General features: G+C 42.5%; 1 protein-coding gene across 2 annotated transcripts; it reads right to left on the reverse strand.

Moving 5' to 3' along the window:
- Positions 1 to 2,255: 2,255 nt before the first annotated feature.
- LOC124412368 (leucine-rich repeat-containing protein 24) lies at positions 2,256 to 100,485 on the reverse strand. Of its 2 annotated transcripts, none has more exons than XM_046892181.1 (4): positions 100,445 to 100,485; positions 21,407 to 21,488; positions 3,355 to 4,782; positions 2,256 to 3,194 (listed from the first exon to the last, which is right to left on the reverse strand). In XM_046892181.1, the coding sequence occupies exons 3-4, from the start codon at positions 4,763 to 4,765 to the stop codon at positions 2,452 to 2,454; spliced, it is 2,154 nt and encodes a 717-aa protein (XP_046748137.1). In that variant the 5' UTR covers positions 4,766 to 4,782; positions 21,407 to 21,488; positions 100,445 to 100,485; the 3' UTR covers positions 2,256 to 2,451. The 2 variants fall into 2 exon arrangements, with proteins under 2 accessions (XP_046748137.1, XP_046748138.1); XM_046892182.1 differs by lacking the exon at positions 100,445 to 100,485 and adding an exon at positions 62,172 to 62,231.
- Positions 100,486 to 144,179: the final 43,694 nt, after the last annotated feature.

Consider the following 144,179-nt stretch of genomic DNA (forward strand, 5'->3'; position numbering starts at 1 on the left):
ATAATAATAATAAATTTTCGACAGTCAATTCGAAAATAAGAATAATCCAAAAAACAATAATAAAGATAATGATGTTACGAAAGTATTCTCTACACGCCGCATACCTTATCTACTAATTTATGATACAATATGTCGTTACACATGTTATATACTACATGAATATACGAACATTATTCATCATGTAATTGGTTGATTCATACAATCATTCATTATTTATGTATGATATATACTAACTATAACTAACACGTAATATTAATATTATTCCTTTTTTAATTTCGATATTTTGAAATAATAATTACGATCCGCTTTCTACATAACACACAGTGTAGTAGGATACAGTTTATGTATAGACAGTTGAATTAAATATACACTTGGCAGCACACCGTTGGACAATGACAATCGAAGAGGTAACGAATGAACCGAAATTAAAGAGAATAAAAAGAAAAGAAAAGAAAAGAAAAGAAAAGAAAGATAACACGTAAACGAAATACGGAAAGAAAGCGCAGTTAATTGGACCAATTGTCGTTACGTCAATTGTCACAACTGTCGATTCTTTCGTTACGCAGCGTAAGCAACGTTGATTGGTACTAGACGCTGATTGAAGAAAACGTCAAATAAAAGAAATAAAAATAAAGAATTACAGTGACGGTATTGGTAATGACGTTGGGTATTGGAGAGAGAAAACTTGTAACATTTTCACTAACTTCCCGTTCTGAATAGTGCAAATACGTATCAGCCAGTATCCGGAATCCCCAGGGAACGCAGGAAAAAAAGGAAATAAGAGAAGAGAAGAGACAGACACATATTCGCCGAGGTAATTCGCGAAACACCCGTGGCTCCGCACACACGTCGCGGTCTAGCCGCCCCTTCAGACGGCCAGGATATCCCGAGCTTTTGTCATCTGAGGCGTCCGACATCGTCCGGGGTTCCGGGGTTCGCCTCGCCTCGGATATTTCCTGGCTCGAGTACAAGAGCCTTTGGGTATCCCGACGACGGGAATACCGGCGTCTGTCTCTCACGCCCCGGAGTTCTTCCTGCTCCCATCCCTCTTCGACTTTCTCTCTCTCTATCTCTCTTTCTCTCTCTTTCTCTCTCTTTCTTTATCTCGTTCAGGGCGTCGCGACGGCGGCACTCCTGCCAATTGGATGCCGACGGCTTGCTCTTTACTCGCGAGAACGCGGGGAGAAGAATGACGGGAGGAAAGGGGCGAGGAATAGAAATATTGTAGTCCCCGCCAAAGTATCTTACCCTCGACGCTAGTGCGCGAGGAAAAAAACGATTCACGTACGTGCCAGTAACCGACGAAAATCCCTTGCTCGGTACGAGTTTCCTCTTCGTCCGGGTGCCTCTGATTTCCGCCGGAAATTCAACTTGAGGTGTAGATGCGCAATAAATAGATACAACGGATTCGGCGTTGCTTATGCGTGTCCTCTTCATCCGCTTACGTTAAAGTCAAAAAGTTACTCGATTTGGCGGAAATAAAAAGCCTAGATGGAGTCTCGAGACGAGGTAACAATTGCAAATAATCGGGGGTTTGAATTTGAAGATCCCTATTTTCCGTTAGCCATATTATAATATTCTGACTAGTCCACGGACGAAGCGTTGACGCGTATATAATGCATAAGAGAATTTCGTTGACTGGACAAATGCAAAATCATCTCAACATCGATAAAGAGAGAGAGAGAGAGGGGCTACCTTAGTATCGTTTCCATTCAACGTCCGGATTAACAATTAGGCGTAGATATACTTAAAACATTTTGATCCAATTTCCAAAATCCGGAAATCATCAGGGTTGTTCCGAAATTTAATTTTCCGTCTTCCGGATAGAAACTTCGCCAATTGCGAAATAAAAATTTCTGGATAAGCACGTCAATAATGATTTAGCATATTATTTACAGGAATTAAATTTTTCAACAACCCTGCAAAGATGTTTTGTATTAGATGTAACACAGGATGTATTGTAAATCTATATAAACTAAGAATTGGTTTGATACATATGAAGAAAAGAAATTTTAAATGGTGAAAAAGAAAAGAACATAACCGCAGAATGATTCTGTACAATAAACTTTAATCTGCACCACGGATGGGTGAAACAGTTTCTCTTCAAGTTTTTTTTTCACATTCTCTGCGGGAAGCCCTTACGTGCCGACGACTGTGCGAAACAATAAGAGAGTACATCATAGTCTCTGGGTAATCGCACGTATCCTTCGTAGCACGTAATAATAATAATAATATTATTAATAATATTAATAATAATAATAATAATAATAATATTAGAATAAAGTACAGCGATTGAACGACGAATAATAATCGCGCACGCACACGCACACAGATCGTTTAAATTACAAGGTTGCGTAAAGGCACTACCGGTTAGAAGGATTGACGGCACGAGACGATCCTGAGGTTCCTAAGGGCTCGCGGCGTCGGCCGTGCGTCGTCGCGGCGCCACCCTCATACCTCGGTCCCGTCCTCGCCCTCGTCCTCGTAGAGCGGCCCGTTGGCGGATTTCTTCTTGGGCTTGGGGGGCGGCCGGGGTGGAACCTTGCGCCCGAGGGTGCCGCCGGCAAGGAAGGGCACGTCCATCTCGTCGGCCAACTTTGGGGGCCACTCGGGGGCACCCTCAGGGGCGGCCCTGTCGGTGGGGCTGGTGGCGAGGATGTTCGGCGTGCTTCGCTGTATCGCCGGATGAAAGTGTGCCGTCGGTGTGCCCGGGAGAGGCCGCCCCCGCATTCCCGAGGGTTCCGGACTCTTGTTAAGGGAGAGGACTGAGCTGCCGTCGGCGGTGGTGCGCAGGCCCAGGTTATCGTATACGGGTTCGAGGCCGTCGGGCGACGTCGGCGGCGCGCTGCTCCAGCTGGGGGCGCGGGGCCGTCTGGGTATCGTGACGTACCCGTGCCGCGGAAGCACTGGGGGCCCTGAGCTGTAGGGGGCGGCGCTGCGGTTGTGCGGTAGCGTCTTGAACCCAGGCGGATAAGCGGCGCCGGTTCCGGTCGGACTGAAGTTTCCGGGCTGCGAGGGTAGCCGCGAACTGTCGGGGGCGGTGGAAGCCTGGCTGGTCGGCGAGGCCCCGCGGCCCCCCGAGAAGGCGAGGAGGTCTGGAGGGTACTGCCGGTAGGTCGTGCCTCTCGGTAAGGTCGATCCCTGATCGAGTTCCGGCGTCGAGTGTTCCCTGTCGTCGTCTCCGACACCTCCAGCTGCAGGGCGTGCGACGAAGAAGAAGCGTCATCGTCGTCCCGTAGGGGTGGAAATAAAACAGAAAGAAAGGGGAAGAAAATTAATGTAGATAGAATGTAGGGGGCGCGAGGCCGGATTACTTGCTCGGGCATTGCCGCGAGATAAGCGATGCGTACTGACCGAATACTGATTCGCTGTCCAGGAGGATTTGGTTCAGCTCCGTCGTCTCGGTTCCATGGGAGGTCACAGACGGCGCGGCCTCGTACCTACGGGGTGGTTTGACCACGGGGTTGATCGCGGTTATCAGGGACTTCGTCGGGTCCCCGTTGTGCTCGATGGCGTTCGCCTCGGGGCTCTTCTCGTCCCGTCGAGACCGTCTCCGACGGCAGTAGCACGCGCAGAGCACGAGGGTCAGGAGGATCAGGACCAGGAGGGCGGTCAGCCCGAGGCCCAGGGCGAGATTCAGGCTGACCCCGGAGCCGTTGCTCCCCGCGACGTTGCTCAGGACGATCAGCGTCACGTTTCTCTTCTCCGAGCCACCCGGGCTGACGGCGTGACACTCGTACTCTCCCGAGTCGGCGTGCGTCGCTTTCGGGATCGTCAGGTTGAGCCAGCTCCCGGCCTCCGTCAGGACGTAGCTCTTCGTCTCCGCAAAGTAGCGTCGCTTCAAATTACTGAGCTCTTGCTGGCGTAGCCACCACGTGATCTTCGGCAGTGGGATGCCCGAGACGTTGCAGACCAGGGTGACGTCGCCGGGTCCGATTTCGACGAGGGGGGCAGGGCCGACGTGGAGGATGCTGGGGCGGCAGGCAAATTCGTCGCTCTTTATCCTGGGCCAAGTTCTCCCGACGAGGTTCGGAGGCTGGGCGCAGGTCGTTGGATCGGTATAGAAAGAGGTGTTCGTCAGCCAGTCGCGGAACTCTTTGAGGTGGCAGTCACACTTCCACGGATTCCCGTGCACCCCGAGACTTGTGAGTTTCGGGAGGTTCTCGAACATCTGCTTCCTCAGGTGGGTCAGCTTGTTGCCGTTAAGGGCGATCGTGTGGAGCTTGGGTTGGTTGACGAACGGGTGTTGCCCGATGCGCTCGAGCCGGTTATTCGACAAGTCGATCGTCTGGAGGAAGGTGTTGTTTACGAAAACACCGCTCTCGAGCCGCTGGATCAGGTTCGTGTTAAGAATCAGCATCCTGAGCTTGTCGGTCTCTCCAAAGGTCCTAGGGTGCAGGACCTTGATCTTGTTGTGTGACAAATCGATCTCGATCACGATTTTCAGACCGTTGAACGCTCCCGCGTCAAGCGTCTCTATCCCGCAATCGCGTAGCAACAATTTCTGCAGATTGTCGAGCTTCACGTCGTGGAAGGCGTCTCGACGCAGGCTGCCAAGCGCGTTTCCCGTCATGTCGAGGATCTGGATCTCCGATGACAGCCAGTTCGGGACGGTGGTCAGATTCAGCTGGATACACTCAGCCGATTTCTTCCCTGAGACCCATTTGCACTTGCAGGGTGCTTCGCAGACCCAGTCTTCCTCTCCGCCGCAGATTCTCGCACTCGCCAGCAGAAAGGCGACGAGAAGAACGATCGTCGAATCCATGGTTATTTGTCGCCCGGCTGTAATCAGAAAAGAAAACGAAAGGTCAGGTTACATTTCTGCTACAGCGATGCCATGTTTCTCCATTCACACCCCATAGGCGATGAGGGAATATCCTCTCCCCCTCTTTTCAGGCCTGTCACTGACGCTGGCACAATGCGCGAAGCCCGCCACCACACCAAAGCAAGAAAGAGGAACAGACCCTCCCAATTGCTGTTGCTGAAGGCTGGAGGAAATTTTCAAACCTGAGAGGCTTAAGCTTCGGATATTAACCGAAATGGTTTCGAAAAACGGGAAGGCGTTCCTCTCAGGATCGGGTGCGAAATATGATGGAAGGGCGAAGGGAGGGACCGAGTCGAGAGAGAGAGAGCGAGAGAGGGAGAGAGAGAGAGACTTGTACACCGCAGTAAATAACAAACGATATTATACCTCTCGAGAGCCGCCGCAAAGCGGTCTTTCGCTTTCCGTTTTTACTCTTCGCCCTCTCTCACGACGTTTCCACGAAGATAGCGATGATCAATAACGTCGATCGTGCTATGCATCCAAGTCTCGTTATTCCCGAGTTCTGTCAAAGGACAGGAGAAAAATTGCAGCCTACAGCTAGACATAATATTGAGAATACCACTGCAGTTGTTGCTTTTGCTGTACTCTGAGCTATACGCAATTACCCGTAACCCAGTTTCACCCATTGCTAACTATACTGTGAAGCTTGTCGAGTCAAAATTGAAATCAAGTTTTCAGCTAATTATATACGCAAGCATAATAGCGGGTGTGTCTTGTTCGGGGTTGCAATGGACACTCGGCCTTCTCCGATTACTAATTAATCAAAGACAGGAACGTTTGCAACGTTAGCATCAAAGGAAGAATGGGGTGAAACAAGAACTCGTACAAAGCAAGCGAAGGAGAACAATAAACGAAACGTAGGATAATGGAGACAGAATACAGGCCGAGCCCCTTCCAAGGGATGGCGAGCCTGAAATGCTCGAGTGTGAGTAGCTCGTCCTGGCAGTTATAAAATTTGAAGAAACCCCATGAACCACGATTATTATCGTCGTAGACGCGGATCGGCGGATCGATTTGTTCAAAGAAAGAGAACGAATCGCGACGAGTGTGAGGCGACGGGTTCCCATATGAATTTTTCCGATCCTGGATTTTAATTCCCGTTCCTCACCCCACAGGTGAGGCAATTACGAGGTGATACACGGCCGATCGAGCGGTTCTTGGATTTGTTGAACGCAACTTTGAGCAGCCGACAAGACTCGAAAGGCAGACGCAACGACCCCGGGGCACGCGACAACGTTTTAATTAAAGTTGACCGACGAAAACGGTTCCAGGGTGCGGGGGCGAGTGAGTTGCTGCTGGTGCCAGTGCGCAAAGTTTGCCCAAGACAAAGACGGAGGAAAAACCAACTCACCGTTTGCTTATGCACCCGCAGTTGTACACATCCCAACGACAAAGTAAGGAATATTAATTACTTGCCCCGGGCCCATTAATTAGTCAAATTACAGCTTGACTTTGATACCTTAAATTTGACCCGCGACAAAACTGTGTACGCGGTGAACTACGGTAATATGAAATACGTCCAGGAACTCGGTGTTTGGACAAGAAAAGTGCTGTTGGCCTAACTCTGTTATTCATGTACTACAATAGATATATACATGTATGTATGAATGTATATATACATATATATTTCGTACGTCTGTGAATACACGGAACTCAGCAGTTGGTTAATTGTATTTAATTCTGTCAGCAATTGGCACGAACGGTATAATCAACGGCTTATGTGCCATGCAGGGTGGTGTAGGCAGTGGCTCTCGAGAAGTGAAGTATTACTGTGTTCATCATCGCGGGTTACATACACCGGGTGAACGAGTGCAGAACGAATGAGTTACGAGGGTAGAAAATTTGCCAAGTGGGTATTGTGCGGGTTGTTGGAATAATTTTATACCTGCGGGAAGGGATTTTTCGCAACAGTGGTGGGTGCTATTTTTTACATCCCCAGATCGGCTCGCGTGTCAGTGTGTGTTTGTGTCACGCTGGAACGGTCTACTCGTAATTAATGGGCTCCTATGTAAAGCGGGGACTAATTACACCTGAGCGAGTAAAAATTCAATATGTAAATGAAAACATTTCTGCACATGGCGCGGGGCGTATCGTATCGTATCGTATCGTATCGTATCGTATCGCCTCCTTCTCTGCACAACCGGTTTTCCGTATGCCTCGTGCCATTAGCCCGCGTGCAGGGAATGGAAACAAGGAACATGATACAGCGAAGGGGACGTCAGCCTCGACCCCGGAACGCCCGGATAAAATTTGACGGTTCAACGGCGAAGAGCGTTAACACTCGGCGATAAAAATGATCAAGTTACGCTGGGGTGATCAAGAGGGTGAGAGTGGGGGTCAATCAACGCAGTTTAATGGCGAAAATAACGCGCATGTCGGTAGGGAAAAAAAAAATCACTTATCCCGAATTTTTCACGTCAAAGGTGATGAGCGTTTTGATGAAAAAAATGCCTCGCCGGTTCACGGTTCCATTACGAAACGACCGCGCAGTTTGAACGGGGGAGAAAAACATGCCAGAGAAGAAAAACAGTACGAAACAAAGCATGAGAAGTGATTTTTTCGATGAAAGTGAACGCAATTTTGGCGAGAGGAGACCCGAGGAGAATGTGAAAAATTGGAATACGTCGAGCCGGGTTATCCAGCAGAGATGTACCATATATACTGTATTAAATAACCGAAAAGCTGAAGATTGGTTTATTTTATTTTCATACATTTTGAACGAGGGGAAAAGACAAGGGGGCCACGATGGGATCAAATAAAGAATAATAAAAAATAAGATAAAAGCGTTATTACGGGTGCATGGAACGACGCAAATCCCAGGGACTCAGCGGGGAGTGGCGGCCATCGGAAGAAGTAGCGGAGGGAAAATGAGATCCCCGAATCCCGGGGCAGTTGCTTCGGGGGTTGGGGGTGGTCTCTATACCACGGCGAGTGTAACGACGACATTAAATCCGAAGCACTTTCTCTCGGAAATAAGGGGTTGCACGGAAAACGGGGCAAAGTGTGCTTTGCTCTCTTACACACAGCGTTTCGTAATCTCAAAATATGGCGAGCGACATTACCGTTTTAGGGTGCAGGTGTGTACGCGCATCAACGTACAACCTCCCGCACCTTGAATTTTGACCCAAAGTACCGCCGAAGTTAAATTAATAACATGTTTTATTATTGTATTAAACCCTGAGGTTTCCCGCCACTGTACCGGGGAGTAAATTAATAATTGAGGTTGCACCTCGGGGTCGGGATCATGTCGGCAAAACACCGCCTCGTATTTGTCATAGACGTATCTGAGCAACAAGTGTCTTTCTTTCCACTCCCATCGACGCCGGGATCAACGAGTAGCAACAACTTATTATCGGTAAACGACTTAGGGAGCGAAAAATGCCGGGGAAAAAATATACTGCAAATAACGGGAATGAAGAATTTACACCGTGTGTGCAGGTACTGCACTCAGATGCTAATCGTAATAAATAGCTACACAAGGGCGAGGGTGAAGGCGAGGGTCTATACCCACCCTGCCAGCCCGGCGTTGTTTCAGAGTTCCGCTTCACGCAAGAGTCTGCTGGATTAATAACGACCTGCATGCAGGACAGGATGTGGTGCAGGTATAGCTAGCTACTCGTGGCACAAGATTACGCTCGTTCATGTGAGCCGTGCACGATGCCGGGCGCCTTACTTTATATGCAGTGCAATAATGGAAAAACGATGTAGGAATTAGGCGAATTGTTTGAAACTAAAATAAAAGATGCATTGTTGCGAATCAATCGCATCCATTTTCCGAATGGAAATTCAACGCTCGTTACGTCGATTGAATCTAGTGAACGACAGAGGCTGCGAGTCTAGACCCCATTACGCCTCCATACTTTTTCCCGGAGTAAATATACACAAAGTATCTGGGTCGTTGCCTGACGTAAAGGGCATCGGAGGTAACCGGAATCGTTTGTTACGAGACGAAGTGACATCGGAGCTTATAAAGGGGGTGGAAATAGGACCGAAGCAGCTTTTGATCGAGGCTGGGGGTTGCTTAAATTTCTTCAGCAGCTCAGCACGAAGAATCGTGTAACACGTAACGTCTTCCGCAAACGAATTCCGCAGGCTTTATGAAACGTGGCTTGACTTCCGGACAAACGCAGCGCATTGATATCGACAACCAGAAAAGAACTGACGCGTGACACGCAGATATATTTTTCTTACGTTTACGCACGTCTGTAGCTGCGTGTGCGGGTCAAAGCCCCAGATTTTTACACAGATTTTACGATGCTTCGTCGACTCTCCTACACTTGAGGCTAAATTTTCCCCAGATAAATCGCGTGAAACGGGGTCGAGTTGGAAACGGTCGGCTCCCGGACGAGACAGATTGACGTTTTAAATTGCCTCCTTTGTTTCAGGGTAATTTATTGCGTCCAGCGAAAATATTTCTGCTCTCTACGTCAACTCAATTCCGCGGCATTTAATTTCGTGAAAAATTAAAATCCAGAAGCGACACGGCGATCGCGCTTGATCGAATCGCATTGTCATCGTCACTTTGTAACTCAGTGCTTCCCGGGTCTGTTATATACTTTGTTTAAACTTTACACCACCGCATATATCCGTTCCCCAAACACTCGCTACGCACACAATTGTACCGCGGAATTGATGCGATTCGAGGATTTTCGCCCGCGTGTATTATCCATAAATATACATCTACATTTCGCTCCTGGAAGAGCAAATACTCCGGAGGGTGCGTGACTTTTGTCACAAACGATCGGAGGGAGGTATGGTTGTTGATTCAAGGAAGGTAGGTGCATCAAAGCGGCCGCGATGTACATCGTGTTCTAATAGTTACAGTCGCAGTAGGTAGATACCTTCTCTATGTTCCTCGTGTTTCTGATTCGGAAAAGGAACACTAATTTTAACCGATATTTACACGAGGGATCGATTCTTCTGTCCGCGTTTAATGATGGAATGTTAAATTAGAATTACTACTAGAATTAGAAGTGGACTTACTACTGTTAAATTATAATTAGGTGTAAGTTCGGCCGAATGGACGTGCAACGTTTCATTTTTATCCAAGAACTTTAATCATAGTCATCGACATACGCGCTTGGCGAAACGATCGTTCACACAAAGTGTTACTCCGTGTTAACTTTTTCTTTCTGTCTTTGATCTGTGAACGTGAATAAAGCGAATAAAGGAATAAGCAGCATCGTCTGTTAACATGTAAAATGAGAATTTTCCGTCTTTCTTGAAAAGAAGTGATAAAATGAAAAATTAGAAGCAAGGGATGCAAGAGGATTGACGCACGTCTAGAACGTCAACGAAAAGCTTCATCCTCCTCAGGATTAATATTTATGAACGCACTTCATTGCTGACTATTAATAACAGACGCATAAAACCAATATGGGTAAGAGTTGAGTAAGAATGATTACAGAAAAAGTATGAAAACGACGTTTAATTTCACCCTTATCCATAATTCAGTTGAAAAATTTTCCACGGCTAGATTTTCCGCCTCCGTACCCCATCTTAATAAATAATAAGGCTCACTTGATCGGAAAAAATCGGATAACCGTTGCTGTACGAATGAGCAAACAAATAACTATATAAAAGACTTTTGTCCGCGTTATTTACCGCGTACCATGTGACGACGTTGGCAAAGCACTAAAACATCGACACCGACGTCACCGTTGAGACGCGAATGTCGCGTGTCGTTTATCGTCGCCTCACCTGCCACGGTACAGAGCATTTTGAGAGAGGTTTAGCCTGAGGCGATCTTTTTCTCCTCGGTATTCACGAGGATGAAAAAAAAAAAAAAAAACGGACGGTTCTTCCTTGAGCTGGTCCGACTCCCGAATTTGTACGAGTTTTATTCATCCCCTTACCGACATTCCTCTGATATACCATCCTAATCGCACCCTTTCACAAGAGACGAAAGGAAAGGCAAAGAAGCGCCACTCAATCGGTTCGTTACTTTTTTCAATTTAACCGTAAGGGGAGTTTGCCCTTTCGTATACCAGAGGTGTGTAATACGGAATTAGAATTCGTTTTTGATTTCTTCTTTTACTTTCGACGGTTTTGCATACTCCCTCTGTTACTTTCTTACCTCGCTCTCTAGTTTGATGTAATTAAATATACGCGATATGTTAATTACCGAGGAATACATTACGCGCCCTGCAGAGGGGCTCGCGGTGCTTCGGCTCCAACCACGGTGTGCGGCTCTCGTGACTGCCGAAGGTGGGAGCGGCTGCCCCCGTCTTCCAGGTGGGTGGCGTTGGTGGCCTACCTGCCGCATCGACCGCGGAAACTCTACAATGCCCCTCGTGCCGCATCCAGCATTAGGAGAAGCCTGAAGTTAGTCGATCGCCCGAGAGCGAGTTGGCAAACTTGGTCGTGGCCAGGCAGACCATTCCTCATATCGACTAGCGAGTCGTTAGTGTACAGCCACGTTATATGCAACGTGTAAATCGTCATCCCGTGTATCTCTCGACCACTGGAAGGCTCGCCCAACGACCAACTTCGTCCATCACCAAAGATCCCGAAACTCGGAGATCTACCGACGACGTTGGGTCTCGGGCGGGAAACCTTATCGAATGCGGTGAAACCGAGGAGAACCGGGAACTCCGTCCTGACCCCAGGAACTCTAGCCAACACGCGTCGTTCTAGCGGATCAGTCTAAACCCGGAAATACTTCCTCGATAAATTGAGACTAGAAACTTGAAGCAAGGAACTTGGAAAGCAGGGACAAATGGGACGCAGTAGGTGCTTTGATGCGTTGAACGGACGCCGTACGATCTCACTACTGAAAAATAAACCTTCCTCGTGTTCCCCTCCCGCCCCGAAAGTGAAAACATGTTTGCGGAAGAAGCGTTGAGCCGTGACTCTCGGTGGACGAGAGCCGGCTTCAGGCTCGATTATCCAGAGGTTCAGGAATCGCGGAATCAGTGTAAGGGATTCAAAGGATACAACGCCGTTCCCGGTTAGGGGATAAGTCAGGGTGCTGGTTGGACGTCGCGGGAGAAGTGGAGGAGGAAGGTAGAGAGATTGGTGGCTAGGATGGGTATCTCAGTTCCGGGCTTCAAGTTTGGTTGTTCTTGAGGAGGTCATTCCGGAAATTCAAGGAAATAGCTCCGAGTTCCCAAGGATGTATATCCTCGGTGTAAAACGGCGTAGAGATATATAGAGAAATGGAGAGAGGGCGAAAACAACTCCGGTGTATAATTTGTCACGGCGGAGAGAGAGAGAGAGAGAGAGAGTTAACGTTCAGTAGAACCAGTATTTACCTCAGCTCCTTGCACGGGGTTAAAATCGCGCGACAAAGCGTCGGTAGGTATAAACCTAGACCATCATAGATATATATCACAAACGCAAACGCGTATGTATTTATAATGCATAGGAACAAGTGGAGGGTAGCTAAGTTTTTGCGATCGTTAAAGGAATGTTCAAGTTTTCCAGTTCTACACGGCACCACCGACCGAAGATTGTAAACCGTTCCAGCAACGACCGTTCCGCGGGTCGTTAGGGGTGCGACACTGATGACGGTACAAAAAAAGCAAGCAGCTGGTGGGGTAGGAACAGAGTTGAAATATACAAATTCCTAGAGGGTATAAAAGCGTGTTACGTCTGCGGGGTGGAAGAAAATGTGCGCGCGCATGAATCGAGAGGTGTCAGCGTATCTCGGCCGTTTGATCGGGGGTAATTTTGTCGGATCATATGATTTATACCTTTCCATAATTCGGCGACGAGACGGCAATGCGGTGCCGGCGAAGAGACCTGACGAAACGCCGTTCGAATATTTTCTTCTTCCGCCGAACGCGATGGTCCTATTGATTCGTTTCCCTCAAAGGATCCTCGTGGCTTCCAAGGCGGGAGGAGACGAGGCCAATAATATCGGTTCGATCGGAGGACGAGCCGGTACGAGAAAAAAGTTAATGGTGCCAAGTCCTGATCGAAGGCTAAACCGTACACAGTACAGAACCGACAATATATCCACGATGCCCACCTCCCACGGAGAAAGCGGCGGCGCTGGTGGAAAAGAAAGTTCTTTCGAGCTCAATACTTCAATTCAAATTGACCATTCTACTGCCAATATAAAGGCAAGCCTTTATTCGATCGAGCCCAAGCGCCGACTGCCGCCGGCTATACCTGAGACATCGAGATTTGATTTCACTTTGCGAATGGAAGGACGTCGTTCGCCGAGCCAAAGTCCGTCAAAATCTCGGCACGCGCGACGTAATGACGACAACCGTCGAAGAAGGTGCGATTCATTGGTGAACAGGAACGCAAAGCCTTTACTTTCCTGGTCGAAACATGAACTCCTCTAGGTGTTCGGGTAAAGGTTAACCGGAGGATGGTCGGCGTCGATTATTCGCGACTCTTCGAGGTCTCAAAGTGTTCGACCTGGAACGGCGTAGGCGTAATAGAAGCGATGACATCGATCCCCAGGAGAAAGGTAAAGAAGTCCTAGTTTTCGTCCAGTCGCAACTGCGGAACGATTCCGAGATGCGATGAGTTGTTCCGGCGAAACGCTATGCGGGAAATTTCTCTTCTTCTCCTGCAGCGCCGGGAAATGGAAAGACTGTTTTCTGCATAATGGCGTATGCAGTTGCTCCAATATCTTACCCTATAACTCGAGGCCTGCAGACAGTTAGTTCCCGCCGCCAGGTCAGGTCGCAATCTCGTGATTCGGCACCTGCGCATTGCCATTTCATTCCGCCGAGTATCACGCCGTCGAATCCCGGTCGACTGAAATTGCGCGACGACCTTTTGGGAGTCGAATTCCGATTACAGCCCGCACTTCAAGTCGTTTTTACAGTTAGTGGACGCGAGATAAGTTGCCCATTTCTTTTCCACGTACGTGTGTACCTATAACGAAAACCCGACTGCGAATTATATAATATGTATACGTTATGTTCAACCGTAAATTGGAAACGGAAGCGGGTCTAATTGTGAACTCAAATTACCGACTGATGGAAGTTCGGGTTAGGGTTGAACCTCGCGGAGTTTCTAAACCCCATGAGCCCAACTTCTCCGTCGCGTTTCATTGCCAAGTATACGGGTATAGTTTCTCTCTCTCTCTGTTGCTTTTATTTACAATTATTTGTATCTCTATTTATTTTTATTTTATTCTTACTGACGCATTTTACCATATAGATTATTTACTTTTAATTCCTTTATTCGATATGTAGTTGGTAACTTGTGTCGTAATCTTTTCCTGACGCTATGTTAATATATCCTATCTATTTTCTGCCTGTTCTATCTACTTCTAGAATTCTAATTTAATTTTAGTCTAATTCTGTGTTCTGTCCACTATTCAACTGTATTAATGCATCGCCTAAGGGGACTTGTTCTAGGACGAATAAACGCTTCTTTCTCTTTCTGTCATTCATGCTGAGCTTGCCTCTTTTTCTTTACTCTTTCTCCTTTCTCCATTCTCCTTTCTCCCCACTCCCACCTGCCACCCTTCCTCTCTTTTTCACGAACGTGTGTAGACTCGGCCTAAGCACACTCCGTTAATGTTTTACGCGCGGCACATTTGCGGAGCTGATTACCCCCCTGCCAAATGAATTCCACGCCAGGGAATATAAACATTAGCGATCCCTACCCCGGCGAAAACGGACGCCACAGTTTTTTCCCCGTCCATTTCTCTCTATTTGTTTTATTTTACCCATTTTACGTTTTTCCTTTCTTTTTTTTTTAGTTTTTTTTTTTATTCATCCTCACCACAAAACACTGATTTTATACGATTCTCGTTATAGCGTGATGCTGGTATTTGTCAGATTTCGTATCGACAGACGAGGACGAGGGACACGATGAAGCCGCTCTTTCCTCCGATCGCGGTCACACTATGTCAAATAATGCAGGAACTACTGCAGATATGCATTATAGACTCAGCCGTATTGCGGATAAGATGGGAGGATATTTTATAAAAACTTTTCCTTTAATTGATAATAAAGGAGCGGCGGATGCAGGGCAGTTGGGTAGGGTAGGGTAGGGTAGGGTAATCGTAGCCCGGATATAATACAGAAATTATTGGAAAAGTTAAAAGTATAAGTTGGTTGGCAAGTTATGAATGGTTAAATATGATAATGGCCAAGTATACAATGGCCGTACCAACCAACCAACCAACCAACCAACCAACCCACCTACCCCCAACTTCTTCTTCTTCTTCTTCTTCTTCTTCTCCTTTTTCTCCTCTCGGAGTATTGGAATTGAAAAATCTTTAACGTTATCGGAGAAAGTAACAAAGTGTATGTATATAGAAAATTGGTAAACGATCAAACAGCTCGGTCAAATAATATTGGAGGCTCATTTTCCGGCAGGTTCCAGACCAACGAACCACCACCCACGCGTGACCCCAACTCATCCCCTTGCGAGTTAGTTAGAGACTAGAATTCATTAATCCTCCCGCATGTTTTACGTAATAATGTATATAGATTATTTTTTGTTCGACATATCAAACAAAATTTTTGATAGGGACTGAAGAAAAAAATATTCGTTAAAAAAAAATCACTCTAGTATACATATACATTGTAACCCACGCACGTGCGAATAGGTAAAAGTATGCACATAATAATGTATCTACTTATCGAAAAAGCTTTTATCCCCCTGATGTGTGTGTCTAAATTAAATTCGTCCGCTCGTCCCCAGTGATGCCGGTAGGTATGTATGTGGCGCAAAATACTCACGCATATCGCTCCCTCGAACTTTTATTTACCCGCGGGAAATTACCATTTTAAGTACCCGCCACCCCGTGCCAGAGTGGGGTGGTAGGTCGGTGGCCCTGCAAGCACTCTCCTCCCCTGACTGTAGAATGGCCGATAATTGCAGTTATGGACGATAAACGATTCGATACAATTACTGGAATCCATCAAACGAATATACGTCACTCGGCGCATTGATTTTAGTAATTACTGTTTGTAATTCTCGTTTTTTTTTTTTTACTGTTTCATCAAGAAATTATGCCGGTAATGGACATACATACCATCGACGCGACGCACTTGTTTAGCAGGTTACAAAATTCCCGTCACGTAGTTGAACAGAGTCAGAGATACTTGCGATTACTTTTTCAACTATTTTCCCAAAACTATTTAAGAATTCCAGAAGCGGCGAGCCCGCCGTAGAAGGACGAAGAGGTAGAGGAGGAGAATGAGGAGGATGAGGAGGAGGAGGAGGACGTGGGTTCGGTGTACAAAGGCGTAGTGTAATCTTTGCATCTTCTCTGAACGTTATTTAGCCCGAGGGAATTGCAATTGCTAACAAAGACCGAGCAGCTTTACCCCGTTGCTGTAGTAATAACAGCGCAAACATACAAACGTGCACATGCTCGGAGAAAAACTGTGGATTTATCTTGGCATAGAAAAAAGGATTCCACGGCTGGTACCTACTCCGCAGGAAAAAAGCGGAAGTAGAAAGATACATTCTCTTATCACATCCTCGCGGCCATGAACGACTCTTCTTCCGGACCCGGTCATTGATCGAAAGTCATTTAATCATGAAGGGCATCATCCATCCTGTGGTGACTATAATAAGTCTTGTTGTTCGTGCGCCCAGCTCGGTCGCAAACGACTTTAGAGATTAGTCGTCCACTGCTTACAGAGAGCACTAAGAGAGCAAACACCAGGCCGGCTGCCGGCAGCCCCAAAGGATTTCGTGGACGATTGAGGTTGACGCTGGCTCTTTAGCGCTGAAGCTCGACTGGATGGAGAAAGGATTCGAGCTTATAATATCCACCTCGGTCATTAAAGCTGCCCGCAACCAACACCACGTCGACATTTCATTGTTATCATTCATCATCATTATCGGCGTTCTTATAAATAGACACTGGCTCACGGCTAACAATCTCCCTTTTTCGTCTTCTTCTTCTTCTTCTTCTTCTCGTGGCACCACCTCCAGACTTCACTTATCTTCAGCCAGGGTTGGACTGGGAATTAAACGCATGACCGCACGATTTCGCCGTCAGTCATGAGTCAGCCGACGAAATATCATACCCATCTACGAATCATCAATCATGTAGAGTTTACACAATCGGTCGGGTGAAATAGTTGGATGTCCTCTCCTTGTCACGCGTCGTTAGCTCGTCGAGAGAATTCAACACGCGCCCAACTCCCTTTTCCCGATTCGGAAAGGTGAGCAATTCCTTTACACGGAAAGCCAACCTTCGTTCTGACTTGTCGAGTACCGACCGTATACGTTTCGTGCTCAGGACACGAAATGGAACGGTAATTATACCCACCATTCAATGCCAATTCTATAATATCCACAATCGTTGAGATGTCAACGGCAGTCATTTCTGCGAAAATCAGCAGGATAAACCCAACGTTTTCACCAATGTATTATCGATGGCACTAGTAAGAGCTTAAGATAATCATTCGAAAGCACATTATCCAAGGGAACATTTCACCATATTCCAAAACAGCTACGTACGTTTAGAAATAGCTAAAGCAGCGAGTGAAGCTAATTGGATTCATAATTTACATTTGAAGCTGCAGAATATTGGCGTGCAAAAACTGGATAATTCGGGCAAACACATTGGTTCTGGGATTACACACGAACAATGCATCAACATCCTGGTGGGTACACAACATAAACAAGTCCCGACCGAAGGTATCATTATCGTGGTTAAAAAACGATGTGAGAGGTAATATCACAATAATTGTGTATATATACGTTATTGCATGATTCGCGTGACTGTAGTGCATTGTCTGGATTAAAATAAATGTGATAATAAAAGGGCACCACCGTCGCCGCCAGCAGTATCAGAAACAGCAGGTGTGCACAAGGGATTTCAAAGGTCTGGGAGTAGAGTGGAGATTATACATATATAGCGGGAGAACTCTACTGCAAGGCAAACAATTGAATATCGCGCGGTGTGCCCCAATCGACAAATTCTATTCAAACGCCACTCCCTTCTTCTTGCCCGTCCTCCACCCTTCGGAGGTTGTAAGTTTTCTTCGAGCTAAACTTTCGTCATAAATAAAGATGGGAGGTATCCATGGAATCTAGGGGTGTGCGGCACTGCAGAATCTCGGCGCGTGCAAACAAATTATACAGTTTGCTCACCGCTAACGAGATTGCTTTGTCTCTCTCTCTTTCTCACTCCCTTTCTCTATTCCTCTTTCCCCAAATTGCTCAACTTGATCTGCTCTCATATTGATATACGGTACAGGTAAACGCGTCCGAACCGAAACCCGAAACTTTTCTCTCTTTTCATTTCAATGATCATTAATGTGATGAAATATTCACACAATCTTCAATAACCTCATACGTTATATCGAAAATTTCTGCCACAGGTTGTTCAATTACGTATGATTCACTGCAATGTTAGCCGGCGATTTCGCACTCAAGTATATCCACGTACCTGTTTTACGATCAACCGATACTACGGCACACTTGAATCACCAATTTGATCACCCTCTAAAACGTAAACAATCTGCACTATCTACCTGACCATCAGCCAAAATCAATTGTCAGAACTTGAACTTAGCCATAAATAATACAAAATCGATTCATTCCACGATTGGTTGTTCATCAAAGTCTACAGGTTGATGTTCACGATCCCAATGATATGATCGTTTCAGTCATTTCAAAGTCAGTTGTTCCCTCGTGACATGGCGGAGAATGTGATGTCGGTTCACGACAGAAAAAAAAAAAAAAGGAAAGATGCGTGTCCTCGATAATTCGAGAGAAAATTGGAACTCGCCTTCCCTTTTAATCCTTACTTTGCTACAAGGCGAATGGGAGCCTTAACGGTGTATATTACGGACAACTGATACCTCGAGCGATAACGATGTTAACTCTGCACTGCCACACGCAGCAACGTGAGGGGTAGAGCTGCAATGGCTCGCTGGACGAGGCGAAGGTATCCCTGGGGGACTCGCGTTTGGCTGTTAATATGGATACCATGTCGATACACACCTGCTGGCTTCCCCAAGCGAGATAGAGAGAGAGAGAGAGACTTACGATTAGACATGCAGGTTACGCTTGTACCTTTGTGTGGTCCTTGGAACTGTGATCAGGAGGATCAGGATGAACGCGAAGGAAATTTGTGAATGTTACAATTTTAGACTGAAACGAGACTCGATGCAAGAGCGATGTGAGTTATTGATCAAAATATTGAAGAGGGACTCCCGACACCGAGGTTATAATTGCCGGTCGATACGACGTTGAAAGGTTGAAAGGGTGAAATTCGATTGGCCGATACGAGCCGCAGCACAACATCAGAATGTATCGATGGAAGAACATATAAGTGGGAGCTGCGGCGAGTTTTCAACAAAGCCTGTCTACTGTCTGGGGGATGTTTTCAACTTTTTGAAATCCCCGAAGGATGTAGTATATAAGTAATCCGTGATGGCGCAGGTCGAAAGGATTGCATATAAACTTTTCAAATAAGACCGTCTTCAATAAATCTGGAACGCCTTGGGCTCAGCTTACTCTCTCTCTCTCTCACTCTCTCTCTCCTTTGCCCCGGTATATTCCAAGATATCTGATATTGTGAAGAGTATATTATTACGCACGTAAGAAGCCCACCGAACTTGAGCCACTGTACACAAGTCGTTACAAACAAGTTTTCCGAAATCATCCCCTTCGTCCTCCCCCATCCATCCATCGCATTTTTCGGCATGTAAATATTACTTGTCCATGAGTGTACGATACGTAGAACTTACGCTTACACTTCCAATTAGAGAATCCGATATCACTATGTCATCATCACAAGCACCACCACAACTGGGAAAGAAATAGGAAGCAAGAAAAATTATCCCTCTATCTGTCTACGGCACCTCGCGAAATTTTTGAAAAATTTTTTCATCGTCGCTCGCGGTTTAAGTTTTCTCATATTCGCATATGTACACTGAGAGAATACATTTTAACCCAGCGCCCTTCGACCAACGTGCTCGAGAATTTCGCGATATAATAAAGTTGATATATAGAAAAAGATTTATCGTCAGGCATTTGGCAGAAAAGGAAACAACGTACCGGGGAGGGGATTGAAAAGGGAAAACAAAAAATTATAAATACGAAAAAACGAATAAAATGCTTCACGCGAATCGCGCTGCGGTAGCCCAGCGATAAACCGCGGCGTAACATACCTTCTAATTTAGCCCCGTTGCCTCAACCCATTGAACAACAATTCTGCACCCACAACAGTCCCGGCCAGCCTCCCCCCCCCCTCCGCCCCCTCTTCCTAACCACGATGGCTAAGTTATAAGTGAGCGAAATAACAATAAAAATGAAAATGAAACGCGGCGTTTCACCGAACGATGTTGTATACATTTTGTACACCGCGTTAAAGCAGGAACTTAATTTTCCTCGTATTATTTAAATGCGCGGACACAATTGTGGGCGTTTCTACACCCCGTGTTAATACTTCACCGTATTCGACAAATTGTTTGGCCCCCGATGCTTTTCTTTCTTCTTCATTTCACACTAATAACATCGGGAAACTAAAGAAAGAGACAATTATAACGGATAATTAGAGGTCGGCCGAAATTCGCAGATGCCTTACACGCCACGAGAGGATCGAAGATCGTATCTTTAGATCTTGACTGATCGTAGACAAAGTGTCCATTTTATATTCTCATTTAGCGGCAAACCCGAGCGACGGATCAATGCTATGAAAGTACGTTGTTACGAGGCCCCTTCGACCGGTTAAATTTCAGCGGGAGAAAGATCGGTTCGAGACGAAGATCGGTGGCGGTCGAACCTCGAGACGTATCATATGTCTTCGGAACGACCTCAAGTTAGCCCCGAAGCTTGGCCTTCTCTTCTCGATCCGACGCCGAGTCGAGGATGATAAAAGAGGGATCGTCGCTGTCTTTTTCGCCACTTCGAGATTATTTTTACACTATTTCCCATGTTTTCTTTTCCTTCTTAATCCTTTTTTCTTTCCTTGCCAAAGCTTGAATCTGACCCCGCTTTTATTTGCTCGCGAAATTAGATGCTGGAAGCGTGCGAAACTGACCTCCGCGTTTCGCCGCCGTGTTTCTTATCGCTAATTTTCCTCCTTCCTTCTCCCGCGCCTCTATTTCAGCGAAATGGTCGAAGAACGCTCGGTTGCAGTAGGGAATTTTCCAGCCCCTTTATTCCCGTCCCTTTCATCCATCCCACAACCGTCCGAACGAACCACCCACCCACCCTCTGCACAGCCCTGGTGAAACCTTAGCCTTGCTTCCATCTTGTTCCCCGGAAAACCCCCGTGAGATTTACGACGGGCTCTCAATAGCTTCGAAGAGCCATTGGAAGGGTGTCAAGCCCCGAGTAAATTGTAGACATTTTTTTTCGGCCTAACACGCGTATAAGCTGCTAGATGCTGAAACGAATCACGTGAATTCTGGGTTTTGTTTTGATGAGGTAAGGGACGAGCTAAATTGACGGTGAAAATTTCTATACTAGAAAAGGATAAGGTCGATCATAATTCTGCCTCGTCTAACCTCGAGAGGTGAAACAGCGAGCAAAGCTAAACACACCGAGGGGGCGACCAATCCGGATGTAAGTTTGGGTGGTAGTAAGAAAAAGTCGACGGTCACGAGTCGATTGTGCAAACAGTGGGGACGATAACAAAAGACAAACTTTGACGCTCGCGGTTTTCACCCACCACTACTCTCCACTCACCTTTTATTTCCTGCAGACACAGCTATGGCCCACTAACTCGGTCAGGTCTGGCTGGCTCTCTCTCTCTCTCTCGTGGTTGATCCTGCAATAATAAACCTCCGGGTAAATAAAATGAAAGCCATAACGCGAAAGGGAAAAAGAAAGAGGTGAAAAGCAAAAAAAAAAAAAAAACATATAAAATACAGAAGCACGGACCAAACTTGGTAACCGAATCACAAGACCCGAAAAAGCCATGACTAACTCCAAAGTAATCAAATTCGAGTCGCCAATCAGACGATACCTCAGACCGACCGTTCGTAACGCAACCGACGAATTCGAGTATTCCAACGAATCACATCTAGTCACATTCTCACTTTCCGGTTAAGAGTGTGAAATGTAATTATACCCGCGTTGTCGTATAATTGTAATTAATACATAAATATTGGCACTTGACACTGCAAAGTGTTGGAAACATCGAACGGCAAATACGAAAGGAAAAGAATAGCTTGGGAATATTTACCGAGACTAAATCCGGCCGCTTTGTATCGGGGAATAACAGTAAAAGCAGCAATAGCTGAAAGGATTGCGTTAGGTCCCGCAGACCAGAGTACAAGTGGATCGAACACTCATTTGATTAGAGCGTTCATTTCGGGTTCGAGGAATTGAAACGGTCTGCTCGACGCCATCAGTGTTCGGGTCGACTGGATATCGGATTGTTCGAACGACGTAATCAGGCCGACTAACTCGAGCTGGTGGAGGATTTGAAGAAAGGCGGTAACACGGCCCAAAGCACGCGTTTAAAGGTCTTCCGCCCCTAATTTGTTCGGAATAAACGATGGCAGTCCGTTCACGACGGGACGAACGGCAAAGAGTCGGACAAAGAAACGTTCTCGAGGAATGAATAACTCGGACCGAGCAGACTTACGTTTCAAGATATGCAAAAACAAGGTAATAGTATTCCGGGATAACGAAGGACCCATCAATCAACCCCCGTGGAAACCAAGGTTAATCGCCGTCGTATCTGCGAATACGCGCAAATTCTCACTAGTTTCTCGACGAGGCATTTGCAGAGCTCTCGCCTCTATAAATTCAAGCCCGTGTTAAGGGGTGGAAATTTTTGCTCAAAATAGGCCTGCGCCCGGGTATTTTGCGCATACCAACGGTGTCTGGGATCTAGGTCTCTCGGTTCATCTACGGGGCGCATCCATCTACAGGGGCTAAGACAAATTAAATGTCCGGAATAGAAGCGAGGGTTGATGCCGGGCAAGCTCAGCGCGCGGTTTGACTCCGGCCGGGGTTAAAAAGGGTAGTTCGCGGATTATGCATGTAGGAATGGGATGCGAGCCTGGGAAAATTTTCGCCAAGGCTTACAAGACACTTTTAGCGAAACTCCTTAATGTTTCTTCTTTGACGCCTTTGGGCTGCCTGCAACCCTGCGGAGTACTTCGCGCGAAAATTACACCAGAGCGAACGTACCTCTCTGCAAATGACTCGGCACACGGAGTTCGCTGGGATGCAAAGACTTTGATCAAGATAAAAGAGAAATCGGTGCCGGATCGTATAGGTGTTATTTGTCGATTGGTTGGTAAAAGTGATTTCGTGATAATACTCGATGTCTGAATTCGCACAGAAACGTGAACTTGCAACCGCTTTCGACATCGACAATTCCAAAATTTTCGGGGCCTCCGCGAGGTCTAAGGACGAAACGAGTGACCGTGATGAGATTGAACTTGTTACGCAGTTTCAATACGCCTTGATACACAAGTTACGTAAGACTGAGATCCGTAACGGTGTCACCAAAGTTTGGCTACGGTAGGGTGGATTTCCTCGAGTCTCTCCGTAGGGTTTCCTGAGGGTGGTTTCCGCCCTCGTCCTGCGTGTCAGGGGTCGTCCTCCCGTCCTCCTGTCTCTCGAACGGATGCTCACTCCTCGGGACCACTTGATCCGCTTGACGGAAAAGACAGATAGCACCAAGCAGACAAGTGAACATTTATAATGCACGCTGCTCTTGGCTGCAAATTTATTTAGATGTAAGCCTTCTTATATGCCTACCTCGGGACGAAGATCCGTGGTAAGCCAGCCGAGCGGCTTACCTCTGATTTATCCGAAATTCATGGATTTCGAGTTAAAAGTTCACTCCGGGGTTTCCAAAGCTCTCGTTCCTCTCTTGTTGCAGCCGCCAGTAACGGGCGCTGGATTTTCTCAACAACAAGGCTCTGGCTAACCGAGCTGAGTTTGTCCCCTCGCACTTCGCCACTACTGGTACTTTAAGCACGTGGCGTAGGTACGCGGGGATAAACGCTCTCCAGCGGAAATGGCCGATCACAACTAAAAGCAGATTTGGATCACTACACGGTCTTCGAACTTGAAACTCGAAGCTGAAGGCTTTCAGCTTACCCACGACGTTTCCCACTTTCATTTAATTCGCAAGGTTGAACCGAGGCGAAAAAATCCTCAAGTAAATTTTGCCAGTTCTCTATATATTCCAGGTGGGGAAAAGTAAGGCTACAGTAACTTATTTACCGATCATTTCAAAGCGGAAGAACGAATAGCGAACTCCGCAGTGAGATTGTCTCACGAAAAAAAGAAAATTCGAATACCTACACCGAGTTTGCGGGTGAGTCTATATCGCTCTTAATCAGACGCGGAAAATTGCTTTTGCAATCAAGGGGGCGTAAGGAGGCGTACGATAGGCGGTGGAGGGTGAAAACCGCGTTGCGAGAGAACCTCGATGAGGGAACGTGCCTCGATTCGTGTACACGGTATATGTATATGCGTGGAGGAACATTTGCGAAACGTTTGTAGAGCAGAAGCGGCAAGACGAGATCTGGTGTGCCTTTTCAAACGCGAATTTCATCCACTCCATTTCTCTCTCAGGCGACTGATCCAATCTGGTCTAACTTTGCAGAGACGGGCGTTAGACGTAACAATTTTTAATTAATTAAGGAGACGGCGATGCCACGTGCGGTAGGAAATTCCCGTTAATGAGTTCGAGCTCCTTGCAGGGATCTTGGGTCAGACCCTTGTAGAGGCCAAGTTGGGGGAAGAAAGGAGAGACCCCCCCCGGGGTGGAGAAAGGGATGAGGGGTGAATAATTGTATTCCAAAAGAGATCTCGAGGCCTAGCGTGGGTGCAGAGAAGAAAAGCGTCAGGATCCTCGTGGAAAAATACACACGACGGAAAAACGCGTACGTCCCATTGTTTTGAGTAACCCGGCCACGATTATTCCAAGATGGCTGAACTCCAGACCCTCCTCGCCTCCGGCAGATGATAACCGCAGGCACTCGATCCCTCGGCGAAGAGCACGCGTAGCCCGAACGGCGCACTCTACGGAGCGACATGAATAAATCTGTCGTGATTCAATCACATTTTGAAAACGGTGCATTCGTGACCGGAATCCGGAAGCCACGGACCTCGGTCGGTCGGTCGGGACAAGAGGCAGCCGCCGTGTAAGTGACCCGCCCTTCACCCCGGGGATTTGCCGCGCTAATTCAAGCCGGAAGCCAACCCTTCCGTCGGTCCCTAGACGTCAGACGCCGCCCGGCGGGCAGACAGGCGTCTTTGCATTGGACGTGTCCGGGGGTCGGATGATCTGTAAGTGCGATTCTGTGAAAAAAAAACTCCTCGCGATACAGCCTGCAACCGGTGCCACGGAATTCCGCGTCCCCCGAGTTCCCGGGGAAGCCGCGCGAACGCCCCGACAACCCCTCGAATTTGCATAATTAGGGCTGCAAAGGTCCACGTCTCGCTTCCGGGTCTTAGACGCAGCCGGCACTCGCGTGCTCCGCTGTATTTCATTACCGCCTTTTCCGTGCCTCGTGGCACGAGAGACCCATTTCTTCTCTTCGATGACCCCGTTCTTTCCGACGACCCGGTCAATGCCCATTCAACCGGGACTCGGACTCTGGAAACGTTTATACCTTTTCTCGATACACTCGGTTGCCGATGTCTTTTGCGGATGGGTTTGCTGCTTTTTACGAATTCAAGAAGACATTCCTCGACACCCGGTGACCCTCTTTTGCGCAATTTCTCTCGCCTAAATAAACGCGTCAATAATTCGTCGTCGAGCTGAACGAATTCTCACGCTTGACGCCCACATATTCGAGGACGATTTAGTCCTCGCTTGAGTCTGAGGATTACGTTTGGTTGCTCGGAGCGTTTTTGCTCAAGTGAGTATGTGGGTGCAAGGACAGGCGTGTTGGAAAGGGAGAATCCACAGCTTGAAAGCGCTTTTTGTACAGCGAAATACCGCGGCGGTACGTGAGAGCGAATACCGCGGAGCCTTGCGTTATAATAACGTATGAGATCATAAACCCTTGCCACTTTGCACAAAGATTCGCAACTCCGATGTAGACGGGCGAGTACCGAGGTATTTAAGGTTGGTCCTGCCATGCCTCGTCTCGTGCAGAGACGCTGTCCCGACACTCGAGCTTATTTTGGCTTACCTTGAATTTTTCTGCGTCTTTTGCGCAGTTTTTTCCTGCTTGCAAAGCTCTTTTTCCAACTATTTTACGATTTCAGCCCACGTTTCTTCTCCAAAACGGTCGAGAGACGTCGCGGAGAAGAAGTTGTAAATCAATTTTTCCGACGACAATTTCAAAGATACTGTCTTTTTCGCACGAATATTCTCTTCTACCGAAATTACGAGCGCAGTTTGAATAATTCCAGGGCAGAGACGAGAGGAATAGTCAGGCCGAGAGTCGGCCCATTAAAAAGGCGATACATTCTCGGTTGCAGTCGCGCTAATGTGTAGGGGCGCTGGGCCGATAAGGCCTTGGGCGAAGCGCTGGGTGATTTTCTTTTTTCAGCACTTTTGGACTATTAGTAATATTTATAACTGGCCATTTCGTCCGCCCTCTCGGGCCACCCTGAACTGCGAACCTCGCTAATTGCACCTGTTCCTGAAAATCATTACTGTATTACATACATTCTGAGACCGGGTTGCAGCGGCAACGTGTCGGGTACAAATGCGTCGCCGAAGTGAAAATTTGAGGCGGTTAAGTTGTTAAAAATTACGATAATTAACATCCACGTTGCAGGGATTAACGCACATAAACTAACGATAGAAAGAAACGAAGAAGTCGATGCTCGATACCTAGAGGTGAAAAAATCCGCAGCCCATTGACTGCACACGTCGTCGTGGAAACTAATCTGATTAAAGGGAAGGATTGTGGAGGTATTCCCATAAGTTCCCTGATTATCGCTGTCGCGAGGTCTATTTAATTGCAGATACGACGACGCCGCCGACGACGACGACGACAGCTCCTGTCCCCACATGTCGTCAACGTCGACGTCGGTGTGGCCTGGCGTTACGACTTTCCTAAGTCCGTACGGACGGTGGTTCGTCGTTCCTTGGAACAGGTCTTCATACCACCGGTCGGGAGTTTAACGGCGGAGCTGCACGGCACCGTGAAAATTACATTCCAAATATAATGATACCCGCCCGTTTATATTGCTCAGAGGATGAGGATGAAGGTGAGGGTGAGGAGGACGAGGAGGTGGATGAGTATTTCACGAAAGTAAAATCTGACCGGAGGGGTATAACAAGTCTAGGCGTGAAGGAGCTTTTCAGAATTGGTAAAGCGGCATCTTTCCGCGTCAATTCATGGAGACAGAGTCTATTACGTAGACGACGAGGAGGGTTTTTGTCGCCGATGAAAATTCGCAGTGAGAAATTAAATTATTACACCCTACACCTTGAGCTTAGCATCAATTCCGACCCTCTTGTGTAGTCGTTACATTATACGTATTGCAAAAGCACGGAGTATAAATGGCGCCAGATGGGTTTACATCGGAGTGAATAAACGTCGAGTTTTCAGTCCGCATTCTCCGGGAAGTAGGTGTCGTTAAATCGCTTCTCCGACAAAAACCCTCTTTCTTTCTTTGAAAATGAATGTCTGTAACCCAACGCTAAACTTTCAACCGTTGCGAGGTTAATCCGAGTGCAGAATTTTCCATACGAAAGAGAAAGACGAACTTGGGATAACGAACTCGAGATTCGAGAGATTTTATTAATCGTTCGCCTCTCTCCCGACGAGAGGTAGTAGTGAGAAACTTTTTTTCCCTGGAATGCCTGCAAGCTCAGTGCGGCAAACGGGAAAAGTTCGAGACGACAGGCTCGGAGGGTGGGGACGAAAAAGCGAATGAATTGATATCCATCGAAGAGAAATCAGACGGCACGAGAGGTCGAGAAAAGAAAAAGGAAATAGAATGGCAAATAAGACCCTGGAGAAAAACAAACCATTATTGCAGATCTTCCGAACTTTAACTGCCCTCCATCCGCGTCAAGTTCCGTCCTTTTGCCGGCGAAAGAAGCGGCCAGTCAAATTCGCGAGATTTGATTTGAACGAGGTTTCGCGAAATACCGGCGATTTGCCGTCCGCTTGAAAAACGTTCCAGGACCGATGGACAATCTGAAGTAAGAATTCTCTGAGGACTTGTTGTTACCACCGATAAGCAGGGGCGGCGTCGTAACTGAAATCAGGATGAAATTTTCCTCAGTTCGAGGCTCGAGCTCGAGTTAGCTTCGATGATCCAAGCTGACGATGAGCTTCAGGGCTTGGTTAACACCGGTAGAATCGATTTCATTCAGAGAAGGAAACAGCCGGATGGGTGTTTATTCAGGAACCTAGGCTATGGTCTTGAGAAGATGGTGGTTGAGATTGAAACCGAACTGTTTTCAATCAAAGTACCTACCTACCTACCTACTTCCCGCGCCCTCTTTGAGAGGACCCGGGCTCTGATTGAAGGGATATACATGCGCCTTATATACCGGCCGACTATCTACTTCTGGGTTCGGCTTACCGCAGCTACTCTTTTCCATTATCAGCTGCAAGATACTCGATATTGAAGAGCCAGTCTCGCAGGAGCTTATATACCCGAAGACTACCCCGCCTTATACCGCTACTTAACTTTTGAACGCGGTGCAAAATTGCATTTGCGTTTACCCTTCGAACCTCGTGACTTCCTGTGCAGACCGGCTTCCTCTCCACCTATTATTGCCTCTTTATCTTTGACATTTCGAGTCTCTCGTCGGAAAGTAGTTAGAGAGAATTACCTTTTCAGCCGTTCGAAGACGATGAATGAATTTTCCGCAACTGTGAGTGTATATTCTTAAAATAAAATTATCCCAAGTGCTCGTCGATGTTTACGATTGTAAAATTAACAGATAATTTCGCATTCCAAAGAAGATGAAAGAGAAGAACAATAAAGGTTCTAGGATTGTTTGCTGTTCGAATGAAACGGTTCTATCGTCCCAAAACCTCCACCCACGTTGAGCAGCTACCTACCTAGTGGCAATACCGTTGAGCTTTTGTCAGGGCGAGGTGATTTGCGGGAAATGGCCGGCCGAACGACTTGCGTAACTTATATACATATGCGTATACGTATGTGTATATATATACATAGATACACACACGACTGTACAATACCGTTGAGAACGCGGCGGGTGTGTAGGTCAGATTTAAGAGGTGTTGTGTGTGCATTGTGGAAAAGGGGACGCAAGGACCTAACTAAAATGTATACCGTGTTTCGCCGGTGAGAAATGCCAGCCGATTTCAGTTTATTAGATTCGCGTATCTCAATGAAAGCGGGGCAATCAATTCCGGCCCGCTCTCTGGGTCCTTAACAAGAATGCCATAATGGAAACGGCGAAGCACATGTCTTACCCGAGGCGTGAAACCATTTGTATTCGCCTGCGCGTGTTATATCTTATATAATAATATAAAGAGGTGCAGGAGGGGGGAGGAGATGCTCTGGAAAAATCAAATCGTCCAAAAACGTTGCACGTATCGCTCGAGGCTTCCCTTTCCTCTCTCTCTCTCTTTCTGACCTGCAGCTGACGGCGCGTCATTTTTATTCATCGGTTAACTGGATTATTTTCCACGAGAGAGGAAAACAAGAAAACAACATGAAGAACCGGATACAATTTATAGCCAGAGAGATTCACGGTAATGTACTCACGCAAACGCGTCGGAAATTAGGAGTCGAGGGGTATAATTGACAAGAAATAATAATAACAACAACAACAACGATAATAAAACCACAGGGACTAATCAAACGGCGAAGCGAAAGCAGCGAAGCAAATAAACATTTTCATCGCCTTCGATTCGGCTTTTGGGACGTGCTTTCGAGGATTTTCGAAGCTAGCTGGGGCTTAGCGTAAGCCCCCAGGGTAAATTGCTAGCGAAGGAGGAAGAGGAAGGCCCTCGGCAAGCAGTTGCGAGACTCGCGGGTGGCGGCGTGAGCCAATTTATGGTGTAACAAATGCGTTAATTTTCAACTGCAGGGTGAGGAGGGTGATATGAATTGCTTCGTTCAGGAACACAAATGGAATCTGCACTTTAAACATTCGCCTTATATAGGCGAGGGCACATATTACATTTTCCGAGCCAGGAATGACGATAGGGAATTCAATATTACCAGACGGAGAAGAAGAAGAAGAAGAAGAAGAAAACAGAACCGCTCCTTCTTTCCAAGGGCGACCGATTTTCCACTCAAAAACTTCTCTCTTGTCCACGGCAGTCCACCACCATTCTCAACAGCCGAACGTCTCTTCGAACAGGTCAAATTACACAAACAAGGGAAAGTTAATTGCCACCTAAGCGAGAAACAAAGTGCCGCCCGTCAGAGACGCGTGACGAAAATATCCTTACGTTACGTCCTCACAGTCGTCGCCTGTAGGATCAACTTATAGTTTGATCGTGTCTCGTGTTCCACACGCGTGCCACGCGCCTCGAAAGATTTTCATTCGGTGTTGGGCACGTCGATGTTCGAAGAGTCGGTGAGATGATTGTCCCGAAAAATATTTTCTCTTCCTTCTTTTTTCCCCAATTTCCTTTCCTCACGTGAAGAACGTTCTTTTCAAGAATAGAGTCAGGACCCCAAAGAGCACATCGGATTTTTCCTCTCTAGTGTCTCAGCGTCGGATCTCTTGAGCCTCGACGCAAAGAGTAGAAGGGTAGGTGAAGAGCGTCGCTCTCCAACGTTCCTTATACGAACCTATATATATTATACACGTACACACATAGAGGAGAGTATAGATTCGTGGGCTGATTTTTCCTCCCCCCAGCGCCGCGTAGCTTCTCCTCCTTTGGCTTGTCGTGTTTGCCTTTGAATCCTTTCATGCTTCATGAACAAGTTTGAATTGCGAGAACGGAGAAAGGGAGGAGGAGGGTGGCATTGTGCAGATGAGGAAAGGAGAGAGACTCGAAGATGAGAAAATGGCAGGGCGTCTTTCTATCCTCGCTTGTCTATCTCACGGTATGTACATTTGTGTGTATTTCTCGAAGCGTCTCTCATGCATTGATTTTTGCAATTGCTAGCACAAAGACACACACACTAGCTAGCTAGGGCACCCTGGATGTGGGTTTGTACGTATAGAGAGCGGCGAATAAGATGGAAAAACGCGAGGGCAAAGCGCGAGGTGAGCGTTCGTCAGGGATGGAAGGCGCAGGCAGGGTGAAACAAAGTGATGAATTCGTCGGTAAAAAATTCATGAGAAAAGTACTAGCTAGCAGCCGCACGACGCGACGGAGAGAAAAATCCTCGTCGAGCACTCGCAATGATAAAAGTTTTAAAGTATGTAATCTCATCCTTGTCGAATGAATGGACGCGGAAGACGAGATTTTACCTGCAGTTTCCTGGTTATTATTCTTCCTCAACTTTCGAAATACGGTTCACAAAAATTTACCCACTACCGAGATTTACGACTGCTCCGTTCACGTGGGGCCCGAACGATCGTGGAAAAAAAACTGACAGGGAGTGGGGGAAGAAGTCGAGAATTTTCGTAATTAAAAACGTCCCGCACAGAGAGAGAGAGAGAGAGAGAGAGAAAGCAAAGAGGATCGATGAAGCGAAAGGAAGCGATACCAGCAGGAAGCCAGCTACGTTTTTTCGTCTCTTCCTCCGATCCTTCGGTTTTTTTTTCCCCTCTCCATTATGTCTTTTTTGTTTTTTGCACGCAGGAAAACGTACGGCCGATTTATTCATGGAACCGTCGAGGAAAGTAATTCAGGTTCGAACTATAAATTTATTACAATCTCGACCAAGGGCTAGCGAGGCAAAATCTTCACCGTCGAACAACCTACGGGAGTATAAATAAAAAAAAAAGTCGATTCGAGGCAAGAAAGAAAGAGAAAAATATCCGCGCGGACGTTCTATACGAATCTCTCGATGCGCACACGAGGAACGGTTTCGAACCAGTTTCGCGTAGGTCGGGGTCGCTTTTCCACCTCGGCCTGAATAGCGGCTGCCGCTGAAGCGGACCGGAAACAGAAGTCCTAATCAATGCAACCGGGTCATGGTGGGCTAGCTATAGGAAATTCTTCAAGTTATAATAACGCCCAAGTTCCAGAATAGAGATTGGAAGGCAAATACAGACTGTGTAACAGCTTGCCCCCCCCCCCCCCCCCCCCCCCCACCCGCCAACCCGTTGCCGAAGAGATCCTGCAGCGCCGCGACGTGGTCCGTAAAATTGACCAGCTGCCTATAGAAGGAACAATTTTCCACTTCAAACTTTAGCCGGAAGCATATCTTCTTTCAGAAAAGGAGAGAAAATGTAAGACATGAAGAAAGGAAAACGAGAATGGAACTGATATCGACGCTGCTGCTTCGCTATAAAATTTTACCTATAGGTAGGCAAGAAGTAACGATTCTTTATTCAAATATGAAGGATCGATTTCGTTCGGTTATTTTCGATTGATCCACCCCGTGATTTAGATCAATTTCATCTACGCAGAGATAACATGAATCGACGATATTATCGCTGTTTAATTCAAATAAAACTCGAAACGACTTTCACCCAATCACGTGACAAGTTGGAAAGGAAGAGTAATAAAAAGTAGTACTGAGGAAACAAATTATTATTATTAACACATTTTTTTTCTGCTTTCTGTTATCTATGGTAAATATTTTCGAGAGGAATTTTACAGGTATCGAGAAGTTGACGTTTTTGAGATTTTTTAAAGTATCCGAGTATCGTCGACTTCGGATGCGGCGTGAGAATAAAACGCTGATCAATCGAGTATCGGGAGTCGAGTACATTTGCTTAAGAAGGTTTAAGGATCGGAAATTCTTCGAGGGTGGTTTATCCAATGAGGCGGGCGGCAGGGTGGCGGAGGAATTATCCCGGGCCTCAACGGCTGCAGTTCCTCGAGTCTTATACGTAGGGTGGAAATGAGCAGTCGTAAATAAATTTAAGTGTAATTGGACAAGGGATCCTACGCGTTAGCTCCGCGTGTTAGCGGTCCCTCCGCACAGGGAGATGGACGGGCCCGAAAGAAAATGGGAGGGCGAAGAGGGGGGAAGGGAGCGAGAGAAAAGGCACCTGCGGTAGGTGCAAGGGAGGGCCGAACATTTTCGAGCGGAATTCAATCCTAATACAAGTCGTCAAGTCGTTGTTAAACGGTGCAGATGGTGGATGAAACGGGGTGAATTCAGACACCAATTCCGCGTACCTACGGTAAAAATGACACGAGATACCGAGTCGAGGTGGAAAAAGGAAAGTCGAAGCGGGGAAAAAAGTGAGACAAAAGAGCGTAAGATGCTTCCGCGTTAAAGTCCACTTAATCCTAGTAAAGAGGTCGGTGAAAATCCTGATCTACCGCTGCGTGCTCGAGGAGCAGCAAAAGCAGCAGCAGCGCGCCTTCTCGTTTTGTTGCTGAAGAAGAAAGACGAGAAAAATAGGAAAACAGAAGAGAAAAGGGATTAAAAAGGGGAAGCAAAAGAAATGGAGAAAGGAGAAGGACGCTGCGATCGGATTTTCAAGCTGAACTAACTTTCGCCAACGAGGGAAATCATGGAGTATAACGCCAGTCGTGACCACTTCCTCCACTACGAGTATACGGCTTATACCCACTTCAGGGTGGATAGGGTGGGTGGTAGAAGGGAAATGATTTCCTAAGTGAAGTTTCAACTACAGATATCTCTAGATCGACTGCAGTCTCCTTGCCGGGAAATCGTCTTTCGCAAAACTATACACTGAGAGGTCGGTGTATTCATCTTTAAAGCGTGAGTTTGTACAACATCAAAGATGCGGAACGATTTTAACGCGATTAACGATACTGGAGGTGTGTACAACAAGACGCCTGGAATCGAGTTCGCTCGGGGATAAACTTATCGTGAAACGGTGTGAATTAACCATTCGCTTTAGAAATTGAATCTGAAAAGTTTTCTCGACAACACTGTTGCGGGTTTCAGGGGAACCAGGACCTCTTCTACGTATAGTCGACTTTTAAAAGTCGACAATCTGCGTAAACAAGTAGAACATCTACTGCACCATAAGTACCAAAAACTTTAAAATCTAGTCCGTATAGAATTGAAAAAATGTACAATATTGAAAGATAGAAAAGTGAAATTTTAGTATTTTTGTATACTTCGATATGTTTCGTTTGTTTGTACGTTTCTAATTCATATTCCCCAAGATTACCCCAATTTTCCGAGTCAAATTGACCCAAAATTCATCGCAATTTTTCCACTATTAATACCTCATATCATGCTTCAGAAATATTCATGTAAATATACTTCAAAGTACCTTGCAGAGAGAATGATGTAATAAAATCGAAAACTCATTCCCTCTATCTTAAACAAACTATTATTAATAAGACTAAGATAATGAATCCAAAAAAAAAAAAAAAAAACCAAAAATATCTTTTCAATATTCCCCCAAGTTTGTTGAAGATTTCTTCAATTTCCTTGATTCGCTGCATATAAACTGAGCGTTCCACATTCCTGCCCGAATTCCGGTCGTTTCGTTTGACCTGGAGCCCGAGCAGTAACCCGTTAATTTGCGGGTTCCACATCGAGCCAGACGGGCAATTAAAGTAAAATTATTCCAACCAATCGAGGCTGGGTCATATGGAGACTCGCGTGGGTGGAGATCCTAACCTGGGCCAACGGAGGCCAGATTAAGATATGCCCGGTTCGAACTGGGGGCGAGCAGCAGGCGGACATCTGTCACGCACATATTAGTATATCGTCGTCGAGGGGGTGGGGGTGGAGGAGGTGGAGGTGGAGGAGGAGTTAGTCCTAGGCGTAGGTCACTCACAGCTGTCCTCCGCGGGCGGTGACGACACGGGACATTAATCATATCGAGGTTTCCCACCCCTGCAGCAGACTCTCCTCGCCAATAACTGCCGACCCGAAACCCCCGGCAATGCAGGGTGTTTGGTTCACAATGCATGTACCATGCAGACTCCCGGTCCGCACGTCCCTCCATCCAGAGACCCACGCGCGTGCAGTCTGCATCCCATGATACTGGTTGCAATTTCTCCTACAACTGCCGCCAACATTTACGTCAATCACACGCACGACTCAAAGTTCCCAGATATTCCATCACTCGATCGCACCTCGGCCACTTTGTGCGCTGCAAAATGCACTGCGTGTTTAATTCTCACCTCAAAGGACTTCCACTTATATATATATATATATATATATATATATACATTTTTGCGATACGAAGTTTTATTGGAAAAAGTCCAGTTAAGCATATGTGGAATATATCTACTGTTTAAAAATTATAATAATTGTTATTTTCAATTTTTCAATAAGACTATTCGAACAGAAGTGTACGATTAAAATGGAGTCGAAGAGGTGAGTAGATATTCAGAGAAGAGAGTATATCAGCTCGGGTCCTTTTGATATAATTCGAATTTTTCGCGGTATCGGGTCTACGGGGGTGTTCGTCGTTGCAAAAAGCATCGCGATAAAATTTCACGATATTATTTTCACCCCGTCCGACACTTGGGAAATATCCGGTATAAAATACATATTTCAAGCTGAATTTAAAATAAAAGGGGTTTGGATTTTATATCGGTATTGGGTGAGACGCGATCCTGCGCTACAGTCGCAGGTTTTTTTTTATTCTTCCTTTTCTCTGTCCTCATATTTCTTTTTTATTCCTTTCCCACTTTCATCGTTTTCGAATTGTTCCTCCGATGTTCAAGGGACGAACAGAAGAAAATAAAAAAAGAAAGTATAACAATAGAAATAAAAGTAAAAGTTAAAGAAAACAGAATCAGCGAAATAAGGACTGTGAGCAGCGGAAGTGGAAAGGAGCGGCAAGACGAGGTTCAATTATCCGGTTGTCACGTGTTCGCAGCACAATTCCGCTTGTTCATTAAGCTCGTTGCAAATTATACAGCTGCACACACCCACGGTCACAACAAAAACTACCGTCAGAAGTAATTCGCAGAATTGGAAAGCTCGGGGATAATATCGTCGGGGTTAATTCGCGTGACTCTTAACGAAATTCGCAATTCCTGGGGCACGTGGTAGCCGAGTCGAAAAACGGCGGCGGTTCTTTGAAACGTTGTGACACGTGCTCTTCCTCCACTTGTCCTTATAGTAGTCTCTAATATCTGCGTCACGCTCCTCTTATCTGGCTGCACGTAGCTAGACTAACGGGGAAAATACGTAAATGGCACCGGCAAGAGGTTAGCGACTTCCGACCGCGATCTCCGTTTCCTGCGCAAGGCTTACGTACCGCACTGCCAGGTGCTCGACCCGCGAAGATGCTGATGCTAATTTGCTCGTTAATTTTCAACGTTGGGACGGCTCGACTGCGATACGCGATGGCACAACTGTAACCACCGTCATCCGGTGCTCCGCGTGAAAAGAAAATCGTTACAATTTGGGTTTCCATCGGATCCTCATCGAGGAGAAGAGAGATGCCATTTTCTTTGTGACAACGAGTAGTTGTTTCATCATCTCAATAAGTTTTCATTATTATCATCATCCACTCGCTTCGCAGTTTATATCCACTCCATGAATTGTCTCTACCTCGAGAAAAACGAGACGCGACAACGTTAACACCACCAAGGGTGAAGGAAATATAATTACTCCGAGATTATTTACGCCGCTTAACACTCCTCTTCCTCCTCCTCACCCTCACCACCCTCACACTTGGCGAAGGGAGAAACTTCCTTCAGGCACCCCGCTGACGGAATTTCTTCGCCTCGCTCGAGTCTGGGTTTTGTCGTCAACTCTTGCACCTCGGGGGCTTCTTGAATAATTAAAAGAACGTTGATCACTTTTGTTTACTCGCATTTCCGTAACTCGGGTAGGTACAGAGTTTGCCCGGGATCAGGCTGATTCCCTGATTCCACAATTAACGCGACGAGAAGCCGAGGGTCGAGAGGTGGAGAGAGAGATAGAAATAGAGAGCGGAAGATCGCCTAGGATGAATTGGAAAGTAGTCGATCGTTTGCATCGCGGTGAAAACACAAAGCGGAAGCGACCCTCCGGCGCTGGATGGAGGCAAACAAAGTGAGTCTAAAACTGATTGGGAGCCTTAGGCAGGTTGGTATAAATCTACACGCGGTAAGCCTGACACACGAGGTGCCTCTGACCGTGAAACTGGCAAGTCAAACAAATCAGTTAGGCGTTTAATTTCGCCGAGGATGTATCTTTGATGTTTCAAATTTACGGAAATGAAATGTTTGTTGATCCGGACACTGTGCGTGGATCCGATTTCATGCTTTCTGTATGTATATACCTTGTTCACGTTCGGCGCGTGCTTTCACGATTCTCTTTCGATTAATTGATTTCCAACTGAATTTCAATTTCAACTATAATACATCAACGTTTATACATTATACGTATCAACCGACGATAGAGAACCTCACCGGCTATGAAACCACAGTGAACTAAATTTGGTCCATAAAAATCTTTACTAAACACAAATTTGAACATGCGGGAGTTTGTGTATATTTCAGTCTCGTTTTTGCTTTGGAAAAATTTTATGTACCACTTCATGCTTGCGGAGGAACGCTGGAGAGAAAAAAAAGTAAAACGAAATAAAATTAAGTTGATATCGATTTTCCGAAGTTCTCTTTTTTCGATATTTCAAAATTCCCGAAATCTCAAATCCTTGCAATCAAGTTGCAGTTTTCTCGTCACGTCAATTAAAGAAGATCTCGTCGTATTACCGATGAATTACAATAATTATCGGTGTCTCATTGTCGCTCAATCGTTCACACGCGTAACCAAGTAGGTACCACATAGAATTCTTCCACCCAATGAATTTTCTTTCCGTAATGTAATGACTCGTCGTCGCCTTTCCGCGGTTTAGCTACGTAAGCTGCGCGGCAAAGCGAATATACAAGTCAATAACAACAACAACAACAACAAAAATAATAATAACATTTCTCTGCAAGTGAGATGTTGGCACAGAGAAGAGCGGAGGACAGTGCGAAACGGGGCGAACGAAGAAGGGTAGCGAGATAAGGGATGAGAGAAAGGAGGTAAGGGAGATAATGCACAAAGGGCGAATCGTATCTGAGTCTGTGCACCAACCCCGCGTAATAACACTATTACTACGTATACGGTGTACGGTAACTATACACTGCAGGGTGTTCCGCCCCGACGCATCTCTTTGCAACAGCAGCAGCAGCAACGGGTCTCGTTCGCATTTAAACAGAACGCGAACGTCGTAACTTCGTCTACAAATAACGTCGAGGGGATGAAACGAGCGAGATCCGCCTCGCCGAGTTCTCCACGAGCCTCTGGAGTAGTACTAACTCGAGTTATAATGAGCAGTTATATCTGCGAGATGGAGGTTAGAAATAAACGTTGACATTTTTTTAGGGTGGGGGTGGTGGTGCAGATATCGATTCATTACTGCACGAATTCAAAGTGCATGAGGTGAATTAGGTGAATTTTTAGAAGGATACTTTCGGTTTTGACGGTAAAAATTTTATTTCTATTATTCCAAATTGGAATTGTAACAGTAAGTAAAAATGAAGAGGTCAGTAGTTTTCACGTCAATATAATGCTCGTCGTCTTTTCTAAGGGTTCGTTAAAGGACGACGACATTCGAAGGGCGAGAAGCTTCGGAAGAAAGATTTAACGCCGAAGTTCCGTTCAAAAGCTGTAATGATTATTAAAGAATTAGAGAAAAGTGAAAAATCGCGTAAACGTCAATCTAATTTCGTTCGATTCCCCTTTTCTTCTTCTCGAACTTCCTCACCTTCGTCACTCGATATTCACTCAACAACTCCCCGATTAATGAGACGGCATTTTATTATAGATTTCAAAGGGAACGGAAATGGGTTGAGCGAGGGGGGATGAGGGTGCAGCATTGTTCCACAGTTCGGTATTAATACACGAGTTATAAACAAGAAAGGAAGAAGGAGATATGAACGGCTTTCAGCAAACTTGATGTTTCTTTATCAAGTCGGCAGCTCGCTTAATGATTCTTATTGTTGTCGAGTGTCTGAAGCCGCATGATTAATATCTTAGAATTAGAGCTCGGGTTAAGTTGTTGCATATATAAGGTATCAAGGTAGGTACATTAAGCTTGGTTTAATGATTCACAATCAACCGGAGTGTCGAGTTTACTGCCAGGGATTATTTACGACGTTTATTACAACGTACACACACATACATATATACATACACAATACACACAACGGATAGAGGGGGTTAATAAATTGGACTAATTTCATTAAACAAAATTTACACTTGTCTCATCATCCGTGTTTCATCGCTTTCCCTCCTACGTTCATCAAACTGTCTAACGAACTTGTAATAAGTAATAATTAACATGTAATTGTGTTTGGAAACTGCAGTTCCTAATACATAAACTCCCGAGATTTTCCTTCCTGAAACCCTTGTAAAATTCTCTTATCGATACGGATACTTTTGAACGTGCTTAAAAATCCTGCAAACCTGGGCATGAATTTCGAGATAACGAAGGCTTTGTTAAATTCTTCATTAAAATTACATTTCCGTCTGCTTTTTTCCTCGGCGCTTGCATTTCTTTCCTTCTCCTCCTCATCCCTCCCTCCTACCCTCCCTCGCGCCGTCACCAGCCTTTCGGAAGTGCTGCAGCACAGCGTTCAAAGTCGTTTTAGTTTTACTTCTGGAAACGCGTAGCTGTAGAAAAAAACGCGAAACAGAACAGAAGAGGGTGGCTTACCACAGTATACAGCCTCCCTGCCCATTTAAAGTGTAATTTAATCTTTGCGATGAAAGGCAGAGCGAGCGAGTGAGAGAGAAAGAATAGAAGAAGTTCCAGAAGGGAAGAGGAATGAAAAAGGGAATGAGAACGAAAAGAAGCAGAACGGCGATGAAAATCCTGGAAACTTGAACGAAAGTAAGAAAGGGAAATGAAAGCGTGCAGGATCTGGTCAATCCAATCCACCGCAAGTATTTTTTAAGCCACCTCTCAAGTTCCCTTCTCATTCCGCGGCTTGTTTTTCGTCCTTTTGATTCTACCCGACTGTTTACACAGGCGTTGAACCCGCGGCTCCGACAGAAGGGGAGGAAGTTTTTCCTCATTTTTTTATTCATTTCATTTTTTTTTGTTTCGAGGAAGGAAGTAAAAATCACCTTTCCTACAGCCCGCGGCATGAATGCGGTTGGATTATTGCATGTCCCGGTACCGTTACGATATTCTACTTAATCGCGACAAGGGAGGACCGCCCTTACGTTTTACCACGCGTTTTTAATTCGACCGGGTAATAAAATAGGAATGCTGTGCCCCGCGGCCCTTGGCAGCGATACCCAAAGAATAAAGCCAGCCAGCTGCGGTGACTCTCGAACCGCAGGATGGAGGATCAGATCACAGATTTACGATCGAGGATATCTGATGTACAAGATTCTTCCTCTCTTTATTGGACGTCCGCAATATATCGACACGCCGGCCATTTCGGAATGCCGATCGTTTCGGGGAAACACTGTCACTCCTGATTAGCTGGGGTGCGTCACGGTTACATGATCGATATCACGGACTATAATAATCTCGAAATGTCTTTTCCGCGTGCGACGAATAATCCAAACTCCCAATCATCCTGAGAGGTTGAATTATCAATCACACGTCGTACGGTATGCACATAGGGCATGAAAAGGAGAAAAGGGGGGGGGGGTTGATAATAGAGTCAAGGAATAGTAAAACGAAGGAAATAACGCTGGACAAAATGTAAGGAATTATCTTATCAAACGTCGTCATCCGGTCAAGTGTCGGTTAAATAGTAATACCTACAACCACTGGAGGGGTGAACATTCGAGTGCAATCTCGTAATAGCGGTGAACCAGCCTAGGCGACATAATATAACGGCGTCCATTCGACCTGCGGAATAATAAACGCGATGAATATATGTAGAAATTCGAAGGTCGACACGTTGGAAGTGACGAGTTAAACTCAGAAGTATTATAAAGGTGATGGGACCTTACTTCCAAGAAGCTCTAAAAACGGAATACGAATGGAACTGACTATATTCGACGGTTAAAAATGGAACATTGTCCGCGGGCATGGCTGATCCAAAGCTGTCCAAGTCATGGACGGACGACAGACATATATCGTCCCAGGTTTCCAGTCACGGTTCTCGTTCCAAATATTCCCTCATCGTTCTCCTAATCCATGTTTCGATCACGATGTTCAGGCGTCAGAGATGAAGAGCCTCGACTAGATCGGGTTGAAAAATCACTCGGCATCAGTTGTCGTCGGTTGGGAATCCGCAGAGATAACAGCTCGGTGGTTTTTAGATGGGCAAATGGATAGCGGTGACCAGCACGAAGTCGGCTAGTCAGCCAACCTCGAGGAACAAAGGAGGCCTGATACTTAATTTACCGGCTCACGAGCTGGAACAAGGCTCCCCAAAGATCCTGTCCGTCCTTCTGTCCAGCGTATAAATATTTAACGGACTTGCCAACGAGTCAAATTAGCCCCTTCCAACTCCCTCGAGTCGTCCTTCAAACTGACTCCGAAAGTCTGCAGGTGCTCCTCCTGTGATCGATTTGCGATTCGAAAGCTCGTCATTAGCGAAATTTTCAAACTGCGAAACTTCCGACTTCTCCGATTTACCGATCACTCAGAAGTTCCAAGGCGAAGTATCGACGCGATTCATCCTGCGGCGGAATCAAATCGTCGCATCCAGCCGACGAGCGTTCCAAAATCGACGCAATTAGCCGAAACATGGCTGCCGCTTTGCCCCGTCGACCCTTCTTCGTGCCAATCAGCCAGCAGCACCGGCACAATTCCCAATGACGTAAATCCCGCGCGATTCCAGCTCATTAACAGGCCTACCAACGGTCTGTGCGACACCCCCGATCCACTCTGAGTACAAACATCGGATATTGAATTTGATTGAACTTTGCTCGCGGTGTGAAATGCTTTTATTGATGATTTTTGACAACGGCGGAAGAAATGTTCGCGGGCAAAGATGCGTCCTCGAATCGAGTTTCAGAAGTGTAACGATTAGGTAAACGGTCTGCAGACTTTCATAATTTTGCAGGAATATGCTTCAGATGCGAAATGAAAATCGACAGATTCGATACGACGGTCTCAGCGATTTACGAACGAAACGAATTTCTAGCTCCAATAATTTTTTTTTGGGATAACTGGATGATCGTTACGACGTAGAAATTACGAAGGGGGAAATAATTCTCGAATTAAGATTACGACTCGTGGTTTTCAAACAAATCAATTACATCCCTTACGCCAAATAGAGTGAAATCGAAATATGAAAATGCGTCGGCGAGGCGGATCGATTGGGGTTGTAAAAATTTAATATCACAAGTTGGCTGATTTTTCTCAGGGTTATTTTCACTTCACTTGTTAGTGGTATCGATTCGATTCTATTCGCTTGCCGCGCCTGCGGGCTTCGAAGAGCGGGGCTTTAGGATTGCCACTTGATTCTTATCCCAAGTTTAGCTCGCCTCAAGTACTGCTTATTTGGTTGTCGGCCTCGGAAAGTGCGTCTTGAAAATTGTAATTTCCTTTATGAACGGGCGGCCAAAATCCCGGCCTGTCAGAGCGGAGAATATATCCGATTGTGAACCGCTTCTCGTCCCTGCTCGAGTATTCAAGATTTTATTAAGCTGGTGCTCGTCGCGTTTTCACTCCAGTTGTGTCGCCTAAAATGTCGATTCGTTTTCCACGCCACGCCGCGTATAAAGCCAAAGAATTTAATACCCCGCAAGTAGATTACAAACGGGACGAAAACTCCTGATTTTTTCTGCACTCAATTTTTTTTCAATATTCTCCCCCAATTTTTCTTTCTTATTTCTTTTTTTTTCTTCAGACATTAGAAGATTTCAGACAATAATTATATACCTTGTCAGGTATCGCGAAGGGCTTTTCGTCCGTTGTTGAGTATATTCATGACTGCAATAAAGGGTTGCAATTCTATCGGGGGAAAAAAATTAGATCGAGCATCAGAAGAAATATTTGTTGCACCTTGTTAACCGGAAGCATTCTAATAAAAATGGACATCCGTGCTGGTTAGAAATTGCCGCGTCAATGGTAGGAGAAGAATGAAAAATGATTATGTCGTAAATTAGGGGGCAGAGAGAGAGAGAGAGAGAGAGATTCATAATCGGGGATTATTAATCTCCTCAATACATATATATCCATATATATGATAATAATAAAAATATAAAAATAACTAGCTCGCAATTTTCCGGGGTTCTAACTCATTTCACGCCGGCAATTTACGTTCCCAATTCTCTTACTTCTTCTTCTTCTTTTTCTTCTTTCAGGATTCCAGGACAATTCCACCCGTCAACAATACAGGTGACAATGGTGCCCGGGAGTTTCGCGTCGTTTCGAGAAAAGGTCTTTTTCAGCTGCTCGAGGCAAGGAGTAAGAGTTCAGTTGCGTTATTTCCATGTGATCATCAGGCAAGCTCAATCCTTCGAAGTTCTCCAGGACCCTGACTATTTGGCTATTTGGCTATTTGGCACGGCGAGCACCGTGTTGGGTGTACTTAAAGTCTTCTTCGCATTTATGGCTCTCTGCAACTTCCGCACAACTGGACAGCTAGTGCAATAATATAATCGGCAGTAAGCGCGACGTAATGTTCTGTAATTTCCCGTCCGACGGAAGACCAGGACAACGTCCGCAGGGCATGCAGCTACCTCGAAGCTAGCTAGGCGAGAGATTTTCTCTCCCTCGACGAAGGTGATTCTTTCACTGGGTGGGAAATACGGTACAATAATTTTACTCACAACAGTAGGTACTCGCCTTGCAGCGAGTTCTAGGCAAATTTATCCGTTACTGAGCTTTACGACAACGGAGAACCGTCAAATATTCAGAGGATTGTGTTGGTCCGCTTTCTGGCTGCTGACGTAACCTCGTCTTGCAGGATAACATCGAAACTGGATTAATTGTGAATAGTGATGCCATCGAGACGAGACGAGACGAGACTAGAAATCTAAATTTCTCATCTCGTCTCGAATCAATGTCGAAGCTCAATAATTTTGAGAAATTTCGCGAGTCTCGAGGGTCAAAAAAGAAAAAAAAAACACAATTGGAAATCAAAATTGGATACTTATTTGTTAGACTCACGCCCAAAAATATTGATAATCTTTATAGTTTATAAAATATTTAAAGAACTTTTTTGAATACTCATATTTCTTCTTGAAACGTCTTCCGCGTCTTTTAGAACCGTTTAGAAATGCTCGAGATTTTCGAAAAGAAAAATCTGTTTTTAGATTTCTCGAAGTCGAGACGAGAATCTCGTCGAAAAATTCTCGTCTCGACGGCATCGCTAATTGTAAACGGTGTTTGAAACGCCTCGTAACTTTCCGTGGCCTCTAACTCGTACACTTGAAAATGGGATTCGTATCTCGTCGTGTGCGTCGACCCTTTTCTTTCATCCGCAGACTCTGCCTCCGAAGAACCAGTCCCCGACAATTCGTGTGTCTATACAATTCCCGAAGTGAATATATCCGCGTTACGATGACCCGACCTTTCACGATACAACGAAGAAATCCTATCCGTCAGCAACTTATTTTATTCGAAGAATCATTCTCTATCTATATACGCGGTTTGATTGGTCATAATATGGGTTCGATAAAACACACTGTTACCCAATGTTTGAAGACCAATTTCATCCAGATTGGTTTTCCCGGCATGAATTCAGTTATATAAGGAAATCCTTGGATACCGTAGGTAAAAAGAACGAATTGTAATCGAACTTCGGTTCGATGTTTATACGATTTCTTCTCAATCTATTAACCACAGAGCTTCGACGATTCATTACTTTCACAATACTCAGTATGTCCGGACCCACTGACGCCTTGGAGGGACGGAGGACTTCAGGTTCGACGTCTGCAGGGTGTCAAAGGCAGCGTGTGACTTGAGAAAGAGCAGAGAACCATGTATCGTCAATTTACGATGTTTTGAGAAAGAAAACCCCGCGATCCTCGCTAAGCTATGTAAACAATACCAACGACGAAAACGTGAAGACTCTTCATGGGAAAGAAGACAAGTGTCTCTCCCTCAGAAAAAAGCGAAACAATGAGAGTCGAAACTACCCTCTCTCTTATCTTTAACAAGAAACACCAGTTTGGTGTCCCCATCTGATTTCGTTGAAACTCATGTATGTTGTAGAACATTGAAAACTAAGAGACACGTATTTTTTTTTTTTATCTACGAAAAAACGATTTAGAGGGGTGAAAACGACCCCCAAAGATGGGAACACAACGAGATAATTTCTTGATTCGCTTGATGGATTTGAATAAAAGAAACGCTGAAGTTTTCCTATCCATTAAAAAAACATTTCAACGTTGGTTTCATTCAAATACATGAAGCGCGTCAAGAAATCACTTCGGATGTCGTTTTCACCCCTCTAAACCGTTTTTCTGCAGATAAAAATAAATATGTGTCTCTTAGTTTTCATTGTTCTACATCATACATGAGTCTCAACGAAATCAAAGCGGAACACCAAACTGATGTTCCTTATCAATATACGTAATCAAAATCTAACGTTAATTACAACCAAACCAAAATCCAAACAAAATCAATATTATCGAAGTCTAGAGTAAAAATTGCGTCTATTTAATTTAGTTCGCTGACATATATTCCCTCAAGCAGTCTAGGACGCATTACCCTCGTAGATCAGAGCGGGGTTCGCGTCTTCCTTCCTTCCGTCCCATGTTCGGGGTATACGTTATTATACCCTGCACAGCAGGTTGAAGCGAGCGTTAAAGGGGCCAGCTTTCTATTTACCCGGTGACTATAACGCAGGAACTTTGTCAGGTTCAGAGGGAGGCAGCGGTTGGCTTACTTACACAAGACTTTAGATAGAGGCTGCGGTTAGTCGGTGATTAATTGCGAATCAAGGGTTGAAGTTTGACGTTCCTCGGCTCGTCGACCGCGCCGGCGAAAACTGCATAGAAATCAGTCTCCGACTCGGTTCAGCTTCTGCTAATTTTAGTTCTCCTGTACTCGACGTGTATCTATCTCTCTCTCTCTCTCTCTCTCTCTCTACGTAGGTATAATGCATCCGCATGCACAGTGTATATAACCGATAACCGCGCAGCTCTCGTCGTTCTCTAGCCCTCTCCTCCGTGTTTCTATAATCTCTCTGAATCTTTGAACGCGCGATTAACCCGTTTCGTTAGCTTCTCGAGTGATCCAGAGAGCCGTATATAACGTACGAGGTGTAACGTAACGGAGCGTTTAATCCACTCTGTCGATTTCATTTGCCTTCAGGTAACCGGCCACGGTTTATTCATCTGTCTATCTGCATATATGATAGACTGCACATGTGGAGATAAAAAGAAAATCAATAAACCACGTGGGTTTGTGCGCGGTAATCGTCAAGGGGTGTCTCACCGATGCGGTTGAGGTGTCAATGTAATTCGAGATCATTTTTTAAAGCTCGAAATCGCTTTGTCATCTCCGAAATGACACCGAAATCGATAATATTAAAACAAAATTCTGCATTAGTAATCATCAAGATAATAATCATTGTTGGCCATGAAAAATCAATTAGGACTACACGGAAGTCTGTTTCCAATCTTGAGAAATCATATGAAATATTATAAATCAAGAGCTCTTTGAAAATAAAATATAAGAAATCACAAAATTCTTAATCATGGTGTCAATTTTTGTTCCTGTGAAACACTCCTTGGTACCAAATTATTCACTCTAATAATATTTATTTTGTCGCTTTCCTGGAACGGAAGTGAAGTTCAGCGATCCATTATTCAAATTCTAATTATCCACTACTTGCATAATAATTTCGTTGTAACGAGTCAAGGAATTTTCCCCTTATTGCCTACATTTATACCTCCCTTACTAGTAATTAATACGATGCGACATCGAGGTAAGAAGCTTCCCGGCGATATTCCATGTCAGCCATTCCCTTCATTCTTATAATATTAATTAGTAGAAGAGAAAAGAAAAAGAAAAGTAAAATGAGCGAGTAAAAGCTAGGGAATGCTTTTAAATCACGTGGCTACGCTTCGCTCTTTAACAATTGCCTCAATTTACCGAACAATTCAAGAGAACGAGAGAAAAAAAGAGGAAGAAAACCTCAGAGAAAAATACAAAAAAAAAAAAGGAAAAAAAAAATGGCGAGCCAAAAGCAGAGCGAAAGGGGAGAAAAAGTAGAGACACAAATCCGCCTCACAAGAAACAAATAAAAGCACCACCATTCGGTATTCGCAGACACCAATACTAGCCTTGGATTTAAGACTGAGCTTTAACGGAGCGAATCAGAAGCGTGCAAAGTTACGTTCGAGATATTCCTTAACAATACACAACTTTTTTGTTTCCCGACGTAATCCAACGTGCTCGAGGTTTATGGCGTACCTTACACCTACATATCCGTGTAACGTGAGTAAGTATTTTTATTTTTTTTTGTTTGTTTTCTGCTCCTCGAGTCTCGTTTACACCGCTTTTCCTATTCGCTCTTTCCTTCCCTGCAAGTGCACCTGCAGCATGGGAAAAAAGTGGGTGGACGAGGTAGATAAACTATACTTTCTCGTATGGTCAGGTCGTCGTCGACGTCGACGTCGTCGTCGTCAGAGGCGCCAGCTTAGCCGAGGTTCTACCGAGGCGTTAAACTACCCGCAGATTTTACTTGGCACGAATTCAAGATCGTAAATTGATCGAAAAAAACAGCGTAACACGAGCCCCGCGTATGATCCATATATCATCGGGATTAGGTACTCGCACATAGACAAATTTATACCTATGTTCGCTGGTAGGTTGCACACACATACAAGTGCCGTTTGGCTTATTACGGTAAGTAGCCTTCAGACCGGCGCTCGTTCAAGTTCTCCGATATTTTTCAAGCCGACGTTTCACCATCCGCGTAGGTACATCCGTAAGCGAAAATTCCGAGGGCGCGAGAGTTTGAGTAATTTGTCTAATACGTTGGATCTTCGGAATTCGCATCAATCTTTATGAAAGGAGTCGAAATATACATTTATATATATATATATATATATATGTATATACATATAGGGTGGTCCTTATTTAGGGTATTGACGAATTTTTGCCTCCCCACCCTTTAAATCAACTTCAAATAATTCGAAAACAATTGCCAACCTGTTTCAGATTTCTATCTCAACTCTGGGATAATACGCTTTGTGATCGAAGTTTCTTATGGAAATAACATGGGAAAAAGTTATTTCCTCGGTATATATTTTGTTGCAAAAGTAATAATATTTAAAAAAAATCTGTAACTGCGAGGTTTTACTGGGTATGAGTGTAACTATTTGTAAAACAATTTACATCACGATACCAGCAAATCTAGACGAATTGCATTTCCTCTAAATGCAAGAAAAGGTCAGATTTCGAGGGTGTGCAATTCGTTGAGATTGCGTGAGGTGATTATGTGAATTTTTTCCTAGACATTAGCACTAAGGCCGACTAAAACCTCACAGTTACAAATTTTTTTTTAACATCATTACTTTTACAATAAAATATATACTAGGAAAAAAAGTTTTTCCCATGTTATTTCCATAAAAAAACTTCAACCACAAAGCGGACTATCTTAGAGTTGACGTAAGAATCTGAAAAAATCAGATAATTGTGTTTTTTTTAATTATTTGAAGTTGATTTGCGGGGTGGGGCGGAAAAAATTCGTCAACACCCGAAATAGGGACCACCCTAAATATACATATATATAAATATAAATGAAAACGAGAAGTGGAATGGAAGTAAAAGCAGCACGCGCAAAACGAATCGCAGAAAATATGGCAAATCCTTGATTCAGCATGAAGGTCTTACTCGTCATTATTTCAGTATATCCCGCTTCCCGCAGATCATTTAATCATCGTTAGTAATCAAAGGCCGTACCGTGAAATCTATGAGCGAAGTGGAAAGATGAGGATAAACGCAAACCGAGAGAGACAAGATGGATGCAGAAAAATTTCTTCCCCGTAGGGGGTCTCCGTCACGTGCAGGTTGATTCATTGGCCCGGCTTATCGTCTCGTTGCGTACCATACTTATTTATATTTTAAGACTGCTTGTCTATATACGCTCTATATATATATATATATATATATATATATATATATATTTATAAAGTAAACCTTGAAAACGCGGACATTTTAAAATTTGCGACTTGCGATCCTGATAAATTGACGGAAATTGCTTTGGCGTCATTGTCACGTGTCGGAGTGTAAAAAAAGAAGAAAAAAAAAAAAAAAAAAACAAGACAAAATAATAAAAACAAAAAGAAAAGTAAACGCAGTTTGTAGAAATGATCAATTATGCGAATGAACAAATTGAGTTAAATAACAGAAGCAGGATTCACTCACCGTTGAAAGGAAATTATTTTCCGAAAAAACCGACGACGTTTTGATCTTCAAGATCCGTGCAGTGAAATTCACATGGAAATTATCCAGGAATTCAGACTCTGTTCCTAGTTTTTTTTTTCACCCCCCCCCCCCCCCCCCCCACCCCTTCCCCGTCCTATTTCTCTTCTTTTCTAAATATAACTTTGCACTTCGGAATTTTTAACCGTAAGCTGAAGGCGCGTCGCGCTACCAACATGGGGTGAATATAAAATGCGAAACATCATGTCGATTGAATTTCGCACGATATCGTAGCGCGATTGGCGCGGATCTGTGACGGCCTACACGTTGCACGTTACATCAAATGATATTGATATTCGTGAACGAAATCCAGCGATTTACGGATAAAAAAAAAAAAAAAAATCAACCGGAATTACCTATGCATGTAGTAAGATTTTGCAATATTTTTTCAAAAGTTTCTTCTGCAATGCAGTAGAACGTGGCTAGCGAGCCAGAATTTTTTTTTCCTACGTTCAGTTCGATCTGCTTTGATATTCAACAGCGCGAATTAAAAATTATCAACAGCAACAACCAATTGTCAGAAGATTATTTAGCACATCAGTTGTAAATAGTTTTTCAGAAAAATTTCAACCGCGATACAAAAAATCCCGGGTAAATTTTAACCGGATCGATTATACCGTGTATAGTATATTCCGTACGGAATCAACGCGGCTGAATTTCAGTTTCAGCGACTCGCAATTGGCCGGAACACACAACTTAGATTGAAGATGGAATCGTGCCATTTCCGGTTACCAAACTCCACTCTCCTCGCTCTCGGTTGTTACTAACGAAGCGGTGCCTCCATACACTTGTCGCTCACCCTCGTCGGCGGCGCCACGCGGCCGTCGTGCAAAATCCGTCCGGATATTTCCTCGGAGTTAAAGTGCCAAAGGTGGTGGTATGTATCTGCCGTGCAGGGAAATTCGGCTCGTCGTCGGCTTAAAAACCATCCCAAAGAAAATTTCTTTTCTTCTTTTACTTTTTTCTTTTTCTTGCTTTCTCCTCTTCCTTTTGTACGTACACACGTTTTTCTTTTTTTCTTCTCTCTCTCTCCCTCTCTCTCTCTCTCTCTCATTTGCTCCATCTAAAAGTCGTTTCGATAAAAATCCTAAAGGCATTCGCAGTCTGTAGAGACGGTTGAAAAATCATTAAATTCAGATGCTCGGTAAGCTTCAAGGGCGCGATAAAAAAAACGAGTGAAAAATAATCGCGGCGATGAGGGGAAATCAGATAATATCGCCGCGTGGTCGTCAATGGGAGAGAGGAGGGGGGAGTTTATCATAGTTATCGGTATGTTCTTTCATCGTTTTGTTTTTATTTTCATTTTTTTTTTTTTTTTTTTTTTTCCAACTCCTAATTGAAAATTGACGAGCCATTAAGCCCCTCCCCCCGTTTATCGCGAATCCACGTTATAAATACTGTCTATATTTCTGTCCATATATATATATATGAAAACGATGGAAAATACGCGATCCCTAAAGAGGTCTGTTCGTAAGTAAATATGTGAGACAATGTGTGTGTGTGTGTGTGTGTGTGTATAGGCAAAGGTAAATATAAAAATGAGGCATAAAGCAGGGTCACGTATATTCTGTTGAAAGCCTATTTGCTTTAAATAAACGATACTTTATATTTCCAGTCGATACAACAACGGGGGGGGGGGGGGGGGGGGGGCACATTTCCACCCCTTGCAGTTCGGTGTAATCGATGCCGTAAAGGCTTTTCTCACGGCACACGGGCCTCGCCGCAATCTCCTTTCAATTTCCACCATATTTTTTTCACCGCTGTTCACTTATTCGTTTGAAGGTAATGTGTATATATATATATGCATTACATATTCGCTCCAGAAAAATATGTGGTGCAATACGAATCAATTACAGATATACGCTTCGTGAATTACCGATTACATTTCATCAGTATTCTGTAAATTCATCTCAAAGAGAGACGATTATATCCTTTAAAGAAATTAGATTACATAGTGAAACGCGGAATAAGGCGAAGGTAGAAATTAGAAGCGAGGCATGAAACAGAAGAAAAAAAAAGAGAGAGAAGAAGAAGAAAAGGACCGCCTCGAGGTCGAGAAACGGAGTAGTAAAAACGCGGAAAGTGAGGCAAAAGCAGTGTCGTCGTCGTAGGCTTCTGGAACATACTCGCGGGAATATCGGGTCAAGTTGGCCTGAGGAATAAAGCGACGCAAAAAGCTAGCGGGTTGACTACTTACGTAGTAGCTTCACCCTCCCCCTGAACACGAGTTCACGTTGAAGTTCGCCTCGGTTCAGGTGCTTAGGCTTCAGCTCGAGCTCGAGCTCGAGCTCGGTTGTACGGGTGGGTATTAAAAAATAAGGCCACGCGCACAGGAATTGCTCGGTGCAAAAGCTCCGCGCCGCAGCGATTGTCAAGATCTGCAAAAAACTCTGCCACCTTCTGAACCCTGCGCCGGTAGATCCGAATTCCGCGATTACCCAACGTTTTCTTGCTACTGTATCCTTTTATCGATCGTTTACAATTCGGGATATTATTTTTTCTCGATCAAATTTACTGTAACAATTGTCTTGTGATATAATATATGGGACGTTCAAACAAATTTTGCGAATATTCAAAAATCGAAGTTGTTAAAAGAATAGCAGTTTAGGATAAAAAAAATTTCAAAAAAATCGAGAGAGATACACTAGCTTTCGAAAACACGATTTCAAATTTCAAAATCGAAAATCTCAATCAATAAAACACTTTGAATATTTTTGTTGTATTTTTTTCTGTAGAGGGCATCTAAAAAACAAAGAATTCAGAAAGAAACTAAAAAAAACTTTAATTTGGACCATCATTAAGAAAGTTACGAACAGAAAACCAAAGGAAGAGCGATTTATTTGAAAATTTGATTTTTTTTTTTTTGACAAGCAATAAAAAAAAAAAAAAGACTCAAAATTTCGCGGAAAGACTCTTTTGAGGGGTACTAAAAAATATGAAAAAATCGAAGAAATCAAAAATCAAAATTTTTCAAACCGTCCGATTTGAGCAAAGAATATATCTGGGACCGAATGGATGGAACAAAAGATCTCGTGAGTGAGTCCAGAATCGGAAAATTTATTGAGCGCGAGAAGAGAAAGAAAAAAAAAAGAAAAAAAAAACTCAGCCTCAAATCCACCCTCCAAAGCGACATGCGTCAGGTCCAGTCTGATGCAATTCTTCACTTGCGAATAGGATAATTTAGCGGACTGCACCGTCCAACGACCCTTCGTTTTCGTTATTCAAAGCGTGTTTTTTCAACGCTCCACCAGGCTGCGGATAAATTTGGAACGGAAGGAGTTCGCCGGAAGTTGGGTCGGCAGTTCCGGGGTGAACGAAAATTTTTGCAAACGAAGCTGCACACGGTGGCTGCTGCTGCTGCTGCTGCTGCATCAGGGCGAAGCGGGCCCGAGGTCCGGGGGTTAAAAAGGGGAGGCTCATAATCGGGCTAATGGGAAAACAAAGCAGGCTACACGTGTGGTCCGGGGGTGAAACAGCCAGCCAGCGGCGCAGTGCGATGTGACGGGCATGCGTTATACGTGACGTTTCCCACCCCCCTGCGGTTGGTGCCAAGGGATGGTTCTCTGAAGGGGGTGGAGGGGCAGCTAGGAAACGGTTGGGATACGTCTCCCCTTATTTTGGAGGCGCGAATACAGGCACACACGGCTGCTCGAAGTCAACGGCCTTGTTTGGCACCGGAGCCGCACGCTAAGTACTCTGAAACGTTAAACTGACAATGAAACTCATTGTCAGTCGCGGTGGCGGCGGTGGTGTCGGAACGCTGCGAAGGGGGTGCGGAAGCCGGTTGAGGAAACGATGGCGGAAACTCGGAGCGAAGCGACGGGGTTGGCGAAAGGGAAACGGGGAGACTAGGGGGGTGATTCTGTAATAACGGGATACCTCTGCCGACGATAAGTCGACTTTTATGTATACCGTAGGTATCTGTGATTCGATATTGTGTTTATAATATGCAGGTATTACTTGCAAGAAAACATTTTATTTCCAAGAACTAGGAAGTCTTCGGTGCTTCGTTTTCTTATCGTCTTTGGCTGTATATATATATATTAGGGTGACGCAAAAAAACCGATCATTTTTTTTTTTTTCTGAGTCTCGTGTGACAAAATGTTAGTTTTTGATGTTTTAAGAACCTACTTCGAAGGACGGTTCAAAAAAAAATTTTTAAGAGGTCGCTCCACATTTTTTAAAACGTCAGAAATCGTCAAAAATCGACTTTTTTTCTAATTTTTTTTCTCGTTACGGTATAATTTTATAGACAAAAGAAAAAATAAGTTTCCGAAAGATTCAGTTCAAAATTTGAATTTTGAAAAGTAGCTCATAATTTTTTTTCAATTTTTTGGTGCATTTCTTTAGGTCTTTTCGAGCGACCTTTTTATATTCATATTAAAATTTCGTACATTTTTTTTCTTCAATTTAGTAAGAAAGAATCGATAACAATACACCACGACATGAATTAACAATCAAACAAAATACTGAAAATATAATTTTTTTAATTTAATTTATTGACGATTTTTGACATTTTTAAAAATTTGGAGCGACCTCTTAAAATTTTTTTTTTTGAACTGTCCTTTGGAGTGGGCTCTTAAAACATCAAAAACTAACATTTTGTCACACGAGCCTCGAAAAAAAAAAATAGTCAGTTTTTTTGCGCCACCCTAATAAATATATGTTCCGGAAGAACGATTCGCAGAGGGGGTTTCTAGTGTATCGTGCAATCCGATGATGCGAAATAGTTCTCATTTGGCTAGATTAAACCTCGATTGTTAATTTTACAATGGCGATGATACTTGTTATATACTATACTACTATATATTACACACACCTATAATCTACCGGGTGGGTATATACGATAATCTTCCGGAGAATTTGATTAGTTTTCATTCGGCGGAATCTGGGATACGGAAGCGCTCGCTCTGAGGCGCTGCAGAAAGTCAGGCGTGAATTCGGCTTCCGAGTCCTCGTTTCATCCCCCTCGACCACCCCCAGTCCGCCGATAACCAAGAGACGATCTTGCGAAGCGTGGAAATCGCTACGGGACCTCTGCCAATCAGTCGGTCGGCAAGAATTGGCAATTTCCGTCTTGGAGGTGTGCGGAGACAATGAAATTAATCCGAAGCTTAACGGGAGAGGCGCAGGGAAGCGGAATGACAGGATAGGAGCCGAGAATGCACCGAGAATTTCAACCCTCACCGAATCACGCATCGAGACGAGTTTATCTCCCCATCGCGGAATGGCAGGCAATGCATTCGCAATGACTAACACAATTTCGACCATTCGAAATATCGAGGCTTTCAAGTTTTTACCCCCATCCTTAAATATCTTTCCCCCCGCTCGCCTTGGACGTCAAGGAAACCTTCAACGCCACCGAAATACAAAGTTAGCCATGCACTGGGTCGTGTGCCGCTCGTCGTCCCATTCATCCAATCCTCGTCTATTATGCCTTAGCGGTATGTTGCGCGGTTCTACCCCCCAGACAGGGGTGAAAGTAGGTATATGATACGGCCGGTGTCCGTCGGCGCCATACTTCACTCACCCAAGTATTCATGGGATTTGCCTCGGTTCGTCTCGGCCCCGGCATATGTGGCTGTACCAGCACGTAGGTAGAGTCGAGCTTCCGGCACGGTCACAATAGGCCTTGGTTTGCCCTCCCGAATCATCCCCTAGAATCCCCGGTGCAGCCTCGCATGCAGCTTTTAGCACCCCTCGCGTCTCAAGCCTCGACCGAGTAACGTCCCCTCTCCGCCATTTTTCATACCCCATATTACTAATTGTCGTTGTAGATTCTACTACCACGGAAGATAATGAAACACACGCGTTGCACGGGGGTTGGTTTTCGACCCTCCCTCCCGTGCGATGAAAGACGGTGCGAAATCTCTCAAAGGAAGCTGCAAGCTTTTAACCGCTTTCGAAGGTTAAGAGTTTTAAAAGCCGGGGAGGATCCCTTTTCCTTTTTCATGGAGGATGGAGAGGGGAGGGGGCAAGAAGTCATCCCGTAAATGAGAACCCGTTCGACGTAAGACGACTGGATATATTACTCGTCGTCTTTTTTAATTTCCTTCTTTCGGCATGGTTTGTTTTTTTTTTTTATAATTAAATTAGCGAGGGTTAGGCGGTGACGTTTGCGACACGGCTTTACTGCAGTGTCAGGGGGTTCCTTAGCGGGGAAGTTATTGACCCGCGGCGAAAGGGGTGAAGACTCGAGGCCCGGTTGGGTGCAAAAAAGAAGATATCTCAGCTTCCATCTACTCAATTTTCTAATTTAAAACTCCCGAGGCAAGTTTATCTCCTGTTTCTTCGAAATTAACTTCCTTCGTTTTTCGTTTTTTTTCTACCCCCGTGACTCCTTTATTCAGCTGATCCGTTTTCCCCCTTGTCCGTCAACCCGTTACTTCGTTTCCCATCATTCTTGACAGTTTTTAGAGATTGTGAATTAAGCTTTCTTATCCTGAGTGACAAGTCTCTAGCGACCAGTGAGAATATTGTACTCGCGGGATGTATGCACAGTTCACGTATTATAAAACAGGTAGATATATGTAAACAGTAAATTGCAAAGTGTGTTATTTTTACGCAAATTTTTCTTCCAGGAATATAATGAACCTTGCGAATAAGAAGAATACTAAATTAAACGTGAAGATATATCGCCTAGTGTAAGAGAAAATTTGAGTAAGATAACGAAAGAGATTGGGAGTACGGAACGAAGGTTTGTACAGCAAACGAAAAGAATGAGCTTGTCTAAAATCAATTTTCGAATCTGTCGAATCTCGAGTTATAATCATTAAGATAACTCATTTTATACTTGAATCGCAGAAAGAAGTTAAAAGAAAATTGAAAATTAAAGGTGTTGATACACCTTTAATGAGATCAGCTGACGTGAAATGAATTTTCTCTCGGGACTTTTACGACGAACTTTTATTTTTTCAATATCAAGAAAAGAGTTTCTTTCTTTTATCGAAACGAGATCAGAAGACCGAAAAAAGTGTTCAAAGACGATAAGAGACTGGGGAGAAAAAATTTTCCATATAGCGCATTCGATTCTAATAAACAAAGCTGTATGAAATACGATTGTTGAAATTGCCTTGTGAAAAAATATCGGTTCTCCTCTTCGTCATTCTCATTCCTTCAATTATTTTGTACTAACGTTTATTTTGTTTTTTTTTTTAACGTTCCCTTAGGAATATCACCGAATATCAAATTCGATAAAATCCTTGATGTGCCCAAACACTGAAGAAAAGGGAACGCGGAGAGTTTAAATAGATTACAAAATGAAACCGGCGATGATCCTAATAATATAAAAAATAAGTGCCGACCCGCAAAGTCTGCAAACAGCCTCTTTAAAATTACACCACTACGCTGGGAATAAAGTTTCCTTTTAAAATGATTCTCCGCTTTATTTTTCCCCGCGATATTGCGATAGCGAATATTTTTCACCAGCAATCGCATAAATATTCGCAAAAGATAAATTCGGCAAAAGCCAAGACGAAACGACGTTGAACTATCGCTAGTGCCAAGCGCATGTTTATGTAATCTCCGAAGTTACTTTGGAAAAGTTGAAGCAGCTAGAACCGCCCCTGCGGAAACTAGATACCCAGGCGAATATGCGAAAACTATAGCTAAGGAGCAGGCGGCTCGATCCCCAAATTTCACAGGGTCTGCCCTTCAACGAGTGGCGGGATCAACGATCAGCCGACGTTTTCGCGCGGCCTTATTTTCCGGCATTTTTAGTGCGGGTATGCTGGACGGGTTTCGGCGTTACTTGTATGCGGGAGGGTTGCGCGTGCAAAGATCGCTTTGAGAAAAGTGTAACAGGACGCAGCGAAGGGGACGATCGGAGAAAATATTTTCACCCCAATCCCGGGTCTCAGAAGCAGCACCAGCAGCAGGCGGCATTCGTTCTTTCTCTCTCTCTCTCTCTCTCTCTTTCTCAAAGTTTACTGTACTTTTGTATTTTCTATTGTGTAACTCTTATCTATGTTTGTTTTCTTTTTTTTTTGCCAAAGGCTTGCCAAGGCATAATAAATTTAATCAAATCAAATCAAATCTCTCTCGAAAAGAAAAATACATGATCCATCCCGAGGTGAAATTTTGATTGGAAGGGCGGTGAGTTTGTTGATTTATTGCCGGGATTTATAATTATTATTTCCAGGACGAGAAACCTGACGGCAATACGCCCGAAGCTTTTATTATGATCTCGTTCCGAAACACACACCGACACGATAGTCACCCTCTTTCAAAAATTCCTGATGCTGGAGTAACGGAAAAACGATAATTCCGAGAAAATGAATCCTGTTAATATTTATTTTTCATTTTTGTCCCCAATTTTACATCATTTCATTATTATACACTCATTTTACACATGTCATTGTCACGTCTGAATAAAAGTGAAAAAAGAAAATTTTTCTCTCTCTGTCAAATTCAAAACCACTTCTGCCCTCGTGGCAACTGTTTTTCATTTTATTTCACCTCCCCCTTACTTAAATATTATATAATACTTATAAACTTCAGTGCTATCGAAAGCTTATTGTCACAGAATAACGTTAAGATACCTGAATCCTATAAAATTTTAACGATTTCAGTTGAATCCTCGCGATTTCTTTATCTCTAATTTTTTCAATAGCTTCGTTTTCTACTATCTACGCGATAGAAATCGGTACTTTTGTTATATATAGAATGACTAGCCGTGTGACGTATGGGAAGAAAGAAAACTAGAGACTGTTTAGAGCAACGGAGTGACGCGATAGGTGAAAAAGTAAAATATTAGGAAGAGGGCGGGAGGTTTCACCGCGTGGAGGCAGATGGTGGTTTTATGGGGTGGTACACGCGTACAGCATCCGGTTAGGGGAGGTCGAAGGCGGGGGGAGAGAGAGAGAGAGAGAGAGAGAGAGAGAGAGAGAGAGAGAGAGAGAGAGAGAACGCGAGAGTGTATAGCGTTTATGAAAAAGCAATAATTTATTCCTGACAGCGTCATGTTTACGTGTAACTGGATATACACACCTACACATACCTACATTACACACATTACACGTATACATATATATCCATATGTATATATATATAATAGTGTATAGCGACGCAGATGGAATGTATTTACCATAGTTTATACGTACAACGTAATGTGTATACATATATATATATATATACATACATGCATACACAACACATATATAAAGTAGAACCCGTCAACCGGGCTGCCCCTGGAGTCGTTTATAACGCTTTTCCGCGCAACATACAAACACTTTTCATTCTCGGCACGCATTAAAATCGCAATTCATAAAGCTTGAAATACTCGTGGCATTTGACGTCCAGCGAATATAGCCGCCGGTTCTCCCGATTCTCCCGGTTCTCCCGGTTTTCCCGGTTATCCGGCAACCCGAACGAACGAACGAACGAACGAACGAACGAACGAACACCGGCGGAACTGCCGACCGGGACGAAATAAAGATAAACTATTGCTCTCGCCTTCCATAAACACCCTTCAGCGAGCGAAACGCTCTGACGCTCCCACGTTCAAACAGCAAAGCGTAAATAATGAATATTACAATACTAGTATTAGCAGTAGTAGTAGTAGTAGTAATATAATAATAATAATAATAATAATGATAAAAATAGTAACAACAACAAGAGCAACACAAATAATAACAAAGCACTGGAATTGAAATTTATCACGATTAAAAAGGTATGATGTATGATGGTGAAACCGTGCATGCAGACAAACGAAAGGAATTTTTTCTCACGAACAAAGGCTCAAGTCGACGGTATGAGAGATCTGGACTAATTGCGAAAAAATTTACCCACCTTGTGTGAGCGATATTTTGATTTCTGTAAAATAAATTTATCATTCTGCTCTGACGCTTGTACAGTCCCCCCCACCCCCCCAACTTTTTTTTTCTTTACTACGCCCCTAGTGCTTTCAACCAGCAATGAAAATTTACTTTACCACTTTTATCCTGTAATATATATAGATATATACGTATATATTTAATATAGGTATGAATAATCAGGTAAACGACACAAAGCGACGATAATTCCGTAGGAGAAAAAAAAAAAAAAAAGATCGTAGGACCACTCTCAGATTCCTTATTACAGGTGAATTGCCATCATTACCATATAAACAGGATCCCTTCGACCCTTCTGCTTAGTATAGTATAACATGTATATATATATACAATACATACGCACATATATATACTCTCCTCATTATTTTCCTCTGAACGTTATCATTATAGATCTCATTATCGTTGTTTGTTATTGTTATTATTATCATCATCATCATCATCATCATCATCACCATCGTCGTCGTCGTCGTCGTCGTTATCATTACGATTATTGTTGTTACTAGTATTGTCAATCACTGCCATAACCTTTTTCACACCAACGAACGTACTATCGATTGTGATGCAACGGCACGACTCACAGCTGCTCGTACGCAATTACTAAGCAACACAACTGGCGAAAGCGATAGATAGAGAAAATAGAAAGACAGAGAGGGTTGGGGGAGGGAAGCTATACTGTTCGCTAATAAAGTCACGTTCACCGGTCATTCGGTTTATTGTGGGGATGAAAAGTGGCGGGGGTTGGGGTCGGTCGAGGCTCAGGTGTGAGGCCGGATCCCGAGTCCGGTTCGCCTCGTCCTCCGCAGCAATTAGAGTGACAATGGACCAGGATTTTCCTTCGTTGATCATACTGAGTTTAGTAACGTTATCGCAATGATTCAGAGTGACGTGAGAAAACAGTTATATCGCAATTTTCCCTATAACTGTCTAAAATTTGTTAAACCGTATGACAAAGCGAAACACACTCGTACATCGAAATCCGACTTCCTTAAAAATCGTTACAGAATATGTAAAAGAAAATAGTTATTTTTCATTCAATGTTTCTCGCGAAGATAGCGTCACACTGACTTAAAATCTCGTCCACATTTGGTGTCTCGGTGTAGGTAATGCACACCGTCCGTAACGTGACTGCGACAACGTGAACATTGTAGGTACACAAGTGCAATATAGCGCGAAGCGGAAACCGGTGAAAATTCATTGAAACACTAGGTATTGCATAGAGCAGTGCAGTGCGTGTTCCTTGTTCAATTGTTTAATTCCCTTGCGGTTCGGTTGTTACGTTGTTTGCTATAGATAGTTATATACACCTCCGTAGGTGAAACCGAGATAGCAAGGGTTGTCTGATGCACCGTTTCCCACAAATTGCCAATATATTTCATCGGTATCAGCTCGGCTGTCCCCGAGGCGAGATTCGCTCTCGATATATAAGACCAAGAACGCAAGACTAGACGATGCTGCTTCTCTTCCTCCAGGCTTCTTCTACATACACGTACGATTCGACTGAAAAGGATTTCTGCGACGCGAATGTTGTCAAAGTTTTTCACGATGATAGCGAGTAGTTGATGGTGCATTAAAACGAGTGGCGTGTAGTCCTGGTAGACGATGGCAAGGACTCGACGAGACCAAGAGAGGGTCCGCCACGAGCGAGTCCTTGACGTCGCCCGGAGCGAACGCCAACACCGTTTCACCCTCTAGGACGAGAGAGATCGGGGAGGTTGGGGGGTTGGGTCGGTAGAATGGGTATTAATTGCCGGGAGAACACAGGGCTTCGAGTGCGGCTGCCTTTACCACTTCGGCTCGTTAAGGACCAGCCTGGATGCGTCAAGGATCGGATCCGCCTGCGCTACACGCGGTGCTTATAAGTGCCCTTCAGTATCGGTGACTGCTAAAGCGTCACTTCTACTATATGCGGCAGCTCCATTGCACGTGCAAATTGGCGATTGGCGATTGGCAAGCTTCTCTATATGAAAGGGAATACGCATTCCTCGTCCTAATTCTACGTGAGATGAACGTGTTTTTGAAAAAGAGAGAAAGATGAAAAACAAACTAAAAGACGACGTTCGATGATATAGTAGAGATAGAATGAGGCTGAACGGGCTTCGAGGACAAACGAGCTGCAGCTATAGAGTTCACAGCCGGGTTGCTTGTCCGGCGTAATTAAGCGAGGAGCAATTAGACAGAATAAACGGTGAAAGGTTGTCCGGCTTCGTGCATATCAGCTGTCTCGGGGCTTAAGAATAAGAGAAGCCCCAGTCTTGCCACCGACGCGAGACCTCCGTTGGATTCTCCCTACTTGTTCCCGCTGGGGGCGTCTTCGGCATCGTCTTCGACGGGTTCCCCGATCCCCGTTGCTATCCTTCCTTCACACTGACAGCAGCTTATCGCAGCCTGTCAGCGCCCTCGTTAAATTTAATACGACGTCTGATCGATCCTTAACGTATTTATTTCTAACCGAATGATATCGGCGAGAAATTTTCAAAAAACTATACAGAAATCCGTATACTGTATAGAAATTGTGTATTTGAATATTATCGAGAAATGTTAATGAATGCTAATGAAGACGCCCCCGCGGCGTCAAAGTTCATAATAGCTCCACGGTGTGTATAACAGCGTAATTTTACTAGCCTGATATTCAAGAATTCTGAAGGAGTCTGTAACGAGTGTGAAACTTCAGAGAGGTTGATGTGACGGGGCTGGTCGAGGGGGGAGAGGAAAGGGAGAGGGAGCAGTCTTATCATCGCGAAGGAGGGGGAGAAGGGGGAAAAAAAGAAGAAGGAGAAGGGCGGCACGTCCGACGATTTGTGGCTTTCGCGAGGTCGGCGACGACGCCGGAGGAGCCTCTGTACTTTACAAGTGATAATAAATATGCATAATTAGTAGAGTAAGAGAGGAAAAAGAGGGGGGGAGGCGTTTGTTAAGCAAGCCGCGGGCTTGCGATGGTTCTTTAAAAGTGTCTGCCTTACAGCCGCCGCCGCCGCCGCCGCCGCCTGCGCGAGGCAAGTAAATAAGAATTCTTCTCCCTCTCGGAGGGACTTTTTCAACGTACAATGTCGTCCCCATGTAATTAGAGAACCCCCGTCAACCCCCTTTCATCCCCTCCGTGCGATCTCTGTACTCCAGCAAGGAGACGAAGGAGCAGAGTCGGAGGACTTGATCCTGCGGTAGTTTCGAAATTTGGCAAAAAAAAAAAAAGGAAAAAAATAATTGCAGACAGTATCACAAAGTATTGAATCATGGGGTCTTGAAGTTAGTAACGTTACTATAACGAGGCGTTTTTGTGAAAAATATTTACCTCGCACTCTTAGGATTTTCCGAAATTTAGTTGGCCATGTTGAACAAGACATATATATTTTGTATTTTATTAAATCAATGTTCGATGATCGTGAAGTCAACAACTCACCAAACACTGCTGTTTATCACTGCGGCATGAATGAGGGAAGCCCGTCTCAAAGATTAGGGATGCAAAACGTCTCAGCCGTAGCAGGTTCGAATTTCCGTCTGAAATGCAAAAAAAATAAAAAAATAAAGCATAAACAAAACAAGAATTAACGCCTTGATCGTTTTGAGGGAAAAACATTTTTTTAGCCCATGCAGAGAATGTTTGCCGGGACGCTATTTTCAGGCTGGGCTGAAAATATGAGTGAGACACTCCTCGACTTTGAGGGATGGAGCCGGAGTCCTTTTTCTTCACGGAAAAGCTGCTTACACGGGTTTAGGTCGAGACATAAATCATAAAATATTACAATAAGCGTGAGTCGCAGCCCCGCAAATTTCCGGGAATACTTCCACCCTCTCCTCCACCCCTCTCCGCCCCTTTTTGCCCGGCGGTGAGCGCCAGTCTGGACCGCGTCGTATCGGCCGAATAGCTGGGCAATTTGTGGTTCAAGGAAGGCTGTAACCGGAATAAATTATGGCCAGACTGTGCGGTCGCGTTATACGTGGGTGGAGATGTTTCCTTGGTTGTTCGCTTTTACTAGCTACTATAGGTAAGCCTGTTTTCCAGATACCGATACTATCCTCAAATAACCATGATGAATCCTACTCGAATCTCTCTCTCTCTCTATCTACCTCTACCAACCTTCACATTATACCTATTTTAGCGCGATGCAATGATTGCCCAAAGCAAATATGACCGGAGGTCAATCAGGCTTGGGTTCACCTTGAATCGGATTAGTTCGAAACGTTTGATACGCCCCCGCGTATATTTGCCCACACAGACACACACACAGCGATGTGAGACAATATCAATTTGCGCGAAATCGTTGCCTCGTCTGGAAAACCTTCGATTCGGAAAATGATGGAAGCAAGAGATGAATTTTCCACGTGCAATTGTGACATTTTCAAAGTAATTATATCGCATCGAAGAATGTTGAAGCTGTAAAAATGGCGTTATATTTTCATCCTCGTTGTCGCCACGTTGCTTTCGTTACCCGATGTTACAGTTATGCATGCTAAGTGCACGCGGGTGATGCAGAATTTAATTAAGATAGATGTTGCCACCGTCGAGCATTTCAGCGCTGCTGGGAACAACATCTGCCGCAATTAAGGGCATACGCATTACTCCTCTCAAGTTTATCAAGAATTTACTTTTTTTACAACGTTATAGCTACGTGTATAGGTATCTACCTACCTAGATACTTATTCTAGGCGAACGGCTGAATGAGAACTCGGAGCGGTTGGCACCTTGTGCGATTTTTCACTAAATAAAAAAGCATCAAAAGGAGAAAAAAAAAAAAAAAAAAAAAAAAACAGTACAAATGATAGTGAAAACTATGCGAATAAAACTATGGAAAAAAATAAATACATAACAGATATATACATAGAATATGTACGTATATTTTTCAAAATTTGAGGGACTTTGACACGACGAATACTGGTTCAAGAGAACTTGTTAATTCATAAGAGGTCGAGGTCGCGACGCTCGTTTGAGAGAATCGTTAGAATTTCAGTGGTCGTACAAATCACGTATTTCAAGAGAGAATAGAATAGAAAGGAAGTGTGTGAAAGAGTGTGAGAGAGAGAAAGAGAGAGAGAGCCGCGTGTTCGTCTCAAAGCTGTTAATTTCACAAAGCGCCAATCGATTTGTTGAACGTTCTGCTTTCCACGAGTGCGGGTATCAGCTCACCCATTGGTTGGATTAAACTTCCTGGACTGGAATCGGGGAGAGGGAATCTCCCTCTTTCTCTCTTCTCTCGCCTGAAAGTTTCCGCGTTAGAAACCGAACTGACTAAAGGAGCAATTTCTACACGCTTCTACGATGGTAACGACAATATTTCAATTCACCGCCGCAGTTGAAGGGGAGGGGGGGGGGGGGGGGGGTTGTAATGTTGAAAGAAAATAGATCGGTCGACCCCTGAGCTGCTGTTGAGAATGTTAAAATTTGCATATAGTGCAAAAAAATCACAGGGTTCAGATTATACAAAGTTCAAAGGAATCGCAGGAGTTTATAAATGCGATTTATTGAGGAAAAGTGATTTTCCGTGTAGAGCGGGAAGTTTGAAATTTGAAATTTTTAGATATGGAGGACCGGTTACGCAGGCAGCGAAGAATAGCTGCGGACACATCGCCGACGTAAAGGCTGTAGCTTTACTGCGGTGTACATCTGCTAAGCCATCGCTTGGTCTTAAATCAAGCGTGAAATCGCGGATATCTTTGCGACTCAACGCGCCGATTTTCTCGACGTTTCTTTCCTTTTCTTTATCTTTTTCTTTCTTTTATTTTTCCTTTTTTCTTTTCTCTTCTTTTCTTCGAGGTTTCCTTCGCCGCTTGCGAACACAAACGGATGAACAGATATTTTGAAATTCATTTCAAAACGGTGTAGCAGGCAGCGACGCATGACTCGACGACTTTTCCGTCTTTCGTTCCAGGAGACTTGACACATCTTCGTTTCAAAATATTCCTCCTTGCTGTCGCGTCGCCATAGAAAATTTATAATATATTAGGACAGATATTCGAAGCGAAATGAGGAGTTTCGAAAGACAAAGATAAATAAAGAAAAGAAAATAGATCTGAGGAATTGGGTTTAACCCACGAAATATTTCCGCTCTTTTCACTATCTTTCATACGTATATATACCTACTTCTCTCTCGCTTTCTCTCTCTCTGCAGCTTTTATCGGTAGATTTTCTTTCTCTCTTGGTAAAGCTCCGATGCGAAAGTTTAAGAAGATGAAATAAAAGAACGAGGAAAAGACAGAAAAAGTAGCCGCGTTAATTCCGCGAGTATTACGCGTGCGGGACATTATCTGACTGAACGGTGTATAAAAACAGAGTTTGTTTGATTGATCACCCTGCACTCATGTAACGTATAACCTACAAGAAAGTCGCGGCGCTGCTGATTAGAGATTAATAAACTGTTGATAATAAACTTAGGCCACCACGTCGAGTATTTGTAGATGCAAATAAATTTCTACATCGATATAATAAATCGAAGCGTGGAAATAAGGATTTTCGTATAAAAATGTTAAAAACTTTCTGCACTTCGTCTTTCCTCCTACTCATTTCTCTGCGTTATTATACATCCGTGATAATAATTGCAATGATATAAACGACACATTAGCGCAAAGTAAGTCACGCTGTGCTTTGATAAAGGCCGTATCATATGTATACACGATTGTCGATACGACCGCAACGACCGCAGTTATACTGTGCGGTTTTGCTCGCTTTTCAAAAGCGTTCGGAATTCTAGAATTCAGGTGTCCATAGAACTCGGCAAATATTTCGCCCGCCTGTTGCTAAACTCGCAGAGTCAGAAACGCGTTCAAGAATAACTTTAGCGAATCCGTTGACGGTTATTCCGTGTCACGTCTTGCCTCGATATTCCTCTGCGATTTTTTTGATAATTGCGTAACGTGTGTGTCTTGTTATAAAAAAAAAAACAAAAAAAAAACTTGGATAAATTTTTATATACGTACGTGAGTAACGTAATAGTGCGTCGCGGCGTTACGTGTAACAATTTGACTCAACGAGTTGAGACGAATTAGACAAACATTTATTCGCAAATTTAGCCGTGAAAGCTGAAACTTCAACTTCCCTTTGCTTTGAATTTCTCGACATTAAGAGCGTTTACCATCCTCCAGGCCATTGCCATAATTGCTACTTATTTGCTCTAAAATCTTGACGTTCGTTCCCTCAGACTTTGTCTGAGAGCACTGAAATTCCCGCGACATATTTCTCCACTTTCCACAACTTCACACTTTTCATAACCGCTCGCAAACGAATTCAAGCGAATAATAAAATAAGCCCAAATATCATTTTATAAAAAATTCTTTTTCTTATCTTTTATCCAAATTCTTATATAGTTTTTGCCTCTCGTAACTCTACAGCGTAATTCGAAAGAATCTTTCAACGATGCAAGAGACGATCGTAATTTTTACGTATACATATATAAAACGCGAGGTGAAATCACGTGCGGCAAAAACCTCGCGGATTGTTTGTTGTCGGTATCAACAACTCGGTCCGCACAGTTTATCCCTCAGGGCGTCAAAGTGGATCAAGTTACCAGATTCTTCGTGTTACCACATTTCTCATTACTCCGTGTAATTAGCCGGTGTGCAGAGGTTCAAGGGACGGGAAAAAAGGGGCGAAACCGTCGCGGAACAAGAGTGGGGGAGGAGGAGGAGGAGGACGAGGAGGACTTACGGTTCGCCGGTTGTTAAGGAGTTGAGTTAAGGACCACCGCCTGCCGAGCACCCTCGGCAAAAGCCGTTTCCGTACGCGAAGAGCTAAATTTCAAACAAGGTTTTTTCCCGTTTCACCCTTTTTTCCACGGTGCGCATTGAAACATCTGTGAATTCGATCAACCCTAGCCGTGCGGATTCCGTAACTCTCTATTAAGCTACAGACCGTGACAATCCAGCCCAGTTTTCTTCGTCGTACTTATTTTTTTTATTTCCTCTCTCTCCTCCTCCTCCTCGTCTCCTCTTTATCTGCGATTCTTCTCCGGCATTTTTCCTACCGTTTTCATTCTCTACGCGATAACCCTCCCCCACCCCCCGCGAGTAGAGGGAAATATCTTTTTCCTGAAAAGATCTTTTCCCGAAAATAAATCGGGCGAAAATGGAGACACCCGGCCACCTTCGGATCCAGCAGCTCCCGCACCCTCGACGCTACCGCGAGATCCTATCTGAAATTCACCCTCGCGCCATGCGGCACGTGCCGAAATCCAATTCCCAATTATTATTATACTTCGTCCCACCCCCTATCCCCACCACATAGCCAGTAACACCCGAATAATTGACCTGAACAGAACGCTACTCGGTCCGATATTAAATCGGGTATTTTTGACAAGGATTTTTATTTCTCTCTCTCGGCTTTTCGTTTAACCAGTCGCATCGCCACGTATATTCGAAACGAAATAATTGTTTAATTGCAAATCGTTCTCGCACGGTTACGAAAGAATAAATGATAAATAAAATTCAATTTTCAACTATCGCAGCTAACGTAGGAATATTTTCGCTCTCAGTAATTTAAATTCTATAACTAAACATTTTACACTGATTAAAATTTCCCGGACAATTATATTATCAACATAAAAAATTACTCGGCGTTCGGTACAAATGGAATAAATCATTCAATGAATTACCCTGTTGTTAATAAAATTATCTCGGTTAAATTTTATCCGATTATCGATCGAAACCGCGGTGTTATTTTTCTAAAGAACAATATTTACCGAATGGAAAAGTCATGCCTCCTATACACACAAGCGATAGTATAGTGGACACCATTACCGCCATAATCGATGAAAATAATCATTTTTAATGAAACGATTCCAAGAAATAAAATTGATTACCTCGAGGAAGAGGAAAAAGAAAGAGAGGGAAAAAAATCGGGGGTTGATAGGCGTTATGTACGAGTGTACATAGGCAGGGATATATACATATATAGACACACACATATACATATATATCGAGCTACTTGGCTATGCCACATCGCATTTTCAACTTGGGAATTATTCATGTCACGTTTCCCATATTTCATGCCGGATTGGCACCAGCCGCCGATTACGAGTGAGGAAAGAAGCGAAGACGGAGAAGGAAAGAATGAGGGAGAAAAACAGCAGAAAAAAAAAGAAATGAAAATAGACGCAGAAAATGGGTACCTCACTCTCTCTTTCTCTCTCTCTCTCTCTCTCTGTGTATGTAAATACACACATATATATATATATATATATATATATATATATATATATATATAAGAGTTATACACAGTGTCCTGCATCGGCCACCCCGACTGATTATCACCAAAACGCAATTCATAGTCGCGCCTGCACCGGCAAAAGTAATTTCATTCACCCTCTACTCCGATTAATATAACATTAAAACAGTTACCCAAGAAAGACTTTCGTCAACTCTTTTATATTGTAAAATAATTTGCATTACGTTCGTTTTTATATACCCACGATTGTACGTATTTTATTTATTATTTGTTTTTTTTTTGTCACTTGGTCGACGAACAAAGAATTTCATTATCAAATATCTTCGAAATGATTTGCCCTGGATTATTATTATCATTTGTATCAATAGGTGTATCTCTTTACACGAATCTGCACGTGGCTGTAAAAGAATATATATCACTACATCACGCAGCGACGTAGGTACGTAGGTATAGCTTTTAGCTCAACTTTCAACCTTAATCGAATGGGTGTGTCCGACATAAAAAAAACGGGCGAGCGAATAGTGGAGGATTTGGATATTGGATCTAGAGGATATACATGTATATATACATATACATACGAGTAAAGCTCGGCGAAGCGCGCGAGTGACTGATTTCTGTTATTTCCTTCGCCGCGGCGAGGAGGAGCTTTTGCAGAGTATTTTGCCGCGAGCTCCGCACGATTTTCGCATCCAGCCATAAAAGTGAAAATAAAAAGACGCGACAAAGGTGCGCTGCACTTGTCATTTCCATGGCGAATATCCGTTAGCGTGTTCGCAGCTTTGTGCCGCTACAATACCAGGATTGCAATTGCTTTTCAGGCGGTTGAGAAACATGCAGGATATCCCGATGTGTGTAGTCCGCAGGATCAACGGTATATACATACATATACATACACAAATTTATATATATATATATATATATATATATAGATATTCTATACGTGTGTACCCTGTACATGGACAGCGTGCAGCGTGTAACAAGAGGTGGAGAATTTGCCAATTTTACGGTGGTCGCTTGCCAAATTGAAAATTAGCGAAGCGTCCTCTTCAAGCAATATATCCGCTGCCGTCACGTCCTTCGGGTTTCGTCAATTAATTGTCATTGACAAATTCCTCGCGGGGATATCGAGGAGGCCCGAAATTAACCCGCCGCACCGGAAAGATGCGAGCCTCGGATTTAGCGCTTAAAAAAAGATTTTTTTCCTATTCCTTTGGGGGAAAAAAAAAATTAAAAAAAATATATATATAGGACTTCGATTGTGTACACTTTTTTGTAATTGAAACTGTGGTAGATCAAACCTGGGCGAAAATCCTCTGGATCTAAATCAAATAATAACGCCTTTATCCTACGTAGCTACAATCCCTGGAATCGAAGGTGTCGTTTGCAGTATAAAATTGCATGAATAAATCCTGAAAGCGGGTAACACGGGGATGTTGTTATTGTATGTATATCACTGCATCATATATGTGTGTATTATATATATATCACGTATATCACCGAAAGGTATTTTCGCATTGCAATTTTTAGCTGATCGTGAGCTGTAATACGAGTCTGCTGTATTAGGTATGGATGTCCGCGATGCTCGGGACTTTGGCGACAATGCGATTTTAACGCAAGCGATATTGCACGCGATTCCGCGATCCCGCATTGCGAGAATAATGGAAATCAAATGTCGCGCGGTGCAACTTGATTTATAAACATAATAATCGCGACAAATCGCCGATCGGCAGCGTGTCGTGTAGGTACCGATAATAATCGTTGTTGCATAGTCGCGATTCGCACGAACCGATTTTCACCAGCAAATTATTTAGGATTAGAAATTGTAAATTTTTATACAAAGTCAAAAACGATTTACGAGAGTCGCGGGAGATTTAAAGGATCATTGAAAGATGTAATCATCGTTACTGGATCGAATCAAAGCGCAAGAATAGGAAATGAGAATTTCATTAAGGACAAAAAACATAGAGAATAAAATAAACAAATGAATAAATAAATGACTAGAGAGTGAAAAGAAAACGCGGAGAATTGAACCAAGAATAATTAAATTCACAATTTATACCTTAACTCAAAGGCAGAGACGCGTCCAATTATACATCATGGACGAATCCTTTTTATTCTTTTCCTTTTTTCTCGGTCTGCCTTTCCCTTCAAACGCAAGCTACTGCTGCTGCTGCTACGCGTCCAACTTTGTCAGCAGCGTGGATTTAACAAAGAAGGTTAAAACTACGCGAAAATAAACAAACATAAAACACAAAATAAGATGAAAGCTCAAAGAAATGAAGAAAAGAAAGAAAAACAACCAATCACTTTCAAAAGCGTAACCCGCACTTGGGGAAGAAAATATTACACTTTTACGTATACCGTTGCACCCCCTAATATTATTAAAACGGAAGAGGAGAATAATAAAGCACATAAAACGAGACAAAGGAGCCTAACGATTCACTTTAAGAAATATTTTGGTAAAATGGATAAAAAAAAATCGAAAACTGCATCGGTAAGTTGAAAAATTCGCAACGGGATCCTGGAAATTTTAACGCATTAACCATAAAAGTTTGAGACTTTGTTTTTTCATCTTTTCAGACAGGCGAAGCGTTTCATCAGATTGCTGCGTCTGGCGGTTCTTCGTTCCTTATTCTCGCCTCTCCCCAGATTTTCGATTTCTTGGCATTCGATGAGCCACCCTCATACACAACGTATGCGCGAAGGAAGTTACGGCACGGCAGCTACGCGTCCCGTATTTCAACGAGACGAGAGAACCCAGCCGGCCCTGGGGGCCCCGGATCCCCGAGGCGCCGAATTCCCGATCTAGAAAACGTACGAGAGAAAGAATCGCGCCGTATAATTCCTCTTGGTAGAAAAACAAGAAAGAAAAGAAAAGAAATAACACAACGAAATGCGAACGGAATTGGATTTGAGGAATGACGAGATCTGGGGTCTAGAATTTCTACCTAAATCTGCACTCTTTGAACTAAAATTAAATTAGAGCACCTAAATACCGAACGGAATAGGTAAAAATTAGTTTTTTAGACTATACAATTAATCCAAGTATCGATTTTCACAACGCGTGACCTCGTCGTCGTTTCCGTTAAAATAGCAGTGGTACACCTGCTGGATATGTAGAAATGGTTAGAGGTATGTGTACGCTATGGCCGCACGCGAGAATTCCGTATATAGTCCTACCGGCTTATGTCTTATACGTGGATTATTATATATATATATATGTACATTACAGTATGGTAATAATCATAACGCCCGAGCTATTAGAATAATGATTTGAGAGGCAAATTCTCGGCCGTAAGATACGTAAAGTGTACATACGTGTGTGTGTGTGTATTTATATGTATACACAAGGCACAGAGCAGCGTAACACGGTGTAATGCAAATTATCATACTTACAAGATAAGAACACCGGTGTACATATAAGGTGCGCTATCTTAACCATAAAGTACTTGTCACCTCTCGTAGTGTCAAGAGGGAATGGTGGAAAAATGTATGAGATAATTTTGCCCATTTCTATCCACATTTCTTAACTACAATTGTACTGTTTTTGTCTACTAGATCATTATGATCATCATTATTATTATGAGTGTTTATTATTGTGTTCATGAGAATTTTGAACACAACAGAATTGTCTGCTGGAATAATATATCTACGATGAGAAACATAGCAGGTAAAAATATAGACATGCGTGTCAAATTAAGTAAAAATCGTTAGGTTTTGTTGAGAATTCACATCGATTCAATGACTGAAGAAGAAGTTATTACGCGATTAGTTGTTTATTATTTTTAATAGCTATAATGTTCTACTTTCAATTTGAAATTTTAACGACAAAGAAGAAACTTGCCTTGGGAGTATTAAAACAAAAGAAGCGTAACGAAGAATTTCGTTAAAGGCATTGATTTTCATCCCCTGCGAATTTGGTAAAAAAAAGTCGAATTGACGGGGGTGAATCTCGTTTGCGACCCCGCGTGTCACCCCACTATAACGCTGGTTTGGTAATTTTAATCCTCGTCCGATTCACAGTGCAGGCAGATCCCCTCCTCCTTCTGCGTCCTGAGCGTTCTTTGACATCCTGGATTTCGGTAACGCGATGCAGCTTCGATATCCGCACATGATTAACAAAATATGCCGTTCCACTCCTCGACAAAAGGGAGTCGGAGAAGTGAAAATGAGGGGTGAATTGTTGAAGAACGATATAGAGTCTCTGTACTTGGAATTTCGTTTTTTACTTATTTTTTTTTTACTTCTTCATTCTGTAAAGGGAAAAGTGCGAAACGTGCGGGTTCGACAGGAGATGGAAATGGTAGTAAGAGAGAAGCAGAAAAAGAAAGAGAGAGAGAGAGAGAGAGAGAGAGAAAGTGAGAAGCAAAGAACAGCAGAAAAACAGGCAGGAGCTTAACTTAATATTTGGTATTTCTGGCGTATTTTTTATCTATTTACTGCGGGAGCCCGATGAAAAAATATATATGTATGTATCTGCAATCTTTTTGCAAAATTGTAGGAAATGAAAGTAAAACGAAGAAATCACAACGTACGGATCCTTATATGTATATATATATCTATATATAGGGAAATCTCTCTGCTGTAGGGAAAAAATTAGTTGAAAACTTCAGAAATTTCACCTCTGCTGCTCTATACTGCACTACGAAAGTAGTAGTAGTAGTAGTAAAAGGTATAACTTGCGCGTGTGTGCGTGTGTGTATGTGTGTGTGTGTGCGGACGTATAAGTACTACGCTGTATTAACTGAAAGCCATATGTAGATAAAAAGGACGAGGAAGAGGGCTCTTGAATTGAAAGGAAACCTTTGAAATAAACACGGATAACGAGATTGAAGCTAAACTTCGAATTCCGATATTCTCTATTTTGATTGGAATTCATATGACCAATCGAATGCTGTACATAAAGTCTTGATAAATAGTCGTGTATAACAAAATACAAGAGAAAAAGAAAAATCTCGGACTGCAAGAATAAAATAACCAAGTGGCATGATAAAAAAAATAAATAAATAAATAAACAGAAAAGTAATAAATAAAAAAAAGTAAAAAAAAATAACAACATAGAAACGATTCAAGAGCCGAGGGGAGGAGAGAGGGCAGCGAAAATCCGAAACAAACCGTGAAATTAATGAACGAGTAAAATTTATAACCCGCCACCCATTTGTCGTCCAATTAATTATTCAAAACGAGCCAGTACGCTCCGGCAGGACAGCGAGCCGCTGTTCGGGTGGTCGAGTATTCCCGTTTGCAAGATAGATGACTCCGTCCGTGTACGCAGCGTGCATACATACACACGCACTACATACGTTCACGCACGTATCAATTGTCACGTATAAGTTGTACGTACCTACCTACCGTGCTTGCGTGCGTGCGATGTGGATATGCATTATAGGCAGGCCGCATGCCTCGATCACGTGTATAATGTCACTCCTGAACTCTTAAATACCTGACCTACTAGCTTGCTTGGAAGGGATCACGAGGAGAGTGAAAGAGATAGAGAGAGAGAGAGAGAGAAAGTTGAAAATAATGTAAAAAAAAAAAAAAAAAAAAACGAGTAAAATGACGTCAGATTTGGGAAGAAGCAAGAAAGCGGAGAAGAGAAACACACCCCATAAGAATGAGTGTGTCAAGTTAATACCGTGAGCGAGATCTGATCGCGGCGCAGCGCAGGCGGCGGGACATTGAGTCGAAAACTTTTCCATTTCTCCATTCTTATTTCTTTCTCATTTCCCTCCTTGGCTACTCCTCTTTCTCACGCAACTTTTCTCACGACCAGATCACAGGGGTGAGAAAACGTATCGCATTTTCGCCGCGTCACGCGGTATAAATATGTACCTTAAGCGAGAAAGAGAGAGAGAGAGAATTGAGGAGGGGAGGAAAAATTCACGGTATACTTCCAATCTCGTCTTTCTTCGTCGTCTTCAACATGTTTTTGCACCCTCGTCGCTGCAAAATTCATGAGTACAGTTTTACCCGGATTGCAAATTCGTCCCTTGACTCTCCCGTTCGTAAGGTCGACGATGCCTCCCGCAAGCAGAGGAAACGGTAGTCGAGGAGCTGCAGTCAGCATGAATCGAGTTGAGGAACAAACTCCCGGTATTATAATGGTTAAAATGGCGACGTTGATCCTTTCAGCGGTGTACACGCAGTTACCAGCATAAATCATATATGTATATATATTATGTTCCACTAACCGGATGCTTTTAGCGTTTCCAGTCTATCAGGAAGAGAAAGAAAGGATGCATGACGCGAAGCAAAAATCTCTCTCTCTCCCGCTCTCTATTTCTATTTTTTTTTTTTATTTATTTACCTATTTATCTATTTTTATTTATTGACTCGTATCTCAATCTTTTTTCTCATCCAATAGCTGGTCTATTGCCGTCAGTATCCTCTTGAAAAGTCCTCCATTCTCTTTACTCTTTAGTCAGTAACTTGTTCGTTTTTTTTTTTTTTGGTCATATCTACAAATTTTTATTCTATTTTATATTTTTATTTTCCCTTCTATTGTACTCTTGGATTATTAACTTGCCTCAAGGCCTAATTAAACCAAAGTACAATATTCGATATCTATTCATCTATCTATCTATCTATCTATCTATCTTTCTATCGTTCTCTGTTCTTTGTTCTCTTCCTAATGGATCTAACCTTCTCGATTTTCCCCCAACGTGTGACGCGATGCCTCACATATCGTAAGCATCTCTCCTCCACTTCCGGCACTCTCGATAACCCGAAGCGATTCTCCCGCTGCACTTTCCTACAAAATCGCCGGATCTTCCGTGGCTTCGAACAGCAGCCCTGCAGCCATGCATCGTCTTGGCGAACGCAGGGGTTGCGCATCTTCTGTGCTGCACGTTAACAGCGGGTCTCGAGAGTTGATAATATTGCTGCTCGCAAGTGTAGGGAGGGGGGAGAAGGAACGTTGATGCTGAATGGGCTGCTGAATTAATGGCTCCATGTCAGGCGCAATAACAGAGTCATCACACGCCGGACTCGTACCGGCTGGCTGCCAGGCTTGCCTGACTGCCTGTTTGCCTGGTGCTTGGCTGGTGCTTGGCTGCTTGCCTGGCGTTCCTCGGTTCCCGACTTCCACCCCCGGCGGGTTTGCAGGGCGTTTTGCAGTTTGGTGGGTTCCCCGAAGCCTTCTTGGTTAATTGCCACCGTCACTCCGCCTTCGAAATGAACATCCCTCCCGGCTTATGCAACCCTGAATCCACCGACCCCCGCTAATCTTCGCCTATATTCACGCCACCGCGGGAACCGAGTTCCCTTGTTATGCATCCACTCGACCAAATTTCATTCCAATTATGCGGAACGGCTCGATCGGTGGCCGTGATTATCGCGTCACCTCTAAGACTCCTCTGATCTTACAGGACTCTGAAGGATCTTGTCAATTCAACACAGTGTTCAATGACGAAATTACTTTCATCAATAATTATTCAATCAGTCTTTGCACTTGAAGACTTGACTCCAAGTTCCTGAATTGTTCCGATGATCGTTGCGCACGGTAAAAAAAAAAAAAAAAAATGATAAATGACCAGCCTTCAACCGTCCCGACTTCGCCGTCCAAAGTCGAAAAGTATAAAATCTGAGCGACGTGTGCAAGAAAATAGAGACTGACAAACGCGTGCCTAGGTTATAACCAGCATCCTCCGCTTACCCGTTTTATACCGTCACGTTTTACCGACGACGGTGATAATTTATTCAAACCGTGTCAAGTGTCGGTCATGATTTCTCAAACGTCGTTGCATCCATAATGCAATGCGGTTGTGTCCTATCCTTCTCGTTTCGTTCCGCATTTTACTCGGAGGTTTGAAAACGATGTACAGCGATGAAAAGAATACCATCAAAAAATAACAAATAAATATATACATCTGTAAAAAAATAAAAATCAACAAAGTACCGACTGAAAACGTGAAAAAAGAAAGAAACTATATGTATATATGCGGATAATCTGTCGCGGCACGCGAGCTGAGCGTCGCAGCAGGGTTACAAGGTAGGGTAGCGGCTGGATACCTACACCTCGAGGGAAATGAAATAGAGCGGTGGTATGAATTAAAAGAGAAGCTCAATATACACGACTACTAACAACCGTGATGCGGTAAACGTTACGTGATGCTCACTCGTCTGGTGCTCATTAACCCCCCCCCCCCCCCCCCCTCCCTCAGGCATGTCGTCATAATTTCGGACAAACCCGGACCGACGGCGACGACTAATAATCCATATCAACTGGTAGCCCTGCAGATATATCGGGAAAATTGGAAAGCAGAGCGAGTAGTCGGTAGTCGGTAGTCGATCGGAATATCGGGATGGCCTGCAAGGCTGGCAGGAAGCAGCACCAGCCGGGCCTCCGTCGAGGGCGTATATCACTCGTTTGGTTACCCCGTGGGATTTCCACGTGTTAGCTCTTCCATCTATCCGTTACTATGTATATATGCAGACGTGTTTCACACTCGGTCACGTCGCTGGTGGTCGGGGTCGTCCCACCGCTGCCACCAACGAACGGTGCCGCCGTTTCGACGTTACAAGTTTAAGCCGCTTCCAAACCACTCCTCTCAAATTTGAATAAGTGTTTTTTATCGATGGGGTGGGGGGGAGGGTGGAGGAAGAAAGAGATAGGCGTAGCCGGAGTTCAGGGGGGAGGGGGAACGAGGCGAACGGTTTCGGGCTTGATCAATTCTTTCTTCAAGTTTGATCAAGTTCGTTTTTGTTGTTTTCTTTAATTTTTTTTCTCGCCGTAAACTTTTTGGTCTTTAACCGGGGTGAAATAAAATCTTCTCACCCCCCTCCCCCCCCCCCCCCTCCCCGAAGAACTTTGAGACGGCAAATCGCGACTCGCGCAAGCTCGTCAAAGTTCGCGCCACTTGAACCATTCGCTCTTGTTACTCTGTGCAGAAATTCATAGCAACTAACTTCGGGGTTCAACAGACTGCTCTTCAAAGCGTGTACAGTACTGCAACTTCGCGGCTCCATTCACGTAACAGAGAGAAATATATGTACACATAGCACCGCGGCAACAGCAGCAAGTGTGCAGAGTTTCCGTTGTCGATGGAACTGCATTCGCCCCGGGCTCTTCATCCCGCTGCATAGATCCAAGACTAGTCGAAACTAAATCAAACTTGATTACAGGGTATATTCCATACGAACCGAAACCATAAGGGTGATGATTTTCCAGTTTTTTATCCCAAAATTTGAAGTATGAAATTCACTTTTGGGCAGGAATTAATAAGGACAAGGAAGCGGGTGTAAGCCGAAGTAAGCTCAAGTCCTCTTTTCGGTTCAATCAGCCGTCTCACCACCGAGTACTCGGTAAGGACGACGACGCGACGAAGACGAGACTCGTCGTCGGTTTGAGAAGTTCATTTGGTATTCTACAAGGATAATTTTATTCGAATCCATTAGACATGGCGTCAAGCGTCGCGCCGCCGTCGCGTCCGTTCCTTAAGACGCGGTAAACGCAGACGCTAATATCTCATCTTGGCTTTCTCTCTTCCTCTCTTTCTCTCACTTTCCTTATCCAACCCTTTCCTCTTTCCCGAAACGGGCCTCCGGCGTAACTGTAAGGACACGGATCACGTCTCAGTAGCGCAATTAGGCATCCGTCGTGACCGATCGTTGCACGTTAAGCGCGTGCCATTGAAATCTGGTTACTGCGCAGTTTGTGTCTCTGCAGGCGTGAATGACGTCACGACGACGCGATGAATGACGGAATGTAAGGGTATGAAGAGGTTTTCAGGTGGATAAATTCACGCGTTATACATACCTAATCGCATTCGTGCATCATTCGCACAAGTAGGTAGGCGCCTAGATATGTACGTACACACATATAACAAGCAGCTCGCGGTGTCAACGTCGAGAGGTATTTTTTACCTGATCCCGATAAGCCAAGCCACATGCCGCAGCAGGCGGGAAGCTCCTCTCGACCCAAATTTAAAGTTGTCTACTTAAAAGTTTTCATTACCTCCACCCCCAGCCCCACCTCCACCTCCTCGCGACCCGCGGGGTGTTATGCCGAGCTTGATCGAAGATATAACTCCTCGGCGAGGAGTCGACTGTATTTATAGATATAGGTATGCTGCCCCTCTTCGAGAGTGAAGTAATCCAGCTTACAGGAGGTGCGCGTGTCGGTCTGTATAAGGTATATGTATGTACATACGTACAAAAGTCCAATTAAAATATCCTTCGCAAATTGTAAATTTCGCCATATCTAGACTCCGGCATCGGTGGGGGGTGGAAGTGAGAATTTGCAAGTTCGGGCTCGTCGACTTCGCACGATGAAATCATTCGGTAGCGGAGAGTAGAAATTGGTGTGAATAAAAATTAAAAACCCTGCCGACGACGCAAAGAATTCTTCTCTCAGAAATAACGCCGCGCGAGTTTATCAATCTTTGCAAGTAACGCGAGGATTGTTTCGATCATGCCGACAAGTGAAATAATAAATTTCTTCTTTTACTTAATGTCAATTAGCAGTTGCGAATAGGTATAATAGACACGAATGTATGCATGTATGTAACGCGTTAGGTTAAACACGTTGGAGTTAAAATTGTACAATATCGGAATATTCCCATGCGATTCATATTTGAATATTGAAAAATACAGTCAGATTTATGATTATTGTTATTTTTTTTTTCGGATGTTCAATGGAAAAAAGACGAGAGATCGAGAAGCATTATCTTATCCTCCCCGGCGCTCATTCTCTCTCTCTCTCTCTACCTCCATCTACCTCTTCGCCATTTCAACCTTACTCCCAGGGGGCTATTCGTGAAGCAGTTATTTATTCAAATTGATGAACCCGAATAGCAGCTAGGGGCAGAAGCTGAACGTTGAGCGTAGGATTACCGGTTCGACGTTAGAGACTGCTACAGGTATGCTATAAGGTGGATACCGATTCTTCGATGCCAAAGTGGAGAAAAGAGGGAATGCAGGGTCTGCTCGAATCGATTATTCACAAAGTGGGTTAATAAATTATCAATTAATCGTGGCTTCGGCTATTTCTCCACCCGAGTCGTGCCGCATAAATTAATAAATAAATCGACAAAGAGCTGCAATTTATAATAATTATGCATGAGGGCAAATGAAAAAAAAGCGGGGAAAAAGAAACGGAAGAAAAATAAAAGAAGGAGAATTTCACCGGGACCTAGAGACCCTGGAAATTGACCGCGTGGTCAGAATTGTTCGATCTTGTCTGCTAGCCGCGGTCGTGGTGGAATTTTCACACCATGTACTAACATTCCTCGACGAGAACGTACCATCTAGTTTCTCCAGCTACCGCGTGTTGCCAGCAAAGTAAAAATTCTCAAATTCCACGGCTCTGGGTCGGGTCAGTCGGGTGACCCAAAGAGAAAACGTTCAACAAAAGATGGCAAAGCCCCCCGCGTATAACACGAATACGCCTTAGGGAAAGTGAAGTGAGGTTTGAACGAAAAAAATTTCGTCCCGCGGGATCACGAAAAGAGACGAAGTAAAAATTCCCAGCAATTTTCAATTAATTTAATTATATACAATATGTAAATTAATTTCGAATTTAATTTATTTTCACGTATTCTTGCACCCTTACCTCGGGTTCCTCGGTTTTGCGTAAAATTGCAACGGCACGTGATCGTAAAAGAATTTACGATACGGGTTTATTTGCAATTCCAGTTCCCAGAGAGCAGTAGGGGGAGGGGGAGGAGGTAGGATGGAGATGAGGGTTGGGGTCAGATCGTAGGCGCGAAGAGCCCTTGGCCAACCAAGGTCCTCGAGCGGTTCGCCGGGGTCGAGTGTCGGGGAGGGTGGTTTGGGTTTTATTAATTCCAGAACGACCGCACAACGCTTTTCGAGGACGGAAGTAAAGGAAGCTGTTGCGCCCCGTGTAGCGCCTTTAAGACGACGATGAGTACGGCAAGCGTTGGGGCGTGTTCCATTATTCATTCGCAGGGCGAAGAAGAAGGGAGAGGCTGAGAATAACTCGCGGGGAATAAAGAGCGCGACGTCATTAAATTATTTAAATTCTCATTCCATCCCTTGCTTGCCCGCAATCAAATTACATTTACCAAAGGGGCGCCCTTCGTTTCGTTTCACTTCACTCCACTTCATTTCAGCTTTCCACGAGTGTCGTGCAGCGAGCGATGCACAACTTTGCAGACAAATGGAGGACGTACGTAGTGAGAAGTCAAGGTCATGCATGAAGAAGGAGGAAGAGAGGAGAGGAGAAGAGAGGAGCTGAGCCGAGCTCAGCCCCGTTTTTACTGAAACGAAGCGAAGGGTGGAAGCGGGGGAACAAACACGCATCGTTGCCACCCCCCAAAAGTTTATAGGCACAGAAAGGACGGGGAGGTTTGCGTCACGCGGTTGCGTGCGAGGCCTTCCTTTGTCGATCCTGCTGTCCGAACCTAGAGGTACGAGGTATAAGGTACGAGAAAGGAGAAATGCGAAATGAGAAAACTAGAAACAAGGAGCGAGAGGCATACGAACCTGCCTCCGCAGCTTGGCACCAATTTCCCAAACCAAGACGAATTTCCTCGGCTTCACTCTCTCCCACTCTCTTCTCCGGGGTCCAAATTCCGGGTACGCACCTGGGGCGTTTTCAATATCCGCTATTGCACGAAGGGCAACCGCCATGCCACCCATAGACCCGAAAACACAATCAATACTTGCGAACCGACAAATTATCTCTGGCTCTGCTCATCCACCCGATGATCCTTCAAGCCACACTACGAGGCCTGCAAATGTGACGTTTCATATTTAAGAGAACCGGAGTACGAACTGACTTTGATAAATCGTCAGAAAACAGGCTTCTGAAGTGACTTCCTATACAACGAAACTTCACTCCTCACTTCGGAAGGACGAAATGAAAAAACGGTACTTTTCTGGATTACTTATCCATTCTGTGTACCAACCAGACACCACTATTCATGGTTTTCGAAAGCTTGAGATTCTATCGCAGAGCTTTTCTTTACGCAAAAATTGAGATACCAGTGTGTTCTCCTACCTCGTGAGCGAAACTAGATCCGAGAATGGTAGCCGGCTAACGGAAGTTCCTAGGTACCTTGAACTAATAACACAAGCTAGACTAGCTTGTTTTGGAACAGTACACAGCTGGGCGGTCGGTCCGCAATATCCGCAACTGAATCGACTCGTATCAGTTTCGGAGGTATCGTCGACGACCCTCGGGAAAGTTATGCTTGGAGGAAATTTCGCGTAAGATCGTTGACGTTTCCCTGTTTTCGCGACCCAACGCATTAGGAGATCGAAAGGATTCTCGTCATTGGTCGGATCATGCATGATAAAACTGAAAGAAACGAAATATAGCGCGTGATTTTCGGGCAGCTTTGAAAGCCGAGCCATTAGCCTGCAGGCCCGAATCAGCAGTTAATTGACTACTTTCCTTCACCGTGCTATTTCTCTGCTGGTAGAATTTATCGCTGCCCTGAATCTGGCGGTATTCAACGGGTAGAGAGTAGATTGGTGTTGGTTGCCAATCAAGAAACACGGCATAAATCATCTCGCTCCGCCTAGTATACGCTACCGTTGATGCATTTTACGAGTTGGAATATTTGTGATGCATGCAGCCACTTTTGAAATGAGGGTAAGTATAGGACTTCGACTTGGGCGCCTGGCACGCCGCGGGTAAGAGTGTGACGCTGGAATATTGTTGAAAGGAATGTTGATGATCGACGAGTTGGTGCATGATCTAATTTCATTAGGAAAAAGTGAGAGAGAGAGAGAGTTATGTAAAGGGGCTTCATCGTGTGCGTGCGATAATTAAAGAGGCCAGTTATCGTGAATCACTCTTTTATCTGGAGATACATATCATCCGAGTTTGGCTACGTGTTCCCGGGGCTGATAAAAGCGCCGGTATACATTACAGCGCCTTTTGTCAACTATCAACTCGCACTGTAGTCCAATGTGTTTCGTATATTTCGCCCACTTCGCATGAAACGCCTATACCTACAGGAAAAACGTTGAAAAGTTGAAACTTTTTGAGGAAAGTGCTATACCGACTCGAATTTCCCACCCAACCACCCACCCCTTTGCTTCCATCCCGAAAACGAGAAGTGAGAAAAAAAAAATTCAATTCACCCAAAGTAATACGACAGTAGCAGCAGCAGACGAGGGATCTGATGTCACGTGAAATGGACGGGGTGTTGTTTTCCCCGGTACCGTCTAGTAGCTATAACCAGTGGTTCGGTGCAATTGATGTTTTTGAGTAAGCAACCAGGTGGTGTTATACGTTTGGCTGAGCAAATCCTCTCCTGCATCCTTCCGTCTCTTGCCCAAGGAAGAAGTTATATTCCTTTTCAAGATTTACGTCTATACGTGTCACGGACAAGAGCTTATCAAGTCTGAAAAACTTTTGCTTTTAAAGTTTCGACAATACGAAGGCCTGTATGAATAAGTATTGACACTTGACAAATGTGGATTTTTTCACGTTTGATAAATAATTATCATGCTCCGACAGCCGTCTTTTGACACCGATCGAAACCGTTTCGTGCAGAATATATCTTTGCCGGAGAAACGTTATTCTCTGAGTCCCTTGTCACGGGGCGGCGGGTCGACAGAGTGATATGGAAATGAGGAGAATATGGACGTGTGCCTTGGAGGAGGGAGAAGAAAGAAGGTCGTGCTTCATGGCACGGAAACCGCGTGGCGGGGAAGGACGCCGCTCTAATCTGTTTCAAGTAACGACATTACAGCCATCGGTCAATTGGAGATTTGAAACGCCTTCGAACCGGGGACGAATTTCCGTGTGTACGTATATATATCGGGATCAGAGGTTCGAGAGGTAAAACTTTCCCACCACTCGACCCACCCTGACCTAATGAAATTGGAAAGGAAATGAGGTTCGGGATGCCGCAACGCCCAAAGCTAGACATAAGCTCTACTAGCTCGCTCTTGAAGCATTTCAACGATCCATTTTTTCCAAATACACGCTCTCCGACCGAATCTCATGTCCGTTTTTGAATCGGTATGATGCCCATTCAAAAATAGATAAAAATAGATAAATATGGAATTGCCTCCGCAAAGTAACTGGGTATCTTATGTCGATTATGAACAATCTTCCGGTATTCCAAAGTCATGTATTATATATAATTCATGGATAAGAATGAGTAAACAGCGTGAAACGAAGTAGAATAAATTACTGTGCAAACGAACCTTGGCGTTGTGTGGATTTCCGCAAACTTACTCGGCGGTAAAGAGGGTAAAGAGAAGAAGGTAGGGATGTGGCCCTGTAGGGTTTTAAGGGAGGTTCAAAACAAAGCCCTCTCCTCCTCATCCTCCTCCTCCTCCTCCTCCTCGCAGCAACTCATATTCCATCCGAGGTGAACATACACACTGTCGGTTGTCGCTCCATGTCGCTTTTCCCAAACCACCCGCCGCGCCATCCGGACAACGCACCCCAGCAACAACAAAGACAAATTCCCCATGTAGTATGCCAGCAACGAAGCCTGGGGGCAAGCTCGTACAAGGTGTTCAAAACGCTCCGAGTTCCGCACATGCACGATGCTTTTGCATGGACGTGGCGACGTGACGCCACGACGAGCCCAAGTGCCTGGCAACGTCATTGGTAGTGCTGGGCATGCAGTGACGTAATTATGAACTCGTTACGGACAGATTTCAGGACCGGCCGTAACATTATCGTCCTGGGTCTGGGTCCAGGCCACGATGCGGTTGTACGATTAGGCGCGAGGATTTCCTCGTGAATAGTTTAAGCCTCTAGTCAAGAAATTTCTCGGGATAATCCTCGAGGCTCACGGAATGACAAACGGGCCGACCCAAAAACGCATCGGTATTTCCGCAGAGTGACGAGGATATTTCTCACCGAAACTGAGGGGCATCTATATATGCACACATGTATGTATCCATACATCGACACTCTAAACTCTCCATAGCGACGAGCTGCAGACAGTGTGAAACGAAAATCAACCCACTTTGGCCAGTTCAACACCCCCGACAACTGAAGCAACCCCGGTTAAACGCTGCCAAGCCGCGTTTACAACGTTATTCAACGAAATTGAGGAGCCGCCGGAATTCTCTCGAGTCCTGGTCTATAACCACAACTTCCACGTGGTATTTCGACGATAATTCATGAACCCAGCTCTCTGCCTTAATGCTTTTACTTAAACCATTTCTGCGACTTCTTCACTTGACCAATTGTTTGAGCGATAGTTGAAATGAGAAACCGGAAACACCGCGAGTGGCAACATTTTTCTCTTCACCTTCTCCCCTCTTTTTCACCAAAAGTCTAGATTGTGTACCTGCATTATTTCTACGCATTTGCTATCGCCAACGGAGAACGAACGGTTAGTCAGGGTAGATTGGGATCGTTGAATAAATTGCTCGATACTTGGGGAGCGATGCGAGTAAGTAAACACGAGGTGAAACTTTGAAGAAGGTTGAACATCTCGTTACACGCTCAGCAAAGTAGAGGATTTCTCGTAGAGTGCATCATCCACCACGAGAATTACAGAATTTAAACTCGATACCAACACAACTTAGATCTAATAATCATGACGTGGTAAGATTTGAGATGCCAAGTTTATGCAGGTCACTTGAAACACCGCGTGAAAAATGCTGACTTCGAATTGTCAAATTGGCCGAGATTAAAGGCTTGACGAGAAGCGTGTCTTGTCTTCGATCCACATCCACATCCTCTTTCTCTTCTCCCTTTCATCCCCCCCAAGCTGGGACGTATAAAAATACCAACCCCAGGATCACGGAGTGGCCCACGCATCGACGGCGGAGATTTTTCTCGTATATCAGCGACCGGAAGTCGGGCTCGGATATCCGCACCGTCTTTTAGGTCAACAGAAAAATCTGCAAGTTCCGACCGGCAGGTGAAACTCCCCCCCCCCCCCCCCCCCCACCCAAATGGGTGCCAGTTAGCGGAAGAGGGTGTTCGCTTTTTCCGGCTCAAAACACGCCCTTCTATCTCACCTGTGTAAAATGTGTCACATGCATACGTGTGTTTACTACACGTGTGTTGTCTGCGTGTGGGATATTCGCAGAAACGTAAAAATTTACACGGTATGTTGTCCCGCAGTGCGTATATTATATATGTATAAGGTTTACACGTATATTAGGGAGGGATTCAGAGACGGGAAATTCAACGTGAAACGCGAGACGAAAATCTGTACAAACATTTTTATCATTTTTATATAACCCAGTGCATACATCGGAGCGAGTCACTTTCGTTTTGATTTCTCTTCCTTTCCTCTCGTTTCTTTTTTTATTATTTAAAAGAAGAAAAAAAAAATTTTTTCTTTCATTTTCACCTTTTTTCTTTCTGTCCTTGTCCCCTTTGTGCGAACGAATTTTTTTGTTCGGTTGTCAACATTTTTCCTAGGTACTACGAACAAGAGAATATAAATTCTTTGAGATTTTCATCAATGAATATTAAATTCTGTCACAACGTTGCCGTTTCCCCACACCATGGAATTCTGTCATACGATAAGATTTTAATCCTTGCCGTTATTCGTGAGAAGAAGTAAAATAAAACAAAAAAAAAAACACCAACATTACACACAAGGAAAAAACCTGCAAGTATAATATTACAGATACTTGCAGTGAGCCTAATAAATATTTCAGAGAATGATCGAAAGATTTGTAAAATTCAAAGTGCACTGACGTGTTATATACATGAAAAAACAACACAAAAATGCAAAGAACGCGAGAAAGCGATTAGCGTGTATATAATAATTCAAGCAAAAGTATATATATATATACATATATAAATGTACAGTCAAAAATTCCCGGTCCATGATCCCAGCGATAGCCAAAGCCTCCTGCGAAGTTGGCAAGCTTCTGAAAACACTCGGATCGCTTTGTTTTCGGATGAAACTATAACGAAACTGCACGCGATAAAGTTAAAGTTAACCTCGGCTCCGTCATATATACAGACATACACGTATATGTAGACGTACGGTATACGGATATGTACAAACGATCGTCGCATTGGGTTGTCGCAGCAGCAGTACTTACTCGTGAAGCAAAATAAGATTTGATAAAAATGAAAAACGCTCTCTTGAAAGCGTAAAATTGTTCCGAGTACTTTCGTTATGAATTTTTAAAACGCTCAGCCTTGAAAAAAAGGAAGAAACAGAAAAAAAATAAAGAAAAAGAAAAAAACCACCACCACCGCATTAAAAAAACCGTGGGGGAAAAAATGTTTTTTTTTTTTTTATTATTATTGTTTCAAACTTTTTTCTCTTTTCTTTTTGCACTCGTTACATTATTAAAAAAAATTTACCGCTAAGTGTCTCGACCGCTTCATGGCAAATTAAAGCTCTGCACGTTTGCAGGGGTGTGTTTGTGTGTGTGTGTGTGTGTGAGGATAAGGGGAAGGGCAAGGGGAAGGGGATGTTTTATACAGGTGTGCCGCGTGTATAATCAGCGGTACGGATTTAAAGGGCGATTAGAGATTAACGCTTTGAAAAACATGAGGGCCGCGACGCTGTCAGTGTCGTAAGGTTTTTGACAATGGGCATTTGGAAATGCCGGTCGGTGGTGAAGAGAGGACATTCCGTAAATAATTTCTACTTCGGCGTTAATTTAAATGACAAACGGAGGAGCATCTTCTTTGCCACCTCTGTTGCTGCCGGCGATGCCGCCGCTGTATCTACTGTGCTGCGATATATTTAAACGTATGCTTGGATAAACTTGGCTTATGCAGTAGGCAATTTATGATAAACCATCTGGAAGAGAGATTTAGCCACGGTCACCGCACCCGCCCATCAACGAACAAAATTAATAAACCAGGGAAGTTTGAAAGAACTCAACTAAACAATGAACAATATTTCGCGAAGAAATGAAAATGTATAAAAAAAAAAAAAAAACAATATTAAACTGAATTTACGTATATATCCAAACCTTATGTATGTACATAAACGATACCTACCTATGTAAGTATCTTTCGATTGAAGAACAGGAAAATCAGTCACCGAGATGTAAATATATAAATTAGAATATAAAATGAAGGTAGAAAACGAGTAAAGAGGATGAAAGCTAAATTTGTCCAACGCTAATTACACCTTGAATACCTACGTATAGGAGGTGTACATACATAATGAATTAACTTCAACGCCTGGAATTAAGCCGGCTTTGGTATCCCGATTTGTGGTTTTAAAATGATACGAAGGTCACTGAATAGTAGTTCAAAATTGGCCAAGACCTATATATTGAAAAATATAATTTATTTATTATTAAACCAGTTCGCGTGCTCTCGAGGAGTTAACTTAGCATCAAGTATATATTAGATATGTTCGAAGGTTGCTGTTTCGGCGCACGGAAGAGACGATCCACCTCCTAGCTCTTAACTTATTCCTTACTCCTCATCCGTTCCTCCTTCATTCCGTTCGATCGAGTATCTTCCCAACTTAAAATTTTATTCATTTTTTACAGTCTAGGCACTTTCCACGGTTCTGCGGTAGAATGGCACAAGTGTTCCTTAACCTCGAGTCTCCTCCTCGTCGTCGTCGTCGTCGTCGTTATTCGCTCTCGCAAACTTTCAACCGTTAACCTCGCGCCCCGTTGGCAGTATAAATATAGTTTCTATTTGGCCAGGCAGTCGGTCAGGGAATGAAAAGAGAGATATTTGGAAGGTGGTAAAAAGTGAAAAAATAACGGACTAGACACCGGCTGGCTTCGTATGGCGAATCCACGATTAAACGGTTTCGCGTATTACCCGCGAAGGATCACCCTTCAGAGGAATGGAGGGCGAACCACGTCCGTCGATAATCAAACCGGAAGTTAGATATCCCCCGGCGGAATGGATTTATATCCAGCTGTATATATATTTTTTACCCTCTCTCTCTCTCTCTTTCTCGCTCTTTTCCCGCGTAATTGAAAAGGGATTAGGTCGTCTATCGACGATTGATTCCTACGGGGTGAGCATGAAGAATCGTCCCAACACATATATTTCGAAGCTTCGACTTCCTTCCTTCTTTCCTTCGTTTCTTCCTTCCTTCCTTCCTTCCTGCTCCGCGTGTATAACCGACTACCGCACTACCGGGCTGATACTCAAATACTCACCCCAAGAGTTCGATACCTCGCCTCGCCTGACTTTCCGATCTCTCATTCGCCGCAGGGTAATGGGAAAATGAGGGCGTGGCTCGTGCCGAGGTAGAGGGGAAAAAGTGCGGCTAAGATTGAGGGAGGAAAACCCGTGTCCGAGTTCCCCCTCCCCTCTTTTTCTCTTTCTCTTTCTCTATCTCTTTTCATCACTGAATAGATAGAGATTCGTCATCATTCTTCATCCTCGCGAACTCTAGTATCAAACGATCAAGAATTCCGCACGAGATCGTCCGCTCGCTCTCTCAAGATCACGAGAGAGGATGTGGAAAGAACCGCAAGGGCGGCGGACTGCACCCCCTCCCCCCTACCCCCCCCCCCCCCCCTCGATCCCCAAAAACTGAAAATAAATCCAAGCATGTGTAGAGGTATTATACGTCAGTCGTCCGCAGAGAGCAGCAGCGTCCCTTTCAAGCCCAGGGAGAGAGCATTTGTCTGTGAAGGATGAAAAGTGATCCGAAATGTCCAGCTAGCCACCCTCCTCAAGGTCGGAGGGTCTCAGCATCCAACAAATACCTCATACGTTCCCTGGACGGACCATCGGGCGACGGACAAATGACGTTGAAATTCGTTTTGCCCAGGGCAGCAGCAGCCTGTTCCAGCAGGCATGTAATGTCAGCGATCATCGGAACCCACTTTTTCATCCCAGGTTACATGCATATTCATGCTCCTTGACCCCGACTCTTAGGTATATACCGGGACCATCTCTAGAAACTAAACAGGAACTGCGCATGCGCGAAATGATTCAATTTCATTGGTCAGCGAAATTGCCCCGCGGAGTAATTTTCGTCAGCTAACCAAGGCGACCAACGTACACGAAATGTGACAAGGCTCTGAATATCTCGAGCGTAAAGTAGCGTATTGAGGTTATGTTGATATTTATTCCTACTTATCGTGAATTTTCTACGAAAAGTGTCATTCAGCAATACCGTAGTTGATATTAGAAGATATTTAATCGACACAATAAAGCCGTCAATGGAGAAACAAATATCAAAAGCTACAGAAATTGGATCAGTTATTTATTGAAAGAAGAAATCTGAAATTAAATGTGGAACGTCATCAACGAGTGGGAGTCTAGACAAACTGAGGCAGGTAAGTAAAAATATTGTTTATTTCAAACAGATTCTTTATTTACATAAAATTACAAATAAATGGATTGTTGAAACCCAGTAGAAGGTTGCTCCAGAGTAGATTTGTTACAGTGCAGTGCTCCGGAAGCCAGTAATCAGTGCCAATGAACATGAAATATTAAAATAAAATCAGTAACAAGGAATAAAAGAAATAGTGTATCTTGAAACACAAAGCTTAGGAGTGCAAAAAGTAGCAATTCGTTTTTCTGTCGCAATTTATTGAAAATTAGTGGTATTCAAAACAATTAGAAGCTCTTGTCTGATGATAATATCTTTTAATATTTTCAGGTGGGAAACAAACATCATCGAAGCGAGACTAAAGTTGTCAGGCGTTGAAGCGTGTAAGTAAATTTCTGATACTATGATATTTGCATATTACAATATTTTCACATGTATTCAATGATAAAATTCGTTTGTTCTGACAGACTTGAAGTTTCAAGTTTGGATAATAGGATGAAAATCATACCTTACCTGATGGTCAAAACGTTTTGGTGGCTAGGACCCTAGTTTCTCGATTGGTGCCACCGTTCCAACCATCGAACCTGGTTGTTCCGTTGTTCCATTAGACAACAGGTATCCGAAGGAATTTCTTCTGGTCATCGCCACCTTCTGAACATCAGTCGTGGCAAAATTGAAGAGCACGACACACTACAGATCATGGTGTTTGAATATTCCATCATTTTAGATCTATCGAGCCAATAGTAAAAAGTTTGTTATTCAACAATTGCTGCTAACTAATTTTACAGAGCAATCATTCCGTGCACCATTGTAATCCAAGCAGTATTATTGGCCCGCATTATTTTTCAAATGTTATTTTCGGCAGTTTTGATATTTTATTTTTCACTCTCTTGGTATTCAATTCAGATGAATAGTGTTTCAAGTGTTAAATCAGATTCCAAGGATGAATTTTGATGTGTAAACTGAACCAATCTCAATCTAAAAATGTTGGATAACTTCAGTTGAAAATGTCTTTAAAATCAATATTAATCGACAGTATCATCTGACTAGCTAGTTGCAGCTATCATCCGTGCTTGAGCCTCGTTCAACCCCAGCAAGGTCTAAGGAATGCATTCACTTACTAGTACACATTACAAATGATCACTTTGTCTACAATAGGACTTACTTGCTGGCTAACTTTTTTATGATGAATCTTTATCAGGGAGTCATCCGGTAACTTATTGAAAGCTTGAAACCAGATTCAATTTTATACTCTTACAATGGTCCTTCATTGAAACTGAGAGTTTGTGAATCTCCATTTATTACAATTAATTCTGCATCCCATGTTAACACTGTTCGAAACAAAAAATCTCATCCTAAGATTGGAAATGGAATCTGCAATGCAAAAGTTATCTAGTGGCACAAGTTAAAAACAAAGAACCTTATAACGGTTTCTGCGACAGAGGGATTCCTTCCGGATATTCATGTTACTGGATGATGTTCGGAGCACTATGAACAAGATATTGTATTGGATTTAGGTTTAAGTAAATATTTTCATGGACTTCAGTGAAAATTAGATATTCATTTGTTTCAAAGGAACAAGGGGTACAATGTTGAATCCGATAAGTCAATATTTTCATATGAATGTTCTGAACATTACTCTAAAACATGATTATCCTTAAAGTTAATTACTGAGGCACATTTTGAAAATGTTGATTTTTAACTTGTGTCACAGAATGTTTCTGAGTTTTACTCTTCGGATTAGATTTCTTTAGATTAGATTTGAAATTGAAAGAAACCGTAAGATCTACAACTTCCTTTTCCAACCAACAAAAGTGGCCGATGATCTCTGCATGTGTCATGAATTGAATGGGAAGAGAAGACATCAGCTAACAGCAGAGATGCTATTATTTTGGCTGTATTTTCTGTTGAAAGAAAAAAATTTCATTGTTATTCTTAATGTATGAAGTAATGAAAATGATTTTTGTCAATGAAATTGTCCCCACCTACCTGCTTCGTTTCTTCCAAGCACCCAACATTTGAACAGATTTCTTGTTTCAATCGAATAGGACGAATTTTCAAAGAGCATCAGCATTAAATTCCGACCGTTCTTTGAACAATCAATTTTCAATAACAAATGCTTCCCAAGCCTTTCCGAGTGACTATCTCAATAACTTGAGATTCTAACCTCAAAAATGCATGTGAACTACATCGCCGACAGAAACAGAGTTTGACAGCAGGGTCTCGGGGTGGCCAGACTGCACGGACGGCGGATTTAAATTCGCGCATGCGCAGATCCTGTTTAGTTTCTAGAGATGGTCCCGGTATATATATATATATAATACGAGGGAAAGAACGAGAGAAATTTTTATCGTTATTCCACCGTTTTTCCACCCTCTGCGAAGGTAAAAAGAAAAGAAACGAGAGAGAAAGAGAGACAAATAGATAAAAAAAAAAAAAAAAAAAAAAAAAAAATAGGCCCAATTTTACTTACAGCTGCGGATGATTAACGCGAATATCCCGAACTGCTCTTCAATGTGACAGTTCGGTTGCCTGTTATTATTGCGTTAGTTGCTTTGCGGATCTGTTATGCGCGGCATTATATTATATACATAGAGAACGACGGGTATCCTATAAATTTATCGACTTCTGTGACGCAGCATTTTCCAATGGTATTGGACGAGATGAAATATGTCTGCATCGTGATCTCCGATGGATAGATTATTAACGTTCGGTGGGCACTCGCCTCCGAGGTAGGTGCAGGGGTCCATACCACTCACGACGCTGTAATATACCTTTCAGAAAGCTTCGCAGTTTCCTGATACTGCTGCGGTTTTATGTCCTGCTCTTCGACCTACGGCGCCGTTCCTCGGGCAAAGAGAGAAAGGAAGAAGGATCGGCGGGAAGCTGCATCCAGTACGGATAGAGATGGCGAGACACCGGGGAAAAGGGGCGAATCATCTCCTCTTTCTCCTCTCCTTCTCGTCTCCTCCTCGTCCCTAGTGGCATAATTATAGTCACGTCGATGTCTGACGCCGTCGTCGCCAACGTTGCGACCTCGTTGCTCCGACGGTTCATTAATCCCCCCTCCTTTCGCCCCCAAATCAACGTCAAACATCATTCCACACCGTCGAAATTCCCGACTAATTGGTCGCATACCAAACTGTCGCTGGGTGTCCACGAAAATCAATCCTGAATAGATTTGAACCACCGGTTTTCAGCATCAACGCCTCTACCCTCCCTCCCTCCCTCCATCCCTTTCTGTATCCGCGACCTCGTCAGTGCAGGTACGGCGACAGTCGAACGTAGGTAGGTAGGTAGGTAGATTATGGCATACGCTGCAGTATCCACGAGTTTCCGCACTTGTTCGAAACTTTCCTCGTCTACACCTGTCAGAACGGTGGAAAAGTAATGTGGAAAATTGACAAAGTTCAGGAATTACGATCGTCGCGTCGTCTGAAAACGTGCACTGCAGAAAATAGTTCGATGGTTTTTTTTTCTTTCATCTTCTTCTTATTCTTTTTTTTTTGCATTCACCTTCGGTGAATAATTTCAACAATTTATCGAATCATATCGACAAATAAAAGCTTTCCATGAATTGAAAAATGATCTATATATATATATGTATATACCTATGGAATTTGCAAATTTCGGAAATGAACGAAATTACATCGTTTGTATCCCAGGAAGAAAAGTGAGATTATTCTTAACCACCATCTGTCTGATATGGTACCAATTTCGCATGATAAATTATGAAAACGCAAATCATAAGAAAGATGATTGATGAATCCATCCAAGCTGGAAACAAATTGAGGATGGCCCGCGCAGGTTTCTTCTTTCGGTATATGTATATAGCTACCTAAACCGTATTGTTCAGAGGCAGAGCTTTGTGTCTCGGTGTCCCGATCTCGGCAAAGAAGGAAAATAATAATAGCACTAATGACGATAATGACAACGGCGACAATGGTAACGAGGAGGAGGAGGAGGAGGAGAAGGTACTTTTGTGTTTTTCGTAGGTAGATTCACGTGCACCTTTCCAGACTTATGTGCGGAGGAAGCTGAGTGGAAGACGTGCCCCGTATCAAGTTAAAAAAGAACTTTAATTAGATGCCACGAGTTGTTTGTGTGTTCTTCTTCTCCTTTCTTCTTATCTACTATTTTCCCACCACCGTCGCATCTCTTCTCTATTCAGCGTCCGTTTTCTTCCTACTTTCTTTCTGTTTTTCTTTCTATGCTTCTTTTCTCTTAAATGAAGAATAATAATTAGATTGAAAAATACAAGGCTTCTGAATTACTGAACTTGTATACCAAGTAGCCGAACTTTGCGCCAACTCAGAGATATAATTATACGAGAAATTATACAAGTGCACGGTTGCATTTTCGTGCATATTGGAAGTCTTCTTCTTTTTTCTTTCACCCACCATTCCATCGGCTGCACTTTATACGAAAGTAAAATTAAGGAAAGGACTGCATCTCTCAATATTAGTGCATCGTACCAGCTTGTTTTCTCAACCACTGTCCAAGGTTCGAAAGTACGTTTCTTCTGGTTCCGCATTGTTTGGACATAAGATAGTTTGATGAGTCGACGCAGCATATCCGTACTACTGGCGCTAACATTTCGTCAAATGATATTCATACTTGGCGTGTTTGGCACAAACAACAAACATACATCTACGGGTGTTTGGGGATGGTAAAAACGGGGATGGTAATCGGTTGTTTTCCAAACAAGTAGACGTTATCTGTTCCGAAGCGCGTTTACATCAAATAACAACTTCCGAGGCAACATGCTACTGGAATGCTTGAGTTCATCACGATTTCGGTACAAAGTAGCCATGAGCCGGTATTAAAAAACTTCCTTATTTTTTTTTATTCTCTATTTTTCATTAGTGTAAAATTCCAGATAGCGCGCCAGTAATTTTCTTTTTTTATATAGAATTTTAAACTGAACCCGCGTAGTTGAATCTAGAAATAAAATTAAGCGACTCGTACCTACGGCAGTGAAAGTTTCTCTTTTCACCAATTACGTTTTCCCACCGCTTTCTAAATTTTGACTTTTTATTTCGTTCCATTTTTTTATTTCATCTTTTTTACACTGAAATTTTCACAGGCGTGTAATTATCTAATACGGAACGTGCAATTATTTAATAACGTAACGTAATTTGCACCTAGTAGTATTAACCCGAGATCGTGTTTCCTGAGGGCGAACGGGTTCCGGTTCGGTGTTTTAATTTCGCAAGCTCGTAAGTCCTGCGTAATCCGCGATTCGTAGTCAGGCAAGCGCTGTTGGTTTTGCGAGCCGAAGAAAAGGCGGGGAAAAAAGCTCTCCATAACGTTTCATCGGTATAGAGGACAAAAAAAAAAAAAAAAAGGCAGCTAGTATAGAGGTATGTATAGACCTGCCTCATACCCATAAGTACAGAGAGAGGTTTTCGCCGAGGGGATTATCCCGGTTAGAAAAGAAACCCGGTGAAAAAAAAAAAAAACGTTGTCTCGTAAAGTTTTCGGGCTTGAACGAGGGGAAACCGCAACTTTGACTAAAGTCGTCGACGAGCGCAAATATTTACCAACGACGGGAAAATCTCTCGTTAGGATATTCACAGAGTTACCAAATGTGTATTTACTCCCCTATACTTAGAGACGCGCGACGAAGTCGACAACGTTTGTTGCAACGTCGAACGACCTGGTTCCTTCAGGGAGCAACATTCACGATAAGTTCGAAACTAAAGATATATATACGTCGAGTGATCAGTGTTTGCTGTTAGTGGAAAGCGGATAACCATCCATGACGTCACCGTTGAAAAAATTCTAAAACATCAACGATTATTGGGCGATTCAAAAATGATTTTTTCTTTTCTTTCCCCCTCAAAGTTAAAGTTGAAAAAGAAAAGAAGAAAAAAAAAAAAAAAAAAAAACCACTGAAGATGCGAAGTGGCGAACTTTTTTTAAGCTTGCATCCTTACAGTTTTGATTCGAAGAAATATGATGACGCCTTGTGAAATTATCACGTTACAATATATTCGCCTCGTGTCGATAATCGTAATTTCACGAATGGCGCCGATCAGTTTTTTTCAAAACTAAAAAAATCTTTCAATGAGTTTAAATAAACTTTGCGAGTTTCCGAAATATCGGTTCAAATTCTCAATATCAATCATCAAATCCACATTCATCCGCGATACGAAATCTTCAAGCAATCTTCTTTACATACATATATAATACCCGTACCAAAGAGAATTCCGAGAGTTTATTTTCGAAATTACAACGAGTCGGTATACCGTTAAAATATTTAAAATTTCTCGGAGGTTTCTCGTCGACGAAGCCTGCGGGAGACGAGAGTTAGCTTAGCTACTGACTACAAGGTATGCTGTAGGTATATATAAACGTTCTAAAGAGTAACGCAGCTAGTTTTACACGTAAGTTGTATCTTTACTATCCTGTTACATAAATGAGTGAAAAAAATTCTACGCGGCTCCGAAACGTTCTCTCAATATGTAATTTTTATCTTTCAACTTTACTAATTCTTTCCACCCAACTCGTCGAAACAAAATCACCCCAAACAATTAAGCAAAAAGCTTCTCACTCTTCACCTTCGTCGTAATATTTCGACGAGCTATATAACTTACACGTCAATGAACACGCGTATACCTAAATATAAATCATTAACGTACCTACACCTATCCGATGGTGAAAAGGGTGCGGAGGGAGGAAAAGGGTCGTGAGAAAAGTCCAGGTGATAGTCGAGAGAACATTGCCGGTCATACCTGCCGGGAATAATAATTCCAGGAAGGTATAAAGGATTGAATCTCTCTATCACGGTGGAGATTAACCCGATTCGCGTGTCGCCGTCTTCCCCGTTTGTTCGAAATCACGCGGCGGCCTTCTCCGTGGGGGGGGGGAGGGGGGGGGGGATGAAATTGCGATCCGCAGAAGTTTGCCACCCCAGATTTGCAGACAGCGTTCCTACCCTTTTCCTCGTTATTGTTTTGCGCGATTTACGATGCAAAACATCGCGAAACGCGCCTCGTCACCTCTGAATAAGAGATGCCGAACTGCAAAACCTTCCCCTCCTTCCCTGCCTGCCTGTCGCCACCTTACGCGTCGTTTGTCGAGTTAAAGGCGTCCGTGTGTGTCTCGTGATGAATTAGCGAAAACAGCAGAAGCCACTCAACGGACTTATTAACAGTCTACATTAAATTATAAACATATAGGAATGAAAATAGTTATATAATATTATCTCGTGTGTCGAGAGATTGTAAGAATAAAAAAGCATAACTCGAAATACATGGTGTGTGAAAAATGTGAGATAAATATATATATATATATATATATATATATATATATATGGTCTCCTACATATGTGTATTATATACTCTTATATACATATATCTGTGTAAGGTATTCAACGATATTCTCCGCTGCAAGCCACCCTCGTATTTTTCCCCTAGTTATAATTGGGTAACTGTGAATAATTAAACATTCTTGTTTTTTGTTTCCGTTCCGTTTCGTTTAGTTATGTCTTTTTTTTTTTTTTTTTTTTTTTTTTTTGTTTCGTTAATGCCATTCATCTAATTTTCCGTATAATATCCCGAAGCGCGCAATGCAAACCGCACGAAACGTACGTAGAGGGTAAAAACTAAATATATATTTCCCCGTAGGTATTTGCCACCCGGTATAATATACAGTTTGCTATTGTTGCGATATTATCAAGGTAACGTGAGAGTGGAATTAATACGAGCGGCACAGCGACGGGGTCTAATTAGTGATGAAAAGGAAAAACCATTCGGTAGACCGCGCGCCAGGACTACTTTGCTGCAGCCTGATAAGCGCGTCGAGTTGCTAAAACAGGGTTATGCATTAGCACCTTAGATTATATTATTACCTAAATGTAATGGTGAATCGATGCCGCGAGTAGATATTTTGATGAAAATAGAAAAAAAAAAAAAAAAAAAAAAATTACAGCAAAGAAAAAAAAAATAATCGAACGATTCTCGCATCTCGTTCCGTTGATTTTTTTTTCTCCTTCTTCAAATTACACATTTCATCATTTTTCCATTCGATAAAGGAGTATAAATTTGCAATCTTTACGGAATAAGGAACTGTGCGAGAATTTTTAATAATAATACAATTTCCTATAACTTGCAACTTCACGATTAATATTGAGAAAATTGTGAGCGTATTTCATTCTGATAAAAAAAAAATATTTATATATATATATATATATATATATATATATATACATTACATACATATTTCTTTACGACGAAAACTCAATAAAAGTTTCTTACCTGCGCCAATAAACCCAGTAGCAAGACGATACATATTATATTAAACCTACTATAAAGAATGGCCGCAATAAAATTCCACCGGAACTCCTAATTTCTCGAGATCACGCGTCACAAGTTTTCCACCGTAATATTTGCAATAGATTTTACAACAAGCAGCATATCGCTAGATAAAAGCGTGGATGTTTCCGTGAAAAATCGTGCAGAGAAATCGGCTCTCGGGGGAGATTGTCGATTAAGAATAAGAATAACAGAGGATATTGTTATCACGTGACCGGAAATTAATTACTTTTAAATATTCATAATAAAGCGCAACGTAGGTATATATACATATATAATGTTTACATGTATTTTACATGTATATATATATACCTACCTATATAAAATATCGAAAATGAAGTAGAAGAAGCGAGACGTGTAAAGTACGGGTGCAAGAAAACAAGAACGTTTCTCCTCGCGAATATACCTACACTAAGGGAAGATTTCTCCTTTCACCCCCTTCACCCCCCGCGCTTCCGCCAAGAATACGAAGATACCAATTTCAAAAAGGGGTATTAATTCTCGGGGCTGTTAGCGCAGAGCCAAGATATCTACGTGACTCTAATTATTTCTCAAGATCTACACCCTTTCTTCCATCTCCTCTCCTCTTCTCTCCCCTCCTTCGTGATATCGTCGAACACGTTTCTTCGGGAACGACGTTGAATTTCCCATCCCAGTCATCGACTAGAGAGCCGTTTTCTTCTTGGCTCGTTCGGCATACGCCCGGTATACTATATTATATACATATATATATATAATAATACCCTTCCTAGCTCGTATATTTGGCTGACAAAATGACGAGGCCATCTTGGAAAAGCTGAGCCGAAGCTACACGGCGTAAATATACGTATACACATAATATATGTATACATACATACACATATATTTATATATATATATATACACACACCCACACCACACGCCCCAGCATATATACAAAGAGAATTTATTTATGTATATTGGGGTGAAGTCTGGGCGCGACTCGGTGTGATTTCTCAGGCGTAAACGCATACATGTCTATACGTAAAGTTTTGTCTACCGGGTGTCTCGTTTGAAACAAAATCATCCGATATTTTTACAACTTATATGTCTGCGGTAAACGAAGATCACGTTTTTGTTCCATGTCTTGTCTCCATTATTTTTGTTTTTTTTTATTTTTTTTCTATAATTTCGAACGATCTGAAGTAATCGAAGTGAAAGTCCAGGAAAGAAAAGCAATCCCTTAAGGTAAAGATGACGGCGATGAAAATCTGGGCACTGGATACCGGTTAATTAATTACGTAATATTTCCGTTTTTATTTTCGCGAGTATATCACGATTATTCGTAGTTTTGTTTTCTCTCTCGCCATGTCCGGGATACGAATATTGGCGGATACAGTTTTTGAAATCGGACACCCCGTGCACACACCGGTTGGATCGGAGAGAACTGAGCGCGTAAATTGTGACGTCGAGGGTGATGGTGATGGTGATGGTGGTGGTGGTGGTGGTGGTGGTGTACGTTGTTAGTGTTTGCGGACCGAGGAAGATATTTCGTGTATATTTGTAGTTTCATTTCTTTCTTTTTTTTTTTTTTTTTTTATAATCCACCCTATTTGTCATTCACGAAAGCCGCGGAGATTTCCAGAGCTATGTACAGTACACACCAACACCAACGCGAACCACCTTCCCCTAATACAGAAGAATAAGGAAAAAGGAGATTGTGTAAAAGCAAAAAGCCCGTTTTCCTATCTCCACAAGTGACCCGATACGATGCTACAGATTGTATCTTGAAAATTTCCTCCGTTTTTCCACCATCCACTCTTCATCCACACGAGAAAAATCAATGCTTCGAAGGTAATCAATCGCTAATTCAAAAAAGTAATCGAAAAATTTTCAATCCACTTGTCACCAGCAACGTTTCAATTTCGTGAAACTATCTATCCAGGACCAGCGCACGCAACGATTGTTTAAATAATGATCGAGAAAATAAATCACCAATCGTTCCACCGAGATGCAGACATCATAATTATACGACACGACAGTCAAGCGTGACAGAGCTGTGACACTTTGCTTTGCTTGGAGAGAGAATGATGGTCGTGATAATAATGCCGAGGGATGCCTGCACGGAATCGTTCCCTACAAGGTATGATTGAATCCAATCGTTTCAATTGAACGTGTTAAGCCGGAGCAAACCCTTCGCCCCCTTCCCCTCTCGGGATTAAAGTAAGTTAAAGTTAGGTACACAGGAGTAGCTACGCAGCGATTTCGTGCGAAGCATTCGGTGGTCATAAAACAGGCGAAGGAACGTGGGCATAAGGCGGCTATTATGCGCCTACCTTCCCACCAATTCCAGAGGCCGACATGAAATTCGATCCTTCAGTCGGGACTCGGTAGGTAGGTAGGTAGGTAGGTAGGTAGGTAGGACCTTTAGTCATTGTTACGACCGCGTGCTTATATAATTAGTATGTTTCCGTTACAATCAAGCATAGTGGGGCAGCAGAAGCTCACTTGCGCGGTCGAGAAAACTTTTTAGCCAACAATCGGAAAGTGGAAACGAAACGGAGTAGGAAGGGTGAAGGAAAACGTCAGGTGAGGAACAAAGCTCAAGAGTTTAAGTTTATGCCTCATACCCTACGCCCAAAATTTATGACTACAGTATTCGGGGCCACCGATAGCTAATTGTGATCATTAGCGATAAGGGATGGAGAGAAAAAATAGAGAAACGTAGATGCAGGGTTGTATTATGTATACATAGCTGTGTGTATATATATGTATATGGGTTATTCCACGCCACACGACCAGTGTTAAACCATTTTCTTTTTTTCTAACATTCTGATCGGTAAAAAAAAAAAACGCGATTTGAATTTTTTTCAAATTTTTTCACTAATTCGTTTATTTCTTGTAAATATTTTGATATTTGGTGAAAGAATTTGAAAAAAAATTCAGGTCGCGTTTTTTACCGAGTAGAATGTTAGAAAAGAAAAACATGAAATGTTTTTCAGATGGTTGGGGTTTAACACTGGTCGAGGTGGCGTGGAATACCCCATATATATGTATGTATACCCGTATCAGCCGTCTGACAGTCGATAAATAATTGTCCATTATCACGTACCTTGTACCACACGTGCAGAGCTGGACAATGGCGTATCACCTGTAACAAAAAGGTAATAATAATATTATCCAACAATTTTTCGCAATCAAATTTCTCACCGATATTATCTACTTTTCTATATTCTCTCTATGCCTTCCGTTTGATTAACGTCATTGTCGTAAATTTGCGGTTATGTCGGCCGATTTTCTTTTCTCTTTTATCCTCCTTTCCATTCCTTTTCTTTCCATCACGGACAAGCATCGAGATTTAAATTCTAATCAATTTATGTCATGGCGAAAAATATTTTACATCCGATTGCGAAGATTCTTCTCCAACAACATCTTTCTTTGCTTCGATATATATAACACATATTTTTTTTTTCAACTCTCTTTCCCTCTGCAAAGAATTTTTACGATAAGTCTTTTTCTAACTCAAGCCCGTTGCATTATACAAGCGGCTCTGTTAATCCGTGCAATTTCCTCGCTAAACCTCGGTTATACGCTCACCTCGTACAAGGATGTAATAATACCCGGTGTTAATACCATAGTTAATAATCACACCTTCTCCCTCTCAAAACGTATCTGCGGCTCTCTCCCTCTACGTTTAAGCGTTAAACACACTTAAAATATTCACACATAGGTATATGTATATCCGTGTATTATAGCATACACTTATATTCTCAGGAAAAGGTTGAAAATTTTATCAATAATTTCTTGTAGCTTATAATCCCCTGAATTTTCAATGAAAATAATCTAGAAGAAGTATAAATGAACAAATATTACATAACACTTCCTGTAATACAGGTTCTTTCGAAACCTTGAAATAGGCTGCGGGATTAAGAGCAGGGGTCGCATTATTCGATCGAACATTCAAGGGCTGCGTTCGTACAAATTAGGTTTGGGGTTCGAGGAAATCGATGGCGGTTTAGAGAAACAAGGAAAAGCGAAAAAAAAAAAAAATACAAGAAAGAGAGACAAAAATTAATATTAATTATGTAATGCCAAAAGCATACGCTGATTTGCAAAAAAAAGAAAAGGAAATAGAAGAATTTATCGGAATCAGAAACTTGGTCAAAAATGATGATTCAACTCGAGAAAAGAAACGTTTCTATGTTTTTCCACTTTCTTTATTCCGTTTTCTCGCTTTCATTCAAATGCATTATTCAGTCTCTGGTAAACGCGTCGGACTTTCGGTATATTCATGATGAAGCTATAAACCGAGCTAAAATTAGATTCCGTTTGTTTCACTCGCGGATGACAGCTTCCGGATCAGATTTCAATATTAGTACAGTTGTTTTCACGTTTTTGCTTTCCTTTATTTACCTTCTATATATTAACCGTGGAAACAATCATATACATCGTATTTCTACCTATTCACAACGTACCGGAAATGCATATCCATTAGAAACACATTATCCCTGAAAACGTGTCTTTCACTCAAGCGACTTGACCCAAAATTCCATCCAAAGGTTATTGCCATTACGATACTGGAATGAACAAAAAAACAAAACAAAACAAAAAAAAAAAAATTACGAGAAATATTCTCGATACATTTTACCGAATGAATTATTTTACCATTCACGGTTGTTACGTAGACGTAACGTGCTTGCGTGGGGTGGACAAATTGGAAAATTATGAAAGTAAACAGGCCTGATTAATACGTGTGAAATGTCTATAAACGTAATGGAAGGTACGTAAAATATTTACAAATAAAGGTGTGTACCTAACCATGGAATCAATTCATGAGATGTATTTAAAGAAAGGCAAAAGGATGCTAGTCAAGATGGAAAATTCTATTTCTACAATATCACTGATCTAATGTAAAGTTTATGGTCTACGCTGAACGAAGTTTAACAACATTGTTATCTCAAAACCCACAAATAATTCTCGTACTTTTGTTCCCCGTAAAGATATTTCTCAGCTGTCGTGTTCATTTCTTTTTAACTTTCACTCTCTTCCCCGCAATTTTACTAACAATAAAGCCCAATAATTACGAGTCGCAGAATATCATCACTTCGTTTCTTTACAAAGAAAGTTGATGTACAAATATTCAACGATAATGTACGTAGACACACAGTGTCGGTTCTGATTACAGATTCCGTTACCGACACTTTACCCACAATTAGCCAAGACGCAAACCTTTTTTTACAATGCTCTTGTTAAGTGTCAGTAACGGAATCTGTAATCAAAACCGACACTGCATATCCACTGCTGTACTTTACGAACTTAGTAGAACCTCTTGAAGCGTTTTGCGGAAAATCCGCAAGCCTTTATTAGCGAGAAAATGGTGTATCACCTCGCGTTTCCTACACGGTGGCGTCCTCTTCGAAAATTCCCACGGCTTTTTATCACCGAGCAACGTCAGCGGATGTAGGATAGATATTCCGGTTCTTTTTCCCGTGTAATCGGACGGACGGATTGACAGGGCGACAGAATTTGACGACGGTCTCTCCGTACGTCTCGAGAAGTATCATTTTTCCTCTCGATAAGCCGTCGCGAAGCGTTTCGCAGATCTACTTTACCGCTTCACTGCAGAGAATACCTTTCCTCTCGATCGCCACCTCCGAGGTGGATTTTCTGAGTCGAGTCTGAACGTCATCATCCCTGATCGCGAACCCTTGTTCAGCCCTCATTGCAGCGAAAAACGAAGAACAATATTATATCTACCGCCTGAGGGAAAAAACGACGACGAATACCAATTCGCATTTAGTGTCTCTCTTTCTCCCTTTCCTCGACATTCCACATCTCCCGTGCAGTTCTTCTCTTACTTGCATATGCCAATAAATCGCGAGAGTGAATAAATCACTTTTGTTTATTCCTCGCTTCGCTACGGCAGGGCAATGTACACTGCGAATCCGTTTAACCTCCAATTTAGGGAAAAATAGGGCGAGAGAAGAGGGTTGGTGAAAATGTAACGACATCAATCAATCGGCGGATCGACAAGGAGGGTTGAAAACACTTCTTACGTAATCGATGAAATTCCAATTAATCGCGGGGAAGCGGTCTTATTGAGAGAGTGTACTGTATAATTATAGAGTCATGTCAGGACGATGACGTCGTTTAATCAGGCTTCATTGATCGTTGTTAAAATGATTTTGTACAATTGGAATGTAGCATTTTTTCAACCTGCAATTCGCGAAGCAGCTGCACGAAAGTATACGATGCAAAATGAAGAGAGAATGTCGCATAAATTTTCAGTATTTAACTTCAGAAATGAGTTCAAGGCGAAGTGAAAAAAAAAACAAAAATTGTTAAAACAGTATAAATATTTCTTTTTTTTTTTGTTCAACAACTGCCCGAACGAACGGCTAGAAAATTCGTTGGTACGAGGCATGTACGAATACATAAATTAACGTACCTTTGCCGGTAATTGCGAGTGAAATCGAGGGAAACGAATTTCATCAAGGGAGAGAGTGAAGAGCGCAACAAGAATTATTCGACGTTTGAAATTAATTACATTTTCAACGATTTTTTGAAGCATAGAGGGTTTAATTTACCGTACGGGAAACAACACGACCTAACTTTCGCCAAATGGGTGAAAAGAGAAGAAGAACGAAGCCTCGGAGGAGAAAAGAAGAGGTTCATTATTTCTGTCAGTTGTAAAATTTTCTCTCTCCGTCCTTCCGCGCTGCTGAAGCTATATAGATGAAAGCGAGATGGAAGATGCTAACAAACAAAAATCACACGGCTCATTTTGCAACTTGAAGAATATTCAAAGCCGTCGTCGAACAATGCCCCGCACGACTTATTGTACGAAGAGAATGATAAAGATGAAAGCTGCAGACTTCCTTGAATTTAAATTTGAACTTTCAAGTTTTAAAAACTGTTGATAAGTTAATAAAAATATTTCTTACTGCTGCTATATACAATGCAGAACTATTCGAATCGTCACGATTAGTTAAATCAACCGGTTTTGAAAAAAACAAAAATACAAAACCCCTACGGGAAGTTAGCGGATCATTTTTTGATTTGCTTTTTTCGAGCTAAGTCAGTGCGAAAGTTTCAGAAACTATAGAACTCGATTGCATGCGAAAATACGGATCTTTTGTATTCGATATTTTCAAAAAGGAAACGCCAAGTTCACTAAAATACATGAAGGTATGTAATACCTCGGTAAAAAAGTTTAGAGAAAGAAATAAAGACCAGTCACTTCGATCTCTACGACAAAAGCAGGCTGACGTGATTTTCCGAATTACCGATCGATCAGTTTTCCACGAGTCGCGGAAATTGAACGGAGCATTCAATTTTCCAACGCGAATTACAATCAAAACTGAGTCCACGACTGGACGAGGCACGGAATAATCGACTTTGTTTCTCAATTAACTCTCTCTTTGTCTCTCTCTCTTCTCTGTTCCTCCGTAAAAACAGGGCAAATCCTGATCTGCAGGTTGGCTCCCGAGGTTCTGACAGGTTTTCCAATTCCGCCTATAGGCAAGTGCTGCACACCCCAATACCATCGGCTATCTCGCGTCAATTTCCACCAGTATCGACATCCCCGATAATTTTAAACATGTCGATAATTTCTTCGAGTCAAACCGTTGTCCGGACAAACGTTATAACAACCATCGGCATTACGGAAGAAACAGGTAAAAACTGTCCTGTTCAATCATCCAGCAATCGGTTCGACGCAAACCCCTTCTCCATACCTTGGATGCCAGAATTTTATTTCAACTCATTTCCACGAGCTAACAATAGCCTGGGAATATACTATGTGTCTAATGGAACGGGCGAGTACGAGCTCGACGGTTTCGTTTCGAGAACGAATAAACGTCATGAGGTACATGATTTGTAGCGGGCTTCACTTTGTACAACAGACAGTGCCAACCGACACACCTTGAGCCGTCTGATTCCGTTCGATTTCTCCGACATATCGATCTCCCTCCCAAATTTTTCCATCTCTTCGTTCTCCTTTTATTTCTTCTCTTTCTGGCTCCCTTTGTTACGGTTTTCCCTCTTCTCTCTTTCAGGGCGTCGTCCGTCGACGGCCAACAAGATTCGGTCAGAGCTCACGTAGGCAGGTAGAAAAACGTGCGGAGAAGATCAAGTTGATATCTTTATATCGAGGAATAATAATCCCTTGTGAGAGGTAGAAACAACGTCCGATAAAAACCTTGATCATAATCTCGATGACAAGATGCATAATGTCGTAACACGTTGTCGAATGATTCATTTTTTTATTCAAAGAAAATTATCTAAACTCGTTTTTATCAGCATTACCCCCGGAAGAAGAAAACAATTTTTCCATCCAACGAATATGAGGAATCCGAAATAAAATTCGCAACGTTTCGCATCGGCCGCATCTCAAAGCGACATTCCTGAACTTACAAACTTGTACCGCATAGTTATATATGGTATAATATAAGTGCATTGGCTTAGTGCAGCAGCGGCTGACCTAGCCTCACCTGAAACTTTTCCGTCAACGTATACATACACCGAGTAATTTGCACTATACATATACATATGCATACATACACGGTATTACAAGATTCAAGCAAGCTCCGGAATGAGGTAGCAGGAACTTGGCTTAAATGTATTTCAGCGCAGCAGTAAGAAGATGGCTCTATATGCTGTTGCATTATACGTTAAGCGTGCACCACGAAAGCACGCGAATCACCCTCCAGCGAAGGTAGGTATACGAAGAGAACGACGTTATTAAAGATTAAAGAACCATTGGAAAGAAAATCATCGGTTGGGTGAGTGCGCGAAGTGAAGTGAAAATCAAAAACTGAAACTTAAAAATAGATTCTTACTCCAGTGAAGGAGAAGAAAATTTTCATCATCGACTTATTTCGTATTAGCGCAATGCCGTTCCATCCGTTTGTTCGCAGATATCGAATAACAATAATCACGAAAATTGTATAGAAGATTGCTTTTATCGTCTTCCGCTGCTGAATGCTTACAAGCGTCATCGACGTTTTCTGGGGGCGACATTTCGGGCACGAAATCGTTACGACTTGTCTCGATATAACACGGGTGTCGAAGGTTGTCGAGTAGGTGGATTGGTAAGCGTCTCAATTGCCACCTCGTCAATATATAACCTAATTACATCGATCGGGTGTTTCGATCGTTTAATGAGCCATAAAGTCAGAACCTGATAGCCTCTGAAGGGGAAATCAGAGCGCACAAGTTGCTCAATTCTTAGTCTTGCTTAGAAGCTGAAACTTGCACCACCGGAATTCGGAAAAGTATGAAAAGTACAACGGTGACGATTCTTACAATTTTTCCGACCTCGCGGTATCCTCGACATTTCCCCAGACTCGAAGCGGAAACCTGAGCTGATCAAGGAAGGATAAGAAAGAAGTTCCCTGGATCTCGTTATCCGCGCGTTACGTATTTTCCTCATGCAGTTGTACATATGTATGTATGTATATATATAGATATATATATATATATATATATATATATATATATATATGTAGTACACAGATGCAATACAATACGTAGAAACCAGAGCCGGATTTTTCCTAGAAAAATCTGTGAGGGTTCTTATCGGCTGGTCGGTATACGCTCCTATTACATCCGACCTGCGGGGCTTCTTTATTTGCGACCACAACGGAAGCTGCATCCGAACCGAGATAAGAAGCACGGCAGGAGTGTAACGACCTTTACGCAGTCCCTCGTAGTATAAAATTTCAGCGGAAAATCAGTGGTCACAGTATCCTCCACAAGTCCACACACTACATCTCAAGATAATGAGGATTATTATGTAGCATCTTTTCAATCGTAACTCGTTATTGTTTTCCATTAAATTCTTTCCTATTTCTTGCCGTTCCAACTCTAACTATTGTATTAATTTTAAACGGCCAGAATTCTCCGGTGCAGCTCAATTGCACACAATTTGCCTAATTACGAGAGGAAACGCGTTTCGTTCATGACGACTCGTTGATGACGACTCGTTTAGCCGTATTATCGTCATCGCTTGTAATGTTCGCAACAAGAGTAACGTTTACATTATACTCGTTATTCGCGTGGGAAACTCTCCTCTCTTCTCTCTTTCTCTCTCCTGGCAAACTAGTTTCAATTCCCATTTCCGTTTTACCAAATACGATCCGTCTTCTTGTCTTGTTTTCTCTATTTTCTTCTATTTTCTATTCGGCAATAGAGTCGAAGAAAATAAAAAAAAACAAAAATAGACAAAAAAAAAAAAAAAATAAAAAAAAAAAAAAAATAGCCAACTTTTTTCAAATCAATTCAAGCCCCCAAGAAACTAGAAACTCTCTTCGCAATTTCTCTTTTCTTTTTCGTATTCATTGGACAGTGTTCCTTTCTCATCGTGGTCTCTCATTATTCTCGCCATTATTATTATTTTTCTTTTTCCATCGATAAAAAAGAGTAACTTTCACAAAGATACATATTGTATAAGCAATCTACTCTCGCGTATGATGCCTTCAAGAGTCTCGTCGTCGCGTCGTGTAATGCTCGAGTTTGTGTAACGCGTCAAGACATGCTCAGAGAGTAAGTAAGCCTCGTCCAATTTCCGACTACTAATTTAAACCCTGACCGCGATTCTCATCATCTCAAGACGTAGGCAGCAGGCAGGTAGAGAAGATAGAGTTACGTAGACGATAATCTCGCACAATCTTACCAGCCCCAACTTCCCGTACCTGCACCGGATTTGCGGGGTTGATTTTCGCGTTTACAACTTCTATACATATATGTTACTCTCTACGCACACACGTGTGCAGTTAAACATTGACGGTGTATAAATATTTTACTTAAAAGTCGCGGTTTAGCACCAAAAAACGATAAATGGAAACCAAACAAAGACGTTAAATCGTAGAGATAAGAAAATTTTCTACAATTTTTCTACCACCATGAGCAAAATTTTCATTTATTTATTTATTTATTTATTTAATCATCGATTCGCGGCTAATTTTTAACGATCATTTAAACGAAGATAAAATGACGGGGATGATAGTAATTACTTGTTAAAAAACGGCAAACTCACCGTGGCAAATCACACGTGATACCTAATCACATCCATATATCTTTTCTCCTTGGGGCTGGCTGACGGAGCTTGACTTCTTTTTTATACCTACAGCAATCTCATGGGCTATATCTTTCGCTCCCCTTGTTCGTACCTGGCTTTTTACTTAACGGTGCTGTTTCCCCGCATACTCTGTATTATACGACCGTGGTACATAAGATCTACGTATATATATATATATAGGGTTAGTGTAAGGGTGTATAGGTATGTACATGTATATATGTGCATGCGAAAAGTTGTCCACTTATCGACGACGATCGGCCGAAAACTTTTACCAACCGAACCCCCTTAACCTGCCGTTTATAAACTCCCAGCCAATATATTACACGAAAGAGGAAGAAGAAAGAGAGAGAGAGAGAGAGAGAGAGAGAGAGAGAGAAATCGCTGTCAAGTCTCCTCTACCCCGCACCCACCACCTCTCGACCATAAATTATGATCTTCAACGGATTCAACTCAATTATTTCACCCGATTATCGCTGTTCACCAGGCTCTTACACGTGATATTCTATCGTAAGAAACACTTAAATGGCGTGCGAATTTTTCCAATTTCCTGTTATCCATGAAGTGAAATATTGACGAGGAGAATAATGGAGAGGAGAAGAGTACGACTCAAGTTGCGTGTATTGTATGTTATATGTATTATGCACTTTGTATCTCTCGTTATACTCGTTAGTTTTAATTACAGTTCTAAATTCACGGTCGTCATTCAAACTTTTACTTTCTAAATTCCCTCACTTTTCCATACACTATAATGTACACATAATCGTTACACTTTCGAGCATATTTCCTCTATACATATATATATATATATATACCTAGATAAAACGTAGAATAACTATACAACAAATCGCGAATACTCGTCAAAGACTGAAATAATGTAACGAAGAAAAAAGAAAGAAAGGGGAAAAAAATTATAACACTACTTTAAAAAGTAAACGAATTCTAAAATTATTCAATCTAAATTCAAAGTTTTGGTGTGTCAGTTTTTTTTTTGTTGTTTGTTTTTTTTTTTCTCTTTCCTTTCCTTTCCCTTCATTCTTTCTTTGTTTTTTCTCCCTCCCACCCTACATTTAGATAAAAATTTCTCCACACTTTTCCACACGGTTTTTTTCTCCCTCACTACAACGAATCCCACCGTGTTAAAGTGAAAACTCTTCGAAGACTGTGCGAAAGAAGATAGCCGCCGCCGCCGCCGCCGCCGCACATACATTTACATTATAATATACTTTCCGTATAATTTCTGCAAACATTGAATCCACACACGCGGAAAATTTTCCTCCGGCACTCCTCATTTTTACCAACATTATTATTGTCTCGTCTCCTTTATTCCCTTCCATGTTATTTTTATTATTCCAATTTACTTACTTATTTATTTATTTATTTATTTATTTATTTTCGTCGCGTCGTTGAAGCTGTGCGTGGGCCTCTGCAGTGCTTTTATTTGTACATCCCACCCCGCCCCCTCCCCCCATCACATCTGTATATAGACCCACTTTACTGACAGAGTTGTCAGAATATGGAAACAGTCGTTGACGGAAAAGGAGAGGATGAGAAATGTACCTACGACGGGAATGAACGTGTTTCCTAGTACCTACGTATATAACGCAATTAAGGGTGAGGATGTATCTGGGAGGGGGGGGGGGGCTCTCCGTTTGCCCGGCGCACGTCAAAGACGTTGGGTTATAGGTGTGCCTAAAGAGAAATATTCAGGAGGTTCGCGTTTCCCTTCTCTCTTTGGTTAAGATCAACCCTGTTTCTCGCTAAACCACCGTCACGTTTCAAAAAATAAAAAAAACTAGATATAAAAACATAAAAACAAAAAAAAAAGAAACAACACGACAAGTATTCACCTAACTTGCCTTATTTTCGTCTCGTGTTACCTATAGGTATTATATATACTGTAAATCTGAAGATAAGAAACAATCAACTATATATATATATATATATATATATATATATATATATATATATATTGTATATTGCACAATGCAATCGAGTCCATTTTTTGTTTTTTCGCTCTACGCTTCTCAGCAATCTCTTCATATCATATTCATTGCACAAGACGAAGATAAATCAACTTCATACATTATATAGCTGCGCAGGTGTAACAGCTAGCGAATACGTGTGAGGTGATTGAGAAGTATACGAATGTCTGAATATATATAGAATTAAAGACACCGTTTCTTGAGTGGGGGAGGGGGGGTATCCGAAATGTGATTAATCTACGTTTGAAGAAGAAGAAGATGATAAAGATGAAGAAGGTGTATACTTACTTACACGTATACATACATACATCTACATCAAAGTTTTCATACTTATATTGACTGGTATGAAAATTAAGACCGATGAAACCGAAAAAAGATATGACGAACGACCCTCGTGCGAGTGTGTGTGTGTGTATAATATATGTAACCTCGTCAATTACAACCGACATTTCATCTCGAGTATTCTCAACCGTTGAAAAAATATATAAGTTCGTAGAAGAAACTCTCACAGACAGCGTATAATGCGATGACAAGTTCCTTGGATATCGAATCCAATCTCGAAACTGCCAAAGGGTCATTGAAAAAGAAAAAAGAACCGTAAATTAGGAGAGTAAGAAAGAGCGAATGACTGAGTGAGAGAGAAAATCATACCGAATTCAAAGTGAACAATCGTATTTTCCTAAAGCTGCGTTAAGGACACTTTAAACGTGGCGTCCGAGAGCTGTCCGCAGGACATTAGGTGAAAAGGGGAAAACGAGAGGATAAGAAAGTGCAGGATAATAGTAGATTATAGTGTTGGATCCGGCCGGAGGATCGGCGGGTTCTGAATGGGTCAGGTTGATCGCTCGGTGGGTCTCCGAGAGCTATCGGGGTGTAGTGATAGCGATAAGAGTGTCCGGTGGTGTTGGTGGGTTGGCGGAACGCCGTGGCCACCAGATTGCAGGGTCGCGGGTCGATCCGTCATCCGTGATACGGTAGAAGCTTCCTCGGGGAAGGCAAACTCGACTCCGTCGAAGGGCGCGGGGCACTGGAGAAGGAAAGGGATGAGGGGAATGAGGGGGACGAGAGGGGCTGGCTCGCCGTGAGGGGTCATTTATCAAGCAGCGATGAAGTTGTTGCCGAGGGTGCTAGCCACCCTGTTCTAGCATACGTAAAACTTTCCCGCTATCGGCCGAACGGATCCCGTCGTAGGTGGTTCCTGCGTAGGTCTTGTTGGGGCCACGTCGAACGGAAATGCACGAAGAGCTCTTCCTCTTCCTCTACCTCCACCTCCACCTCTTCTCAAAGTGAAACCCGCGCTCCCTGAACCTGTTTCCGTAACCCGTGAAGCGGAAGGGCTCCTGGAAAACGACGAAGGGTCGGTACCGCGAATCGGTTCTCAAACTTCCTCGTCGAGTAACATCAGCAGACCTCATCCTCGTTGACGAGGCTTCTGCTGAATAAGGCCAAGGGCTTCGGTTGCTTTGGTTGCTCCGTTTACTCCGCGCGCCGAGCCAAGTTTGACGTTAAATTTTCATTCACCGTAGGTCCAATAAACGCCAAAGCAACGACACGACGGCGGCTGACGGTGTTGATGATAACGTTTCAAACCGTCGCGCGATAGCGGCAAGTTAACTCGTCAATTGACGTCGCGAAATGCGTTTAGAGTGAATTCGCAACGCCTGACTACACGACGATACGATCGGTCCAAGTCAGCTACTGTACTTGGACTCCATTATGTACGTTGAAAGAACGCGAAGAGAGAAAAAGGAAAACAAAATTTGGATCGAGTTGTTCACAGTTGAAACGTAACGGGCAATTTTTAACAGCTCAATATAATATATATCTCGGTTTATATAGGTGGTGCAAAGTGTAGGAAGCGTGCAGTTTCCAACATTCCGTACACAATGGGCTCATATACCCTCGTGAAACGTTAGAAAGTTATTACCCGGTGTATAAGGTAACTAGCAGGTATAACCACCTAACGTTAAAGTTGGAATACCCTGGCAACAAACGAAAGCGATCGATGGATCGGCACTTCGGCAAAGTCTAACTAAAATTAGTTACAAGTTACACATGACCGAGGAACAAACCATGGTTTGTACAGTAATACGTAATTCATAGTTTGTCGGGGTGAATTTCCGCTCCACCATGGCAGGTATAAGTCTGGTTGATCCAGGAGGAATCTCTCTCACAATAAACTGGGAATTTCCGACACCCTGAAACGGTTACTGTCTATAATTCTATGTAGGTAAGACTACGATTTGCTACACATAGGCTTGTATTATAATCTTCACTAGTCAACTTGGCTCTCAGGAAGAAGCATCGTCCTCGGGTCTGAGCTTGACGTCGCTTCGTATTGAAATTAAGCGAGTAATGCCACCGAGAGTGAGAAACCACAGGGTAAGGGAAGGCACTCGTGGGACTCTCCACGACGAGAAGGTAAAACAAGCAATTTTTTACGCATGTTTTTTTTTTTGCCTCCTTTAGGTTTTTACTCTGCTTGCTTGCTTTCTTGCTTGCTTCCATTTCTCCGATTATACAGCTTTTCGTCTACTTCTCCTTCAACTTCGTTTCACTTTGATATTTTTCTTGGGGATATTTTCGAAAGAGTATATATATGTATATATATATATATATTAGGGTGGCGCAAAAAAAACCGACTATTTTTTTATTTTTTTTATTTTCTGAGTCTCTTGTGACAAAATGTTAGTTTTTGATGTTTCAAGAGCCCACTCCAAAGGACAGTTCGAAAAAAAAAATTTTAAGAGTTCGCTCCAAATTTTAAAAAATGTCAAAAATCGTCAAAAATTAAATAAAAAAAATTGTATTTTCAGTATTTTATTTGATTTTTAATTCATGTCATGGTGTATTGTTGTCGAATTCTTTCTTACTAAATTGAAGAAAAAAAATTCATGAAATTTTAATATGAATATTAAAAGGTCGCTCGAAAAGATCTGAAGAAATGCACCAAAAACTTAAAAAAAAATTATGAGCGACCTTTCGAAATTCAAATTTTGAACAGAAGCTTTCGGAAACTTATTTTTTTTTTGTCTATAAAATTATACCGTAACGAGAAAAAAAATGTAGAAAAAAAACGATTTTTGACAATTTCTGACATTTAAAAAAATGTGGAGCGACCTCTTAAAATTTTTTTTTTTAACTGTTCTTTGGAGTGGGCTCTTCAAACATCAAAAACTAACATTTTATCACACGAAACTCAAAAAAAAAAAAAAAAAAAAGAAATGGACGGTTTTTTTGCGCTACTCTAATATACATATATATGTATATTTATAACACTTTATCTACTTTTATTATTCTCTCCATTGGGATATCGGTGCGTTAGTATTTTCTTACAGCTACTCGGGTGCTACGAAACTAAACACACTTTGATCGTCGAAGCGAAACAAACACCTTATATATATACGTCCTGATTAAATTATCACCCAACTTTATCCCAGTCGTCTACTACGTTATACGCAGACGAAATTCGACTGTACAGGTTATATTCGGTTACAAAGAGTAAGTATAGCATGTAAAACACATATGAAATATGAAACACAGAGGCAGAAGAAAAAAGGACGCAAATTTCAGGTCATTTTCCGTTCTAAAATATTATATAGCTACGGGTTGATTTTTAGGGTATAGTATACGACCCTTACACCCGCGTATGCCAATCAAGTGACGGTAGATAAAAGGGAAAGTATTTCTTCAAAATTGTCCAATTTGCACAATTTTCTTACGGATGCTCTCTTGTTCGCGAATTTGCATAACTTTTTTTTTTTTTTTTTTTTTTTTTTTTTTTTTTTTACATTTCTTTCCTTTGTTCTAGATTTTCCTTCAACTTTTCAAGAATTTTTATTACTCCCTAACCGTTGCAATCAACGACGATAAAATTCAACATAATCGAGTTTCAATTTACAATCTATACTCCAGTATGACATCATCACTTCGTCGCTACAAATTTTTTCCCGCACTACAGGATTTATCGAGGAGAGTTTTTTGCGGTGCAAAGAAGTCAGAGAAAAGGGTGCAAGAAAGAAGCGGTGAAAATTGTTGGATCGCCGCAAAGGGCGAAATCGTTCCAAAGGCGTGGACGAATGACCCTTTCGGGGAGCGACGATATAAGAGAGACTCTCCCGAAGAAATCCGGAGACCAAACAAGCCAAGGGCAGGGAAATTGACCTATTCCAATTCCGGCCACGAATTTCTCCGCCTCCCTTTCCCCCTTTTATCCCCATCTCCCTATTTTCCACTTGTGAATCCCGCGTTTTTATAAACCGTCAAATTACCAAGGGTTGTAAAGGATACCGAAGGCTTGCTTGCAGATTATAGAATTGATAGCGTCGCACACGGTGAAAATGTGCAGATTGTTCCAAACACATAATAGTATACCGTTCCGTACAAGACGATGAAGAGAGAAGGGTGGTAGCGACGAACAGGATACTCTGCACCCTTATGTTCGCCGGGGTTTGTTTGATGTCGGAACAGAACCGCATTGCAGAGGCACGCGAGAATTTCGCACTTGAATTAGCTGCGGTTTGCCCACGCATTAGTAAAGACGACACCCCGGAGCGTCTTTGGGATCTCTGAGCTACGAGGGTGTCGTGATCAGAGTTGATCAAAGAGTCGGAACGAGCTGTGATGGTGGGGGTTGATATTAATGACATTACGAGAAATCAGTCAGAACGCGTCTTATCGAGAAGTGAAAATCTGCCCGCCTTGATGAAATTCGGATATATTATATATTAGGGTGTCGCAAAAAACGACTATTTTTTTTTTTTTTTTTTTTTTCAAGTCTCGTGTGACAAAATGTTAGTTTTTGATGTTTTAAAAGCCCGCTCCGAAGGACAGTTGAAAAAAAAAATTTTTAAGAGGTCGCTCCAAATTTTTTTAAATGTCAAAAATTATGAGGAGGATGAGGATGAAAATGCTGCGATGGACTCGAAGAAAACAGCAGCGGAACATAAAAACGCTGATTACTGCCAGTATGAATTCAACGATAAGAATGAATCCGACATTCGGTTTTGACGAATGGTTGCAGAGAATAATCAATTCGTCCATCCGGACATCGCGCATCGAGGCGATCTAAAAACCTCAAGCTGCCCGTCCGCCGACCAATAGGGCAAGTCAATCATAACGGAAAAAAATAATATACAGTATCGATAGAAACGTATATATATATATATATATATATATATATATAGCAGAGACGGTTGAGAAAATTTGACCTCCTGATTTTGTACAACCTTAGATTATATTTCAATTTTTTTTTCTATCTTATATATACCAGATGAATCCAAAATGTGTTGATAAAAGAAAGACAAGAAGAAAACGACGAAGAGAGCAAAAACATATGCGATCGAACGAGATTTTAATTAACGTCTCGTTTTCTGTCGTAGGATAAAAAGTAGAATGAAAGAGAAAAGGGGGAAAAAAAGCACACACAGAAAAATTAAAAAACAATAACGTCAAGCTCTGGTTTCCTTCTCGATTATGACGTGGCGGTTTCGTTATATCAACGTGTTTACGCAGCATCATCGCGACGAGTTCCTCGTTTCCCTTCGGAAGTTAATAAACGCGGGTAAAAAAAAAAAAAAATAAAAAAAATAACGACGAAACCGCAACACAGCAACGACGACGGAAGGTCTGTTATTATTCAATAATGTAATTATAATTCAATCAAGGGTGGACCAGAACGAGAGTCGAAACGGTGGTAACGCTCTGTTTCTTCAACACGGTTTACCAGCCCCCCCCCCCTGGTTCTCCGTTTCGCGCGTTCATGCTGGAAATGTAATTTCACTCGGTACCAGACGTCGCGACGCACGCCCTCCGAATTATGCCGGCTTGCTGCCTAACCGCTGACTTTCCCCCGATAGTGATAAACCGCCGTAATTTGTATATCGAAAAGCCAGAGAGAATAAAAGCACCGCGAACCATTCGTCGTTCGAATTAATCTCTACATGATGTAACAAAATAAAAATAAATTTGAATGACAAGTGTCGATAAATTCAGCTGTTTGAAAATAATTTAAATAATTTTCGATTAATATCTTCCGACAGGTCGTCATTATACACTTTTGTTAATTAAAAAATTTTAAACCATTATGTATATATATATATATATATATATATATTATGCACAACGGATCAACAATATCCCCGGTATTGTACTGTCATTTAATTTCACTGAAATCCATCTAAAACGAACGAGATACGAGATGGATACCCGCCGATAACCGCGTCACGTTGTCGATTACTAATCACGTTATTAACATCTGTAGAGAGCATGATACATACATAGACAGCAGTGAAATAGGTACCTATATCAATGCGATAATTGAATTGAAAATTGTCGATGTCGGAGGGGAAACGTCGACGACGAGAACGTGTAGGACGTAGGTGTGCGGTATGTAGGTATGTTGTAGGTACATACAACGCGTAAGCGGGACAGGAACAGCGACGGTTGAGTACGCATATAATCGTAAAACGGGATACACAATGGTGGTGGAGATTTCTGATCGTTGCTACATTATACCATTGGAGCGATAATAATGATTTCCATAAAATTTGAATTCGTTTATATGCGTTTTCGATACGAGCTAGGTAGGTTAGGTTAGGTTAGGTATTATGATGCATTACGCTCGGATACATATTATAATATATGTATATATCGAGGGTGATGAAACAGCAGAGTTGCCGTGGTTTTCTTCTATTATTTCTAAGGGTGGCTGTGTCAAAAGAGAGGAATGAAGATTTGATCAAAAAGCAAATCTTGGATTGAATTGACGTGTCAAATAAATATTGTACATTGAGTCTCTTTCTGTAAAGTTCTGTTCGTTAAAGTTCACAGTTTTGTCTTATTAATAATAAAACGGTAGTTCATAATCACGAGTATTATCTGGCCATTCTCCGACACACATACATATATATATATATAGGTTAGGTTAGGTTAGATGCTTTGATACATTACGCCCCGATGTATATAATAATATACATATATACACATAGAACGCGAAAATAACCCTGCAGACCGGAGGAACATCGTTGAGGAATAAATAAACAAGTTCGGTAAACAAAATAATGATATGCGTATCATATAATTAGCATTCAATTGAATCCTAAAACTCTTTAAGCTCTGCCGTGTAAGACTTGAACATAAAATTAGGTATGTAATGTAATCAAAGGGCGATAATATTTCGCATTATATATATATATATATATATATATATATATATATATATATGTATATACGACAAACAAGATCCTGATTATATTACGAAGGAGCAAACAAGTGTATACAGTATACATATACATGTATATATGCGTATGTATACTAAGTTTCTAAATTAAATCAAGAATAAAAGCAAGGAAGAATAAATAAACAAGTAGACTTTTCGCAGTTTAATATGATACGATATGATATGATAAAGCTTCCGATCCTCACGTTCGTTACTTGCGCATTGTTATATACATACATAATTTTCAAAATGTTTGAAATTTATTATTTCAAATATATGATGTATATACACAATTTGTATATCACGAGAAGCGTTGCGAAGAAATGAGTACAGCAACAACAACGACAACAACAATAATAATAATGATAATAGGCGTAAAGCAGTACATTAAGCAAAAAGTACATTCAGTCGAATAGCTACTAGGTATAAAATATGAAAATTTATAAGAGGCGAATGATACGAAGCGAAAAATCATACAGCCCGAAGTAAATGAGAGATATAAATATTAAACGAACCTTTCCTCCTCCTCCTCCTCCTCCTCCTCTTGGCGATGCTGGGTAAGCCGCGTACGCGTTACTGTACTGCCAGAATTCTCTTTGATCACTCAACCCACGTTTTATTTCCGCATCATTACACACCAGCGTTGTGGCTCGTACCTGTAAACATATAAAAGCAAAAAAAAAAAGGTGCGGATGTAGATGATAGCGTGTATATATCGAGGAATGAAAAATAAAAATAAAAAAACTGAGTAAATCGTGAAATAGCGCGCGGACGGGAATGAGAAATGGAAATCAGGATTCCAGCCTTGTTTCCCCCTTTTTATTTATTTTACTCTTTCACCGCTTCGTTACTCGGTTCAGAAATTTTGTCGTAAAGGTGACGGAGAAAAAAAAAACCCGACAAACATTTGCCATTGATTGGGAAGTGCAAGTGGGAAAGGCGGACCTGCAAAATACACACACGTAAAAAAAAATTAAACAAACAAACAACATAAAAAAAAATACGGCAATCGCACTTGAATCGGTCGAGATTGAATGGATTAATTTCCGCACTCCGTTGGCTACAGGGATGATAATTCCGCAACTGCAACAAACTGCGGACCGATCGTCGGGCATTTATATTGACGAATCGAACAATTTGCCAATAGTGCAAACGACGACCTCGTGTCGCTGCTGACTACTGGCAAACATACTCTTATTGTTAGGTGTATAGGTATATGCATGTGTATACATATGTGACATACGTACACAGGTTACTCTGACAATCGAAATGATAAAAAAAAATCACCGATCAATCATCGGATAAAACAGAAACTAAAACTACATTTCCACGCAGCCTTAAATTTCGTATCGTTAATCGGCATAAGTGTGTTTCAAAATTTTATAGAATTACGTTTTACGCGACGCAGTAAAAATCAACGAAAATCGAACGAAAAACGTTGCCAAATTTTAAATACATCGAGCTGCTAGTATTTTTCAAATATTTTTTTGTTAATTTATTTATCTTCCTTGTCCATCCGACTGCTGCACGCTTGTTTCAGAAATACTTTTATACTCCGTAAGGATGAGCATAGAATCCTCAAAGCACAAGCGACGTGATGTGTTCCTATGAAAAAAAATTAGGGGATGAAATCTGGCCGGCATTGGAAGGGCCTAAGACCACCGAAGGAATACCGAGGGATAACGAAAAGAGGGTTGGATTTCTCTCGTGCAGCGTTTAGCTGTTGAATCCCCTCGTGAAACACCCATACAATCCCATCCCCCCACCCCACCCCCGGATAACCGCGTGGTGCTGGGGTGGCGGAATACGCGGTAAGGATATCGAGTAAGAAGAGGGTATATAATTCGATGGTGCAAGATGAATGAATAAAATCGAGTGACTATATATAGCATCCAACCTACTCGGGTCTGATAAAAGCATTACGATTCGTTAATTGAGAATTACGTCTGGTTTTAGTATGCGATTCGCGAATTCGTTAATTCCGTGATATTGAGGAAGGGATTTAAAACTCTGGAAGGCTTTGAATAACGATTCAAAGCAACATCGCCGAATAGCCTGACACCTCGATCGCCTCAAGCAACCTCGCATTCAAACTGCCACACGCGGTTCAGAGTTGTCGAATAATTAGCAACCAACTTCCAGGCTATATTCGTATAACAATGTGTTCTAGCCTCGTCCATACACCATCGAACACCAGCAGCGGTGCTTGCTGCTAGGTATAACCGTCACTCGAAGTTACCGCTAATTAGAACAACCGGGATGTGTCAATTAACGATAACTATATCCATAGAACTGTTCCGCGGATCAGGCCATGACCAAATACCCGATAATCAACGCTCTGACACTATTCTCTTATTCCCTAATAAAATCTGATCGCCACCTCAAGAATCAACCATATCAAGACGAATTGTCACTTACTTTTGTGTTTTTTTGACAATGCATACCGGCTAGATACGTTATAATTCTATTATTATCATTATTATAAACTCAATTCCCGCTATGAAGTTAATTAATTATTCATAAAACGAAGAATTTGCATTGCGACATTTGACTGCATTCAGGACGTGCATGAATAAATAGTCCAATAGAGCGGACGCGAACGAGAGAGTCGAGCGAGCGTTCTTCCGTTCAAAAATTCAATTTATATTTATTCCGTGCAAACCTATATGCATATATACATATATACATACATACAAATATATAGATATGTGGATATAGACAGGTGGACTTGTACGTACATACTTCAAAATGATATTTCGTTTTCGACAAACATGAAACGTTGGGTATTGTGTGTATGCATACCTATATATATCAGGTTTGTGCAGAGGGATTTTGACACGCAAGTCAGTGCTGCCGGTGCTTCGCATGATGGGTATTATAAGCGTTGCAATAAACGGCTAAATCGATATTTGAACCGGAGTTCCCTTCGTAGTGCAGGATAAAATTTTCTATTCAAAAGCTGTTCGTATATTGGCAAACAACCTCAGAACGGATATAATAATTTGCAAATATATTCGCACGAGACATGAGTGGTGATACGTGTAAAGATAGAAGCAAGACGTTAAACGAACGATTGAAACAGTATTATATACATCAAGCAAAGGCAGCGATATTTTGATAGACAGAATAATATTATACCCAATAGCAGGAAAACTGTTAGGTATAATTGGTTTGCTTCTCCAACTACGAACGAACATAACCTCAGCGTCTGATAGTTTGGAATAGATCCCGAGGCGAACGGCTCGGTGCAAGGAAATTTGCACCTAACGAAGGTACAACGCGAACGTGAAGTTTGGAGATGCCAAAGGAGATTGGCATCGTTGGAGAAGACGAGGAAAAGGAAAGGAAGGAAGGAAGGGAATGGAAGAGTCGATGAAACTTCGTTAAAACCCCCGTCCACATTGTAACATCATCTCATTTAGGGATGCAAATGGAGGAAATGCAGGCGAATGGCGAATGGCGAATGTCATTATTGGGATGGCGAAGGTAACAACCTCTCTTCTACATGTATTAGTATGCCTAGATGCTGAGAAACTTGGTGCACGCTTCGGGAAGTTTCGAATAAGAACCCAAGCCCATTCCGCTGATGGGTATCCAGTAGATGTGTCATCCCAGTAAGCCTGTCTGCGTCCTTCGACGGCTGATTCTGGATCTTGAACGAGGTACCAATTGCTAATTACAACCCAACCCATCCCGTCACTATCATCAGCCGCGATTGTTTATCCGAAGTGAAAATCGTCCCGACATTAGACTCCCGATACCACAAATGCATTTCAAGTCAGTAACGTCGCTCTAACGATGCATGTTGAAGAAAAATGCGGCTACTCTTCCCATCTTCATCAGGCATACATCGAACGTTTAATAAACCATCAGTATAAATGAAATACTATTTTATATCGTAATTTGAAAAGTCAACTCGTTCAAAATCATTTAAAAATTGTCCAATACCGATGATTTTTTACTCTCTGCTTTGTCTGATTGTCGCCACGTGTCCGGTGCGCACACGGGACAATCGATGCAGGTCGGATTCCTTTTTCCCCCTGTTCTTTTTAGCTCTTTCTCTTTCTCTTTCTCTCTTTCCTTCTTTCTTTTTTTTTCGCTTTTTCAGCAAGGGGGATGAGGACACGTACGTTTTACGAACAAAACATACGACTGCACGTACTCGTTTATCGTAGCTAAAACCAATTCGCGTGAACGTGACAATTTTTTTAAACGCATAAACCACGTTGCTTCGTCCTCCTCGTCGTCCGGCATCTGGTCCCATACGCCTGCCTGAGCCGTTCCGTTCCGTTCCGTTCCATTTTTTTTTCTTTCTTTTTTATTCTTATCCAATTTTTCAATCCACTTATTTTCCCGTTTGCCGCCCGGGAAATCTCTCCTCTCTACCTAATGCCGTATAAACCTTACATGACCCTCTCTGTCGTCTATACCTACCTTATACTTTTCGACTTCGGTGTTAATCTCTTTCTTCTTACGTACATACATACGTATTACACGTAGGTATCTAAATACATGTCGGTTTACTCTGATATGTTACACGTCTCCACTTTGTTGCAAATCAATTTATCTCTGCTACGATATATGTGACATTACGTAATTAGCCTAAAACTCTCGGAAATCGTTTTGCATATGTTGGAGAGAAGTCATAAAAGGGGGAGAGAGAGGCTGGCTGAGCGATATCCACCCTTGCTAATAAGGGAAAAGAGATGCTGAAAAATATCGCGGTTTGGATTCTTCAAATTTTCTATAATCCACGTGCACGGGAAACTTCTAATTAATTATATATCCACGCACAGCGTGCACTCATAATAAGTACATGGTTTATATTATATAAGTGCATATATATATACATGCATATGCGTGTACATGAAATTGCCGTTCATTGTTTGCGCGTAAACACCTGACACACTTCCCAGGATTCGCGTTTGCCAACCGAGCGAATAACACCACCCGCAGCATAGCGAACGGCGCCGTGCATCAACTGCATAACCGCATGTTAAATACTTTCCTTCGGGGCATTCCGCTGCATATAATTATCAACGGGCAGAAATACAGCGAGGAATATTAATTCGGTCATCCTGGGTGAAATTATCGGTTTATTTGCAATCGCCAATTCGAGAATCGTACGATTATTTTTGTTAAAATTTCTTTTCGCGAATTCAATAAAATTACCAATTTTTAATTCAACGGCAGCATATATACGTCTAGTTTGGTTCCTTTTCTTGTTTTTTTTTTTATTTATTTTTTTTTTTTTTTGTCAATATACAACAACGATGATGAAATGTGAAAAATTAATCGCTGAATTTTACGTAGTTCTTTATTGCGTGAAGAAACAACTTAATCTAAGAAAATCTTACGTCAAAAAAAATTAATCCCCATTCATAATATACTATATATTCACGATGCAAGGATTTTTTTTTTCTCTACAAATATTGTAAAAATTCAAGTTTATTCGTTGTCGCCGAGGAAATAATAAGATGGGTAAGAGAGAGAGAGAAAGAAGAAGTGTATAAGGTTTGAAGAAAAGAAATCGGTATAAATACATATTACCAACTTATTTTCCCCCTTCGTCCGAAGGGTCTCTTCGTCGCCGGGGCGTGCAGTTCAGCGACACGTAAGCTAAGAAAGAAAGAAAGAAAAAAAAAGAGAAAAACGGGATCCGCGTGTACCGCAAGGCTGAACTTTCACCATTTGTCATCCGTAGTATTTTTTCTCCGATATTTCTTGTATAATACGTAGGTTAGGGTGTATCTCGATCGCGGTGAAGGTGAAGGGGGTGGAAAGAAAGTTGGACAGAGAATTTCCGCGCGTCCACGTCCCATGGTTTCTGTGTTTATACGGTCCGTCACGGTCGTCGTAGGTAACCCCGGATATGTAACAAGGACACGTGGCTCGTGTAGATACCCGAAGTTGCGAAGAACATGATAAAGTGATTAACAATATATGTATCGCGAACGCAGGGTATAGGATCGATTATTATCCATCCATACGGTGACTAGATTGGTTGTATCGAGGAATGAACAAAACCGAGAATCGTTACGTAGTCGTTAGGCATATAAAATTCGAAAAAAAGGTTTATATTTAGCCGGATGCTAAACGTTGAGAACTCAACATTAAATGAGTTGGATAAAAAAAACGAGGATAAATTTTTTGTTTTACAGCCAATTGAAAAGATGATAATTCTCTCTTCTGAACAAATGCGTAGTAACGAATGAATCACCCGGATATGAAAAACGTAATAACCGGTTGATATTTGAAAAGTCAAGATGAAAAGCCGGGGCGTCGCGTCGTTAGTAGGTAGATTATATAGAAGTAAATTTTTCAACTCAGCTGCAAAAGGAATATCTGCCATATATATATATATATATATGAAGAAAAAACGGAAGAAAAAAAGGAAAAAAGTCGCAGACCCGAGTTAACGTTTGGCAAAAACAAACTTGATCCGTGCGGGGGCAGCTGCCCTCGGCACACATCCCGCCGCATATACAGACTTCCGCTTCACCTAACCGCGGAATGAAAGCTTTTCATAATTCATACCTGGTAGGCAGACTGGCAGGCAGGCAGGCAGGCAGGAGAGGTATATTGACGCGTTACTCGTTCAGGGTTCTCCGCGCACCGCGAGATTTCCACCAACCATCAACCCTCAGTATTTCGCAATGAGACCCTTTCCATCCCCCTTTAATTTAACCTTCTTGAGCCTTGCTGGACCGACTGTCTTTGTTTCATCTTTCGCACTCGCGTCTAAATACGTAGGTATGATTGTGCTCTGTTATGTGTGAAGGTATAGAGGACCATGTATACCTAACTGGGCAGTAGGTAGGTTGGTTGGTAGGTAGGTAGGTAGGTAGGTACGTACACAACTTCTGCGGTGCAAGCTCCGTGGCTGAAAAGCTTTGGTGCTACCGCTGCAGAGTCTAATCGCAAAGAGAGAGAAGAGAGAGAGAGAGAGAGAGGAGAAGGTAAAAGCGTGCATATTATATACCTATATATACAGAGATGGAGCATAGCAGAGGAATGCAAAGCCAAGTTCCGTGTAAGGGATGGTTTCGTAGTGGAAGACGAGTGGTTGGCCAGAGTTGTGTGGTTTATGAGGCGAGTACCTACCTACGTAAGTATACATAAAATAATTCTTACCGACAACAATTTTTCGTAGAGAGAATACTCTCGTTCGCTGCCGAAAATAATATAAGAATAAAATTACAATCTACCTTTTTTTTTTTTCTTTTTTTTTGTTTTGTTTTGTTTTTATTTTTCATTAATTTTCCGCCAGCAGCCGCGCACCGAGCATGAATCAAGTTAATTTTCAAAGGCAAGGATGTGCTGCCGCTGTGCTCTCTTTTCGCCTTTCGGCCCTGAGGAGGAAATCATTTTTCAACCCCAACATGCAACACCGCTCACCCAGCGGAGAAGCATCGAGTAGTAGGTACCTAATTGAACGAAGAGTGATGAGATGAAATTTTAAATAAATTTCACCTCACCCTTTCTCCTTTCCTCCCCTTCATCCCTTCTCTCTCCTACTCCTTCTTCTTTTTTCACCTAAACATCTGCAAGTATAAACGTTTTCTCCACTCACCCTTACACACACAGTTACTGTCTCTGCAAAGCTATCTCATTTCCTAAATTCTTACATCCGTCTACTTTGTTTACTTCCGTCAAATGAATCTAGCAGAGTGAAAAAAGATTGCAATATACCGATGAAAAATTAACTATTCCTTTTTTGTTTACAGTAACGATTTAAAGTCGTGAAAAATTGCATTTGCGATAGATCGTTTTACGTCATCAACGAGACAAGCATCGAAGTATAAACTACATAACGTAGAACTGAAACTAGAGATCTCGTCCGGCAGTATGCAGGTTAAAAATTTTTGTAACCCAGTATCGAGAGAGAGGCTTCCCTTCTCGACGAAGCCGATCTAGCCGGTATTGTTTACCAAAGTCTAACGAACAACGGCACGAAACTAGCGATAAGATATTGATATTTTCTTCTACTCGTTACGTCTGGAGTTGAGTTCACGTATCGGAATCGAAGTCGACGAAGCTCGAGGATGACTCGAGGAAATTGTATACTGCATATAGAGTGTAAGTAATACCCTGGGCCATGGCAGTGATCGTTCGGCATGCATGCAGGTACGATTACGTCGTTGCAGGCAGACCACCATCCACTACACCTCACCTTATCTCATCTTCTCTTCTCTTCTCCTCTCCTTTCTCACGCGATGTATACATATATATATAAGGTCACCGATGCGGTGTGGCGTGACATAGGGCGACGTATAAATAAATATGGTCGTCAATAATCTAGAAACTGAGAACGGATTCGCCTACACGCGTAAAGGCACGTTGCGCACTAAAAGCACCAACGCGTTGGTACAACGGGTGAAGGAAGTCCGCGTCCTCCCTCTCAGGTTGGATATTAAATAATTCAAAGAGCAAAGAGCAAACAGCACTCCGCTCGGATTGTTTCCCCGGCTTCGTGAACGACGACGGCGACGAGACGAAGACGTGCAGAGTGGAAAAGAGAGAGAAAGAGAAAGCGAAGATTGAGGAATGCTTGATTAAACCATCGGGCGTATACCTTAACCTAAGATTTTTTAACCTCCGCCCTCGGATTCACGTCGGCAGAAGTTTTTCCTAACAATGCCCGAGAAAGAATTGGACGATTTGACCGAGGATTCACCTTTCTCGATTATATCCTGCCAGCTTTTGATACTTGGGTAGAAAAGTCCACTTTTCGTATATATATCAAGGTGGGGTTGCAGCAGCAGTAGAAACGGAAACGACTAGAAAGACTCGTGAAAAGAACAATATACGGTTTTTTTTCTTTTAATGTAAAGCCTCCGCAGCGCTGCTGGGCACTTCGGGGTTATACGGACGTGTGTATATATATACATATAAATTCGAGAACGAGAACTCGAGAGTTGTATTATATTATGGGAGCTTTTCGGAGTGTGAATAATAAAATTTAAAGATAATCTCGAAGCTTGGCGCAAGTTGTACGTGCCAGCGGTTACACAGCCATTACAGTTTCTAGTTTTCTTATTCACCTCGTAGGTCTTCGAATTCTTCATCCTCTCTCTCTCTCTCTCTCTCTCTCTCTACCCAGCATGCTACATACATAATTCTCCTCGCCCCTTGTCTTTTCGGGGACAGAAAAACTCGTTCAAGATTTACGATTAGCACTGGTGAATTATAAAAAGAAACGAGCGGTAGGTATGTACTAGGTATAAAGTAGAAAGGTATGCGAGGTACATAAAGTGATACTCTTGAATGGCTGCGAGTATATGTATAAGCTATCCGCAATGAAAGTAGACGCCGTTATAACGGACAGATTGAGATCCGAAGACCTGTGACGAGATTCCAATAATCTAAAGTTTGAACATCGCAATAAATCATTCCTGTACATAGTTACTTCGGTATATATAACCAATACATATATTATCTATAAATACCATCAATAAGGAAAGCGTTCGGAGGTTTTATGCCTTCACCTTCGATTCACCTCCATATACCACCATTAAAAGAAAATGAAGAGAAGAAAAAGAAGAAGAAGAAGAAGTAGAAGAAGAAAAAGGAAAAGTTTCACGACGCCCGCTACACAAGTAAAAACAAAAATATATATCAGGAAAGAGAATCTCTTGCCCACTTCGAACAAATGACAAAATATACCCCCCACCCACCATACACGCCAGAGTGAGTATAAAAATTGGAAAATTTTGTACCGTCAGCCTTACCTTGAACCCCAAAACCCGACGTAGCGTATAAAGCACGTCTAAAACGTTAGTAAAAATTAGTAATAATCGAGGATAAATTTATAAAGGATTCAGAAAACGTTCATATATTCAACAATGTCAAATGGTGCTGGAATACGGAACAGGTGTTTAATGCTCGGTACTACACACGCGTGACCTAGGGCAGGACAATAAGTCTGGACGACGAGTAAGAGGGAGGGGTAAGTGGCTTCCCATCCCCCACCCTGAAGTGCAAATACTGAAGAAGGAACAGGGAGGGTCGGTAACAAGGCGGATGTAGAAGGGTACATGAAAATCCCATAGAGTTATATTAATACGGCTAGCCAACAACCAGCGGAGCATGAGGAAAGTTCTGAAGGGCTGACTGGCTGGCGGTGGGAGTTGCGGGGGATGCGGGGGAACGAGGGTAGCGCTAGTTCTGCAATTTGCACTCGACAGTGTCAACGCAGAGTCTACATTAAGCTTTATTAAACTCGTATAAACTGTTTAATTTGGAGTAACACGCCGGCGGAGTGAAGGAGAAGAGAAGAAGAAGGAGGAAGAAGAAGAAGACGAAGAAGAAGAGGGATTACCTGCGTTTGCACTCATCGTCAGTCAGCCGCCGACCTCCGAAGAAGAAGGTGGAAAAAAAAGGGGGAAAAAACCACTCCCGGTACTGCTCGACCTCGGAATAGACTATACATCTTTTTACCGATAGGAAGTCTGCGATGCCGGAAAAAGATAAGGGAAAGAAAGAGGATAGGCCAAAGATTTGAGATATCTCCTTATAGTTTTCTTAACCAGACCAACGCGTGACAAACGTTTCGTTTTTGCTGAGACGACGTAATTCGTCATTCTTGATAACCGGATAACGCTGGCCGGGTCACTGATGAGAAAAAATTAATACGATTTTCATAAATACTCAACTTTACTTTACCCCTTTGGATCCGTAAATACTGTGGTTTGTTTTTCTGTTTCGGTCTAAGGAACGAAGAGTATTTCCAGAAAATAAAAACCATGTTTTTACCCCATGCATCAAAGTAATTATACCCCATTCCGCAGTGCCCTTTATCATTCTCAAGCTACAAGGCATTCATATATACATATGCATTATAAGTTTGTACGCGTGTACATACATAAAAAAAAATGAAAAAAAGTCGAGAATACAAGTAGATGATGAGAGGCTAGGGACGAAAAAAGTCCAGAGTGTCTTTTATTCCCCTTCTCACGTCTCGCTCTCCTTAAACTCCATTCATCTATTCTTCTATATATTCTTATTCCGCACCGAGCCGTGCCAACTTTTACGGACCATTTTACCAGACGACTAAGCGTCGCGGATTCGAGGGGGTGGCCATGTTGGTGTCCCGCAGGCGCGAGTCCCCTTCGTTGCAGATGGAAAAGAGACGTCGCGTCGTAGAGGATGAGGGGAAGGAGGAAGAAGAAGAAGAAGAAGAAGAGGAGGAGAGAGTCCGCGATACAAAGGCATTTAACCAACAATAGAGCTTGTTCTGGGATATGAATTAAGTCAAGTTTCGCACACTGAAGCCACGACCAAATGGAGCGGTCTCCCGGTAGGTAGGCAGACGGGGATAAGGATGAAAGTAAGGAAGGCTATACCTACACGACCCCGTGAAATGCAACAGGACGCTCTGCTCAGCGCCCCGACATCTGCATTTAACCTCAAACCATCCCTTTACTCGTGTTCTACTACACGCCCCCTTTACAGCTGCTGCATGATAGGCAGCAGCATTATGCGTTGCACCGAGTCCGCGGAAAACTATTATACTCAATTCTAAAGCGCGCAATCCAGTAATGTCCGCACACACGATGGAATGGTGGAATGGTGGTGATGGTAGTAGTGGTGGTGGTGGTGGTACTGCTGCACCGGAGGAACAATTTGAACCCATGCTCTGCGACTATAACCTATGCATTGAGGATGATTGCCGTTCAGGATTTACATTGCTCGACGGATAAACGGGAATTGCGGAAGATTCGCGTGAGTTCTCGTCGAATAGGAGTTGAGGGTGCCTCGGTAATCAGTGTTCTAAAAATAGAAGGCCGCTTCTTCTCTCCAACTGAACATCTCAATCACTGACTACGCGTGGCAACAATGGGATTGTAATCCGATTCCCATCTTACCGTATGAGACTGTAAATCGAATCTTGCAAGGCAGACGAAAGTACGAAAGTCATTAATGTACGATGATTCGGAATGGGAGAAGAGATTATGCGTGTCCTTGTATAAAGTAAGTTACTCTTATCAAGGAGGGTAAGTTGATTGTGAGTAGTAAATATGACGATCGGATTAGGAGGAGAAGGAGGAGCTCGTGGAATGTCAGGATAGGCGTTTCTTTTCCAAGCTTCGGTAAAAGACTTTGCGTTTATTTTATCGACCTATAACCTCCTCTCTCTCTCTCTCTCCATACCTTATGTACCCCTATACGTGTGTGCCGCAGTATAGCCAGGCCAGCGGCAAAATTACTTTGCATAAATTCAACCCCTTTAGAGAAAGGCAAGGAAAGTTGGCAAATTGAAATCGATTGTTGTGCCTCCTCCAGCAGCCAGAGAGAATTTCGACTGGTGTAGTATTAGCAGACAGCCAGAGGACGGCTTAACGAGAATATTTTCATTCAAATTTCAAACTCCGTCCTCGACCGAGTCGCTTCCATTATTGCCAGTCCGATTGCTTTTTATCTCCTTATTCTGGATTTATGGATACTTGTTCCCTAAATCATTATCATCTCAATCTATCTTTGAATTTTTCAAGTCAGGTTCGGTAATGCCGGTATGAAATAATAAGAACGGAGGTATTAGAAGAAAAGTTTCAATTTTTCTTTCTCGGTATAAACCCCCGGTGGATTTCCTCTTTCTGCCCGAGTTCAAATTTCGTATCTTTTTTTTCACCCCCTTTCATTCTTTCTTCCAGTATTTTCGCCTCCGCGCTTCAACGCCAGTTTTGTTCCGCTCTCATTCCGCACACTTTACACCCTCGCACTTATACATCGCGTACCTACCTTAGCTAGTGCGGTACAATTTAACACCATAAACTAAATTGCACGAGGTTGGATATGCACGCGAAATTGTAACCGCACGAAAAAGAAGAAGAAAGTTCCAGAGAGTGGAACCGGAGGTCTACAACCTACAATCATGGAAGAAGACCTTTTGACAACAACTGTGGCTATAAAACATTGGATTCGCAAATCCTCAATGCACACTGTGTGCGCAGCTATCAAACAGTGTCGCGTTTTCGCACGCGAGACGAAACGAAACGAAACATAAAATAAAAAAGTTAGAAGAAGAATAATAACGAAATAAATGAAAAGGAAAAACAAAGAGCAAAGCAAATAAAAAAAGAAACCTTACAAATTACTAGACTGCAGCTCTCTCAGGCAATAATCGTTTTTGCGCAGAGCCAACAATTACGTGACCGGATTAAAGTGCAGGCGTAAAGTCCTACAGAGTCTTTGCCAAATGTACCTACAATAATTACATTTTCATTTCTCTTTACGTATATAACGTATAATAATTTAACGCACAAAGGAAACGGCAGCTACGCTGTATAATATTTTTTTCGCAAAATCATACGACAAATTGGCAAAGTTTAAAAAAACAAATCACGAGTATAAAGCAAAAATACCTAAATCAGCTCCACCCTTAGGCGAAAAATCGTTGAAAAGTATTTTGAGCAAAAGCATATTACGTGTGTTTCTCCATGTGTAGCGAAGAAAGAACGCGCTTTAAATAAGAAACATATATTTCGTGGTAGCAGCAGGTATCAGCAGGCAGGTTACCAGAACCACAGTCTACACTCATACTAATGTTTGACGCGGTTGGTAAATGGTGGATAAAAGTTTTCTCCTAACAACCGAACAATTTCTTAAGTTCCGACGACTTAAACGTTCTCTCAAAACTTCCAACGCAACGCAGGCAGCGTAGGTACCCGCCGCCAAACTTACCTAACCCAACATAATACAAGCCAACTCGACTCCACTCCACTATTCCTCCTCTCTAATTCGACCCGATGAAACGACCAGCTCCAGCAATCAAGTGCCTTGTTTATTGCGATATCTTTGAGGAGGAGGAGAGGGAGGAGAGAATAAAAGCAGCAGTCGAAGCTACTATGAATTTAAAGCACATTTATATACGTTGAAACTCCGAGTAACCTCTACGTAACTACGTAGGTATAAAGGTTCATGTTACCATGGGTCTGCAGATATTGCCCTGCAGCTCCTCCTCCTCCTCCTCCTTCTGCAAACGTTCGGCATAAGATTCAAAAACAAGTCCTCAACGAACCCGAAGAATCGTACGAAAGTTACGAAGCAAATATACTATACCTACCGTGAAGGCAGAATCCAATCAATTTTTATCCGAAGCAAACAATCAAAAGAATAGAAAACTGCTGATAGATATTCCACCGAGGGTTGATGTAATCAATGTTTAACTATGTGACTTACTTTTCACTTTTCTATTTTTAAACAACAACAAAAACTAAACTCAAGGAAACATGAAAAAGTATCTCAATGCATAATGCGTAAAGAATAATTAATAAATCTTATCCCCTTCTTGCGATAAATATTTGCATGGATGGTCTTCGCAGTTTCTATAGTTCAAGTGGCTGTATAATTTACTAACAACGCAATGAAGGAGAAATTTGCGGTTGTCTTTTTATCCCAAAGAATACTAAACGTACCTAGTTATAACCTGGTAGTTACAACAAACATTTTATTATTTACAAAGAAACAAACATTCGAGCTCGCTGATTCCGAGAGAAGACAAGGCGCGTCGTTTCACCCGGGTCAATCGTTCCCCGAGTCCTGCAAGGATATCCCAAGAGCACTGGTGACTTAGTACTCGTAGATCCAACAGGGACCAACCAAACACCGTTATTCAAATATTAATAACAACCGGGCACGCGGCAATGGTACTTTGGTCAACAACCAAGCGGTCCGAGTAATTTTGCTGAAATGAATTTGCGATACTCCTCCGCACCTCGACAAATTTGCCATCGAAGTCCCCCCCCCCCCCCCCCCCCCCCAGCCATGATATTTTCAGCAGCTCGTTTTCCGGAAACTACTTTATATAATCGTCGTACGATTACCTGATTACTTACTTAAGCACGAATCAGTGATATTACCTGTACAGTGCAGAGCTCGAAAAGTGAAGTGGACATTTGACTGGCAGTTTGTTCGAAATGGAACATTGGCCGATCGGAATGGCAGTGCAAACAGCGAGACACGGTGAATGTGCGCCTTGTATACACATCGCTAAGTAATACCTGCTGCAGCCACGTGGGCATATAGTGAGTTCTATATGTACTACACGAGCATGGACGGAGCGGCGGTGGATTTTAACCACAAAATCGGCTTCGACCCCCGTCGTGTAAATCGATTCGGTGTCGCGGGTGAAATTTCAACACTCTGCGATTACACGACTGTGACATCTGGAGTGTTTCACAAGCGAATGGGGTTGCGCATAGCCACTATGTTATACGCATCGGTAAACGTAACTGATGCTCGATACTCTATATAATTACAAGTGATAAGCCATGATAACCTGCATATTAAATTCTCAAGGATTTTTCGCAGCTCAGGTATGAAAATTCGTTTTTTTTTCCTTTTTTTTTTTATTTTCAAGCCTTGTTCGACGAAATAAAGTTGATCGTCCGTTTGATCTTGGGAAACTTTTTATGAACCTGAACAGACCTTCTCATTTTTATTTTCTCGCTTTTAATTTTCTTTTTTTCTCTCCGTATGGAAGAACAATTTGTGTGTTTTTTTTTTTTTTTTTTCAACCAATTTCTCTCTCTTTCAAAGACGAAAGTTAGGCAGCAGGTTGGAAAGAAAAGTTTCGTATATTATCGTCGGGATATAAATTAATTCTTCGACATTACCAAGAGGAGGCGAGCTCCGGTCATAAATGATGCAACAACTGACTGTATAAGTACTCCTGCCAGCAGCTTGTAATTACAGTCGGAGGGAATAATTATGATGATTTCAACCTCTCGTTCTTGGAAACAAAATCTTTTTTTCTTACCTGATAGCTGCTCGTGAGAATATGGTGTGAAAAAAAAAACTGAGCATAAATCAGTTCTCTGAAAAATCTCTTGGAATTTTTCACAGAGATTATATTTCTACTATCTCAAATTGCCTCTCCGGAATCAATAATATATCATATCGATGTTGGTAACGTTATCTCAACGATTCATCCTGAGGAATAACCGTTATTTCGCAATTTTGGAATTATCTAAAATTCGGTAAACTGCAATAAAACAAAACACACTCATATTTCGAAGTTTTCGTACTTTAAAAATCATTGTAAAATTAAGAAAATAGTTATTTTCTTCCGAATGTTACTAACTTCAACCTCGTAATAATAAAGTAATCAACTCGAGGTACCAGAATAAATAATTATATACATACAACTCATATTATAACTCAAGTATTCAATGAATCCGTATCTCGTACATTCACCCTCGATTTCTCTTTCGGCGACTGAAACGAGCCAAATGATAAAAACCGTTATCGTGTAGGTAAAATCAAAAGCAAACATCCGTGAGAATGTAAATTTTTCAGAACCACCCGCTCTCTCGTTTTCAGAATAATATAAAATCCAACGTCATGTTGCCGAGCCTCGAATAAATATGTGCAACAAGATCGCGGGCAACCGTGTAGGATAAAAAAAAAAAGTGAAAAATTCAAGAAGTCGGGAAAGAAATAAAGAAACGAAAAAATCCAAATAAAAATATTTGAAAAAAAAAAACCAAACAAAAAATAATACCGTCCGGCCGAGGATTCGAACTCTAGCTATTAATAGCGCGTAGAAAGAAGCTTTTACCCTGACGCCGGCAGGGGGGCGGAGGGGGGGGGGTGAAACGAGAAGAAAACAAAGAAAGAAAAAAAAAAAACGAAAAAGAAAGGAAAGTGGCAAGAGTCGCTATATGTATAGTAGAATCTCTGGACCCTTCGAAGGAGAAGAAATTCATCCGGTGTCGTTGAAAAATGCAGAGAAGCGAGACATCTGGCAGGATAGGTGGACGAGAGATCTTCGGAGAGAGACTTGCACAGCATCCTCCAGGATTTTTTTCTACCTTTCGTTTTCGCCGTCGCGTCGTCGAAGGGAGTAGGTCCTACGTCACGGCAAAGCGACGACACCCTGCTCCGCTTGCCTGATCCTTCCTTCGTCCGTCCTTCGTCTAGATTTTACGGACCTCTGACTGACATATTAGACGTCACTCGATCCTGCTATAAGCTAAGCCTGAAACAAGCGCTTTTGTCGTCCTTCGAAAGCTGACAAGGAATTAACGGAAACATCCAGGTGTGCACTCGAATTTGAGACTAAATATATCAAGTATGTATATTTATTATAACGTATATATAGGTATACATATTCCAAAGACAGAGTTTTGATAATCCGTAATCAGCGGTATCCTCGCCTCTCAAATTCCAAACTCCATCGACTAAATATAACCCAACCCAACCAGCAGTCCATGCCCATTACGGCATCCATGACGGAAAATTCCACGACGCGATAAAGCCAAGAAGCATGGATCGTAAAACCGTCATCACGTGGTAGCTGCAGGGAGGAGGAGTCTTTAATTTTTTCACTTCACTGCACATATGCAGCAGCAGCAGCAGCGCTGATTTAACGCTCTCGGAATTAGGGGTTCCATTCTACATCGAAGCGGCCACTCCTTGCCTTGCCTATACAAGTTGCACTCGTGACAGAGTCTATCGCGATATAACTTGAGGCAGTTTTCATTCCTCTTTTTTTTTCCCCTCCTCCTGTCGCCGTTTACAAAGCTTCGTTAGCCGTTTGCGCAATAATTAAACGAGAATATACAGGCATTAGTTTCGAACGCCTATAAGGTGGCCATTGTGCTAGCTAGGGGAAGGGAACTTCCGCTAAGCCGCACAAAATTTACACCAACATTCGATAGTCGGCTATAAATCTGCATTAGATACATGCCTGCAGTTTATAGATACATACAGCGTAATTGTATTTACTTGTACGGGTATGAGGATCTAGGCTATACCTACTACCGGCTAACGGATATCTGCGAATTTGCACAAGCGTAGGTCTGCAAGGTAAATTTCACCGCGAGGCGTGGTTTGAATTTTTCTTTTCTTTTCTTTATTTCTACAAATTTTTTTATCACCATTCGTAATCGAATTGAACGCAATACACTGTAATAAAAATAATTTTGAATCAAATTTCTTCTAACATATGACAGCGGTAAATTTTATACAAATGGTGAAAATCATTGTTACATAACAATAAGGCATAATAATAAGGCGAGAAGAATTGAAAGATTGATAAATCTTTAAAGTAACCTGATGAAAATGATCTCATCCAATGATTCAGAGTGACGTAATAATAAGATATTAATACACTTTAATCGGATTGTACAAAGAATTATTTCCATTTATTCCCACTCTGTACAATGCTCACGATTAAAAAAGAAATTCCCAATTGCGCAAAGTCGACGAGGTACATGCAAGCATAAGTTATTATACACAAGCATTCCCTCCTATCGTTGAAACAGGAAATGACGAAAGTTTAGCAACCGCTAGTTACAAAGTCGATGAATAGAGTAATTGCACACGAGACAACGGTAGCAGGTAAGTTCTCAAACGGTGTAAAAAAAAAAACACTACTTATTGCTATTTTCCACATTCTCAAAACTTAATTAATATCTATAGATAATACTTGATAACCAAAAACGCGATACAGTAATTTATTCAAACAACATTTTTCCATCTATTTCAATTTTCAAATATTGCGAATAAGATTTTCCGTTGCATAATATCATTTCCCCGCGCATTAACTGGTATCTATAGCTGAAACCTCGGCCGCGGTTGCGAGTCGGTTTGAAATAATAACCGTCAGGTACACCTTGAATAATGTATGACGGTATACCCTCGAGTAATTGTGTTATTCGTCGACGTTGGTGGTGATGCAGGTTACAAGAGCCGTAGCTGAAAAGCATAATATGGCACGATGAACGCCGGCGCGTGTGCGAAAAGCGTTGGCGATGTGTCCGATGGTGGCCAAACTGCCGGACACAAAATACAGTATTTCGGAAGAGCAGATTATCCCAAACGGATGAATTTTTGCAAGGAATGAGAATAAGCGCAAGAGTTGGCTGGTGGTTGTCAAAAACTTTCAACCCCCGGAGAAGGTGACAGAGAAAATATAGCACCTTCACGGCTTCCGTCGTGAGGATCTCTTGCGTCCAAGTTTCACTCTATAGGTTAGGTTTCTTCAAAAAAGAAGAAGAAGAAGAAGAAGAATACGAACGCCACTCTCAAAGCGTGTCGTCAGCTACTCTGGCATTCAAAGTACTGCGATAAATTGGCATAAAGTACTGTTTTCCATTTTTTTTTTTTTTCCCACCTTTCCTTTTCTTTCTCTCCTCTGTTTTTCTTCCCACCCTTTAACCGAAATGGTTTTTAACTTTAAGTGAAGACACGGTAAAGCGACTAAGGGTGAATCTTATGATTCAGTCAAAATGTCTCCCGGATATGAGAAAAGATGACGTTGAAAACGATTTCAACGATGAAGAGAGCTTGTTTCAAAAATAATTCCGTAACGTACCTAAAAGACAGTTGTGAAAAAAAAAATTCATGGGAAATTCATCGGCTCTGTCATTTAATAAAAGATCGTATTATTACTATGCAGTTGTAGTTCTATTGCACGGTCCTAATTGAGCCGCAAGCTCGTCAACAACTTTGCGCAAATGCAATCGTGCAAATTGGATTAGCAGACTGGATACCTGTGTGGGCTCGCTAAATGCGGTGTGGTTAAAGTTGAACAGATAATGAAAGCGCTCAGTGTAATCCTCCCTTTCACAGGGAAATTCGTTCCTGCCATCTGTAACAAGCTTTACTGCACCCCTAGCTAGTGTTATTGCAGAGAATTAACGAGGCACGCAAACAACTTTTACAGAAATTGCAAAGATAAAGAAGAAGAAGAATAGAAATAAACTATAATTGAATCATGAAAATTGTAACAGGCATATAATATATGTATAGTACGTATACATACATATAAGCGGAATTAAAGTTAAAAAAAAAATACCAGCGTTCAATTTTCAGAAAGTTTATCGCTTGTTCGTTACGCGATATGCTAATTTATACCCCAAAATTCAGAAACCGTGCGGTTCACTCACCCTTGAAGAAAAACAACGGCCATGCAGAATCACCCCGCTGAGAAAGGAATATAGTATATATATACGTATTTATGCTGAAACTTTTGGGCGAACGCGACATTATGCAGTAGGACGATATTTAGTCCTTATGTCTTTCCAAACCCAAACCCAACCTGAGATGACCATTGGCGGCAGCGGCTGTATTTCTGGCCGATACCAAAATGGAAATGGCAAAAATGGAAACCACATCAAGGCTGACGGTAAGTGAAGATCATGAACGATGAGAGACTGATTGACCTAACGTTACCTTAAATAACATAAATTTACGTTGCCTACTTCATTGTGTCGTTGGACCCGCGTGTAAGAATCAAGATATGCGAAAGCTGAAGAAAAAAGCGAGGAATCGATCTAGAGAAAAGACAGCTTGCAGACAGAGATAAAAAAACGACCCAATAAGATATAATACGTAATGAAGAGTCGAGAGAATGTGGAAAAAAGAATGGCGCGAGGAAGCACCACCAAGTACCTACCAGACCTTCTTCTCCACCAGGAATGGCATTGTCTATCTATCTGGATAGACTTGATTTCCCGGTTGGCTATCTCGTGTTCCCGAAGAGCTCGGACTCGCATTGGATATAGGATCCAGGCAGGCAAGCCGCCACAATCGATGGCAGAATGAGAAACTATCGGTCTATTCGATAATTACCAGAGAGCTGCCCTTCATTCTCGTTCTCGTTCGTTCGTTCGTTCGTTGAATTCCCTCTCTCTCTCGTAGTAGTAGCGACGTCGTGATTAGTTTTCCGAGATCCTCTGCGAGGGGTTAATTGTCTGCGCGTCACCAGGATCTAGGCCTCCAATCGGAACACCCGATAACGTGATGCGAAGCTCGACTATCGTTGGTTGGTTCGTTGGATCGGTAGGTCGCTTCGAAAGCAAATGCACACAACAGTGTCGAGTAGGTACCTACCGGATCGCTGCAACCACTATTGGAAAAATTACTGGGAAATGACCGGTGAAATTTCTCTGGACAAAAGCGTACCTTTATTGCCCATGGAACATGGATTATATAGACATACGTGCGTGTAGTAGTCTGGCTAGGTTCGAACACCAATCAACAACTAGTCACACGTACACGTCACGTAATTACACGAACGCATCCCTTTTACAAAGAGATATGTATATACTATAGTATACTATACTATACTATATACTACTAATACCAGGACGCCAATTTAATTTCTGTCACGATCCGCAACTGTTGTTATACGTGCGAGATTAAAATCCCGTGGACACCATGGTTGTCTCATCCCATCACTGTCGCACTGTTTTCGCTCGCCACGAAAGGTGTGTACGCGATGAAAAATAAAATATATGTATAAAACCTGCCTCGATATTACATTTTCTGTATGGTAGCACGATTCGATCGTTAATCGTTTTGGTGAATAATTAAAACAAACACACACACACACACACACACACACATGCGCACAGAAATAGCTACAAAGAAACAAGAAAAATTCAATTAGTCCGGTGCACACGATAAAGACTAAATCTTTTTTTTAACAAGATGAAATTCCGTTTCCCATTTTTTGTCCATTCAATATCGTACGGTAGATACGTCCAAGAGAGAAACCATGTGGGTAGACGTACAAAAGGCGGATAAAACTTGACAAGATGCTTTTCACGCGTCTCAATGTAAGCCGGTATAACGAGCGGAAAGAGGCCAAGAGAGTCTAGCCAGAGTCTGTCTCCCTCTGTATCCAGGTTAGAAGACGACTTGGCCCTCCTGAAGTTTGAGGGTGTCTTACGAGAGGTGATAGGGCGTCCTTATCCCTCAGTAAGGAAGGAACAGGCGGTCCCCGAATATGCTTGGAAGAGACCACGGAATCTCTCTTGTGAAATATTTGTCAAGTTTGCTCAAAGATGCGTGAGGGTTAAGGAAACGAGGAAGACGAGAGAAGGAGGAGGGAAGTCGAGATGGCACGCCAAGTTGCGTCGAGGATTTCGCTACCCCAAAAGGCAAAAAGCAATAAAAAAAAAAAGCTCGCAAGGCGGCGACGCGGTTCCTGCAGCCTCAAGGGTTGGTCGAGATAAGTGTTAATTAAAATGTCCTCTTGTACACCACACTTCGGAAAAAGGGAGAGTCCCATCCCATCCTATTTCCGAATGGATTTGAAAGCTCGAAGAAGGTAAAGACGTGGAAGAAACGATAACATGCCAAGGGGGATGAAATAATTGACGCATTTTTAATTATTTCTCACCTGCATAGCGCAGTTCCGCTTTATTCTGTAGCTTTTATTCTTAATCTGCAACCAACGGACGTTTGCTGCTTTCTGATCTCTCATTTGGCTAGATGAAAACAACCAGCGAGACGGTGAAAATCTACGTCACGTGCACAGGACCGATTACAATCCGAGATAACAAGAGCTGCAGGGAAACGGGATTCAGGGAATTAAAAATTTCAAAGGCAATATTCGGGTGAAAAAAAAAAAGAGAGACCGATTGTTCAACGTTTGCGGTAAGTTTTTCCGGGGAGGGAAAATCTACCTGTTACAGCATCGAATGGAATTTAATTTATCTCTCATTGCGATTTCTCGACTTCATCGTCGGCTTTTCTGATCCTGCAGCCTCGTAACAAGAGCTTTTAATTTTCATGTAGGTACGTAATACTTCCGGTCAATTACACGGTTAAGTCCGTGTCACACACATCTACCCCAATTCGTACGTCATATATATATATATATATATATATATATATATATATATATATATATATATATATATATATATGCGTGAAATGTAATATGCATATAGGTGGAGGGTAAATATCGCGCGTGTATAATTCCTGGGTACAGATAAACCAGCTGAGCTTTTGTTCCAAGTTTTTCGCGCGCTGCCCGAGGGGGAAAAAGGTCAAAGGAAGGTGCAGAGTGGAGTGCGGGCCGCGTAAGGTAGTTTGATTTGAATTCAGTCGGTCATCAAACACTTTGAAAGTATCCCTTTGAGGTTGAAACAATTTTTTTATTACTATTATTATTATTATTGTTATTATTATTATTATTCTTTTTTATTTTATTTTTTGTTCTCTTCCGTACTTTTACACTTTTTAATTTTTTACACCCCAGAAAACTTTCGAGAGCGCCGAACGTTGTATGAGTTTCTTTTTGTTTTGTTTTTTTTTTTCTTTTCTTTTCTCTTCTTTTTTTTTTTTTTTTGTTCCTTCTTCCTCTTCAACGAATATGGAAATATTATACGCAAGCGAAGAAAATGAAAGCGCCTGTTTGAGGGACGAGTGCGAGAGAGAGAGAGAGAGAGAGAGAAAGAAAGAGAGAGAATATGAGCAAAACAAAAATTGAAAGGTGAAGAGGAGAGAGAGTATGAAAAAAAGAAACGATCATGAAGAAGAAATTAAGAGAAAAGAAGCAACAAAACTGAGATGAAGGGAAAAAGTTTCTCGTTTGAAAATATTCCCAGCAAAGTCAGACGCCCCTGCCTGACTGACGGAGAAATTTTTCCTTTCTTCAGCCCAAAGGTACAAAGAGCTCGCAGCTCGAAATGTCAATTATGAAATCAGATTCTTAGGTAACGATTCTTCGCGTGAATCTTTCATTTTAAATTATCAACTTCTTATTCTCCGGCTTTTTTTGACACTTTCTTGTCGACAGGCATCGATAGTCGACCAGTCGTACGAAAGATTGTTGGAAAAAAAACCCCAAAAAAACAAAAACCAACGACTCCGAGTCCGCAAATTAATTGTCACATTCGAGTACCGAATTAGGGTGGAACGAAGTGCATAATTTCATTAAGTTTCATTTAATTTCGTTCGCCTGTCGACGGCCGCGATAAATTTGTTGTATATTTATATATATATACATACAGAAAAACGTTGGAAAATTAAATTGGTCGAAAATTGGGAAACGGGTGGATGAAATCGGGATGTGAATTTATATCATACGTACGTTTCTCGGCGTTAGCCACGCGTGCGAGAAAGAGAGAGAGAGAGATAGACAGTTTCCAGTGTGTAGCAACATTATTATATACCCAGATCAAAATCTTGTGACAGTTTCGTTCTCTCCTTCACAGGCATACATCCGGATCCCCGGATTTTTTTTATTTTTTTTCTTCTTCCTTATTATTCTCAGACACCGTTCGATACTTTTGAATTCTTAAAGATGGTGTCGGCTGAAGAGAAAAAAAATTGAATCTGTCCAAGGCAGTAACAACAATACACAAGATTTATTACGGGTCGAGGCTTATATTCGCAAGCCGTAGAACGCGCTGCTCGTATCATAAGAGACACGTTGCGAAGAAGAGAAGGAAGGAAGAGTAAAAAAAAAAATAAAAATAAAAATAACAATAATAATGATAATAATAAATAAATGTGACAGAAAAAAGTGCTGCAGCCTGAAATATATGGAGTGTAATTGAACCGATTCCGTTATATAAATCAAATTTACGCTCCATCGTTTTATAGGATCGTTCAATTGGCACATTTCAATCCCTAGGATTTCCCCCCCTTGAACAGGTGTTGCAAAATCGATAGTTTTAAATCTTCCCGATACTAGACTAGCCGGTATTTAGACGTTATCACATCCCACGAGGGAATATCGCGGGTTTCGATCCAGCGAATCTGAGGTCGGAGCAAAACTTTTACTCCCAAGTTTCTAACCACCGACTCTCGACGGTCAAATCCAATTTTGGCAGACGTCTTGGACGGTATAGTTGGCAGTCCGATTGCGGGTCTCCTTCACCGGGATCCTAGGAGCGACATTCACGCTTGCCAACATCACGATCCGGCAAAGTTTGGATGTTTGGAAAGGAAAAGCTTTCGGTTCCTGTCAAAGAGCAGCGTCAAGTAAGAAGAAAAATAAGAAACTTATTCAAAACAGAATTGAGACTAGAAGCAAGCATCGCTAGCTGGGGCTCGCGTGAAACGTGGATAACTTCGAAAAGCATGCATGCATGCATACCGACACTGGAAACACGAGTCTATTACGTCACGAGCTTAGATAGCGACGACTGACTGACGATGCGCAGGACGAGACGAAACGCGAGAATGTACTCTTTGAAACTCAAGAGCGAGCGAAATGCAAGGGTAACTTTAACGGGGGGTGGTTAAACTCGGCCGATGAATGGGGTTGGATTCTTTCCTTCGAGAAAACCGTGGGAAAGGATATAAAAAAAACGTGGGGCGAGGGAGGGGGAGGGAAAGGGGTTAGTGGATGTTCCTTAACGGCCGGGCCAAAGCACATTCCATCAACGCGGACTCTGGCGCGTCTCTTCCTCCTTCTAAGATATAAAACCCCCTAACGATACGACGCATCAGCGTATCTCAAGGCTTGCCTCCTGCGCACAGAAAACTGGGAAAACCAGGGGGTGGCTTCGGTCGGGAGAGCGAAGAGGATAAAGGGTGGCGAGAAAATTGTGTAGTATTTAAAGAAGTATGTAAGTAGAGTACAGAGTTCAGATGACAGTGCGCGGAGTGTATAAGAATCTGCAAGAAAAGTGGTATACAGTAAGGAAAAGTAACTTTTACCGCACGGATAACTTATTTTTTTTTTTTCTACAGCACGTCCCGACGACGAATTCTTAACGGGAATTGCTCGACTACTCAGGAGCTTATCTCTAATTTTCAGAAGTGTATATAGGAAATCGTGCTTGATTGGATAGAGATGGGCAGTTTCATCCTCTCATCCTCGTGTTCGATTTCGTATACCCGAGGCCTCGTGACCGTGGTTTCTAGTTTAAATGGCTCCCTGATAAATGGATTTACATTTGGAATGATATCGATGGACATCGATTGGCGAGTCAAATCCGACCGACCGTCGTTCGTCCCTTGGGTACACTTTCCGCGTTACACCCTGACGACGAGAACGAGGGTGAAACCGACGAGGAGATGGGATCTGATGCAGTGTTACACGCAGGTTTCGACCACTCGGCCATCAGCTCCGCCCTTTAGGCGTACACTCACCACGTGTTCTTTGTTATTCTTGTTTTTTATTTTTTTTACTCGTTTTTCAAAACATTAACTACGTATATATAAAATAGAAATTTGAGATTTAATTTTAGTTGAAATTTTTCTTTCCTCCAATTATTCCATACCGAGTAAAAATCACCAAGTTGTGTACCCATATCAAAAACATTATATTCTGTCTACTAAACGTCTACCTGTGTTTTCCAGGTTTATACATAGTTATAGAACAAACACGTTGATCGAGTAAAAACGTGACTGGAGGATGAAAAATGCAGATGATGACAAATGTAGACGTACGTAGGTAGGTAGGTAGGTAGTAGGTAAAATCGCGCACGACTCTACAAAGTTTGTAGGCAGGTAGGTAGGTGGCCATAAGTGCCACGATATACCCAGCAGACACACCACACCCATAACAAGCGTATGCTGAATACGGTCTGGCGTATGCCCGCGTTTACCGTCGTAGTCGACTAACGACTAGGAGATGGCTATCGCAGGGTTCGTTTATGGGTCGACACGGGTCGCGCCCTTAACTGTACAAACTAAAAGACAAATAGTCAGTCCCATTTATACTTACGCCCTACATACCCGGCGGTGTAATGACGTAAGTACATAGGTACGTGTGTACATGTATACATACATATATATATATAGATAGGCACTAATTACAGCGGGGTTGGACAAAACCAAGTCAAGCCCGTGCAGGAGCAACTATTGTTTT

The sequence above is a fragment of the Diprion similis genome, chromosome 11 (genome assembly GCF_021155765.1).
Source record: "Diprion similis isolate iyDipSimi1 chromosome 11, iyDipSimi1.1, whole genome shotgun sequence".
Lineage (NCBI taxonomy): Eukaryota > Metazoa > Arthropoda > Insecta > Hymenoptera > Diprionidae > Diprion > Diprion similis.

Bases quoted from the DNA above. Each gene is read 5' to 3' on its own strand.
- LOC124412368 (XM_046892181.1), bottom strand. From the start codon at position 4,765: ATGGATTCGACGATCGTTCTTCTCGTCGCCTTTCTGCTGGCGAGTGCG. The intron at 3,195-3,354 runs GTCAGTACGCAT...CACGCCCTGCAG, and splicing joins GGACAGCGAATCAGTATTCG to CTGGAGGTGTCGGAGACGAC.